The sequence below is a fragment of the Varroa destructor genome, unplaced genomic scaffold (genome assembly GCF_002443255.2).
Source record: "Varroa destructor unplaced genomic scaffold, Vdes_3.0 BEIS01000006.1, whole genome shotgun sequence".
Taxonomy (NCBI): Eukaryota; Metazoa; Arthropoda; class Arachnida; order Mesostigmata; family Varroidae; genus Varroa; species Varroa destructor.
This window is the reverse complement of record NW_019211459.1, coordinates 4,963,093-5,084,988: the sequence shown is the minus strand read 5'-3', so window position 1 is coordinate 5,084,988 and position 121,896 is coordinate 4,963,093. Positions and strand designations below refer to the sequence as shown.

The 121,896-nt window shown below is 43.2% G+C and overlaps 5 protein-coding genes and 3 long non-coding RNA genes across 22 annotated transcripts; 5 read left to right on the top strand and 3 right to left on the bottom strand.

Annotated features, from left to right (window-relative positions):
* Positions 1 to 7,439: 7,439 nt before the first annotated feature.
* LOC111253400 (uncharacterized) lies at positions 7,440 to 12,858 on the top strand. Its single transcript, XM_086992500.1, has 5 exons — positions 7,440 to 7,718; positions 7,913 to 8,014; positions 8,225 to 8,366; positions 8,427 to 10,048; positions 10,470 to 12,858. Exons 1-5 carry the CDS (start codon positions 7,440 to 7,442, stop codon positions 10,995 to 10,997), a joined length of 2,673 nt encoding a protein of 890 aa, XP_086848626.1. The 3' UTR covers positions 10,998 to 12,858.
* Positions 12,859 to 15,268: 2,410 nt separating this feature from the next.
* On the top strand, positions 15,269 to 29,357 carry LOC111253404 (disks large-associated protein 3-like). 5 transcript variants are annotated; one of them, XM_022812737.2, is made up of 7 exons: positions 15,269 to 15,944; positions 16,849 to 17,066; positions 24,682 to 24,791; positions 25,763 to 25,950; positions 27,221 to 27,489; positions 27,836 to 27,918; positions 28,506 to 29,357. In XM_022812737.2, exons 2-7 carry the CDS (start codon positions 16,977 to 16,979, stop codon positions 28,507 to 28,509), a joined length of 744 nt encoding a protein of 247 aa, XP_022668472.1. In that variant the 5' UTR covers positions 15,269 to 15,944; positions 16,849 to 16,976; the 3' UTR covers positions 28,510 to 29,357. The 5 variants fall into 5 exon arrangements, with proteins under 5 accessions (XP_022668472.1, XP_086848943.1, XP_022668471.1 ...); XM_086992817.1 differs by having other exon boundaries at positions 15,274 to 15,597; positions 27,836 to 27,922; XM_022812736.2 differs by having other exon boundaries at positions 15,274 to 15,944; positions 27,836 to 27,922.
* Positions 29,358 to 29,502: 145 nt separating this feature from the next.
* On the bottom strand, positions 29,503 to 42,973 carry LOC111253401 (uncharacterized). 7 transcript variants are annotated; one of them, XM_086992815.1, is made up of 3 exons: positions 32,197 to 42,973; positions 30,981 to 31,018; positions 29,503 to 30,560 (listed from the first exon to the last, which is right to left on the bottom strand). In XM_086992815.1, exon 1 carries the CDS (start codon positions 40,596 to 40,598, stop codon positions 38,481 to 38,483), a length of 2,118 nt encoding a protein of 705 aa, XP_086848941.1. In that variant the 5' UTR covers positions 40,599 to 42,973; the 3' UTR covers positions 29,503 to 30,560; positions 30,981 to 31,018; positions 32,197 to 38,480. The 7 variants fall into 7 exon arrangements, with proteins under 7 accessions (XP_086848941.1, XP_086848942.1, XP_022668466.1 ...); XM_086992816.1 differs by lacking the exon at positions 29,503 to 30,560 and having other exon boundaries at positions 30,608 to 31,018; positions 32,197 to 37,970; positions 38,360 to 42,973; XM_022812731.2 differs by lacking the exon at positions 29,503 to 30,560 and having other exon boundaries at positions 30,608 to 31,018; positions 32,197 to 40,804; positions 41,590 to 42,973.
* Positions 42,974 to 48,388: 5,415 nt separating this feature from the next.
* On the bottom strand, positions 48,389 to 99,861 carry LOC111253407 (uncharacterized). 4 transcript variants are annotated; one of them, XM_086992818.1, is made up of 6 exons: positions 79,749 to 80,175; positions 72,414 to 72,521; positions 63,783 to 64,775; positions 55,856 to 55,986; positions 49,718 to 55,292; positions 48,389 to 49,389 (listed from the first exon to the last, which is right to left on the bottom strand). In XM_086992818.1, the coding sequence occupies exons 1-3, from the start codon at positions 79,800 to 79,802 to the stop codon at positions 64,689 to 64,691; spliced, it is 249 nt and encodes an 82-aa protein (XP_086848944.1). In that variant the 5' UTR covers positions 79,803 to 80,175; the 3' UTR covers positions 48,389 to 49,389; positions 49,718 to 55,292; positions 55,856 to 55,986; positions 63,783 to 64,688. The 4 variants fall into 4 exon arrangements, 2 of the variants coding, with proteins under 2 accessions (XP_086848944.1, XP_086848945.1); XR_002674631.2 differs by lacking the exons at positions 63,783 to 64,775; positions 79,749 to 80,175 and adding an exon at positions 99,281 to 99,861; XR_015330182.1 differs by lacking the exons at positions 63,783 to 64,775; positions 79,749 to 80,175 and adding an exon at positions 80,197 to 80,329.
* On the top strand, positions 60,063 to 63,079 carry LOC111253406 (uncharacterized). Its single transcript, XR_002674628.2, has 3 exons — positions 60,063 to 60,202; positions 60,538 to 60,564; positions 62,207 to 63,079. It is a non-coding gene; the product is annotated as an uncharacterized LOC111253406 (long non-coding RNA).
* On the top strand, positions 80,427 to 88,756 carry LOC147754774 (uncharacterized). 2 transcript variants are annotated; one of them, XR_015330185.1, is made up of 4 exons: positions 80,427 to 80,778; positions 83,454 to 83,581; positions 83,797 to 87,644; positions 88,271 to 88,756. It is a non-coding gene; the product is annotated as an uncharacterized LOC147754774 (long non-coding RNA). The 2 variants fall into 2 exon arrangements; XR_015330184.1 differs by having other exon boundaries at positions 83,797 to 88,756.
* LOC111253409 (uncharacterized) lies at positions 90,332 to 114,024 on the top strand. Its single transcript, XR_002674634.2, has 3 exons — positions 90,332 to 90,864; positions 112,768 to 112,987; positions 113,743 to 114,024. It is a non-coding gene; the product is annotated as an uncharacterized LOC111253409 (long non-coding RNA).
* On the bottom strand, positions 94,375 to 99,286 carry LOC111253402 (uncharacterized). The gene has a single exon (XM_022812733.2). It carries the CDS (start codon positions 98,080 to 98,082, stop codon positions 96,745 to 96,747), a length of 1,338 nt encoding a protein of 445 aa, XP_022668468.1. The 5' UTR covers positions 98,083 to 99,286; the 3' UTR covers positions 94,375 to 96,744.
* Positions 114,025 to 121,896: the final 7,872 nt, after the last annotated feature.

Sequence of the window (121,896 nt, the reverse complement as noted above, 5' to 3'; positions counted from 1 at the left end):
TAATAAAGCTTATCAAAACGTTTCGGGAGAAACATTCCGCTCCAATTGTTATTGATAGGGAGCATTATAAAAATGTAATTTAGAAAAACGCACACAATATCCGCCGAGCGCTAATTGACAATTCGCTCGTCAGTTTACTCGTGAGTAGTTCTATAAATGAGTGTAATCTGCAGGCGCTGTAAAGCCTTTTGAAGGTTTCAATTATAAAAATATACTCATGCGGTTTTTTTCTCTCTACTTTTATAGACCTAGCCTTCATGATAAACACAATTTACACCCCCAATATTAACCATGTGTCATTTTTGATTTGATTTGTGCTCTACTGAATTTCTATTAGAAATAGTCATCTAAACAGTAGTCAAGCAAAAGTACATCGCCGCTGTATAGCATCAGGATGGGTCAAATTAGATCGAAGCAGAAGGCCACTGTGACGGAGTCCTCAAAGGGTCCAGGAAATGCAAACAAGAACAAAAACCAAAAGGTAAATTACTTTCAGCGCGTCCCGTCGGTAAATTTTCGACATCTTAACATAAGCTGTCTAAATTAACCTAGTAAATATGGGCTACTGGTTTATTCAAGTTACTAAACAACAAATTTTACTTATATGATACATACGCTAGTGTCATAAATTACTACACAAGGAAAATGCTGTCAAATCGTAGTATAATACTTCTGTCTTGCAAAGGTAACTTCCTTTTATTTTGCGTAGTTGCTTTGTGATTACAGTAAAACGTAACAAAAAAAAATACCGTAGAAATGTAATCACACTATTTTGCTTACCGCTACGAAATAATGCCTATATAAAATCTGTAGTATCATAAAATCCAAGTCAAATGGGTTTTGCGGACGGACTCAATGTCTACTACAACTATCCAAGCTAAACGTGTGTTGGTGTTTGTTTTGACCGCAGGCTGCAGAAGGTGAGATCGCTGGAGGTGACATCACTGGAGTCACAACAGTCGCTATTGGAGCAGCCGCTGTAGAAGTACGTACTAATTTACACTCTACGCTAATCATTGTTATTGAAGTGGTAAAATAATTTCTTTCTTGGCAGTCAATGTTTATAAGTAACTGAGAAATTAAGGGACATTGCGTTCTGCGTAAGCTAGTCTGGCTAAAAAAAAGCCCAAAAACAGCGTGCCAAAAATAAGGCTATCTAAGCATTTAGCTGTTTAGATTAGAAGTAAATATTCCTATGGAAGGTGGTTTTCACGCGCCAATAGCATAAAATCAGTTCTGTGCTGGATAGGCTAAGAAATAAGTAGTTACAGAGAACAATTACACTCTGTTACTGAACAGTCAGACTAACGATGAAGCTTGAAGGTCACAAATTGATATAATAGTTTTCCAGAAAAAGTGCCGCCAGCTATCTCTCGTAAGCGATACATACAAAAGCAGTTTTGATAGGGAACACTTTGGAATAAGCCGGGTCGAATATTGCGAAGTGAAGGTTAATCTGGAACTAAAGGAAAAATTTAGCTTTGGCCGACAAGTTGCCAACTTTATACACAAGTTGATAGTAATCGCGCTAATCGTGAAGGACTGCTGTCAGCTTTCCAATTTTTATCAATCATTCATTATCTGTAGTTGTCCAAGCAAGCAATACAACTGGCCTTCTATGCAAAAGGAAATTCACTAGCCTTAGGCGTTCTTCTAATTCTGGGATGTACCATAAGCTCATGTGGCTACATAATGCGCTGTCAGATCCTCGTAGACGTGATCAGATAGCGTAATCATTGCTTTCTGTGATTTCTGGGATAACAATACTTCGTTTGTCGTTCAGCATCGTGGTCCTATTAGGCTACTAATAAGCTTTAGAGGATCGCTTCGATTAGTAACAAGATTAATATAAGCACATGCACCGTCGAAATAAGAACACCGTATAGATCTTTCGCCCGAAATGTCCACGTCGCAGAAAGTTAGAGAGAACTTCCAGCAACAAGCGGATGCTTCACGGAAGCTGCAGTTCTTGTAAATACGTGTTGTCTATTGTTTAGTCTTCATTGATTCTTAATGGAGGTTCATATTTACGTTTTTCTCGGCTGACGACAAATACGTCCAAGTTGCTTGAATGAAATGGGTAAGGCTAATAGACAGCAGCAATGACTTGCTGGAATAGAGGTATGCTTCTTGCTTTCGTTATTCCGCTTACTTAGGCGAACTTTTTAGCCCAGTACAGATCTTGTACGCATGAGCCCAATTTTAGTCCTGTCACCGAACCCTATACACAAATGTTTCGCATAAATGACCGCAACGTTGTCAGAATACATCAGATTACGTTCTTAAACATTGCTTCTCACTGCGTCTCTTGTTTATTTTACGGTAGTAACATTTGTGCTGTTTGGTGCATAAGCTGGCGTGGCACGTGTTGAACTACGACTATCAAGCCTACCATTCTCCAGTTCGTTCACCTGCCAACTGTTGGGTTTCAAACAACTCATCTACGTCAACAATAGTTTCGATAGGCTACCATTTCTATATATATATAAATTTAATTTCTAGATAGAAATTACCTGAATCGAGTAGCAGTTATCTTTATGCAGAAATCTCCATGGCACCTTTCCGTGCGGCGGATAGAAAGCATTAACATGAAGAATTCTTGTGTGGTGAAGTCTGATACTTCATCGCGTTTGAAAATAGTTTTAGTATCGTTGCTACACTCTGAAAATAGCCTTTGGGCGCTGTTCTTGGCTGTGAGACTGCCGCCTTCACATCTGAGCTAACGCTAGCACGCATATTCCTAGCTTCTCCCTATACAGCTACATAATGACCAACCAGTTACAAACCAGATCTGATGTTTACTCAGAACGGCGCAAGAGCAGTGCGTCAAGTGCGAAACGCTATCTCCAGCTCACATCATTGCTTCGCGTTTCAATTATTTTATACAGACGCTGCGATGTTATCAGACGTCGCTGCCGGTAAGCAGCCGAACGTAATTCTATATTACACGCACGGCCATAGTGAATACATTGAAATATAGCCGAGCTATGTCTGATTAACGATAAATGCTGCTGGCGGCGACCAACAACGAATCAATTAACAACGAAATCTTCCTCAATATCGTTCCTCAGTGAAGACCGAACACCACTATAACATGACAGCTGTTTGCGATAGCTCGCTTCTGTAAACGGTCGTATTCAATCAGTGTTTCGTATTGGCTTACTTTGAACATCTGATGCCGAATAACCAGGCAGAGTTGAAGAGCTTGTACTTTTGAAGCGCATGAGTATGTAGATCACGACACTTTGGAAAAACGTTGACACGGAACGAGTGATTGCATACATCATCTCTTTAATTGCCATGCCGTCGTGGTCCTCGTTGTCCTGGGTCGCCCTAAAGATTGCTGCCGGAACCTTTCATTCTTCACCTAGAACTTCTTGGCCAATCGGCCTTGTGTATTGTGTCTGAATGACGTTGCATGTGCCACTTCTGCCGGAAAAATCTGAAGGGAAATACAATCGCTTTATTTGTTTGTGTGATCGGAAGTCACCGGCGTATCGCGATTTTCAAGTTGCTTGAACTCGACGTTATTGGAAATAAGCTGGAGATCCATTTAGATTTATTTTGACAGCACATTTCCATTTAGTGTGTTTCATAAGAAACCCATATTTTGACTGGCCTGCAGAGGATTCTGCAGGTCCCAAAAAGTAATTATTACAATATCAGTAGAGGCGCACTTTCCGTGGATGATGAATATATTTCAATTGCAGTAAACGTAACGTACAGCCATCATGCCAGTCCTACAATGTAGCATTAAGTACCCAATACTGCTGCCGTATTCAGTGTCAGTCGATGTCTAAATCTTGGAGAGACCTAGGTCAGTATCATGACTGCGACCCCTTTATTTAAGGCAGTTGACCTTTGCCTTTGGTCACTGGCACAGTCTCGCACACCCTTAGACGTTGCTCGTGTGTCTCAAGGTTAGGAAAGTGCTGGAAATCATTTTAGGAATGGGAACAGCCCTTAATGGCATATATCGCTGTCGTTATTACAGCCCTTTGAAAATAGATACGCACATAGACATATTGTAACTATGAATCTTGGCTTTCACGCTAAATCGTTGATCAGAAATGTATGCAAACCTCTTCATCAAACGTAACAGGCGTACCTAGTCTAAAAGCAGACATTTCCCGTTCTAACAGGCTGGTCCTGCACACAGGTGCTGCCTAACAGGCACCAGTGTTGTATTGCATCTATACAATGTGTATGCATCAGTGTGTCATATCGTACTGGCCTATGCATAGCTTTATTGGGCTGGCTGTAAAACGGCATCTTCTCGTTGAGTGAGCACCCTGTCGGATTTTGTCGTGTATCTGGCCTTTCTACTCTGGCTTCCTCCGCTATCAGTTAACATGAACGATGGTTGCAACAGTGGCAACGGGATGCAAGACGGAGTTTAGCATTCCGCATTGGTTACCCATCAAACGTAAAGTCACCTACGGTGAGCGTCTGTCTCGATCTGGCTGTGCCCCAATGCAGATTTGAAGTAACGCGAAGGTCTTCGACGCGCGCGCATGAGCTAATGCGGGGTCACAATTGTAGATTAAATTGTCATTTTCTAGGTGACTAAGATGAAGGCTGTAGTGCGGTTATTCGTGCAGACGCAGCGACACTGATAGCAATGGGGAATCTCACCGACGCGCTTAGCTTCGGGTGGGCAACAACACAACGATCACTCGTCTTCGTGGTCCTCTACACCGTTTCCTGGGTCGTCCGGCTCCTAAACTAGCTAGAAAGTCAAGATTATACTGAATGTTACATTGCAAGAACAGCTGTAAGCTCACTTCAACTATCCAGTAATCTGTCTAATAGCCGATCATTCATCCCACTTGTTCAGGCCAATAGCGGCGACAAAAAAGCATTTCATATGTTTACCTTACAAGATTTGTACTCGTCGATTTCTCCATGGCCTGCCCGAAATAGATGCTCTTCGTGTTGGTTTTCGTCGAATATGTAAATTCGTATTGTGATATTTGGGCCGTGTACACGAAAGAACGCAGGCACGCAACGACTCACGTATGAGTCACGCTGCTGTACATATACTATGCTGTACAACCCGCGATAGACAGCTCGGGATTCGGGCTTTCGGCAGAAAGACTTCTCATTATTTCACACGCATAACGCAAGCTATATGCGATCGTGATTAGAGCTTTGCAACTAGCGGAAAGCCGATAGTCGAGCCACGGACCCCATAGAGTCATCGCGAATTTCGGTGATGTGCTAATGTCGGGCACAGGGTTGCTTGCTACTAGCAAACACAAAGAAATTCAGGACGGTATCCGTACTGAGCCCGGTATAACTCCCCGTACCAATCAGGGCAGCAACACGCTGATCAATCAGGCTACAAGCTGCTTCGGCAGCCACACGCGATAACCGTAGGAACAGTTGAGTCGCAAAAAGTAGAACAAAGCGGCACTGACCTCCTCGCTACACAGATAGCTGTTGCAACGAGGTAATTTTGGACGCCATTGGCTTCAAAGGCATACGAGCATAAGCAAATAGAATTGCCCTATCTGATATGAGCCAATGTAGTGACATGTAGAATTAATGGTAACACCAGGGTAGATTAGTATTAGAAGCGCCGCTAGAGTTTTATAATGGTTGGTAATCACTACAAATTGATATGCAACATCTTTTCAACAATAAGGAATTTAATCATGTGTAAATATAGTTATCAGAGCTCACGGAAATGCTGTCTCTTGTCAAACTTTTAGAAGCTCTTTCTGGACGCATCGAGAGCCTCAGCCCGCATGTCGTAGGAGGAGAATTTCACTACCTGAATCTTCTTGGCTTTCTCCGTATTCGTTCTGCGTCGCTTTTCAGTCTGCGCGGACCTAAAACTAGGTTGACACTATCACTTGTTTACTGGCACTAGTTTAGATTGTGTGCGCTTCATCAGGACGGCCAAACAAACTGCTGGTTCTTCAGATCGCTAGCCAGATCGGGTTATTAATCGTATGGTAAAAGGAAATGTTTGATCAATGGTCGCTGCATTCCACCTTAGCCGATGCGCTCAAGAGCGAACGCTTGTTTCGTACGCGTTTCCCCTCAACGGATTAAGGCAAGCCTTTTAGCGGCCGGCTGCGTTTAGCATAGAGGACGTCAAAGTTGAAGTCGTTATCGATAATGACTTCCGAATTGGACGTGGGGTACTAAATACCAAATAGAACGTAACACTGAACATATTCATCGTTTGCTATACGTTTATGTACTGGTCATCGACGTAATTTACTGCAGAATTTTCTAGTTCGTTTAAATAGTAAAGAAAAAGAATGTGAGCCTTGTTTTATCGGAACCTCGCAAACTTACCTTCTTGCTTCGCCCTTTTTTTTAACACTTAGATCCTTTATGTTATTATTAAACGCACTTTATTATGTTGATGCTAGACGTTAATATAATAAAGTTCTTTTTTGATACGTTGCTTTTTAATAAAAATTAATGTTATTACTCTTAAGATTGTACTAAAAACAGTCTAAATACTTGCACTTGAGCTTTTAACTCTTTGTAAGAGGAGAGGCTCCTATGCAGATTGAAATATTGATTCGATCTGGCAGCTCCTGGATCTGTACTTGAACAGGCCATGACAATTATTCCACCTTTTGCTATTAAGTGGAGTAAGTTTGCTCCGTTTTCTAATCTGAAGACAGTTACTTTTTGCCGTTAAGTCCCGTTAAGCGAAAATACATACAAATACATATTTGTACATGGTAATCGAATATAAAACCTTTCGATCTGGCTAGCAAATACTGGCAGTACGCGTACCCTAGACGTTATATTATATGTATGATAATTTATTATTATATTATAATAAATTTAGATAATTCTTGTGCGAGGTTTTGTTCTTCATATGGACAACCTCGCTTGAGGGCATTTGAAGACCTCCTAATCTAATAGTCTTTGCTAAATTGTATTGCTGTCTTATGATAACCGTTAGTCATTGTATGTTATTCACCGTAAGTTAGGCCTCGTTTATTCGCCGAGCGATAGAAAGGCCATCTGAGAGAGGTTTCTCTTCGTTTATCCGGACTGCGCCGAACGTAAAATATACACACGAGGGCAGCGGTGTAAAAGTGAAACACCTAGCTTTACGCCCGTGTTCCTGGCTGGTTCTAAATGTATGCGTAGATTGTATACCATAGCACGATCGCCGTTGTTCTCGTCAAACGAAGCTTGTTTCACTCACTTTCGGCTGGCTCCCACCCTTACTGGTGATTCGTTTTGAGTCTGGTTAAGAGGACCGCCGGGTAGTACAGTCTTTCAGATACTTTTAGCTGGTTGCTCCGAACGGTGGCGGTCGTTAGCAGATTTAGTGACTGAGATTTCTTTAACTCGGCCCAGTGAAGCGCAATGATTCGACCTAACTAAGAGTTGTAATCGCGCCTTTCGCTCAGATTGGTTCGTCGCACTCCTGATACGAGCAAGCCACTAGCCAAATAGATATGGCGGACCAGATTTCAATGGTTGCACATTACGTTGGTCATCCCAATGCGCACCCAGCTCTCCTTCCCGGGGAGCCTCCTTCTCCTGCGCCGGAGGCGTCTCGGCCGATCCGGGTTGCTCCATCCATTACGGATATTCCGGCCTCAGCTGCTGCTGTTGCTGATGCTTCGCCAGCTGCCCCGGCGACACTTTTAACGCCGACTGCGCCGAAACCATCAGCAGTAGCTTCAGCTGCGTTAATGGGTTCCTCGACGGTGGCCCACTGCGTAGGCCCTCTGGTGAGAGGATAGAAGTTTAATGTGAGAATGATTAAAATAATCGTTGCTGTTGCTGTGTTGAATGCTATGCATTATGAATTGTGTCATGTGTCTTTTGACTTCACGAAAAGTAAGAAGCGTGTACGAAGTTTTTCCGATTACTTTGTTAATAAACGTACGACGAGCTAAGTGTTTCGTTCGGTGCCGTCTTTTAGACAGAACCAGCCGCAACTGGAGTAGCAAAGGAAACAGTTGCTAGGACGAATTCGGTGCCACGGCCCGTATTAACATCGGTGCCTCACGCAGCCAAGCCTGAGGTAACAACAGTATGCGTAATGAATGAACAGATTTCTCGATAGACCTTACCTACCCCTCCCCCCCCCTCCACGTAAATACGAAATTGTTGCGTGGTGAAGTAATTTGACGGAGGAATTGATAACGTTGTAATGAGGTGAAAATAAACATTTCCACCGATGCATCTCACGGTCATATTAAAATCTAACTAACTTATAATGTTTTTGGTGTAGGCTGAATTAGGTGCTACACTTGCAGCTGAAACATCGAAGGAACCGGCTGCTAAAACGGACCCTCTGCCTCCCCTGCCAATGTCAGAGCCTCCCACCGCTGAACCGAGACCGGTAAGGCGAGATCTCAACATACCCTTCCATAGTGAATGACTGAGCACGATAGCTATGACCTTCATGCTTAATTCAACTTTGTTTGTTACAGGTCGAGGCACCTACTGCGGATGTCGAGGCTCCTCCAGCTACACCTGCTACGGTTGCGCCTGCACCAGCAGTAGCCCCAGCTGTGGCTGCTCCAGCCGAAGTCCCAGCTGTGGCTGCTCCAGCCGAAGTCCCAGCTGTGGCTGCTCCAGCCGAAGTCCCAGCTGTGGCTGCTCCAGCCGAAGTCCCAGCTGTGGCTGCTCCAGCCGAAGTCCCAGCTGTGGCTGCTCCAGCCGAAGTCCCAGCTGTGGCTGCTCCAGCCGAAGTCCCAGCTGTGGCTGCTCCAGCCGAAGTCCCAGCTGTGGCTGCTCCAGCCGAAGTCCCAGCTGTGGCTGCTCCAGCCGAAGTCCCAGCTGTGGCTGCTCCAGCCGAAGTCCCAGCTGTGGCTGCTCCAGCCGAAGTCCCAGCTGTGGCTGCTCCAGCCGAAGTCCCAGCTGTGGCTGCTCCAGCCGAAGTCCCAGCTGTGGCTGCTCCAGCCGAAGTCCCAGCTGTGGCTGCTCCAGCCGAAGTCCCAGCTGTGCTGCTCCAGCCGAAGTCCCAGCTGTGCCAGCTCCAGCCGAAGCCCCAGCTGTGCCAGCTCCAGCCGAAGCCCCAACTGCGCCAGCTCCAGCCGAAGCCCCAACTGCGCCAGCTCCAGCCGAAGCCCCAACTGCGCCAGCTCCAGCCGAAGCCCCAACTGCGCCCGCTCCAGCCGAAGCCCCAACTGCGCCCGCTCCAGCCGAAGCTCCAACTGCGCCCGCTCCAGCCGAAGCTCCAACTGCGCCCGCTCCAGCCGAAGCTCCAACTGCGCCCGCTCCAGCCGAAGCTCCAACTGCGCCCGCTCCAGCCGAAGCTCCAACTGCGCCCGCTCCAGCCGAAGCTCCAACTGCGCCCGCTCCAGCCGAAGCTCCAACTGCGCCCGCTCCAGCCGAAGCTCCAACTGCGCCCGCTCCAGCCGAAGCTCCAACTGCGCCCGCTCCAGCCGAAGCTCCAACTGCGCCCGCTCCAGCCGAAGCTCCAACTGCGCCCGCTCCAGCCGAAGCTCCAACTGCGCCCGCTCCAGCCGAAGCTCCAACTGCGCCCGCTCCAGCCGAAGCTCCAACTGCGCCCGCTCCAGCCGAAGCTCCAACTGCGCCTGCTCCAGCCGAAGCTCCAACTGCGCCTGCTCCAACCGAAGTGCCACCTACGCCTGCTCCAACCGAAGTGCCACCTAGCGCTGCTTTAGTAGAGACCCCGGCTGCACCTATGGAAACGCTCGCTACCCCAACGGAGATTCCAGCCGCTCTTGTAGCTCCCTCAGCTGCATCCACTCTAGCCGAAACCCGTGCTACCTCTACAGAGGCTTCCGCCCTGCCGGCTATACCCTCTCAGACTCTTCCAGGGACTATCGCTGCCCAGGAAGAAGGCTCTGCTACTCCTGTAGAGGCACTACCTATCATACCAGTGGCCCCTCCATTGGTAGAAGCAGCCCTAGCAGCGCCGGTCGAGACGCCCGCAGAAGGACCTGCGGCGCCTGTGCAGGTTAACAACGCCTCTAATGAAGCTCCGGCCGCTAGTCCGGTTGCTTCAAACGAGGCTTCCGCTATTCTTGCACCGCCTGCGGAGACCCCGATCACACCAGTCGAAGCACCCACGGTCCCTGCTCCGGTAAGCACGTAGAATAATCATAATGAGAACAATGATAAAATCATAAAAATATATTATGGATGTTATAGCCAGTCAACTTGTATCTATTGTCAATTTAATTTCACCTGATAATAATTCTGAAACAATAAAATCAAGGCATATTTACATCGTTTTTACATCGTATTTTCAGTGGGGAGTGAGTAGCTTCTAATTAGTTTATTGTGCCTCAGTCCTTTCCCCCTAAAAACTTTGCCTTCGTTGAATTTCCTGCCGGCTGTGCTGTGCTGTGCGATGCGATGTAACGTACAGAGCTGACAGATTACGTGTTCTGTATGGTTACCTACAACCCTGCCTCAATGACACAGTCCTGTCTATCCATTCTGTTAACCAACCTCAAGCGTGAGCTTCAGCTTGTCCTAACCTAAAACCTAACGTCCTGCAGGCGTCGACCGACCTTTGTGTTGACGAGATCCGGCCGTGTGAATCCGTCCCCATCCCAACGTGTGACGTGAATTCATTTCCTCCGCCACCACCATGTGACGCCCCAGAACCTTGTATCGAGGTTGAAGTCACCTCAGTTGAAGAGATCACTGAGGAAAAAAGCGTTTGTAAGGAACCTCCGCCGGAGCTTGTCGACGCTACCGAAAATAGCCACGTAGAAAACGAGAGCGGTGGTGACACGCAAGACAACACGCAAAAGAAAGATGGAGGATCAACTGAGTATAGTATACACTCCCGGGCGGTGCCCACTGTACCTACAGCTGAACAACCGGTCAAGCCAACAACTAAACTAGCTAAGACGTGCCTCGATGGAGTCAATCCCGACCATCTGCCTCCAACGCCGGCGGATTCGACTCCTGCATCCGATTCACCCGTTGAGTCGCCGGTTCCCGACCATCGAAGCAATGAAGACGTCAAACAACTGCCGTCCCCTCAGCTTGAGCAACAGGTGGTTCCTACTGATTTGTAACTTCTGCTCGTGCACGGGTTCGTTGCAGATCGGGCCTAAGCTGCCCAGCCGGGCACTGAGTCATAGTAACTAATCGTAGTAATCTGATCTATATTATAATAAATCGTAGATGAGGGTGAACGTAATCATCGAGTTCATATATCTCCCAAGTTTGTACTAACGATTATTGGTTCCCCACGCGACCAACAAAAACTATGTCATTAAGGTTCTTAGTGACGGAATGTAAGAATGCTACAAAGTATACTGATAATAATGATTATGACAACAGTATTTCAGAGTCTGCGGCTGAATAGCGTACCGTCTTTATATGTTAAATGACACTTATATAATAAGCTGAACATACGAGCTAGACTAGTCGAGCCACAACGTTGCATGACACGTTTTATCGATAGGAAACGATCACTTCTTATATTAGTCTATATTTAGCTGATTCAGATGACGACGACGACGGCCATGATGGTACCGACCATAGTAGCGCTGATGTGTTTTTCCTTTAATAGCCGGTCGAGTATATCAATAATAGATAAGATCTCGAAATGTCAGATTTCTACATTGATGTCATATCGCGCCGTACAGAGTTACTGCCAGTGGTAGAATTATGGAAATGCTGCTCCATGTGGGCCACAGCTTCACAAACACACACAGATACACACAAACGCACGTGCACAACCAAAAAACAAATCCGCTTTGACAAAATTAACCTTAAATGCTGCAAAGCTTTTCCTCCAAAAGAACGGTAGTTTTATGCTGACCGAAAGGCTTAAACGGAAGGATTTTAACGACATAACGTGACCAACTTGACCAATATCCTAAAACGCAAAAGATGTCTCTAATTAAATATCGAAAAAAATCAAAGAGCAGAAATACGATAGTATATCAAGCGAAAAAAAGACACTGGAGCAATAACCTATATAGATGGCTAACGTTTCGTATACGTAGACGTAAAGCTAGCCGCTCAGAAATGGGAGTTTCTATACGGATATTTTATACGTACACGATACATCTAGTAAGTCACCGTTTCGCCCAGCTTTACCCGCATACTGGGCGAAGAAGACATTTTTTCAGGCTATTCACACACGCCACATTGATCGAAAGTAATTTTCCTTCATTGTAAGTCTACTACACACTTACTATTACTATCGTCATTTCTAAACGTGACAGCACTGAGCGTGCCATCAGCATGGGAGCTTTTTAGAATTTTTTTTTTTATTAACGAATCAGACCCTTTTGACACCTTGTACCACGGTCAAATTTCGAACACAGAAAACCCGTATTTTTTTATAACTGAAAAATAAAAAAATATGATGTACAAATAATGTTAAATGTACTATTTAACATGATTTGTACAATTCAGATGGAGTATAGGCATCGTTCGCGATACTTGCGTCTTGCTAAGCAATTTTTCAATGAACTCTAATCGATACTGTGTCTCTTCGCATGATTGTCGGCACTGAGCCAATCATTGTATATATGAGGTTCTCACATAAGGGCGGCTGATATTTTCGCAAAGAAGGATCAAATTTTTGCAACTAAAAAGACGCTTTATGGTAATTTTGACAATTTGCCGACAAACTATGGAGCGAGCTCTTCTCGAGCATGCCCATTTTTTACATCACGTTTCCTTCACGCCGTTGAGTCCTATTACGTACAGAAAAGATGGGAGATTACTGGCAGATGAACACATTGCTTCCTATAGCTTGTGGAAAGGTTGCAAAGGCGTTATTAACGATGATGAACTATTATGCATTTCCATTAAGATGAGTCGAATTTTAGGTCCGCTTACAATGCCATCAAGTAAACTGTGCCATAGAGTGGTACATTTACACCTAAATAAAGGATATAGATAGTTATGATATACAAATTATGCGTGCTTTCTCTTATGGATAAGTTGTCTGGTTATTTTCGATATAAACCGAGATCACGGCGCGAATTTGATCGAAGTAGAGTTCGTCTACGGTAGCCATACTTTATACTTTGGACAGCCTTAACGTTTAATATCTTAACTGATATAGTACAATTCGATATAGGCTATTTGTGTCGAACTAAGGGATCCGGAAGGGAACAGTATCAAATCAAGTACTCTGAAAACATTGCCGGCTTTTTGTTATATAGTTTATAAGCATTTTACAGGCTGTGACAAATAAATAGGTTTCGAGAATCGATCTCACCTAGCTTTTTTCGTTAAGCGTATCTAGAATACGCTGTAATGCTAAACTACCAAACTCATCACTGACATTTTAATTTTGTGTAGTTTATTGGTGCTCAACTGAGACAGATAATGGATGAAATTTCAGTGACCTTTCAAGCGGAAGATCATCATTTACGGCCATGTCCCCAATACCTGTTTGTTACCGTCGAACGGCTCCATATCGCACATTCTGACCATTCTGTAGAGCTTTAATTTTATATGCTTCAAGCACCTTTCTATTATATTACCGTTCCCGTCTCTTGAAGAAAAGGTTCCCAACGATTGAGCGAAATATCAACACGTACCCTCCCCGAACGGACCATTTCAGCTCCTCAAACTGGGCATTACGACACCCGGTTTATGTCTAAGAGTACCAAAATCTAATATTTGCAAACCAACGTTTTTGGGCTTAAGTTCTTTTGTATCAGCTCATTTTTAAGGGAAGGACGTCTACGAAACACTCGTTTAGCTTTACGAATATTCATCAAATACAATATTGCTAGTGGCAGAAGCCGGTACTACTGCAGGTACGTAACAGAAAAGTGTATCAGAGTCGTTGTGTCACAAGCTCATGCTCAATTACTATACCTGACAATGTTTATTTGAAAAAAAATCCACAAAACATTTACGGAAACCTAAATTTGACGATTTGTTAAATAAGTTCGCATAAAGTTACCGGATTTCACGAAGTTCTACGATTAAAACACATAGCTGATTTAAATGGGATATAGTCACTATACTTATCACATATTCAAGCATACAGTTTATTTTCATACGCAAGGAAGTCGATCGTCACGGGACGTTTCAGCGGCATAATTTTGGGCTTCATGTAAGTGTTTCCATAAAATTTGGGGAAAGTTTCTCGAATTTATTTCATTGGTACACTACAATATATTCAACGTGGCCACTGTGGTTGGAACAGTTTTAACGTTTATAAAAACTTTACCAAATAGAGAGACGGTTGCCAATATGACATGCTCTGTGGTTTACCGTTGAGTCTATGTGCTACGGACCCTGTGCCAGCACGTATTTAATAGACCTTTTAGCCGTCTTACAACATAGTACGCGTACCTTCCCTGATATATGCTTGTCACCGTTGATCCAACGTTTATCACGTTTTTTTAACTGTGCAATCCTATGGTATCGCATTCAGCAAGGACTATCATATACCCCTTTGTCTTTTTTGTTTTGTTGATTTTTTTGTTTGCGTTTTGTCATTTTGATGGCTGCTTGACGAAATATACGTTAAAATTTTTTGGCTAATCAAATAAATCGAAATATATTCATGTTATTAGTTCACGATATGAAAGTCACACGGATATGTAAAGTACACTTACACGATTGCCGTCAATCGTACTGGCAATGTTAGTATAAGATCCAAAGAAATCATTCAAGATACTTGCTGTTGTGGAAGCTGTATTTCAAAGGTTCGGCATTATTCATTACAAATAAATACAAATAAAGTTCAACATTTGCATATCGGTTTCTATACTTCAGGGAAATTACGAATGTGACGACAGCTTCCACGGCTCTGCTTGTGTAAGCCTATATGGGAATATAGGTAAGCTATAGTAATGCGTTAGGTGGGTACGCTCGCGTGACACAGCAGAGTTCCTCGAACTTCGCTTTATTCAACAATATCCCACTTTGACTATGGTAGGACCTGGTCACTCCCTTCCCCTTTTTCTGAAATTCGTCACGTACCTGGATACTTCCGTCTTCTTCTAATGTCTCTATGCCCGCCTATGTTCAAAACGGCATTACACCTGACGCAGGTTCTTGAACAGCCAGCGCATCAGTGTCGTCTCCTTCCTTCATTTCTGCGAATACGGCGTTCCCTTACAATCGCCCAAAGCTATTCTCACCGATAAATCAAGACTTTGGACCCGGAGCGCAAAAACGCAACGTTTATATACAACCCTGTAGCACAATCTTGTGCGCAGAAGTTTAAACCCGGCTGTTGACTGGTAGCAGGGGGCGTTGCTCGTTCAAGAACCATCCCTTGCCATTCTACCTCTTGGTTCAAATCATGGCGCGCGGTCCGTCTACGTCATCTAGCTGTGGCGCCCTCTGTGAGACGTTCGCAAAAGACTCACCGTTGGCGGCAGAGTAGGGACGGGGCTCGACCGGGGTAGCTATTGGCTAAGATCATCACGGTGAACTTACCGCTAGGGCCAGCAAACAGGGGCGAGCAGGCAGTTGGTTAGTCTTCGATCTGTGCCGCTGTTGTAGAATTGACGGGGTCGTGTGTCAGGCGCCAACTATTTAAATCGGCTCTATACAGCAAGCAGCTCAATATCGTTGGATGACTAGTGCTGCCACAACAGGCGTTTGCGGCTTCTAAAAACGGTGATAGCCAGCTGTCCGCAGAGCAGAAATGTGCTGGTAGTGGCTAGTAGTTGTTGATTGGCTGTAAGTTACTTTTTCGAGTGCGTATCAATAGTTGGCAGAAGGTTCCGTCATAAGACAGTTGCCCATGTTTATCTTAAAGTTGGTGTAGTGTCCTGTGCCAGTTGACAGAGCAAATTTTGCGCGCGGGAACTCTGTGAACTTTGAATCGTTATCAAATGAAATCAACATTACGAATTTATTTCTGCAAGTGTCTCCGAGTGCGGTGTTTTTGTCGTTAGTCAGCATCTTCATTCAGACTAGAGCGTGGAAACGAACCGTATTCAGTTCATACGTGTTCGAAGACGAGATTTATAGTTAATTTGACAGTTCTCTCTCGTTGTACCGTTGCCGCGCTATAGCGACATACAGTTGAGTGTTAAACTAAATCCTATATAACTAATATAAGTTTTACTTAAATATGCAGATTTGTATGGACTAGAATAATCAATCTTATTACTAGCACTGTTATTATTACAATGTTATTACTATTATTAAGAGGACACGTAGTGCTTTCCGCAAAGAGCTGGTAGAACACACAGGGTTTTCACAGTGTGTAAGAAGAGTGTCCGTAACAAACATGTGGTGCTTGAAAGTAAAGCGTCGTTAATCAACACTAATGGTAGATACTAGTAATTAGAGCGACTTTATGTACACTACTAAATATAAGCACCGCATGTCTGGCGTAGATAGCCAATGCAAAAGGTGTCAAGTAAGTTCAGATTCATAATAACTCGATTAGGACAAGCATAATCGACAAGCCTCAAAGAGCGGCTATAAAATATATATTAAATACAGGAATAGCAGAGAACTTCTGCGAGGTGGTGGCTAGAGGTAGCAAGTTACCTGCCCCGAGACATTTTCACTTGGTTGATTTCATGTTGTCATAGTTTAGCGATGCTGCTGTTGTACGAATGCAGAAGGGGTCATTGAGACCAATAAAAAAAAAAGACATTTTTGTCATTTCGTCGACAATGGTTGTCTTGTCCACCGACGTTTTCACCGCGGTACGAACTCCTGCTACATCGTTTACCACTTAGCCTTTCGTATTTTTAGTAACGTTTTTGAATTGTTTACGTGCCGTTGTTATAACAGCTGAAACGTGTACAGTTAGTCAATTTGTTTGATTTATCTGCGCTTCTTTTTTGACTACGCTTCACGCCGGCGCTGGGTCGTGATTGTGGTAGGTCAGCGAAAGGGAAAAAAAACGCAACTGAGCAAATTCAGCTCGCCTAATCAACGAGTTGTGATATTACATGTGTCGTTCTTATGCAGCTTTATCTATCTCGCTCCTTCGGGACGCTCACATCCTGGCCGGCCCGAAACGTCGGGCCAGCAACGAATGGCCTAGAAGACACATTTGGGACCCCAAGGCATCGTTGACATCATTCTCGACTAAAACGATGCTACTGTGGTGCTTAAGTCGTGAGAGCGTTGCCATCTCGGAGACGACTGGAAGCGCGAGTAGTGCCGGGGAACAACTTTCGAGAAAGGTACTTACTCTAATCGTAAAGATCGAACGGGGGAAAACGAAGGGAAACAAAAGCGAGAGCAGTGATCAGCAACAAAACAATGGGAGAACGCACAACATAGAAACACTTAAGAAGTAAGAAACGCAGTAGGAGCAGTTGGCGCTATCGAGTAGTCGTATGAGCTAAACTGGCTTTTTGCTAGAGTCTGCTGCGAAATGGCTACACTAGATCAATGGTACACTAAAATTTTTCCACGCTGCTATCACGCACTATTGCACAACTCCATCTGAGCTTTGGTTTCGAACGCGGAGCCAGTAGAAGAGATCGTCGCGTCGCCATTCATCGATAATCTTTTTATTGCCGTTGGGGTTTGGTGTAGTTAGTCGGCACGACGAAAGGCCCTGACAAGAACCCTCTTTTTCGGATCTCTGCTGCGGCTGTTATGATCTATCTCAGTCAAGCGTCGGTCGGCTGGAGCGAAGGTAGAAGGCGCCCGCAGCAGGTCTGGAAGGGTCGCAGTAGCAAGACCAGAGAACAAGTGATCGATTAAGCTCAAATATTGGCCGTCGCGCATTGTTCGGGGTGGCATTACCTGCCCTACATTACCTCGCACCTTCGCGTCCCCGTAATACACGCATGTAGTCCGCACTCGCAGTAGCACTAAAGTGATAGTTAACGAGATAACACGTTTCGAAGCAAAGGTAAATTCATTTGCAACGCCTTAATCATTAATTGTACTATATACTGTGAGGTATCGAGACGCTTATTCCTTTAAAACTGTCTTAGCAGTTCTTTGGAGAATGACGAGTCACTGATGGCTATAGCGGCTAACAATAAGCATGATACGTCTACCGTGCGAGCGTATATACACGTATGTGTATACATATAGAAAATCAAAAAGTTTATGTTCACGTTCGCGCTGCAGCCATGAAGACCGATCAACTTTAACGATTATTTCAATATCAGAGCATGCACATGGCTAGGATGCTAAGGCATACATAAAGAATACACCGAACGTTGTCTTATTTGAAAATATGTCCGATCACAGCGCAGAATCAGATTTCTAAAGGGACCGATAATACCGTCGCAAGTTTCGTGGGCAACAACGATAACACGCTTTAAGCCTGACGTGAAGATTAACGATTATAGTACGATTCAGATGCCGCAACCAAAAACAACTGATTAATGTTATTCCTATATGATATTATCGTGACATTATACGTTGTTTCGTGATCTTACTCGATAACATTACTTCTACAGTCATTTTTTTTTTCATTCTAACCGAAATCTAATCACTCACAGCATACCGTTATTTATACGTGCTCTCTATATATATACGTACGTGTGTGTATTGTAGTTTGTGTTTTATGTGAAGATCTTTGTGATGACGTTCGTCACGATTGACGAAGAAGCGGTACTTAGGACATTATTTGAATTGAAATGAAGATACCATTATAGGCCGCCAATGTTGTTGATTAATTGCTTGGCTATGGCACCATTTTATCACAGTCATCCGCCTACAGACTTCCAGGTCTCGTTCTGTTAACCTACATACATAGAAGATTGTGCCGGGCCACAATCAGTGGATGTCAGCTCGCATGCGGAATACTACCTATTGATGTACTCAAAAAAAACGTATAGTTGTTGACAATGCAACAAAATACACATACGTTCGGCATCCGAAGATGATATTTCTACATACATTAACTGCAACTCAGTCGAGTGGCCTGGTAGTGAAGATTCAGACCACCTCTACACATGATCGATTGCCATCATTGCTGCTTGTATCACCTAGTAGCTGGGAGTTCTCAGATTGTTTTTGCACGCTATGAATCAGATCCGATAGATTTTCCGTCTGCTGCGTCAGTGTTGTTATAGTAATTTACCTCGAAGTGCTAGAATTGGATATTTCTATACTCCTAAAAAAAAAAAAAAAAAGTCATAACATAAACATACTGTGTATTTTTCATTGATATTGGTTAGAAAGAAAACGATTGCTAGGTGTGTGTCTTGCTTATTGCTTAGGGCGAATCATATACAGCTAACAATGATGTCATAGTAGAAAGTTCTTCTGTTGTACACTTGGGCAAAAAAATTTCGATTTAGTCAGCCGAATTAGAGTCACGTGTTTAAACCAAACAACGAAGAACTTGTAGTTCTTTTTTGCCAGTTAGCAAATAGTGTTTGTACAGAGGAATATAAAAATTATTGGCGTCCAAAGATAGACGGCCATAAGGCATTACCTCAATGACCTAAACATGTTTCCAGGCAGCTTTTGTTCCTGCAGAAGCGATTCGAAATAGATAAAGTCAGGCCCGATGGTTTTTTTCTCGGTCACAACGACGCTTTGCAGTTGAAATCGCTCAAAAATCTTCAACAATACAAATAGCCTATTGACGGAATAGCTTGTTGCAGATATTGTTTCAATTGATATCATATTTAATGTATCTGTATTTTGTCTATTTTGTGCTATTTTGACGTTACTATATAGCTTTATCTTCAAGGACCTATCAAAATTGATCGCCTTTGTTTGGTAGTGTGTCATTTTCCTTACAAACGTACATTGTCATTTTCGCGTTAGAATGAATTTACATACTTTTCACCTATGCCAAGACTGTTCTATCAATATATTTGCTTAACTACCCTATAGACTAGTATTTTCTCTATGGATCCCTTATGACCATTGGAATGTTGCGTTCGGTCTTAATCTCGCATCTCGTTCGTATTCGGAAATTGCTTCAGAGATAAGAATGACGCTACCCTAGACGAACACCGTTCCGTAAAGGCGGAACTATCTGCGAATTCATCTGTAGGAAAAGTCTTCAAGTCGGCCAAGCTCTCAGATTGTTTCCGATATCTAGCAGTAGGACTATAGATAGATACTCATCAATAAATTATCTAAGGAAGTTCTCTACCTTAAATCTGCTTAAACCCGTGTGGTTATCGACGAATAACCTGTTTTTCCTTGTTTACCTTTCCGCCGATATCTCGGTAATAGTGATGACACTGCCAGTGGCCATTTAAGTCAGTCCCCTTGAGCTTTTTTTGAACACGATCATAGATGTGTTCCACACAATCACTATTACCATGTCAACTACGACGATTTTGTGTATTTGTATTTATATATATATATATATATATATATATAATATTTGTACACCTGCGATGCGTGTTTTTGTCCCAAATGGTGTTAAACTATTGTCAATTTGTCCCAAGAATTATTACAATGCCAATGATCCCTTGTGTGATCCCTTATGGTTTACGCTTAGCTGCTTTCCAATAGTAGCACAGTATCAACTCTAAAACGTCAATTTGTATAGATCTTGTCAGAAACTATTCGGCCAGCAATCGTCTTCCTAGGTGCCAACGATGGCGGCATCGACAGGAAAAAAACCTGTTTCTCTTTTGCTAGCGTCGATCAGTTTGTTGGGCCTGAGTGCAACGTCACCTTTTTCATCACCAACGGCAAAGGAGCTCTTCTGACGATCATTGACAAAGTCGTGTCTCGGCGCGTCATCGAACTTTCAATTATGAATGGTCACGCTTTGTAAGCCAATTGTCGCCCACCGTGCCACCGTGTGAGCTGGCCAGCCATCAGCAGTGTGTCGACAGCTCTAGCTATAACAGCATAAGCAGAACTCTCCCGATTGCGAGCACTGCTTATTCCCGAAGCAATCTGCTATATTATCCCATTATTGTTCACTGCCGAAGCTGAACGCAAAGGTTCTTTTTCTATGGGACAGTTCGAACCTTACCAGGCCACGGCTGAAGTCGACTCATTTGTTTACCGACGCGTCACTTTTTTGCTCTGCAAGAGCAGCAGTTGTAGCGACAGAAACTGCCTAGACTTGGTTCGTTTTTCTATTTTCTCCAACAGCAGCATACGATGATAATTCGTCTTGCGATACGAACGCAGCACTTGTTCATGTATGCAGTCTGCTGTGAGATTTAGGCAGCGGCAGGGGAGTCCCGTTGAAAACGGGTTGTCAATAACAACGAGAACCGTTAGTTGTTAGTCTCAGTCCGACTGACTGCAGTACAGTTGCTGCTCGTGTCAATCCTGACGCCAGCCAGCCAGCCATTTTCTTTGGTGGCAAATATGATATCAAGTTCCGGTTGTCAGCGCCGCCAGCGCCGCCGCCGCCGAAACAGCTGTAGCCCAATAGTAATGGCGTTCACAGCCCAAACAGCTATACCGGTCGGTACAAAGTGGACCCAAAAGATGGCAATAGCCAAAACTGCTTGCCATCGCCACTTGGTGCAAAATTTCCCGACTGACAAAAGTGCTTTCTTCTTTGTCCGGCCAGCCTTCTAACAGAAGATCCCGCTATTATCCCCCTGTGAACCCGGGCACCGCCGTCGTGTCTATGGGCGTATGACCCAGAATTGATGGATGCGCAACGAACATTGCTAGATAAATAAATAGATAGAGTAAGTAGCTTGCGAAAAAATCCCTCGATTCGCCTTTTGGTTCTACTCAACTTGAGACGTCTTTTAAAGTGGACTGAACGGCTGGAGATGAGTAAGAACTGCGTATTGAGCGGATTCACAGTGCTGATGAAAATAACGGATCGAGGTGGAAAACGACGAGACAAAATAAGAAAACAGAAAAAACATCGAACACATTTTCTACATCTAAACAAAAGTAAATTGTTTAAACCAAAAAAACTTGTTGTCGTTGGTTGGGCATCTTTTCTCATTTTGCCAATTTTCGGTTTTAATGTCCAACTCAACGAACGAGGTCAGGGATAGAGGTAATTTAAGAAGCAAAAAATAGGCAAAATGCGAACAGTCCGCAGATAAGAGCCGTCTCAAAGAGACAGAGCCAAGGGTGAACATATAAATAGCTATAAATAATGCTACGGATAGGACGCGGAAAGACGAGGTCAGTTTGGAAAACTGGCCTTCTGGCGAGGCCTTCTTTTGGTTTTTAGTCATAGTTCGTATTTTTTTCCGTGAACTTCTTTCTACACTATTTCAATATGAACTTTATGCGCGCCCAATAAGCCTGCTACGTCATTAATGAGTCGTAATAGTTTAGATATCAAGTTAGTATAATGGCCTGTTATGGCAGAAATAGTTTTATACGAACAGAGATTGTTTTTTTTTTTCTAAGGAAGTAACTCTTTTTTGAGCTACCTTTGCTACAGCTGTAGGATAAAAAGTATTTTTCACAGTTACCTCTGTGAAGTGATATGATTGTATCGACGTTTTAAATCAATGTGATAAAGTTATTTTTGATGCAGACGTTCTTAATTTAATGCTTTTGTTGTGTGTCGCTGCGCCATGTTGAGAGGCATAATTTTGGTGCCGCTATACCATATTGAGCTACGATTCACGTCCACACCAGTGTATAATGTTCTCCTGCCTCTCAAGTCATCATTCCATGTTTTTAATTTGACTTGATATTGCAATAATGTCTTCTGATTTACAAAAAAAGGACGATCCTCCATCACTTGGTATGACGGTAACGATGAATCGCCTAACGGAGACCAATAACAAGAAGAAAATATATATATATCGAAAGCTCTTCTTTTTTCGGCTATAGGGGATGTGGGTAAGGCTTTGTCATCTTGTAATCAAGCAGCGAATCGGGGCCTTGTGCTGGCGCTAAAGGATTTTTTTTCATTGACCGAAACCGAGTTGGAAAACGCGCCGACCAATTCATGCGTAACTAGATGTTAACGAGCGAATCCTATCGGAGTAACGAAAATCAACGTGTGTAGGTACGTTTGTTCTAACCCAGCTAGCAGTTAAAAATGCATATATCGTGATAATGCTCTGATTAAAAGCGATAGAATACTACTAAAGTTTTGCGCCATGTTATTTATAGTATGATGACCATTATATTCAATCTTTTGCGTTCTGATTAAATTTCGGTTACCCCGGCAGTGACGCGGTGGTAGGCGTCGAGTCGTGGTGATGGTTTTGAAAAATTTCAAAAAGAATGGCAACGATAAGTTAAAAGTAGAAAATCAAATAGGCCGAAACACTATAGGTAGCCATAAGTTCATTCATATAGGCTTGTTCTGTAGGCTTTTACTATTATTATTATTATTATTATCGTTTTTTTGTCCTTTTTTTGAAACTAATGAAGGCGGTATTATTCTATATATATTACACAATATGTATGAACGAATAACTTATTCAACTCTTTAGAAAAAAGCGATAGAGATAGGCTTTGCAGAGTGACCTACCAATACTAAAGTTACATTGCAAATTGTACAAACGTGTGCCGTACAGATAAAAAGAACGTATCAGCGTACGTGCAACTAACGGCAACGCTGAAGCCGTACGTCAACATTTGAACTCTATGCTGTAAATAGCATATCCGTTTAGAAGGCTGGCGGAATGATGGCCTTTTTGTCGTTCAGACTAGAAAAATATTCCTATTCCTTAAATTAAGTGGATGTTTTACTCGCGGTAGACATAAATAGTGACGAGAAAAAAGAAAATGGTTATGTGAGCAATCAGTGTAAGCCTACTATTCACCAAAATTTAACTTCGCTTACATGTATAAGCACAACTAGGGCAAGCAATCTTGTAAACAAGGACGCCAAAATAGGACCTAACTAATAAATGAAACTTGTCTTTCCGCCGCGCTGATTACGTCTGACCTCGCGATCATGCTGGGTTTATAATTAGTGCCGTCTTCAAGTGCGCTGCGGAAATGCTATTGCTGGACAAGTTTTTTTAATATGCTTGCCAAGATGCAGTTGACGCAGGAATAATGATACTTCTGTGAAAAGCTAATTACCTTTAATAGAACGGTGATAGTTTCAGACTATAAGTCGCGTCCTCACTGTCGAAAGTATTCAGATTACATTTTTTAAATATAAATTTTTGGTATAAATGTCGCTGTTTTAGGAAAAAATATCATGTAGCAATATATCTACAACTGTAAGAGAAGCACCAGTGTACTAGAAGGATAGGCTTATTTTTTATAGATATGACACCAACAAGAAGAAAGGATGTTTCAGTTGAAATAGCAAACTATAACCCGTAAAGCCATCTACGACATTAAAGATTCAGATGTATCTTAGGCTGCCTCTGCAACAAAGATCTAAGCAGCATGCCGTATTTGTCATTAGTTTCTTTTCTGCATGCCCAATATATCAGTGACTATATATATATATATATATATATATATATATATATATATATATAAACGTGTGTATCAGTACAATATCAGAAGCGCTCCGGATACCTGTAGTTTGTGTTTGATCCGTATGGAATCAAATTGTGTGTATGGAATGAAATCATGCATCCCCGCTGGGATCTGTAAATTGCAAACCAGTAGAGAACATCTTTGTTGAAAGTTTCTGAAACAAACAATCAGTCGATCAGACAATCAATCGATGCTTCCTACATTTTCGACATTATTGTCTAGAATTATTCGGAATATTATATCGTTGACCAAATGAAGTTGACCACATGAACTTAATAATCATGCAGTGCCATAATTCAATAGCGTATTTAAGAACACGGGACTACAAATAAGCGAATGCTTTGCCACAGCCGCATGCGGTAAACATAAATTAGATAATAACTTTAATAAGTTATCACTTCCAAATGGACACGCGGCAGCGTAATCAGATAACGCGACGAAACTAGCATACGACATTTGTTTCCATAGATGTCTGCAGGACACGAATTTCTTGAGAAGCTGGAAACTGTAGAAGCAGAGATCAAGGTCGAATCCGTCAGAATGGCCGCCATACAGGAGAAGCTTCCAGACGAAAACAGGTCAGTTGAATTTGAATAAAGTATCAAAACAGTTCAATGCTGTTATAAAACCCACAGTTAAGGCATGCAAGCGCAATAAACACAGATCATTTAGTTTCCGTTCTGTTTCCCCAGTATCGTTTTTCTTCAGGCGAGTTTACGTTTTTTGTTACCCTGTTAGTCATGTACCACACGGTTCGTGTCACAAGTACCACAATGCATTGTAAACGCTGGAAACAGATACAGATAATAGTGATCAAACATATATTAGGCCGGCGGAGCATTTACGAAAAACTATTATTGCGGTCCTGCAATTTAACATAACCCAGATGCGGTATCGATTGCTTGAGGTACGTTATGTCTACGATTAGTGGGTTTGCGCAATGTCTTGTACGATTCCCGCTTGTTGTTTCCGTTAAAACTCGTACGGCCTGCATAATAGCCTTGTGATCTAGCCCTTGACCAATACCGTTTTAGGTTAGGGTCGGCCATGGGCATCTTCTAAATGGATGTATTAATTCTTTCAGCCGACAATCGTTAATGATAATGAACGTCGAGTTGGCAAGATATTACTGCATGTCAGTTAATGTAGCGACGAGTCGCATCAATAGCAACAGTCGATTACCGCTTACTACAATGTGGCAACGATACTAGCTACATGATTGAAACTTAAAGGTAGCTATGGTATGAGGGACAACTTGAAAGGAGATGATAACAACATAAGTTAGCATATACAACAGCAAGCGTACGAATCAACTTTATGCTACGGGATAAAGAAGGCTAGATGCTGGTCACGAATGTCCCGAATTGGAGGTTTCCAGTACGCTTCGCCCCGGCGATTGATTATTTTTTTCTAGATTTCCGTGGCTCTCTCGTGCACTTGTCGACCGATTTCGACTGGCCCTGCTCCTTTCTTCCCTATTACTATCATTATGATCATAGTATGTTTAATTGGTTTTGCTATGCTTATCGCTCGTTTCGCGTTGCTTCAGAGAGGAGATCTCGTCCCGCATTGACATGGCAATTGGCTCAGCAAATCTAATTCTGGCAGGCAAATGTAAGCAGTTCCGCGATCTGTGTCAGAAGAATATTAACGAAAATTCCGGAATTCCGACCGAGTCCGTCGATGGCACGAAGAGCGGAAGCTCTGAGTTTCCTACCAGACGAGAGGATCTCGAAGGTAAGTAGTGAAACGAAGTTTAATGCATCAATTTTCTGATCCACAATGACTATCAGGCGAAATATCGATTGCGTCTAGGCACGAAGCGTTAGGTCGAACTTGAATCGAGCTCGATTGTGTTACAGAAAGCAGTATCCACTTGATGTTGTCGTAACGCGTGACTGTCATCATACGTACACGGGCTAAGTTAGAATCCGGAAACGGGAACTAGATTCCTACATTAGAATAAGTAAGTAAGGAATTAATTGAAGCATACTATGGATTTATGGAGAGGCAGAGGTCACCGTTGCGGTACGTAGCATACATTGATATCTATGTAACTTCTCTCTTCATCACCTTTAGCCAGTGTCAGTCAATTAATTGTATAATTGTACGTTACGCTGGTTAATGAAGTCCTGTTACCGGCTAATTTATCTATCACTGCAACCGTTACGGAGTTACGGACGTGGCGATAGCTTTGCCTTGATGTCTACCGCTGATTTCTCAGCAGATCAAAATGAGACCGTCATACATGTTTACGCAACCTCCATCTCTCCATTATCGAATCCTCGAGGCTTGTTTGCTTTAACTACGGTATAGGCTAAGCGTATATTGAGCGAATGGCTAGTAATAGTCGTTCGTCGTATGCTCATAACCTTGACCTTTGAAATATTCCTAATATAGACGTTTGCCGAGCTTGGATTTCGAGTAAGTTCTTCGACCTGAAAGATCAAATCGCTATCATATCAATGAGATGTTCGTGAGGTTTCTCTTCGGCTGTCGGGGACATAGCAACGAGGTATCACTCGCGCGTTAACGGTCACCCCACATCCACCGAATTTTCAGATGCATATTCTTAGTAAACCGAATTGTGCAGATATATCCCAACGAGCAACTGCGCCAATTATTTCGGCCAGAAATTTCATTTGTGAATCTGCCTGATGCGTATATATTCGTTTATAATATCGACTGGTTTTGCCTCTATAATAAATAATTATGTTTTACGTAAATTTCTGAAAGCAGTCAGTAATATTCAGTTCAGCTAGCAACGCAACTGAGCGTCCCTGCAGTTCGAACTAAAAGAATATATTTCTAAGGCTAATGTTCAACATGAGAACAATGTGAGGTCCCTTACTGTTATCCAGCTGGACTTCACGTAAGCCATTTATACCTGACTACCCTTTTTTCCTCGACCTAACCTGCGCTTCGTATTGGCACTTTTTTGCTACAATTCTTGTAGTTGTTTCCAATGTAACTTAAACACTGTGTTATTATCTACTCGCTTCTGCAGGCTTTTGGGAAATGATTTCAATGCCTATCCAAAAAGTGCGCGACGGTTTTGCTTCAATCGAGAGGCTAAAGGAGAACGGCTGGAAGGAGAATGAAGATACGAAGCCGCAAGTCAAGAAGACGATATCCACGGTAGGGCCAAAGTGTCAGGGATTCCGGAAGAAGCCTTTGGCCTCAAAGAACGACAACAATAATACCCCTAGCCAGGCTGATATTGACCGACGCGAGAAGGCTGCTCGTCAGAAGGAAGAGGCCCGCCAACGATTTCTGGTAAACGGTTTCCTTTCTGCGAGAAAATCGTTGCGTGGTTAATAATATCTGTACCCAGCGTCTGGTAATGTGAAACAACTGACTTATTAATCATGATCCAAGCAAAAATAGGATCGTTTTTTTCGAAATTCCATTTTTATATTTTTGAAATATATTTTTTAGAAAATGCCATAGCTTAATGGGCAGTACGAAAAAGATAGCAACATTTTATGTGCATCAACGTGTACAGTTCAATCAATGCTTTAGCAACATAGCTGTGTTGAAGAGAAATCAAACATCTCTGTATTTCACTGCGAACGGTGCTATAACTGATATTTGTCCTGGTTTTCTGCTCATCCTGTTGCAGGAATACAAGAAAGAAAAAGCGGCCGCCCGTGATAAGATATCCTCGCAAAATGACGACGACGACACGGATGTTGTACGGTCCGAGTAGGTCAGCGTGTTAAAAAAGAACTTGTATAAAACTTATTGGGGCAGCTGTTCTAACTAATAAAATTGTTAGTTGGATCTAATTCATAACAAAGTAATTAAAAGTGCGGGTCGTACGTGATGCGATACGATACACTTGAAGATATGGAGCCTTTTCATACCGAAACGTCTTTCATATATATAACATTCGGACACGTGTTCGTTTCTCCATTTTAATATAATCGGGCCCTATTCAAATAAAAAAGGACATTTTTTTAGAAGATAAAACATGTGTAAGAGTCTGCTTCATATGATACACTAGATGGCGAGAGGTGATAGCGACGGAACAAGAATTATTCAGAAAAAAACGTCGATCAAATCCAGTAGGCATCATTTCAATTGATTGAAGGTATTCGATTTAATACGGCGTGCCTGATTTATTTGAAAATAAACTTTCCCATCGAGAAGTGTTAAAATCAAACGCAGCTCGGAAGCATGTGAACCTTATCTATATACTACATATTTTACCAGCATATTTTTTTTTGTACGTACGGTATGAGTGCTAACAACTAGCTGTTATTGTCCTTTGGTTGATGTGTCTATTTTAGATGACTGATGCAGTCGACGGTGTAACGATGACCGCACGTAAATTCATCATATATCCCCATAGAGCGAAGCCTACATAGTACATATGAGCAATACCTCGGATATATGGCAATAATTTATATCGTGCTCTCTGAATTGAAAAATTTCTCAGAATATATACTGTGATGTGATATTAGCCGGCAGACCCCGTGGGATAAAGCTGCCATTTTGCCGAAAATTTACATATATTATGATCCAAATCACTTTTCATAAAATATAATAGCGATAATCTCTGTCGAACGTTAGCGCGGCGATCAAAAACGTAGTTCATAATAAACTTACGATTTTGATCTCTACGCTGGACAACCTCAGCGAAACGAAGTCAACGGGAAGCAATGCTAGATCAATTAAGTATCCTGAAGGAAAACAGCAAGACGAGCAGAAAAATCATCGGTAACCAGTTCTTGTTAGTGAAAAGGATGCTCATTATTATACATATATAATTATTTATAACTAATATATTAGTTGTAAATAGTTATATACTATCTGTATATATATATATATATATATATATATATACGGATAATGATATCACTGTAGTAACTTCGATGAGATATTTAGAGGTTACAACGATGTAGGAATTACTGCTGAGATCAATATGAGATTATACTAGACGTATGTCAACACTCGTCGGTTACTAATTGAAGACTATTATTGGAAATACCTTACCATGTACTTCTTCGTGCTTGTCCTCCTTAAGTAAAATGGTTCACAGAGCACCCCATAATAAAGTCCCGTTCTTGCATTTCCAGAAAAACAAAAGGGTTTTGCCCACTCCTGTGGCTAGCTTGCAATAAATTGTGTTTTTTGCTTAACAGTTTTTATTTTTCTCTGGTCTTTGGGGCAGAAACAATCTTTCTTCTTCGATACAACAGCGTCTTAAATGCAGTGTGTTTACAAGTAGCACTTTCAAATAAATAACTGAGGTCTATGGAAGAAGTCATCACTTTAATTTGACCTCGAAGCAGGATAATGCTGGGTTTATTCCATCGCTGAATGATAGCTAAAAATAAAAAGTGGAGTTTTGTGCCGGTACAGCCTTTCTAACAAGGATTTGAGCAAAATCAGACCTTTTCGTTCTAATGCTTCAATCACAATTCGTTGAAGGTAAAATCAGCTCTAAGTAACCAATTCCGTATTGTTCCATAGGACATCCTCTGATACACGGTACTTTGCTAGTTTAAACATTTTCCTACATATTCGAATTTGAAGCATTTGCTAAAAATACTCGCTTGTTTACGATAAAGTGAGTGAAATTGGTATTTCTTGATCGTAGGGCTCGACGTTATCAGTTGATCTGTTGATAACCAGATCTAATGAATGAAATAAAAAATTCAAGATAATTATTAATTATACAGTGAGATAATAAACAGGCACCCGTCGTCACCGTTACACCAGACGTGCTGAGCGTAGATTTTATACTTTTTCAACAATTATTTTAAAGATATGACATTAGAACATGCGACATCTTTATCAGTCTAAGACTGGTACAGTTTTTAGGCCGAATTTGAATTTGGAAACGGAAATAAACTTTTAAATAAAAAAAAAACTTTTGCAAATAAGTTTTTAAAAAAAATTGGTTATTTTTTTTCAGCGGGAAATCCTTTGGAGCGATTGTTTCAACAGTTTAAGACGGCTTAAATACGGTATTCGACCTTAGCGCGGCAAAGTATATCACATAATAGTCTCAAGACAGATCGCATCTTTGCGGAACAAATATCTTCAACTAGTAGGATTTTTAATATGGAATCGTCAATTATCGAGCCACTTAAAAGACATTCTTGAGGCAATCTTTGCTAAATTAGAAGGCGCATGAAACGGACTGCATCCTTCAAATCGAAAATGCCGTTCTTCAACTTCAGCTACCATCAGGCAATTTTTTAAGCTGAATAATCGCACAAGACGCACGCGCCCTCAATTGTCTAAGCAGCCTTTGACCTTCACGAAGTGCAAATTATCGATTGCCACGATTGGATCTTGTTTCCTACTGAAGCATTCATCTTCGCAGTTTGAAATCTCTATCATGGCAGACGGCGACACAACATACAAAAGAAAAGACAGCGACTGACTTTAAATAACTGTATTTGTATAGTTTATATAAAACAGCCTTGAAAATGTTAACTAACAAGTTTAATATTTTTAGTTCCTTTAACAACGAAAATGTTTACTATGAAGGTTAAAAGGTTAAATGAGCTAGTCATTTTTGCAAGTAATTTATTGTTATATAATTTTTAATTAATAAGAATTTAACACAACACATGGTCACCAGCGGATTAAAAAACAGTAAGTACTTCTTCTGGGAAAAGGAAAATTCTTTGGCCATTTTGTATTGGTAACGCTCCTTCCCTTCCTTATGCGATATCGGTCTTGACGTCTTTCAAATCAAACAAAGATATTTTTAATATTATAAACCATCTAGTTAAACTAATTATACTTACAAAATCTATGATCATTGCTGCACAAGAAGCACGAACGCCTGCAAACATACGTAAAAGTCGAGAGACCCTTAAAACGTAATTATATGATGCCACTTGTTGAGTACTTCAAATGCTAGACTGCCAATCCGCAGACATTTACTACAAAAATGCAGTACCTGAAAAATGACAATCAATGTGTAATTCGTTTTTTTAGAGCTATAATTCTACGTAGACGGTAGGCCTAACTAACAAGTTTTCGTTGCGACTAATAACCGACAATAGGCCAAAGAAGTTCCGTCTTTAATAACAAGCATCTGACAGGTCTGCGGCGGGTAGATGATCTGACTATTATTATATTATTATTATAAAACTAATTTATGCCATATAATTATAAAGTGAGTAATAATAACTGCGTGTTTATACTGTATCAAATGCGTTGAAGAACATCTTTTCATAAGAACGGGCCAACAGACCCGTTTTGAAATTGAAGATAATGATTGACAATGCTATAGCCTGTTTACTGCACTTAATTCAAAAGTTATCTAAAGCCAAGAGCCAATAGCGAATTACGGACGAGAGTTGCATAGTAATGATAAAGGATTTTTTGCGGATGTCGTCTACAGCTGGATAAAAACGTTCCTTTTCTCTAAATTTTAAAAACATCTATTGTTATTGTTATGAGATGGTCTACGGCTAACCGGATAGACATGCTACCCGAGATATGGCTAACCTACATATCTATGCGTTATTATATTACGTTTGCGTTTCTGGCATGCGTATAGGTCTAGCTGGTTTACAATACGGCGTCGGAACCACCCATTCAGTGGATCTTTGGGTTTATCAAATTTTGATGACGATGGAAGCTCTTCTTATACAATAATGATGTTGGATTTGAGACCACCTTATTCACTGGATCTTGATACGAGGAAGACATTGAAATGACAGCACCCAGACTCCGACCTGGCTAGGACTTCAATCCCCAGGGACGTGAGAAACCTTTTTCGTATATATGTCTTGTATGTGTGTGAGAGACAGAGGGAGAGGGAGAGCGAGAGAAAGAGAGTAGGGGTTTCTCACGTCCTCATATCGCTGACAGCAGCCTCAACTTGATCCTAGCGAGGGGACCTGTTATGCTAACTGGCGTTGTCACCTGGGTAGTCTACAGATATCTGTGTCTCTTCTACGCCAAAAACATGGAAATAAATGTTGCATTACTAAGCACCAATAGTCTACTTACTTTGTCCCTGTCACTTTTGCACGAATGGATATTGTATCACATTTCGGCATATTTCAGGCGGAGGGTCAATCTGATGATTCGCGATCGGGACGCTACTCCGCTGCTGTCGTATCGCTTAGAGCATCTTGTTTGATCCCGTTAGTTCCCCTTCCGTTTCTCGAAGAAAGAGACTCTCAGCAATTTGGCGACAAACCTCTTGCAAAAAGAAAAAGCTGTGGTGGACTAGAATACACTCTTTATGCATTGGTCGGTTACAGAGTCTTCTCTGGATTTAATTTGCTTACTCGTTGTATCCGTATTTGTATGCGATCTCCATAATCCATGTCCTTATCAATAGGTAAAGCGACGGTGAAATAAGTGTGTCAATGCTATGCCGATCCCATTTGCACTAAAAACCCATATGGTCTAAAAGCACCCTTTTTGAAGGGTTTACTTGTTTTTCTTTTGTTAAAAATCTTTCCGGACACAAACGATTAAGCATAGATAGTCTGTGTCTAAGCAGGCAGGTCACTTTTACATGCGTGTCTCAGAAAACGTGCCAGCTGAGAAAAATAGTTTTTATTATTAAGACCGTCATGTTAATGAGTCATGGCTTTTTCCGATGTTTTTTTTCTAATTGTTTTACTGTGTCATTTTTAACTTATTTTTGCTGACGATCCGCCTTCTGCTTAATCGATTATTTCGACACAAATCAAAGGTGAGTGGTATACCGTGGTAACAACGTAATGTTTTAGCGATTCGTACTATACTAACATGATGCTCAGAGCCAGCTAAGGTCAGCCGATGGACGATAATGGAACTACGAATAGGGATTTTGTTTAGTTAGACAATAGAATTTACAAATTGTCCAGATATTTAGTCTAGGTTAGTATGTATGTATGCTTATCCTACTCGGCGACGAATCGCCCTAGCTCCATTGAAAGAACAAAAGAAAAGCGATGGACGCCATGATTAGCAGACGCGCATCGTACCCCGTAGCTTTGCTTGTGGTGTATAGCTCTTGGTCCAGCCAGGACACTGTCTTTGTTGGTGATGCTTTCTCACTTAAGCAGCTGCCTTCCACCGACGGACGTCATTCGCGCCAACTTGTCTGGCTGCCTTGCGACCGCCAATCGATTCCACTCACGTGCAACGACACTTAATATCCGCACTTACGATAAGAAGGCGGGAGGGAAAAGACAGACCCCCACGCGCGAACGTGCGAGTCTAACCTCTCTCAGACGCCTCCTCACATGTACGTCTAGAACCGACAAGCGTTGTGCTGTCGTAGCCACCATAACAGTACACATGACCAAACTGGCCCCACAAGAGGCAGTACTAAGGAAGACTAACACAGCCATTACAATGGCGACAATCGTAAGAAGAGGAATAGAAGGAAGACCCCGTAGCTGCCTTGTCGTAGAGCGCTATTTCTTTAACCCCCTCGCCTTCCCCTCATTTCCTCTCGCTCTTCCTGAGGGTTAGATCGGTTAGAGACGGCTATAGAAATACCTAAGTCAGCCACCTATACATTCACACAGGCAAGGAGACGGACATACTTAGACGCGTATGGCCCGTTAGAAAGATATATCATCGGAGAATAGCCCATATCGGCAGCTCAGTCGACGACAAGGTTGAGGAATGACGCGAAATGTTTGCAGGATACGCGAGGTATTGTTATTCAGCAATGGTTCATATCACGGATGATACGGCGGCCAGCAGAGGATATTTGCCTCCTTGCCTCGTACGCCTACGTGGAGAAACTATGAAAGAAAAGTTACCGCAATATATGCTACGGTACATTTGGAAATCACATGCAACTTGCCCCTAGCCTGCGCGGCCTTCCTCCGGTCTATCATGATGCCAATTTGGCACTGGCTTACTGCTTACATCAAAGGCCTGAGAAGACCTGCAGATGTTGCTAACTTCAGTATCTATCTTCTAGACTACTTTGACACCGTACTTGACGTTCGTATAAACCACGAATTAAGCCGCTTTGACGCTGAACGTATTTTCTATCTTGCAGCTGATATTTATAAACACGAGTCGACGATATTCATCAAACTTCACAATTATTTTTTATATATAAAAATTACGAAAGGTTATTCGACAAGAATTAGCTAGAGGGCTATCAGTAAGCATTGTCGTCGTAGGGGCCGTAAGTAAACCACTTCTTTGATTTTGTTGTGTCTAGCGTAAAAAAGAAGCCACGTTTGTCATTAAAATTTATGTCATCATTATAACTGTCGTTGAATCATGCACTTGAACACATAGCTGTCTGATATCATAAGCAGAATCTGCATACCGTATCTTTTAATGTAATGGTACATATCTAACGGACCTCTGACCACCGTGTTTCTTGCATCTGAGTGCTCGATTCTTGGGTCTCAACTAGGAGGGGAAAGTATTGCAGACCTTTTTTTGTGATAACTCGAACTATTCAATGGCGCAGAGACGATCGAAGATTAGCATACAAGAATATGAGACACGCATAGAGATTTTCCAGGCACCGATGGATCGGCTTAGAAGAGTTTACCTACGATCTTAGCACTTTCTCTCATTTGAATTGCACCACATCCGAGAGAACCACTTCAAGTCTAAAGCAAGCTCGCACGAACTGACTGGATGGCACCCTGCCCGGTTTGGTCATAGATCGGTTCTACGTTAAGTTGCTAGACACTACAGTCAGCCATTGCACTCTGTTTTCTTGCCTCTATGCTGCCACTGGTGAGAGTTAGGACCAAATAAGTCTGAATCCCTTCGGCTATTAACTGGACATGTAAAGCAGACGAGCGTGAACGATCTCTATAGAAGCTGAAAACGAAGGCTCTGGGAGAGAGGTTAACACTAGAACCGAACGCCGTCGCTGATCGAAACGACTGCTGCATAGTCTCGCCGGGTTGCCTCTTAGATAGCGCGGGCCGGGTCCGTATGATAGTCCTCAGCAGAGGCGGCAGATTTTTGCTAGTGCCTACCAGCGCCCTGCGATCACTGCAGCCGCTAGCAGCTGCAGTAACAGCTAAGCAGTGGTAGCAACAGTGACAGCCACTAGCGAACAACAAACAAACACAAGGGACGCCGGCAAAGACGAGCAGGGTAAGCGGCAGCGGCCCGCGATCGCCGACAAATAAATAACTCACATCGTTAACATTTATACAAATATAAAACGATTTTATGGCCTTCCCCGCCCCGTCCAACTCGGTCAGTCCGGCGGCTCCTGTCGGTACGTTCCCTCTCTCCGATCGGTCTGTGCTCTGCTGTCCCCTTCCCCCTTTACGGTTTGGCTTACCTCGGATACCCCATCGTAGGAAAAACGCTAGACTTCCACGGTCAGCTCTTTTGGAGGAACACCCTTGCCCACTTTGCTAGACGAGCGCTGGCTTTGTAATACATATACAGATGGGTAGTATACACACGCAAGAATAAAAGAACAGAACGAGTAAGAAGCAACGAGTGTGGATTTTACTGTGGCTGCATCCGTAGCGAATGCAATTATGCATAACTGCTATAGGGTGTACCGTTATCATCGTTGGAAAACGCGGAAAAATTTTAAAACTCGGTCATAGCCATGTATCTAGAGCGTGTGTTCACTCATGGCGCATCCACCGTGTTTACCTGCCGACGCAATACCTAAGACAGTTAAGGATAGTGATTTAAGAACTAGGTAAATAATATACAATTGTTGCCTCGATGTAAGGATATTTTCGAACATTGTTGGAAATGTAGCAGCTACTCCATTGAATAGCTAATTTGCCTTCGTCATTGCAATGGCCGGAAGTTGTTATGGCGCAAAAGTCAAAAAAATATATGGTAAAAAGGATATTAAACTGCAGTCAGCCGCATCAGTACTGCCAAATATGTCATTGAACACAATTCGACCTCTCGTGTAGGCAGGTTTATACATAAAGCCACTTTATACATAAAGTGGTTCCACTCGTGGACTATGCCAGTATTGAAGACTAATAAGATGTCTGCTGAAATTATTGCGTTATTCCCTTCGCACGATATTCTTCTTTTCGTACACTCCATTATTACGGTTCGATTTGAATTGTCCAGTTATTGGATGTACAATATTTCCACTCTGGACACCAAAGTTCCTACAGACCCCGTACTCTTGCTTCTGCGCAAACGAACAGGTGGCAGTATTTTGGCTCAGCTCATAGAAACACAGACCCCAGACTAACTGCCCCAGGCAAATGATCGAAAGGGTTAGCTAACATTGAAGTCGGCTCTCATTTTATTAATGTTATATGGTCGCATCGGCAGGGAAAAGGGACTAAAGAGGGCAGAACTGTGTGGTGTGCCGTCATTTGTTGTCTCTAGACGCCCAGGCCCGGGCACACCCACATTCTCACACAGTTTGCTAACAGAGTCGCTCATCTCCGATTAATTTTGCCCTTCGAAAAATTGTCGTACATGAGAAATTGCCAGCTTTGTTTGTGCCTTTCCCATAGGACACAGATGGATCAAGTAGACAAAATTTGTCAACTATGTTTAACTGGAGTTGTGCCGCTTTGGACGAGATGTGGGGTCTCTGTGACGAGGAAACTAAGGGCAATTGACGGAATCTCAAAGTAACTGCAAATAAGCTATGTTAACGCGAAAAAGAAACTACAGGACAAATAACGGTGCTTGAATAGGACATGTTTGCTAGAGAGAAGTCACTACGTCTTAGTGTCTTATTGAAACAAACACATGTATGACATGGACGACTATCAGCGGTGATTAAAGGCAATGGGTAGTTCATAGGCGGTTGTCTACGTACGAGGAGCTTTGCTTTCGCAGCGAAATCGTAAAAAATTATATCGACCATTTGCAGAGGTTACTAATTTTTGAAGCATCGCCGCTTAGGTAAGGCAATTTCAACGGAATACTGAGTTAACTGATTGACTGATGTTTGCTTAAGCTTTGCTTAAGGACGCAAATGTAGGCCTTCGAGCAAAGAAAAATCAGTTTTCGTTCGTGTGGTTCAGGTAGTCCACCCAGATACTGTACAGGCACTTCAGCCCGAAGTAGCTGACAGCCGCCATTCGAGACGCTGTTTGCTTGCGTTTAATATCAGTTGACTAAGCTGTACATTGGGTTCAGTGCTACAACCCACGACCGGCGTATTGAACAGTGAAAACTACGGAAAATTACGCTTAACTTTATATTTGCTACAATTTTGGTAACGTTTGCACTTTTTCTGTGAAGGTGAAGGAGAACTAACCCGATTACTCTGAGAGCTTTTTTAACAGTCGATCCGGTTTAGAATCTCAAACTTTAATGGGTTACTGTCTATTTGGCAAAGCATGTTTTCATCAGTGCAAACATTTTTTTCCTACTTTGTGGTGGTTTGAGATACGGTTTGTTCTCCTTGGAGAAAACTCGTTCTTGTTTAGTTCTTGTAGTTGCTTCCTGCGGCTGAAATCCTTACCAGATAAAGACAGACTACATCGATTTCACCGTGGCGAAGTACCAGCAAAGCGCTTGGGTCAATTTCTTACACTTGACACAAATCACGGCGGTCCTGTTTTCCATATGAGTGCATCGATATTCGGCGCTATTGATGGATAGAACCACAACGAGGCCTAGTGCGGGTCGGTAACTATAATCACACCATAAGGTACCTCTCTCATTGGTATATTTGTTCTCGAGGTGAAATTCTGCTTTCAAACATGTGTTACAATTGTCCACTGCCCTTGCGGTCGTGAACGGAAATCGCGATAGACCATTACGTGATCATTTTGACGTAATCATTCTTCTTGCAAGGTAAAACGGAAACATACATTGTCCTTGCGATAACAGATTACCATCTGAGAGAGAGAGAGAAAACCACAAAGCGAGGTATGCTATTCGCAAGCTGTACAACGTACTAGAACATGTAATTCTTTAACCTCATGGATACGTTTTTGACATTATATAGAGGAGAAGAGTTTTCTATTAAGTACCGTGAGGCTTTTCTAGTCATAGAAGCTTTCGCGCCTTCATTATTTACTGACAGGTATTAAGTCTTAAGAGTAATAACTTTTTAATAATCCTGTTGTTTTCAAAGAGTTCATCTTCCGACATCTGCACCATAACGATATACAATGTACATCCTGTCATTTGCGGCAAAGGACAATAAATCTAGAGTCGTCGCTATAGAGGAGTCTGCAAAGCAACCACGCAAGATCTCAAAGCTCGAACTCCCAGAGATACTCACAATACACAAAGCTAGAGCGCTTATTTCCGTGTAGAGATGACGGTCGCAACACTGCAGTATTCCTTCAAGCCTATTCCTTTTCCTTTTTGAAGGAAGAATCCTTACGAGCACAGCTCTAATTTTACCGCTTGTCTGAATTAGAAGGCGTTTCAAGGGCAGCCTGCGATTGGTCTTCGGGCCTAATGCTACAACCATCTTCTGCTGGCTTCCCTGGTATTGTTACGACCGACGTCTCACCTAAAGGTGATCCATAATCTTTAGCGGTTTCATGTTTTGAGGATGATTTTTCATCTCCGTCCGATTTCTCTTTACTAGGTCCTTTTTTAGTGTCCTCGACCTTAAGTTTTGCTCCGTAAACACCTCGTACCTCATCAGAACCGGAGGACCCTTTTTTCTGCGCTTTTTCGGCTTCCTTTTTTCCTTTCCGACGCCCATTGATATTGTAAGGAACTGGTGTAGGGGAACCAGCCCAAGTGGCCCTTTGGACTATATCATCTAGATCCGATGGTGTATCAAGTATTTTTTTCTTCTCTGCCTTATTAGGCGGTGTTTCGGAACCTGAACGAGCTCGACGTTCCATTTGTTCACCCTTGCTACCCCTCGCTGGCCGGACGTCACTTAACTGAAGCTTAATGGGACCTTCATGTTTAACTTCTGGAAACGATTGCTTCATAATATCGGATCCTTCTTCTTGGGCATTTTCTTTAAGAGATACTCTTTCCACCTTTTTTACAGACGATGATCCCCGAAAAACTTCTTTAGAACGCTGCATTTTTTCTCTTTGTGTAGATCTTTTTTGGTCTTCCTCATTAAGTTGACTTCTTCCTCCTTCAGGTCTTGCAAGCTTTTTTTCTGCAGGTTCAGATCTGTTTTCTCGAGGGCCTTTACTTCTGGTGTCACTTCGTTGTGCATTTGATACCATATTATCTGTTGACTGTCGCACAAAAAAACCCTTCGTCACTTTCCTTCGGATTTGGCCTCGGGTAAGCGCCTTACGCGGCTTGGAGAATCGTCGTGAAAGCGGCGCAACGGAGCCCCTTTTCATGCCTTTCGTTTCCTTTTTTCTAGAGTCCTGAGACTTTCTTCTGCGTTTTGGCTCGACGGAAGGGAGTGTAGCCCCTCTAGATGCTTTCGTTTTTTCTCCAGAAGATTTTTGACGAGTTGGTTTGCTTTTTTCATCAGTTTCCTCTTTAGAAATATCAACTTTACGGGAAACTACAGAACTTTCACTAGGCAGTATAACAGAACTTTTCTGTTTTTGCTCTTCACTTACTGGTGGTTTCTGCTTCGTAGTTACGGTGTCACGAACTGCCTTTCGTTTAGTGTCATCTACAGGAGTCACAATGGCTGTTGGACTTTCTATCTGCGGTTTATCGGTAACGGGCGGTTTTTGTTTTTGATCTACCTCCTTACTGCCACTCTCTGATTCACTTTCTTCCGGGCCTGCCATTTCTTTATCAGCCAGTTTCACCTTTACCTTACGAGGTTCTTCAGACGACACTTTTTTCTTTTTTTCCTCTTGCGGCGCCTTTTTACTTTCCTCTGGCGGCGCCTTCTTTTTGTCCTCACCGCTCGCACTTTTTTCCTCCTCTGGCAACTCATGTTCCGACCCTTGCCTTAAAATAAATCCCTTTGTGACCTTCTTCCGGATCTCTTCTGGCATTAGCTTCTTCTTTCGTCTGGAATCGTCCTCAGCAATGTCAACTTTAGGCTTAGGGATGTCCTTGACGTCCTTAGCTGGAACTACTTCTTTATGCTTGGTTTCGCCAGCCACAACCGGAGTGCTCGGCGCAGCAATGTTAGATTTCATCTCAGCCATATCTCTAGAGATTTTATCCAATCTTGGGGTTTTTGTAGCTTTCAACTCGCCGACACTCTTTCCTCTCCTCTCTCCGCAGCGGGCATCTGAGCAGCCACCGACCTCGCATATGTGATGTCGAAAGTTACGATCGTCCATCCGATATTTTTCATCAACGATATACTCTTCCTCTTCGTCATCAACAACTTCTTCCTCAGGCCATTTAAGTTTCTTGTCGTCACGGTAGATCAGATTGCGGTGTGCAAGCACTACAATGTCGTCATCATCGGAGATGCGCGTTCGGTCATCCTCGAACCGGTGGTGCACTGATGGGGTTGCTGCGAAGGTCGAGGTCGTCTCCTCGGACGCTGTCTCCACCGAACTTTGTATGTTTGCAACATCGGACGCTGTTCGATTGTTATGGGCAATATCCGGAGGCATTCCTTTCACCTGTAGGGCGCGCTATCGATAGTATAGCTTACCTCAGGAAAGGTTGATGCACATGTTTGTAGCCGCACTCACTATCACACAATTTTCGTTGTCAATATTGACTTATCTGCTGCTCCACCGGCCTCATAGAGCAGCCTTGCCTCATTATTGCCAGCAACCGACATTGATATCGTTCTGCCAAGAACGAAGCAATATCTCTGTGTGGACAAAGCAACCCGCTACAGAAAACTTCCATTAAACAATTTTCATTTACAGCTTTAGCTGCGTATTGTCTTACTGAAAATATTAAGATGCTTCGATTGTGTGTTGAAATAAGCTTGCGTGTTTACGGCTTTAACCTCGACAGGGGCTCTACGGTCGTTTAAGCGTCGGAAAAATGAATCTCTTTAGAGAAATCCTGCCCGGTACAGCGGTTTGTCAGTCTAATGACATTATTATGTGAGACCGAGACTCTAGTTTTAGCCCACAAACTGCTGATGAAATAAAAAAAAAACTAAAGCAGATATCCTATTGAATTAATTTGACGCAATGGCTTTCTCTTTCCCGCTAAAGCTTACACCGTAAACAAGCCATACACATTTATAAATTGGACACTAAAAACGACAAACAGCAGATTTTGCCATAGTATCCTGCCATCCTTCTTCTTAACAATCCTTTGTTATTTTGCATTAACAGGTTTAAAAAGGTTTTCATTAATTCAACACACTGACAACACATTAACTAACGGCAACTGCAATCAAGCTTCTCCTAGAGATATCTCCATGATTGATCATAACACAGCAGACCACAAGCATAGACGAGCGAGCAATGCATACAGAGCCTACAAAGAATCGAATCGTTTGAATTTTTGCTATTGACGTTTCAGTTAGCGCTATCTGAGCCGTCAGAGACACGACGCAAAGCTGTCAGGTCCCATACGATATTTCTATGTACATTGCTATAACGTACCTGCCATAGAGGTTTGTTTGTTTGCTTATCATACCTCGATTAACGTCGACTGCTCCGTCGGTCGTTCGCAAGCTTTTGTAGTATCTCATTTGTTAATGGACCGAATAAGCAGTGAACACGAAGGAACTAGAAAGGGCGCATGAGTTCACTAGTTGTCAGCGATCGGTAAGCTGGAACTGAATACCTGAACATTACCAAGTGACAAGCGGTAATAGCTAGACAAACAGTCAATGTGTGTTGAAGTCTAGGAACGAACGAGGCGCTCGAGTAACGACAGGACCAGATGTTCACGCATCGCCTAACTGGAACTAAAATATTATTGCGTTCTATATGTTAAAGTGATTTTGGTTATCCCGTAGCGACTCGTTTTGTATGGCTTAAGGATGGGATACCCTACTCTGTTCAGTTATTGATAGCTAGTTAAATATGCGGAAAAATTAGGTTTGTCTATCGTCATTGTACCACGTTATGGTTCTGTCGAAATTGCCTTAGGCGTCCGGCACCCGATACGAATCTGTATACATTTGACTTCAAATCTTGGAAGGAGAGAACCTACACAAAATACGGCCTTCTACCTGTGGCCTCGTCTGCAGTTTGATGACATCACGTCCAGCACTCGAATCTACATTTCTTGGTGGAACGCAGATGTGGGATGCTTACTTTAATTGTATCCAGTTTACCTGAAAATTAATATTTCCAAGGTAACTAGATACAATTGGCTTAAAATACATCGTTTTTATAGTATAGTATTATCTGGCCGCTTGATTTTTATCGCACGTCCTACCTGTATTCCAAATGGGTCATTGTTTTGTCCATTGCAAGGTATCGGTGCGAAGTTCAGTACGGAAAATTAAACGAAGTAAATAAAAAAAAAAGGTTGCTTCGAAACCTAGTTTAGACTAATATGCACATGGTATAACCAGGACCGATCTTCAATAACCAGTTAGGTTGGATCCAATAGCTCGTGCAGGTTCGGGGTGCTCACTGAATATCAACAGGAACACAAGCATATGCTTGCACAGCTGGCTTTTTCGTAACTACCAGCCATATTTCCTTAACAGCCCGTTCTCCCTGTCGAAGAGCATGGAGCATAAACCTGGCAACATGTCGTCCAACATGTCCGTGTATATAGATGGATATGCAAATATAACCTGCTAGACCGATCTATTCGTAGAGCGAAACGCAAAACCTTTATAGGGCCGTAAAGGGTCGAGGAGTCCTATAGGGTGGAAAATGACTGAATGCAGCCTGGACAGAGGCCAATCGGGAACAAGCAGACTTGACTGAAATATCGATCCTTTGTGTTGCCCCTAAGTGAATCAAAATGAAGGCACTATTATTAAGCGGAAGCGTACGTTTCAGAAGCACCGAGATAAATTCTAAGGCCAGCAGAGTTAACCGTTATTGTTATTCAGGCGTTTTCTCTAAAACACTCACAGCGCAAAGGGACCGAACCGTTGCTTTGCTTAAAGCTGTCTTCTTTAAATTTTCATATCTTGGCACAAGATAATAATGGCTATAGAAAGCTATTTTTAGGTGGTACATAGAAATATGGGATGTGTATAATATATAATAAAAATAAACTGAGGGAATTTTCTAGTGTTAAAGAGGTTCCTTATTACGTTTCGAGTGTGACGACAGCAGGTGTACGCTGCACATCCGTTCGCGTGAAAATCTGTGATTCTTCTTATCATCTACACGTAAATTGCTTGTACTTTGGGGTACAGTTTATCGTATACGCACGGAGAGCACTTTCTCACGTAACGTTTTTGACAAGACACAATATAACTGATAACGGTAGTAGCTGTTGTGACCAGATAACTAGAAGGGGTTTCGAACCGCGATTGTTAACGATTTATAGCTATTTCGTTTGAATGCTATTATATTATGTGTCATCTAGAATCGGTGCTTCGAGACCAATGACGATTTTGCAGGCAAGTAATAGGCCATCCTAGACACGGATCTGTCTACACGTATAACTACACGACCGGTGTGAAATCTAAAACGTCTATTTATTATAAAATTTATTTGGTAATGAGCGGTGCTGGAGAGCAGAGCTACTGTCTACTATACGAATTTGGCAGAATTTTAAAAGTCGTATATCACCAATATAATGAACGGCTCGTTCCTTTTTAGATCAAAGAAATGCAGCAGACTTATCCTGTGGGCGAGTTGTCTCGTCCGCATTGAAAACACTTCCGCGCGTTCGAATCGGGCTGCTGACTCTAGGGCATTTCTAAAACACCTCTCTCTGTCTCAACTTGCTTTCTTTGCATTGCAAAGTTTCTAAGTTAGTTCGTTCGTAAGTGCACTGAGACGGTGACTGGGTATGCACCAACAGAGAGAAGCCATGGCCTCAAGTTCCTAAAGTTTAAGAGAAATCCATCCTTGTCTTCTAACACTGCCTGAGCTATTACTTTCTGCTATTTGGCCGATCTTATATGCCTGCGTGACTAATGTGCCACTCTGACCACTGACCAATGGTCACTTGCCGACGGGTTTAAGTTTCGTTCCAGTGAAGTTGAACAATGAGAACCAGGGCAGAGAGTGATGAATATTTATGAAGCTCATTTGGGTGATGCCCACGTTATTTCTTTTTCCCATTCATCATCATCATTAGTACGATTATTATTAGTATGCGTAAGCCAAGCTAACGATACCTTGCGGTTACCTAAAACGACAGGAGCTAACATCGAGGAAGCGATAGTATGTTGAGTTGTATTACCCAAACGGTTTGCTTTCTTCGTTGCCTGGCAGATGAAACTTCTGCCCCCAGTTCGACTATGTCCACTTGTGTAGTGGGGTATAACCTTCTAAAAATTTTACAATAGAATATAATTAGATTTAATCTTTATAGTAGACTTTGAGCCCAACGACCGGAAGTGTGTAGCTCAATCGCGCGTTCCAAATTTAGTTGACGCTGATGAACGATACTGTTCACGGAAACTACTACCTGTCTAATACAGGTGCCTATGTGGTTGATTAAGAAAGAAGCAATCCAGACATTGTAGTGTGGCGTAGTGCAAATAAAAGGTATGTTCAGTTAATTACGCCATAATATATACATAATGTTATCTGGTTGGCAAAAAAGACACCTCCTATTCAACTGTGCTATTTGAAAGATACAATCTGTTAATGAAACGCGTTCGTCAACATCCTAGTAATTGCCCTTCGAATATTCTTTGCTCTTCTGCAGGTTCAATCATTCAGAAAGGGTAACAGCGTTTTAGGTTTCAATGAGCTTCATAATGAACCACAAATTGGACCCGTCACCTTCAATTTGCATAATTCACGCAAATCCGAACTTCGTCACTTCACGCCAAACAGAAGTCCACAGATATCATCGATGTCTAAGGCGAAGCTGTTTCGCTATTGTATTTAACAGAGAAACTCGTGGAATGCGACCGCCGTGACGCTCCATTGGGAAACTCGAGTGGGCTGAGTGGGTTTACTAAGATCAGCGCAGTCACTAGCTTAACGGACTGCTACCAAATACAAACCCGGCCACCACCGCTGGTCGATCAGTTGAGCTTCTTCGTGAGACCGTTGAAGTACTTCTTGAGGACAGATGTGCTGCCATTAAGGCATTAACGGGGTTACGAACTGCGGTATTCGAGCCTAATACGGCTATAGGCAAGTGAGCTAATCGCCGGCTAAGGAAATTGACCATGAGCCCACTATGGCAACTAAATCGAACAGAAATACTTTTCACTGCCTGCCACGACAGTCGTGTAAGCGTCTAAATTGCTCCTAGAGCTTTCGCTGTTTTAGCCCTCTGGCGGCCGACCTTTAGCTAGCGTTGACTTTGATAGAAAAGTTGACGATTCCTACTGCTTGTTTCAGTAATTTTCACTCATCGGAACATGTACATTTCGATCAGTATGACCCCATTTTCTTTGTATGCTATGCACAATGTCAGATTTAGTTTTTTCAAGAGAATTTTTAAAAATTCTTTTCAGTAAGAGTACAACAATTGATACAATAAAAAATGTACGCAGGACAAAAGGGTTGCGTAACACTAGGAAAAAGCTGCTCCCTAATGCACTGGACTAACGGAGGACGTGTCCAGTGCATGAGACACTCTTCGTCAAGCGCCTCTTTATCCGACGACGCAAGTACCACATAGCAAGTGCCGCTCAGTCAAAAGACGTCACGTATTTCAGCGTTCAAATCGGGGCGCGCATTAAGCACGCGCTCGACCTATACCAAGATGGCCTTTGAATACGGTCGACTGCTCCCTCCAGGGGCGACTCGTGAAGTCTCTCTGAGACGAGTAGAAAGATAGTTCAAATTTGGTCTGTTCCTAGCACAGCGTCATATAGATACTTTGGGTCAATCAAAAGGTGACGTCATAGTGGATATTGCTCACTTGGCCAATTTCGACCACCTATTGCTTCGCAAAGGCCTCGCTGAGCTTCCTGGCGCAGCGAAATAAATTGGAAGTTTTTTAATTTTTGCACCGATACACCCACACAGATTCCAAAAAAACTGCTGTTGCATTTGCAATATTAGTTATTTCTCTAAACTGAGAAAAAAATGAATTCTGCAATAGAAATTACCTTGAACGTATCAGCAAAATGCAGATCATGCACTAATGAATGATGGCAAAGAGAAAAGTCCACCGGCACTTTTCATCTCAAGAACACCCAGTACTAAGGAAAATTATTTCCGCAAATGTGGCATTTATATACGTAATATTCTTTTCAATGGTTATAATCATTTGCGCTCTGCATCACCGTAGGGAAAAGATACGTTATGGAACACATGATTCAGGCCTCAATTTGATTATTTAGATCAAATAGAAGCAAATGAACCGAGATGTATAAAACTTCTTTATGCAATCTATAATGAATTATAAAACAAATCGTAGAACTGAATGAAATTTATATAGAAAGGTCAGTTTTATGCGCATCTTTATCCATCGATGTGGTTATATCCGCTTGAACTTCATTTACCGCTGCAGTTCCCTAATATAAAGGTCCGCACGAGCTTGATTTCATCTAGGTGTTCTACTGGTGGACGTCTGTGAAATATATATCATCGCCAAACCTCACATATTGCTCACGAGGTTTTTTTCTGTGTTACTTTTCCCAAATGCTCTAATATAGTAGACGGTTACTGACATACCGAATCGTACTCTCTTCCGCCAATTGTAATTCAAGAAAAAAATTAACCAGAGAAGATAAAAGATGCATCTTAAAACGATTGGTCATCCATTAGCAAACGGGCGATCTTTCCCTTCGCTGAGTAGAGTACTCCTTTAAACTGGGTCTACGGAATAGCAGCAGTACCACGAAGCCATACCGACCTTTATAGTATCGTTCATGGACAACCGTTAACAAAATAAGCGACAAGATCGTTGCCAATAGATATCTGCATTTGTTCACCAAATATAATACCATGAACTCGGGTAAATCTGAATTTTGTGTTGTACGCTTTGAAAATTAGTATGATTGAAAACGAGGATTCTCCTATAGAGCCTTGTGCACATTGCGGACACAAGCAGTCTCGTTTTGTTCAACGAGTCGCGTTGAAAACCTCATCGACAAGAAGGCTCGAAATAAAATAAACCTTCAGCTAATAAAGGCTGCTAACTTCAGTGAAGTTTCTTTAAAACCTGATTCTTCTTCGTTCGGAAACTTTCACTACATAGTTTTCATGTTTTATCCTTCTGACGGAGAGCGGCGATTCGGCTTGACTACCTAGCGTTCCTACGGTGAACTTTTCTTATTGAATGATTCCCATTTGCCAGTTCATCGGGGTTTAGGCACGTGAGCATAGCATCGTCGAAGGACATGGCAGACCACTTGCTTCATACAATTTCGCATTGTCTTCTTGAGTGCATCGTATCACCTCAGTAAGGATTACTTCGCGCATGCTCCGTCCGCTGGTCAGCTAAAGGATTCCTTTCGATCGCTACTCAGCTGGATCGGCTCGACGATGGATATTATCGCTGGGACAAACCGATGAATATCATTGAATCTTATGTCTCGATACTTGTGTTGTGAGCTTGACCATTGATAGATAGGGGTCAGTGGACGGACGATGCCCGGCCCTATGTTGTTGTCATTGGATTCTTCTCGGCGCTGGCGCTCGACTGTATACGGAAATCGTCAGTGTAGAGTTCTGTCGGATGCGCACTCTCAACGGGCAATGGCACCACGAAGGCAAAACACAAAAGAATGATAAAAGCCGTAATAGCAGATCGTCGGCCATGATCACAGGCGAGTCGACAACTCAGATCGAATTCGAGTAACCCAAGAAATCGCCTTTGTCCTTTTTGTTTCGGTGTCCTGCTACCAACTTGTTCAGCTTGCCACCCGCTTCCTCACCCTACCAGACCCCTCGGTCCTTCCACTCTTGTTGAACATCGCAGAATCTGTGAACCCCGGCTCTGACGTCACTGGGATAAGAAAAGGGGGCTAGAGCTATAGGACAGACGGGACTAACCCGGCTATCGTAGAAGCCTAGGAGTCAATCAAGCAACAAAAAAGGAAATTAAGGGTAATAGAATAATCGGACGGAGAAGGACCGTTAGTAAGCCGAGGTTAGTAAGAGAGGAGAGTGGAAACAAAGGCGGTCAGTAGAGAGTGAAGGGCCGAGGACAGCGCGAATCGGGGCTATAGGCGATTGGACCAAAGCCGATATCCGATGAGGCCCAGTTTGTTAGAGTGTCTACTGCGGCACTTCGGACTGTGACAGAACGGAGAAAAGGAAAAAAACTACTCATCACATCAGTGCTACTATTATCAACGGTAAACATCAGAAACAAGTAACAAATATTGACTTCATACAGCCAACTCAATGTGAGAGCGAAAGAATGGTCGAAATAATTTCGTGACACGAAGCGTTTGTGGTACTACATCCGTACCCGCAACACTTTATTATTGGCTTTCCATCTGGATATAAAGTCGTAACGTGGCTTAATTATCTATATTCTCGACATTGAACAGTTTATGAAACCTGAAAGGCAAGCTGCAAATTGAATCTGAATGCGTTAAGCCTTAATTTAGATTTTAAGGAGACTTACTGCGACCCAACTTTGATCCAAGTCTGTTCCACCTATTACTGGACGTATCTTCGTTGCATTTTTGTTACTTAGTGCTCTGTCTCGTTGTGAATTTAGCTTTTTTTCTCTATAGGAAGTTGTGCTCTTGCCACCTTACCTCTATCTTCTAGATAATTCTGTCAATACAATTGTTAGCTGCGTGCAACCCTTTGCTAGATAGAGTTTTCTGATTAAATATAAGGGCTACGATTAAGAAGCTAGTTCTAATTGGCTGATTCATTCAGCCTGCTCCTCTAGAAAATCATTCTCTTCAGAAGCGAGATCAGCGCATCAAAACGTATCAAAACAGACCTATCATATGGCAATGCATCCTTGTGCGTTTATGTTATTGGACATCGTATGAACGTAAATAAGACAGTTAAGTTCCTGCCACGAGACGAGGTAATAGCAGGAACAACAGCAGCAGCCCGCTGCGCTAGTTGAAAGCAAATATTCCTGATCGCCATTTGCCATCGACTGGAGCTTGACGCCAAGGCTAAGATAGAACAGAGTGGATAATCATACGAAAAGGTTGTGATGGCCTTGTTTGCCGTTTAGGTACGTGAAGCAGACTGCGAGACTAGTGGTTGTTAGGGCGGTAATTGTCGCAGTCCATCAGGTGGGAGATTCACCGGCTGTGCACGTATGTGTTCTGCCTCAAGATCGATCCCCGTCGCTCCTGTTTCTGTGTTCTATTGATGAGATCTTGATGACCGGCAAGATGACAGGAAGAAGGACGAAGAAAGGCGGGCTTTGGCTTGCGATCCATGTGTAACAAAAAAACCCCTGAAGAGACAAAATCACGAATATGTGTCGATTACTTTTGGTTCTCATATCGAAGTTGTGTCTGTATTAGCAACCGTCTTAGCTTGAAAGGACATTAGTGTATGGTAACTACTGCTACTGCCATTGCTATCGAATGCTTATGTAGAGATACGTAATAGAGTATCTTTTTTTTGTTGTACGGGTTTCATTTTGAATTGTAAGCTCCTCTTGCAATTACTAATCAAAAATTGATTCGACCCGAGTAAAAAATCTTGTTTGCTGAATGTATAAGACTGTGTAAATTCTACCTGTTCTGGGTACAATATGTTTCTTAGAGAGCTTTACTTGCCTGCATAGACATGGCCATTCGTCACCGGTCGCGCTCACGTCCGCTCCAAAACTTCCGGTTAAGCAGCACTCAGCTCTCCTAATCGAAGTGTCTAGAAGGCATCGGCTCAACACAGTTTCCGTTATAGATCGACGCAATCGACATTCGCCTTGAAGGCAGAGATCCTCAAGCATCGACCCCGCTCGACTAATTCGCCCACTAAATAACAAAGCCGTCAAGTGTTTCTTACATGCCCCCTTCCTTAGCTCTGCCTGGCCAGCACTCGACTACATCAAGTGCCATTAACGTCAGCCAACCCCTGACATCCATAGGCAAGCGGGGGTGTTCTCTCATTCGGTTGAGCCTAGAGAGTCCTTTTGTAAACCTGAGTAGCTGCCTTAACCATGCCAAGCAAGCAGGACAACGAAGTTGCCTACAAGGTCGCCTTCAAATGTTCTCCTGCTATTATGGCGAAGTTTTCTGCATACTTCTCTTAACGTTCGTGCTTTCTATATGTACGATGCGCCCAGTCACCCTCACCCTATTTAGTTCTTTTATCTCGCCATTCGTGCTGTCTGATAAATGCATAATATCGCCATAATCATCTGCATTGAGGGATCTGTACGATAATGTTGTTTTTTGGCAAATTTTAGGCTTCTCTGCGCAGTGACTCTCCTTTCGCTTTCCGAACTCGGAGTCCATCCGTAATTGCGAAGCGTAATCCGAAATAGCGAAGGCCCAAAAAGGACAAGCTTTGCCTTGCATTGAATCAGAAAAAAAATTGCCAGTGTGCGTCGTTCCTTCTACATCGATTCGTCCATTACTTTAACCGTGGGGAATGTACTTACATCTCTTGTGCTCTACAAATGTATGTTGCTAGCTGAAGATGATTCGGCATAAAAATAATTTTATTAAGGGATCGCATTTCCCCATTTACTTTGCGAACGGTGGGTTTATACTTTATTTTTAACATTTTTAACTGCATTAAGATTTTTTTGGTTTCGAGCCAATTTGTAATTATAATTGTGCGTTCACAAATATGCGGCTTTCTTTAAAACTACATTGTATAAGTAGCGAATTTGGTAAAAATCACTATGCAATGGAGTTTTTCTTAAAAAAAAAAAAGTTTATTTCATATATGCATAACGGATTGCTTACAATTAAAAATATTAATTTAAATACTCCTTAATGGTCACCCTATAATATTTTTATGGGAGTCTTTTCATGCTCTCTCAACGATTATCGCGTTGATTAGTATTGGTTTGTTGTAATTATATATTGTTGTCTGGCAGAGATACGTATATCTGTTACGTATCGTAATGGTCTCAAGTCTTTCTTTAACAAATTTTCAGATTAATTCTAATACAGCACAGTTGCATTATCGAGAAAGTTACGCCGTAAAGTTCCCTCCAAATTTGATTACAAAAGATAATTGTGTAGTTAAGTTTAAGTTAAAGAAGAAGAAGACGACGACATTGTGGTCGAAGGCATCGCGAACTTACATCAGACCGATTTTTAGCGCTGACTAACTGGCTAAATCACAGTGGGTGTCTTTGGGAGAAACTGTTTCCGTGGGAGAAAAGACACCGAGCGCCAGTTGCATCGCACAAGTAGTATTCGTCTTCGCCAGCCATCGACGTCTCCAAGGGCTTTGTAGCAAATACCTCCTCATCTGCAACTAGCGGCTAGCGATCGCAGCTCTTCCAGACGCCAGCGTCATTCCAGTCTGCCGGACGAACGCACCCAGCCGTTTCTAATGAGACTGGCCCAGGCCGCGTAGGAGGCAGCGACCAGGATTAGGACGACACGGTCGCTGCAGCGGCGGCAACGTTGTCTCGGATGCGCGTTCAGATCAATGCAGGCACAGTCATACGAAGCTCAACAAAACAGCCCAGCTGCTAGTCAATGGCGGACAGCACGAGTCGCGTTGTTTCGTTGAGACATAAGCAGACCAATACACACACCACATTCATTAGTCACGACCTCACACATCGCCGATCAGCTTGTGTTGAGGACGCTATCCGCAGGGTGTCGCAGCGATTAGGGCACTAGACTCGTCAATGAACAGAGCTCGTCGTTGGTCGACAAGCCTGCAGATGCAGGATAGGTCGAAGCAAACACAGAGGCCAGAGGAGAACCACAACGAGACAACAGAGACGAGCACATTTAGAGTGCCTATCATTGCCTGTGGCTTGTGATTCCACATGCAGTCTATCTAAGTACGCATAGATATAAGAGGAATTTTCCTCAAGCCAGCTCTGGTTACCACTTATCCGGAGTTATGCATTCTGTTTCTGGTTGTTTGGCTGACTTTCTAGTTGACGTGACGGGTGGAGGAAATAACCTTGTAACCGCACCATGTAATGGACGATGGTGGTAACGGAGACCTGCCCATTAGCAGTATTTTTCTTGTTCCTGCTAGTAATAGGTTCGTATGTAGTAACTTTGCTGCTGCCAGTGCACTGCATATGCTCACGCCAGGCGGAACCACTCAGTGGAATAGCGTGTAGGCAAAGATGGGTGCCATAGTAGAGGAAACAACTGGTCCGTTCGACAACTGATGCAGTTTCTACTATAAATGGAAGAATGATAAGTATTAGAGCAACGGCTACTACCTTCGTTTTCTCTAGGACGGAGAGAGTTCAATGGAGTTGGCCCTATTGCTACTTGCCACCCTCGGATCGCACGCAGCAGACGGACCTAGGTGCTGAGCGAGCAACGTTTAACAGATTTCCCCTGCAACTCAACCTCTAATATCCCATAACCACACATTTTCTGCCCTGCGACGCTTGACAGTTTGGCCGCGTCCGCCACCGATGGTTTCGACGACAGACTGCCGTAACAGGTGGACAAGCAATGCAACTAGGCTGCAAACGCTTGGGGAAAGGACGCACCGCCATTTGACAAGAGGAAATAGTTTTCGCTTTAGCATAGGAGAAAGGAACAACAAGCTGAGCAGAGACGGAAGGGAAGGAGACGAGTAAAATGATAGCGAGACATAGGGCTTAGTGAAGAAAAGACGCTGGAAGACCGCGGAAGTTGACATCGGTTTCAATTACCACTCTAGCTATCTCCATTAATCAGCAGGTCGCACTGGATAGAAAATGGGCGCGAATCATCATTTACAACTCCTCGGGTGGCCCACCCTGCGCCTAAGTTCCTTCCTAAATGGAAAGTTCTGTATTGAAACTTACAATAACAAGAGTATTTTCAGATCAACTTTCTTGATAAGTACATTCTACTCTTTAAAAACTAGAATTGAGTATTGTTAGAAAAATTTCCAACATTGCCAAGTACTGTCGAAATCCTTTTTGAGCTGCTCACACAGAGACCTTAAATAGCCTTTATGAAGAGGTGATGTTAGTAAGCGAACACTTCAAATTAAAAGCGTTTCCTAGACTCAGTGTCCACCGTTTACGACTTTGACTATTTCCCTGACGTCTCAGGAATTATTTTCACGTTACCATATTTCATGAAACGGAAATTTTTAAATGTAAAATTCTAAAAAAACGATTAAATTGGGGACGTTCGCTGTGGGCATTACCAAACTGATGTGCCCCCATATCACCGTTATTCGAGAGAGAAGCGATCAAACTTCTCTATAACTTTATCAAGCAAACTTTACAAATTTAATCAAATGTACTATAGTTATTAAAGCTACCACAAAGCGTGGGATTGTGACCGATAGCTGGGCGCATAAACGCACTTTTCGTTTCAATGAATTATATATACTTAATGAAAATATGCTTGTTTTATATACTAACTATATATCCTGCAAGTTTACTTTAATTTAAATACTGGACAACGACACAGACCGTGCCAGGAGGTGCTTGCCGATCTCGTACTATTTATACTTCGCTTCGTCTTTTCAGATATTTATCAAAACACAATTCTTGATGCGCATTTCATGGACCACTGCGTTTCAGTACGGATGGTACATACTCTTTCCAATGAACCAAGAAACTTTGCATTTATACCTATGTAAAATAGGAATAAATTAAAACAGGTTCCCCTAAACGAACCCTAATAAATCAGGAAACAGCCTAGAATAGCTTCGAATAACAATATTACTACTGCTGTAAACTTTTCTCCCTGCTCTTAAATATTACTCTGATAACTAACAGAGATAGTATTTAATTCTGATTTAATTTGGAAAAAATTTCGACTATCAGCTTGCGTATGCGTATATCTATTCACGATAGCATGAAACTGGTCTTTGCCACTACTTTTCTTCAGAGATATATTAGTTTAATTGCTGAGCAAGCTAATAGTCATGATTTTCGCTCCCTTATCCCCTTGAAATTTGCTAGTCGTTGACTAGCTACTCTCAATTTGTTGAAATCAGTTGTGACAGTAACAGCCCGATGAAACCACATCGCTGTGCCAATAAGGAAAAGGCCCCTACGATAGCCTTCGAGCAACCCTACTATAATAATAGTATAGGCAAAGAGTACAAGTTTGCGGTTTCGGTTCTAGCGGGGTTCATCTCGCTGGGGTTTTTAGCCTTGCGCTTCATGATGGAGACCGCAACCCGGCGGGGACACGGTTACCATGACAGTAGGACGGCATCACAGGGAGTGAGCTGGGGCATCGGTGAGGTTAGTAAGCCATCCAAGCAAAAAGAATTCTTCAAGAGTCCGCTCGCGGCTCAAGAACATTAGCGGCGCAAGCTGCAGTGCGGAATCATGAGTAACAACCCGTACGCAGTTCATCGGCGATAGCGGTCCAGACGCTGTCAGCCTACGCAGCGTCCGTTCTAACAAGCCCTGAAACACTGCTTGTACCAGCCATTGTGGTACTACAATGTGATGTGATTGTTTCACCAGAGTAGACAGGATGAGCTGTCCTGGCGCTTTACTTGGAAGGGACGGGATAGACTTCGGATGTTGGCAAACCAGCGGGCCAGCCAGTTAAGCACCAAAGGAGTAGACAAAACAGTCACCGAGATTTAGTTCGAGTGCGCTGCCATGGCTGAGGCTTGGCCTGTGAAGAAGGCCCAGGCCATTTCTAAATATACTGGCTGCTGGTTCGAGGGACAAATCGAGCTCGAGTGGAACTTAGCGAAGGACTCAACGAATGGAGTGGAGCGTTTTGCTGCATAGTAGAACGAGCTCAATGGATGTAGAGGTTCAGACTGCCACTTTCGACGTGGTCAGGTAGTCCTGATCGTATGGGCTGTACAACCATGAGTAGCGTAATAGCCAACCTGCGATGGCCGACCCCCGCTACCATGATTTGAACCACCAGATTAGCCTAGACAGACATAATAATTATAATAATGAACAACGAAAAGACTAGGAGTGAAGAAAAAGACGAATGGAGAATAACAGAGAAGAGCACCATGAAGCGACAGAGAACAAAATATGTTAGACCGCAGTTTCGGTGATTCCGAGGCGCCAGCCGCTTGTAAGAAGTCCCTACCAGAGGCCACTGTTGGTAAGGTAGGCAGTAATCGTTGATTTGGTTACCTGCTGCGACAGTCAATTCAGGAAGAAGCGTCGTATTTTCTAAATATTTCATTGCTAATCTGCCACGAAGTCGTCAGTCAGGCAGGCTTATTTTTTCTCCGCAAACTTCTAGTCCCCAAGAACGGTACCTGTAATAGATACGACTTGAAGTAAACAGATTGCGCTCTCGCAAAGCAACGTATTTAACGATCAATGACGTTTTCCTTAAGCGAAAAAAGATCACAGGGAAGCTTGTTATTACCGACAAAAATGTGCCATTACGCCTTGTTTTTATTATTAATGAACGTAGAATTTACGATTTGATATTGCCATTCCGACTGCCCTGATTTGTTAAGAGCCAATCAACTACAATGGCGACATGCTTGCTTTCTTATCTCAGTTTTTGTCCGACATATTTAGCCGAATTTTGGAATATGGCAAGGGACACAAGCTTGTTAGTTGTCAGGCAAGTATGACAAAAAATGACCTCCATCTGCTCATTTGCCTCTGTCCCATGCAATTTCCTCTATTGCATGTGATGTACTCTCTTCCGTCTACATATGGTCTCGGTCACTCCCAAAATTCTGATGCTTCGCCCTTCTTTTACAGGACGCGGATCACTTGATACTTTAGGTTCATTACCTTTCGAGTGAGCCTTTACTATCTTATAACAGCAGTAGCATATATACCACTCAATGCGTTCAGCACTTACTCATGATTTAATGTCCAGCGAAAGGCTACCAAAATTATGATCCAGTCTTGCGTGTCCTTTATATTGTTTTGCAAACCTTCGCATGTTTGTCCTTGTCGTTTGCGTTAACCCAGCAGCTCCAGTGTGAAAATCTGAAGGTAGTAAAAAAACACAGGGACTGACGCGGTTAATATTAGGACATGTAACCGTATTCGCCATAGAAAGTCTGTTATTCGTATTGCTTTCTCACAGGTTCTCATGCTGTTGCGCTTAAAAATGGGCAAGGTCGTCAGAATTCATATTTTGTCGCATTACACAGGATATAGTAATTTTTAATTGGAATATAGATTCTGTGAGGAAGTGCCCGTCATGCCCACGCCGTTTGTGGTTCTTTAAATAGCGTTGTTTTCATCTTCGCAAAGGGGCCAGAAATATATAGAATACTTTGCAATAGAAAGTAACGCCTGAGACAGGACGGGGATTAATTTCGAAAATCATTATGCGCGTATACAAGCGTAATCACACCCACTTTGATCAAGCCAGCTGTGCAATGAACCCTGCCAGGTGCAATTTATTTTAGTTAACTTCCTATGCGATACGTTCATGGAAAACTGGTCGCCGTCAATATGTCTATTTATCCCTAGCTTTTTTTTTAAATAACACTGAAAAGTGAAGAAGCGAAATAAAGAAAGCGCACGAAAAAACAGGACAGTTTCAGCAAACGGGTAGCCACCGTGAGAAGTTCTTTCTCTCCTACCAATCCATGAAGTTCCTGTCATTGTAAGTTAGGTTGCGAACGCTATGGCGCGTTACCCTATAACTGGGGATACCTAGGTATCTAAAACTGACTCTACACTACGAGACCGGAATTAGCTTATCTAAACAATAAAAAACCAGAATTTTCTCTGAGCTGAATAAACTTGGAGTATTTTATTTATCGAAGAATAAGTGTTCTTGTTGGGCGACCTAAAAGCAAAGGTCTTCTTTTATACACTTCACTAACCGTTTTGGTCATATCCGATAGTTCTTCATACTGCGTCGTATAGATGAGCTGGTAATAAGGTCAAATCTCGTTCGTAGGTTACGTTCGGTATTTGAGCCGTCAGGAAGAGTATTTATGCATAGGTTAGAACCTAGGCCATCAGGCATCCTTGAGTTCAATAGCAGTGAAGTCAGACAACAGCGAACTATGTTGTTTCTTATAGTATAAAAATTATCCCGATACAGAAGAACCTGCACACTTGGCTGATGGAGTAGCAGTATACTTTCTAAGCTTTGTAAGCTTGATCTGTAATTCCTATCACACACAGTAGATTCAAATCAGCGTTTCTACGCTCATAGGCTATTAGCGGTAGTCTAAGAGGTTCCAGTTCCGATTGAACGTTTGTGAAATAAAAATACGCTCGAAGTTAAAAAAAAAAACAAAGTTTTGAATGTGGAAAGCTTTTATTTCTCATGGATAAAAATATAAAGATAAAAGTTAAGGAAAATGGTCCTCAGCGTAAAATGCATTGGTGCTTTAGGGAAGTTGCTTGGGCAGGGATAACTTTCGTTGCAGGGTCAGTTTCGCTCCCTGGGAATTCGCTATGCATCCTGCAAACGCTGAGACGTGAAAATAGTTGCGTAGGCATTTTTTTTCCAAGGGTCGACGACTGTGAGCAGAAACGAGGCTGGGACGAAGTGCTTGTTTTTTATCTTGCGGTTGAACGAAGGTGCTTGAAACTGTGACCAATGTTGAATCCTATTTTTAGCCACTTGAGCTCCGTTGCTTCCTTCAAATAAGAGGCAACCTTTTCATCTACTACAAGCGAATACTACGCTAAGCGATATATATATATATATGTCGTTTAGTGAAAGGCATCATATGCTTTGTGCATCACTGCTGAGTAAATTTAAAAGTATGATTATTAATTGGGTAATTATTGCACTTACAATATGTAAAAGCTTTCCTATAAATTTATTAGTTGGACCGTCAGTCGGCGCCGAATTGTTTCTAGCTTTTGATACATCCCAGCCAGGCGAAAAGTTGTATGAAGTGAAAATACCACGTGAATGCTCACAATTTCCGGAACTTCAACCTTACAAACGGTTTCTCCTTCGTCATCTACACAAGGCCTTTGAAGTCACTCGATTTCTGGCTATAAGCAACCGATTTTTAAAGAACAACAGCAAGCAGCTTTCAGCCAGAATGGTGGACGGCCACCAGGCTTTAGTCAATAGTATATATAAAATAATTATTAATTAATAATAATAAATAATAATTAATTAAATAATAATAATAATAATAAAAATAATAATAGAATGAGTCGAATTTTAGAAAGGAAGGTAGCTTAACGTAACCCGAATTCGGAAAAAAAATCGTCAAAAAAAATATCCCAAGCTTGGTGAGCCTTAAATAGGAGTCTACGAGACGTTTCCGTTCGAACGTCGTCACAGGCGATACCGAAAGCTAAACCTAAATTGATTAAGCAGGTGTGTCGCAAATATGAGTTGGCTGCGGTTTGATGAATCAATGAACAGGTAGAGTACTAAGCAAGTTCATGATATCGGCGTAATCCGTGCACATAGTTAGCAGGTCGTTACCAGTGAAGTCACCAATATCATTTGTTTAGGTACAAATGATTGAATGCAGAAAAAATCTTTATCTGAACATCGTTTAGAGTTGAAAAGATGAGCGATCCCTCTAGTGTTCTTTCATTTCCTTACTTGTCTGTAGAGGCCAGACATCGAGCACAGTGAATTCTGCCAGAAGCGGCGAAAAGACTGAAATCATACTTTGTACCTCTTTTACTGGACTTTGAAAAAGGTTTTTGAAGTCAGAAGGTCATGAAACTTTAGATCGTCTTTGGCAACGTCTATCCAAGATACGGATCGCTAAAAAACGTGATCTTTTAGCAGAACTGTATGATACGATATAACGTATCTTTATATAAAGGTAATATAAACGATATGGAACTAGCACCTGCTCTGCAACGATGCTTAGCTTTTGAGGATTTCACAGATACGTTCTCTTAGCGTGATTCTAATCAAGCCTGTTGAAGATACAGGACATAACTTGATTAACTTACTGTTGCACCAGATTGACCAGACCGTAAGCTAAGTTTACAGCCACCGATTCGAGTCCAAAGAAAATATATGTAGTATGAATAGACATTTAGCAATGAAAGATTAGGGCAATTAAGTCTTTCTTAGTATTTCATACATAAAGTTAAAACAGCTAGAAGCGAAGTTGCCAAAGCAGCACCATGGGTTAACGCTATAGGTTAACCGGCTTTGAGGCATTAAATCAAAAAAGCCGTCAAAGCAACGAATCTCAAATAGTTCACATTATACAAACATGCGTGAGTCTTATTGACTCAAACCTTGGGGCAAAAAATGAATTCTTCACAGCTTATTGAATCGAAGCTTGTATAACGCAGCCCTCGAAATGCTCGACTGAAGTAAAAAATCTCCTGAAATGCTAAAATATCATCATTTTCGTAGCTAGGAGTGCACCAGCTCCTAAGACCCTTAATTTCTAGGGAATGGGTACTTTTTTGTCCTTAAAATTATCCAGCTGTTGTTTTTGATTTGAACGAAAAGTATTATATTGGCATTTTAAAAGTTTAGATCCAGCAAGATAGGCCAAGAGCAATGGCAAAGTGGTTTTTGATTTCGACAAATTTTGACGTTCCGATACGTCATCATTTTAGAAATGAGGTTATTGCAACTATACCGATATACTTCGTCGAAGTGCTGGTGCTGATAACAGCGTACCTTTTGCTTAGATATAACGAATCGTTTGAGATTTTTTATTAGGATAGATTATTGTGCACTTCACTAGTTCGAAGGTAAATCAGGTCAGAGAGCCATTGTCATGACTACGTACCCATACTATGGCCTGGAACCACCCGCACTGCTTTTTAGTCAACCACAGAAATTACTAGCAAAGGCCCAAGTCAATTTGCTTAGTCCGGCCGCTGAGCACTCGCGCTTCGTGTCCCGCCTCGACACGGAGCGAGTGACTGCTACTGTGACCAGCTCCCTTGCCACAAGCCACCGAAATCTTCGGAGCTGGTTAACTAAAAAGGCAAGAATAACAACAACGACCGTCGGAACTGTCCGTTGTATAATAAATAGATCGGGATGCCTTTCGGAAATTACCGCGCTAGCGGGTCGCCACCGCGGCTGTCAGCTGACGCCGAGAGGTTGCCAGACAGCGGAACAGAACGAACGAACAACGACGCAGACAACGCGTACCCTAACCCGTAGTGGCGGGCATCCAAAGGACGAGCAGCAGCGGCCACTGACTGCTATCAAACGCAGCCAAGCACGCCTAGTCATCCTATTGAAGGGCCTTAAAAAGAAGGCAAAGGGCTAGAGCGAGAGGTAGGAGGAGAATAGAGGAGGGGGGGGGGGGTAACAGTGCTCGTAAAAAGGTTTTTCATGTCTGTTTGTCCCTGGTTGTAGCAGTAGTAGCAGCTTTGTAGCTAGTAGCTATCATCTAACTGGTTTGCTTAACACTGCTTTCTGTCTGGCGGTGTTTAGGATGCGCGTCGAAAGATACCGACACAGCGGCGATCGCCATCACTACCACTCAAAGTTATTGGTCCTTTTTCTCCTTCTTCTCCGATGCAAGCGAGTGACTGTGTGGTAGTTACGACTTGATTTTGTCTTAAACCTTTAATGAGTACGTTTCATTTGCTTGTCTTCTTGCCTTCCAGGCGCAGATAGGACACGTTATGAACGGGGTGAGTGTGTGCGCGTCTGAATAAGCCTGATAAAGCTATTTACGAAACACTGATGCCAAATAAGACATCTTTATCTGATAGGAATGCATTTAGTGGAATAGAGAATAACTATACGTAATATCAGATCTAACATAATTTCAAATCGCGTGTGATTGGAAATATATTGCGTCTGCTAACCACACTTAACAACGGAGAGTTCATTGCTTAGCTTTCTAATGAACCGAATAAGGCCCGTCAGCGGCTTGACCAGTAGCGGAGCATCTCAGCAATATGTGATATATTGATTGATTCTATAGATACGTTTTAGGATTGAAGCTAGTTCGTTATGCTCAACATAATGTTCATTGCCATTACGTCAACCATTTAACACCATTATGCGAGAATGGCCAGAGGCTATTTCGTTTGCGTCCTGACTCGAGGGAGTAATCGGATTCCGAAACCGCTGGTTTGCTAATGATAGCTGATAGCATTGAACAGTGAGAGAAGCACAGTAAAAGTGAAGCACAGTATGGCTGACAGATGAAAAGAAGAAACAAAAGGGTAAAAAATCGATGTCTGCACTATCCGATGGGTCGGCGGATGTGGACAGCACGCGGAAACACCAAGAAGTACGCCGAAGACAACAGGCATTATGTTGGTGGAGAATGAATGAAAGGAAAAAGGGGAAAAAGCAGACACGAGACGAGGCAGGTAGACATCGAATGTAAGGAGGAGATATCGCTCATCCGCATATGTCGAGAAAGGACGGAGGAATGCTGAATATCTATAAGCGATTAGGTTACTATAGTGGGCCGAACGCACGCCACTAAACATAACTATAACCAGACGACGAGTCCTAGCCATTTGAGACTATTTCAGGCCGGCTAATATAACTATACGAAGAAAGTAACATACAAACAATTTCTGGCAACTTAAACAAAACTTAATGCAAGTAATAGGGAAAATCGGTGCAATTCGTCATTGACGGAGCCAGCCTAAAAGCCCGATTGTGTCCGAAGCTGGCTAGTCGATGCTCTTTGTGCATTTTTGAATCGACTAATCAACGCCATTAAGACGACTCACTCGGGTATTAGACTACTGTTATGCGTGAGTATGTGAGGTGGACGTTTCAAGAGCGTGTCTTCATCGGGAGACAAACCGATACCGTGGAACCGGATGACAACCGAGCGCAACGGCAACGTCTGCCTGTTTTCCACGATAGGGGGGATAGAAACTCGTGTTTACGATGTAGTTTGCAATCCAGTTTGATTTAGTAGTCTGTTAAGAAGTGCATTTATACGACAGCAGGGGTAGTATTTATGGTCGCGACGATTAATTGGCTGTAGCCTCAATCATTCCTCTCAACCGCTCTGACGGCGATACTAGGAAAAAAGGTCAGGTATATGCAACAATGTCGCTGTATGCATATGATAGACGGGGTAGTTCAGACTGAAGACTTTTGTCCTGAGCAAATGTAATATAAAGTATCTATTTGGTGTTTTTTTAGCTGAATTTAGCCTTACCTTTTAGTAAATAATACACAGAACGATCGACAGCGGAGCGCGGTACGTCATTTTTGGGTAAAACGTACGAAAGTAAAGACGCCTTTCACTACACATATTTAGAGATGTTTTTATTGCGATCTGTCAAGCTGTTTTTATAGAAACACGAATTAGAAATCAGGATCTATCGGAAGCTCGGGCTCGCAGGCTGTCGTTCGTCTTATCTTCAACGTCATGTCATCGCCTTCTTACTCAACACATCAGCTTCCCTTAACGTTGGGAGATTATCGTGCGGCCACATCGGCAATACTCAAGCAGATGAAAGCGCCGCGTCCACGCGGGCGCCCTCACGGACTTATGCTGCTAAGAAAATGCGGCATTTTTCCTTTTCCCGAGCTTTTCTTCCTTTGTACTTGGCCGTAGACAGTGAAACGCTATCAAGAGCTAGAAGTTGCTGCTGCGCCCACAGGCGACTAGAGGTTTTTCACCCTTAAGAGAAATAAGGATGAATACAGACAAGGGCTCAATGTGAATATGGACGGAACTTGTGAGTTATAGCTGTTCCGCGAGCTTTCCATGTTCCGAATATATATATATATATACGCAGGGTGAAAAGAAAGGGAGACGGGAGAAAATCCGGCTGTAACGACGATCTGAACCGTCTCGGCAGCCAAAAATCAATTCATTTACCGCAGCATTTTCTCCTGCTAATATCACTATACCATAAAAACTGCCATTGAAGGATCGCTTGCCGCTGCATCGCGCTTCTACGAATTGGCCACATGATGATACGTGTCCTATAAAAATTCTGCCCTGACCTGGAAGTGGAGCCGAATGGTTAATGTAAAGGCAGAAATGTGTGACAGTGGTGGTCACAGAAGCGTCGAATCTTAACGGCACCCGTGCGGCTACCCGTTGTCGAAAGATCGTCAAAATCGCCGACAGAGATGGATCGTAAATGTTTTTATTTTTTTTTTATTTTGAAGTACTAAATATAAATACAGCGAACTGAAATATTTCGTCTGATCTATTTACCTGCGATAGTGTAACTCAATGGTGTCGATCTAAGCATGTTGAGACGCGGATCGTTTTGACCGAGCCTTGGTAAAGTGAAGTCTGCAGAATAGTCGAAGCTTAAGAGATAATTAAATAAGTTCTATAACTTGGTTAAGAACAGATCGCACAGATTTTTCACAAAGAGAAAAGAACTTTATGCGGATCTAAGTTTACGAGTATGTAACTGTGCGCGTGCATTAATTCTCTACGTGCCGAAATTCGATGTTTAGTACGGATACACCGTTTTTAATCGGACACAGTAATATTAACAGTTGATTTCCTTATCTTCTTAGCGTTCCATTTATAACGTAAACCTGGATTGACCATTCCTAAAAGTAAACCTATCTAGGTAAAAATGTCCATGTTATAGCCGCGCATGCATCCGAACAAAGCATGACGTGACACCTAGATAATAGGCATGGAACTTCTCTGGTAACCGGCTGACGATAGCTACCATAGTTCTAACGAAGGGGTCCAACTCAGACCGGTCTAGTCGATGCACTATCGGTGTATACGGCATGTCTCACTTTTACATTGTTACAATACCATCTGCATTATAGTTCAGGTTAAAATTTTACAGGAGACTTTCACTTAACCATTATAATAATATGTTGACATTTTAAGCAAACTACTCTGAACACGTTAGAAAAAAAGACTGTTAGTTATGCAATGCGTACGTACGTTGATGAGAAATTTTTTAATCAAATCATGTAGCGGCGAGCCAACGGTTGGCAGAGATTCGTTCGCATAGATTTTTCGTGCAAACGTTACTCCGCTGTTCCTATTATACACTAATGTAGCTTCTGTTAGGCAGCCAGCCTTACTTTGGTTAACTGCTGTGACCACCGTACCACTCAATCTAAACAGATCCGCTATCTGTAGCATTCCACTATCCGAAATACGATAACAGAGGTACACGTAACCGTTCCTGAGTTCGAGAAAGAACGCCTCAATGAAAAACAGGAAAGGTGGAGTCCTGGAGTGATCTCTTCTATAAATTACGCGTTAACACCCAGATCGGCAGCTACCCTCTTATAGACATTGACGCTATCGCCAGTTTGACGCCTTCCGTGTCATCTCGCTGTTACTATTCATGGTACTTATGGCGAGTGCTGCTAGCAGAAGCTGCAAGGTATTGCAGTAAGCCATCGCTTTCCCTAGGCCGCTTATCGTGGATTACCAACGGTATTTAACAATGACTCTATGACACTGTCGTGCATGGAGTAGCAGCTTCCGAACAGCACCTGTCGCTTGACTAACGGCTCGATAACATGTACTATCATCACCACCGCCTCCGCTGCTACCGCCTTTGCTGTGGATGTTCCAGTCGCCTATTGCCCTGCGTTCCTCTGCCCACCTCATTGACGCACACACACGTGCAGACAGATGCCCGTACATAAACCCAGCTAGATAGTTGTAGCATCGGCGTCCGCCGTTGTTGTCGATGTGACTGCTGCAGCCAATTTGGCGACTGACGATGTTGAGACTGTTGCGTGCGTAACTAGCGCCGGGCCAAACGGAGGAAATGGCGTGGGAACATCGAGAGAGATACGCCCTGTCGTATTATACGATGGAGGGAGGAACTGTCTATCGTTGTTCGTTGCCTTTTTCGAGTGTCGATATAAACAAAATACTGAGCGCAGAACGGACTTTACCTTGACGCTCCGTCAACACCTGAAGGGAGCGATAAACTAAATAAATAGTTTGCCGTTACGTGAGCACAACTAATAAAATTATTATTATTATTATTATTACTAAGTTTACTTAATTAGGAGTACCGTTTGTCCCGAAGCCAGTAAGTCTCTCTACTGGCTTCACACTATCAGAGGACTGTGCTGACACCTTACCGAAAGGAAAATTGAATTTACAGAAAATTATGGTCCCTAGAAACTTTAGTTTTACCTAAAAAGGTGCATCCAATTAAACAAAACAAAAATACTTCATTGGTTCCAGCTCGTTAATTGATATACGGTCCGTCCGCGTGCAAGTTTCTATCTCATATTCCTATAGTAGATCAATTGGCAGTTTCTTTCAACGATACAGGCTAGCTTGCTTAACCCTAGCCCATGTAGATCGTGTTGGCATTGCCATTGGCGGTACCTGGCAAAGGATAACCTACCAGTGCCTCTCCCAATCGCTGCTACTCAGCGAAGACATTGTAAGCGGACGTAATAATCACCCCATGTGTGCGGATGGAACCCTACGAGCTTCAGTATAGTCCTATGGCTCTGTTCGTTGCCCTATGTAGACTAGTTTCTTTCTTTCTTTCTCGCTTTGTCCCTCGAAGTGCCCTCTTCTCCTGATTAATGATCTGGACACACAGACACACATCGGCCCACCCACCCGCTACCCACCTACACGCTCCCATGCCGTTCGTTGCCCGTCCTTCGTTCTGTCTCCCATGTTTTCCCATCTGCTCGTACCCCTAGAAAGAATGGTTGCGGCAAGTCCTCGTAAGCGTATCTGGCGGCCGCTTCGTTTTAACACCACAAACTGGTTGGCTGGCGCGCGCGATGGAAGTAGTCAGAGTGGGTCAGAGGCTCAACTTCGATTCTTTGCCGCGGGTTTTCCCAGTTTGTTCTTGTGCAAGCAGTGCGTTATGGAGGAGTAAACGGGCAAGCAACGCGGCAAGTGAAAGGGATTGTATCTATGTGCTTGATCTGTGTATGGCAAGCCATCACATCAGGAAAGAACGCGTTGGACCAAAAGAGTTACACGACAAGGGTTAAGTACCTGGGCGCTAATACAGTTGTGGGTTCTGGGAAGAAGGCACAGGGCCGACAGGCGACGACAACTGATCAATCAGCTAAACATGAGGTTATAACTTAGGATGGGACACTGTTGAGTCCAATACCCTATGGTTAGATATAACTGAATTGAATTAAAAACTGAAACACAACTTTTCATCAGTATAAATGCTAACTAGGAAACGGGTATGTTGCGAATTGTTTCTCAAGTTAAACAGCATTAACATTAACGCACGACATGACTAGTTTCCTATTGACAGGAACTTTTTTATTATTGCTATTTATCATTTTGTTGGTATATGGTTGGTATATAATGGTGGGATTGCACCTACTCAGATAAAACAGGAAAGATAAACCTGTTTCTTACGCAAAGGCGCATCACTGCGCACACCCCATTCAGCTACAGGAACCTACGACAGAGCGTCTTAACTGTCTCTACAATTTACATTTATTGGAAATAGATACGGCGCGTTTTCTCCCGAGTATTATTGATAATGATTACATGCATGTCGCCTTAATATACATAGAAAGCCTTCGACGTTGTTTGTCGAATTCAGCCGAATTTCTCCATCGACTTCGTGTGTTCTTCATGGTGGAATGAAGGTTTTTCAAGAGGTTATGAAAATGCATGAAATACGATCTTCTCAAGACGATGCGGACGAACCGTACTTTGAACAGGAGGTAAAGTGACAACAACTTTCGCTAAAGATCAAATCAAACAAATTGGATATAGCTTCTGCTCGGTCTCAGCCTAAAACCACCGCATTTTCCCTGCCTACTTACTAGTGCACTTGAAAGGCTCGCAACAAAACCCATCTGCCTGTTCGGGCCCAAATCGCAACGATATTGCGGAAGGGTTTGTTTCGCTCATTGCAGGAGCTTGATCTTTTTGTATCTGCCATCCTGTGGTTTTCGCTACGTTTTGTCGACCGACACGAACCCCCAAGGATAACAGATAAATGCTAAAATCTTCTGGGCTGCTCTTGTTTGTAACGAACGTTGCTGCTTGTTACAGGATCTACACAGACACACACGTTCTTTCGTTGGTCTACATCCTGAGCCACAAATTAATTGCACTATTACCCGATAGGAAGGTACGACGCTAACAATATCAGACAAACTCGATGGTACCGAGGCATAGTCGTTCCGATCCACTGGCTTAAATCGCGTTCATTATATAATGATCATTCGGACCCGAATGATGATGACGATGATTAGGATATTAAAGGCACAACAGTAATTGCCTCTTGTATCCATAAAGGACTGGCCTTTTTCGGTCCGACGAGGACGACTTGTCTCGCGGTTGTACCCCTCAGCATACGATGCTTCTTTCTTAGCCTGCATGTAATGCAAACATTCATATCTGTCGTAGAAAGCCAATTAGTGAAATGATGTTTCGATTGCGAGAAATTTTTGAACAAAAAGCGTCTGGTGGTTGGGCTGCGTTCAGAAATAGCGAAGGAAAGGTTGGTCTATGTGCGATTGTATTGCAAAGCGTAGGGCGGCATCACGGAAGAACCTAATTGTATCCTTGCTTAAACATAATGCCCATTTGTTTGTTGCGTACGAGATCTGCTTCACTCAAGCCTGACGAAGATATTGATTCTGTTTGTCATTTATGACGAGCAAGATGCGGTCGACGCTAGACTATGAGTGCAGACAAATACGGTACGCATCATCGCTGCTGCTCGCGACTATCGCAAACTCACTAACAAAAACTTCCGCGAATTTGTACGCTTTTAGTCGATGTTTGCCTTTTGTCACCTTTCTTTTGTCGTTCCTGTGACAACGACACCAAAAATAAATGAGAGCAATTTTTTTGCCGCCTCTCGACAGACCTGCTTCCTTGTTTATATGCGCCTGCACTCGTACACTATAATCGTACGGGCGTGGTAGTTGCAAGGAAAAAGTCATTAGTCTGTCATCGGTGACAAGGTTCCAACTCAAGTGAGCTTGAAATCTTGTAGCTTTGCTTATAGCTTGCCAGCATCATGTATGCATTGACAACGCTTCCGACTGACCGTATACTGCTGCCTCTATATATACATATATATATATATAGATATGAACACCCTGCTAAGCATCGTCACTCTACAGCGTAACTATGAAGCACACAGCCTCTTTCTCACCTCTGTCAAAATGCCCATCTGAATATCTATCAACTTTTCGAACCTATAGTAACAGTCGTTATAGATAAACGCGAGTTCCAAAGGCCCACACAATTTACTGCGTTTCCTCTTCCTTTGAGTGAAATGATCGTATGCGCGGTCCGCCTGTAAACGTAACGTATGTGTCACGGGTAGGTAGGTAGGTAGGTAGGTGACGTGATCGACGTCCTTAAAAAACAGTGAAAAACGGTTCTTGTACAATTCTGGTACATTGTAGTTTCTGCGCTCGCCCGAAAAAAAGACAGCAGCGTCACCACTGCGATGTACAGCTTGCCGGCTGTAGGAAGCGATATATGTATACATATACGTATATATAGCATAGATGCATATGTAATATAATGTATGACGCATATATATATATGTCTATATCTACGCATCATACACTGAACGGTGTACACGTTGTTACCGCCTGCCAGGACAGCCCAGAAATCTGCAGTCTATAATTTTGCCAAAAACGCGTAGAATTTCGTATAGATAGATTTGCTATAATAGTAACCGCGTGTTAACTTACGATGATACTAGGCTATCCAAAGATAAAGTAGGCCGTTCTCTAGGCGGCCGTGTGAGCGTGTGCGGCGGGGCGGGGGGGACGCAGACGGGAGGAGCAAAAGGCTGTGGCAGGTTATAGAAAGCAAGCGGAAAGCGGAGAGTCAAGTCAGGCCAAAGCAATCTAAACATATGTGAGCGTAATGTCTCTCTTCTCATTTATTCATTTAATTCCCTGTTCTCAGATAGAGTAGCGTTTCATACGAAACGCGAAGTCCTATTAGATGAGTGGCTGATCACTAACATTCAGGAATTGCCAACCAGCAGCACTGTTTGGCCGATTGTTGGCTGGTCGCGGGACGGATAAATCTGGTCCGCGTCTCGCTTACTGGTCGGTTAGTTATTTTGTATGAGTATTCGTCGACGGGCCGCAGCCATGATTCTGTTCTCAGTCCGTCCGTTTATCTATCTTTGTATTCACCTAACGAATGGTGCTCTGTTGCAGCTGTTTGCCCTGGCCACGACCAGTTACTTTTGCTGTTGGCGGCGGGTTTGTGGGTGTGATCTGTTGAGCAAAGGAGCGCTTCGTAGTCAATTTAGTTTAACTCAAAAGGTGAAAATGGAAGAGAGATTAATCGCACCAGTAAGAAGTAATAGCGGTAACAGCATTAGAAGCTGGGCTAGCGAGGGTAGAAGTCGACGCGTTATGTCTAAGTCAACTCGGCGAGCTCACGGCGCGTTCACTTAACGCCAATCGCTACTGCAACGATTAGAACACAGCGTTGTATAGCGCTGTTGAGATGTTTGAATAAGAGCGGGCGGCGATCATGAGCCGCTGGGTAGCATTAGCTCATCTCTCTCTCTCTCTCTCTCTCTCAACGCGGCGGATGATGATGATGATGATGACGGGTGCTTCTGCTACCGCTTTCGCTGGCAAAGCGCCTACAATCAGTGCAGCACCGGCAGCTGAGCCAGTCGATGAACTAACTGCGCAGACGACGGGGCGGCGGTGGCGGCTCCCAAGTGGGCAACACGAAGTGGCTGGTTACAACGTTGCTGTCGTCGTTGTCGTTGTCGATTTGGCACTGCCTCAGCCTTCTGTTGCCGGGAAAGGCGTTAGACTTACGGCCTCAAAGGTCGTCGTCTATGTACAGCCCGCGTTGTTCGCACTCGGCTCGGCCGAACGACGCTCGGCCACTTTGTCTGGCTTGACGTGCTACCGCTGGATGAGCGGGTTTCCGTTGCCAGTGGCGACGTCGCGCTTTTTTCTTCAATTATTTCTGCTTTCTCTTTCTCGAAGCTAGACTATTTGCTTTCGGTGGTGCATCTCATACTTTGTATCACTATGAAAGCAGCGGAGCTACGTGGCGCTGAGCGGGGTGCTTGAACGATTTCGGTGATGGTGGGCGGTAGTTTAGCGCCAATATTTGACTAGCGAATACCAACTGGATGCGCGGCGTATCTGTGACCGGGCGTGATGAACACGAAGCGCGGAGAAAATCAACGGGAGACAGCGTGCCAAGATCGAGAAGAGCGAAAGGAGTGGATTCGGTGCGGTAACGACTGCGGCAGCATATCGTGCTAGAAGGCTTGCCGATGATCCTAGCGACTATATAGCTTTTTTTTTCTTTCTAGTTAAGCTGATCACTGACATTCGGCACTATTTGTCCAATGTCGAAGCAGGCAAACTGTTCTGTCGTTATTGAGATTACAGTAAATACGACTTGGTGGCTGGTATTGCGCAGAAACGACTACGAAGACAGGCCCATTTTCTACTACACATTAATAAATAAGTAAATAAATAGAATCGCTTTGCCTTCGGGTGCGTCGACGGGTATTCAACGAATGGTTGCTTAAAGTTGATTACTAGCAAGCAGGGCTCTTAAAGTTACTCAGTGTATAGCTAGTCTAGCGATATTTACATAGTAGTCTTTCCGTATATTTGCAAGAGGTCACTGATGCGCCACCATTGAATCGATTATTCTAGAACGGCAACAGCTAGCTCTTCTTAAATATGCTCTTCGTTTGCAGATTATATTATGTTTGAAAAACGTATTGTCAACCAATTAGATGTGCGCTGTAGGTAACAAACGTAGTCAAATCGTCGACAGAATCAGATCTGTATTAAAGTTATATGTTATTATATTCTAAACTCAATACCCAGTGTGATGTGTATGAGCATACAGATACTGGCAAACGGAATATACGCATGGTCGTCTATGGGAGATTATTATTCCACTCAAAGCACTGCTGTTACATAACTGCGCACCTGTACCCAGCTGACATTTCAAACGTATCCCTGATGCCGGCCCAGTGTCCGCCGAAGAAACCTAAAACGTCAACCTGTTGGACCTTATCATGACGCTTAAATATAGGATGTCACCTAGCCGACACTGCTTTGAACGCTCGATGCATTCACCCTCGGGTTTCCTAGACGGCTCCTGCTTTACGTATATCAAATTGACCCATGGTATTGCGAATCACGATCAAAGGAATATTACTAGTAAACATTTTCCTATCTTCATCTACTCGAACGCCTAGCTATTCCACGAAGAGCGAGTTCTTCTGTCCCTCAAACGACCACAGCCTTAGTGCAGGCTCAACAAACGAGATATATCACACTTTACGGTCTAACTACACAGCTAAAAGTGTTCCAGTGCAAACTATTGCGCCTTAATCAACCTAGTCCACCTTAAAGTTGTATGGGCAAGTTGAGAGCGTGCAAGTTGTAACTTCTCATTATGCTTAGACGCACGGTGCACCAGAGGTGGCTAGCTGCCCGATCCCATTGCGGTTTGCAGTACACGAGGCAGTGTGAGATATGGGCTTGTACGATGTCAGCGGCTTTGCTTAGGTGTTTCCAACAGGCAACAACCGCTTTAAACGGAGCAATTTTCACACGAAGCACCGAAGGACTGGCCGCATCATGATGGATTAAGATAAATCAACGAACCGCTGTCAACTGAAGGGCCACTGGAGAGAGAAGTGGCGCCCACAAGACCCACCCAGGCCTAACACGTTTGGATTCGCTGCAGCGTTTATGCGGATGTGCTCATGAGTCCAGTCGTGGCAGGCCGGTTGACAGCGGATGACGAACACATGATAGAGTTACTACGTTGCGGAGGTAACTCCACTTGCTTGCAAAATATTTTCTAAAAGGCGCTCACATCGCATCGGGGGACAGTCGCGGACGCCGTCAAAACATGAAGGGGGAAGCTGGCTTTGACCGGCAATTTCGAGAATGCTAATTTCAATGAAGCACGGTCTTGTCTAGAGGTAACTTAATTTTAAATGCAGCATCCATTCATTCTGACGCTGGCGTAGCTTCAGGGTTCAACAATCGTTTCCTAAGTACAATCAATTCAGAATTAGTTGGAGCCATTATTAATATTCTGGTGAGAGAATGGTACCGTCGGATTAGTTGTTACGTGACTAGCTAGAGAGCGATGAAAAATCTAAAGAACGACTCAGTACGTATTTAGATAGGTGGCAGAATGATGGTACATTAGGCGAAAATCACTCTACGCTCCCGAAGCAGTCAGTCAGTATGAGGGAAGACAAGATCACGCGCGAACTTAAAACCTTTACCTGAATTTTACGTCGATAGCGTCACGTTTGCTGTTATTTGTTACGGTCTGAATATAATTGCTTGGTGCTGCTTTAACGGCTTGTTAAATATACTACACAAAGTTTTTATGTGTATATAATTCGAGTACAAGTACATACCTTCTTTTTAATTCGATTCACGACCTATGGATACCTTCTCCACTTTATCTGTACATATAATTTAAACTGACTATTGGTTTTAGAAACTAATTTCAATACAACTCATATGGTTTATCACGTTTCGACTATCCACCGTAATTTATCATTAGTAGAACATGAAGACAATTAAAGCTTCATTGACTTACATTGTCAGCGCATGTCTGGGATTTGTTGTGCAGACCGCCTGGCCCTAATGGCTCTTTAATACAGAGATATTGTATATACGCGATGCGTTGCGGCGTCTCCTCTTTTTCCTGTAATAAAGTTGATTGTATATTTAAGTGCTGCTCTGAATACGACAAACTAGAAGAGACGCAATCCGGTCGCCGCATTAGCCCGAGTTGAAGCAATCAACACAAACATTTAACGTCTTAGCTAAGAGTACTTTTAGATAAGTTAAATTTTAAGTTTTCTAACAGGAAGCGTTTGTGGGAGAAAAACATACGTCTATTACTATTAGATATTTAAAATGGTGTTCGTAAAGAATCTTCTACTTATGAAATACGGATAAGTTATATCGCAATTTTAGCAGGTAGACTTAAATACTTATTGATCTCATTCTCACACATATTCCGCATGGCGTACGCGCATGTACTAAGCGCTATCAAACGCTGTGTTCATTATTTCTATAGTTTAGCCTTTCGTGAAATAAAGGCTGCTTCACATGAAACAGATTTTTAAGCCCCACGCACCTTTTCAAATACTGTGCACTCCCTCTACTATAAGTTACCTCGCTAGTAGATGGCAGGCAGTACGTCATCTCAGGGACCAACCTTAACTTCCAATGACGCATAGAAATCACCCAAATAATCAATGTGAAAATATCTTCCTAAATTTTCAAGTCGTGTCTAGAAAAAATGCTGCATTCATACGTTCAGAACAAACGATTCGTTTTTTTTTTGCGAAAATCTAGTTTTGTGCCGGCTGTGTTCAGCGCAAAAAATCGTACAGTTTCAGCTTATATTTGGCTATTTAATAAAATCTCAAGTATTGTCGGGATAATTGGCTATTTCATTTTATAATCTATAGGAATTTTCTAACATTATTTACTTTCAGTGATTTCTCGTCAAATCAGGCTTACACGCAAAAAATCATCGAAGATCCAGCGCCAGACTCTCCTTACTCTAATATAATAGATAATTGTATATGAGGCTTTTATTATATCGTTCCTACGAGACCGGTGGAATATTATTGGAATTTTCAACCAACGAGTGTCAGGCCACAGTATAGCGAAGGAAAGCCTGCAACCCGTATATGGACCGATCCGCGCCGCTGCTTTCGATACGACGAACCGATCTGGTGAGCTGTATCCCTTTTGTGCAGGCAGAAAACTTTGTGCAGATAACATATACAGGTACAGATTAGGATTTTTTTTTTTGAATCGTTTGAACCTTTGTTTCAGCGCAGGAGCGCACCGTAGTGCCCATCATTAATGCTTCTTTTTGCAGTGAATTTCCAATTAGAAGTAGAACTTTGACAGAAGTGTGACGAATTACCATCTTGACGGTGTACGAGTGTGCTTTGGACGCTAGCGTCACGCAATGAGCCGCTTTAATTTTAGCTTGACGTTTGTCAAGTACAATGTTCCTTATCAATCTACATATCGAACTAGATACTGCGTTTAGAACGAACCTATTTCCAATTTAATTTAGCTTATCATATTATTATGACATTTACAGTTTAATCACGTCATTGGTCAAAGCATTTCTCACTGAGTGCCATTTGTGGCCGGTACCAGCCTCTTAAAAAATTTTGTTATTAAGTTAGAATTAGAATATGCGCAAACACACACACAGATGAGTCAAATAATTGTTTCTTTTTTTAGTGCAGAGCTTTCTACTAATTAGTCTGGCTGGCGGGTGACTGTGATGGAAATACATTTGCCAAGATTTATTAATATTCCTATAGTTATAATCGGATTTACGGTCTTTACCACTTTTCGAGAACTGTGAGTATTTGTAAAACCTCTAATATTTATTAGAAATAATAATTTACAGGTGCAAACTTATCCTTAACGTTTATTTGTCAACAAAATTTACCATCGTTATCTGTTATTCTATAAAATAGAACCAGATTAAGCGGAGCGTCTAGGTCGACCAGATCCCTTTTTGTAGTGAACTTTCCACATATGAACTCGGTTTGCGATATCATTCAATACTTATTGGCCCAAGTTACTTCCTTGGTTTAAAAATAAAAGACAGAGATGACGAATCCCAATTGTATGATCCGTGTTTAATTTAATAATTGACGCGTATGTATCTGCACCTGGTTCCCAAAAATCGAGAGCTCTCTATTTCCATTTAGTGGTCTGCGATAATCCTCTCTTATCTCCTGTTAGGCGTCAATCCTAGGTCCTCTCAGCAAATTGGATGGTAGCAAAGATTGTATGTTATTTTTGGCCTACGACTTGGCTTATGTCTGTCAGCTTACAGTCGAACTAATAGGCACCATTCAACCTGACGACATTTCAAATCTCTACAGATCCACACGAAAAGATATGGTAGATCATCCGTATCACTAACGTGGAAAGGCCGATATCGAATCGACCTGTTGAGTGTAGTCTCCGACTAGTTAAGACTGACCTTGGTGAGCAAAACGCGGCCCAGAAAGCTAGTCTAATCATGGGACATGCGGAAGATTTTTGCTCCAGTCCTGGAGACAGATAACTTTGGCACTGTTCTTTTACCTTGCTTGACCTCGAGAAGCAGCTTAGATCCTTAGCGTTGCCCTGGGCGTTCGACCACCGCTTGTTACCACTTACTTGTGTTAGTTAAGTCCCAATGGAATCGAACCAATAGATTGCAACTGAATCGAGATCGATACACTGTAGCCGCTAACTAGCCTCTGGCTGATAGCGGGCGGTGCCCTTTCGATCGCCTGTACTGCCGCTGTCGAGCGATGATTGCCGGAATCATCAATACACACACCGGTAAACCGGAAAATGACTTGGCAATCTCTTATCAAACTGCTGTTAGTTTGTAGAATATTTTAGAAGATTTTTTTTCGTAGCTTCCATAATAGCTTCTTGATCTTTTGGAAACTCTACTTACGTCGAAACATCCAGTGCACTAGCAATTGATCCATTAAAGACTGTGCAGTATCGAGTGTGCTTGCGGTGCACCGCAAAACGCGCTTAATGCCCCAATAACAGCTTTCTTGATTACACAAATCGTGTAGGATTTAGCGAACCCTGTCGCTGACGAACCTCAAAACAGTGTCCCTTAATATTTTCTAAGCAGAACCGATACGGCCACACAATAGGTATCATCCCGACAGTACGTGACCGCTCCACATTCGGCAAATATATGCAATACTTCATTAATAATGAATCTACGATGCATAATCCTATATGATACGCGCACTCGATGCCTCGTAGACATATAGGTACATGTCAAACCTGTTTCTTCTGCGAGATTCTATGCCGTGGCAATTTTTTCAAGAGGCATAAAGCATAAAACGATGTGTAAGGAAAAACAGCCAGAGTTGATGCCTCTGTTTATCTTTCATTCACACAATAATCATTCTACGTTTTTTCTATTTGATTAATATTCGCAGACGATTCATTTGCGTTCTATGTTGTCTTTCACTCATTCGTTTTATCCTTTTCATTTTATGTTTCTGTCTCAAACTGATCGCTTGAAATCACTTCGACAGTCAATGTCCGGTCCCTGCGGATGAGCCGCGGAATGCAAGTTTACAGCTAACAGGTTTTTTTCTGTCTGATAGCAGCGTTTCTTCCCATCCTATCTCCTTTATTAGTTGGCTGAGGTCTCTCGTCTTTTGCAATCAGCCCTCAAAAAATTCGAGTTCTCCCTTCAGTTGCCGCCGCCGCTGCTGCCGGCCTTACAGGAAGAGCAGTGGCCACGACGCGCGTTCACAACTCTTCGTCTTTCCAATAAAGAATTACCCCTATGCAATTAGTTGCAGCAACAGTAATAATCGTAGTTTCTTCTTCGCCTATCACTGATTTCTGTTGCGCCTTTCGAGCGGCAATGGCGGCGCTGCTGCTGTTATTAGTCGTTCGGGCAGCTGCAATGATGATACCATTATGATGATGATGCCTCAATCTCTACTGCTACCTTTAGTACTGCTATTAGGCGCATGACGATAAAACAAAGAGTTCATATGACGACGATGGCGGGGATGAAGACAAGAAGCCGATGTTTTTGCGATGTCAGGGAGCCGCCAACGGTACGAAGGCGGTGTGTTAAAGCAGCGAATCAGTCGTAAACAGTGGACACAGCAACGACGACGACGACGATTAAAACAAATGGCAACAACAACGAAGCAGACAGCGATGTGGCGCTTTTTCTTCTTGGCGCTGTCTTCTGCTGTGGCCAGATTTGACTAATGCGCCGTCTGGCGGCCGACCTATTGAATTCGATGGTTTAGTCGCTCTCGGCGGTCGACGCACCGTGGCCCAGCGGCTGGGTTTCGATCAGGTCTGATCAGGCCTGATCGGGCCTGATCTCCTTTCGTAATGTCTCTCGCACGGACACCAGGCGGACATGGGTAAGCCCTAGCGACTATCAGCAGCTAAGTAAGCAATGTTAGTACATCGACAGCTGCAGCTGCTGCAGCAGCAGCAGCAGTGTAGGCCGCTCATGTAAGCAAGCAAGCGCCTGCCGACCCCGTCATCTCCCTCCCTTTAGTCCTATGCCTTCCAGGGCTGATTCTCGTGTTCGTCCTGTCTGTGCTCGTTAACTGTCGGAATGTTTGCGAATATGTCACGCGACGTTCACTGAGGCCGCCTTATCGGCCAAGACAAGCCGAAGCCTCCTGCAAGAACGAGAGGTGACTACCGTCAAGGCAGTCACTCTTAGCCTGCAGACGCTTGCCGCGTTGCCATTGCTACTGCCACTGCTGCTACGAATGTCAACGCGGCAATAAAACCTACCGGACAGATTCGGTCAGTTCGTCACTAGTGACAGAGATCACACTCAGTCCATCCATACCCGATCAGTGACGATCGGCAGACTAAACGGCTGCGCAAAGAGGATGGTGACGGAAAGGACACTTACGGCAGCTGGGACATACAACTAGAAATGAAGCCCTGTAGCGGCAATCTAGAGGGCAGGCAAAAAACCTTGAACGGCAGGCAGCGAAGGAAGGAGACTAGGCGAAATACAGGAGAAAACATGGGAAAAGGTGGCCTAGACTCGGGATATCAAAGAAAATCGGGCTCATCTCATTTCGATCTGAACAAGAACAGCAAAATCTGATCTAAGCGGCAGAAAACCTATTGAGGACACGACAGGAGTAGAATATACAAATAGATAGAGACTAATTCGGCCCCGCCTTGGGATACTCACCATGAAGTTAAGTCATCGTTCTACGACGATCAACGTAATAGTTCATAACACCCCTTTGTGGAAGCCAGCCACCACGACATATTGCTATCGCAGTGCTAGGCTGCGGCCGATATCAGGCCAATGGCAGGACATAACATACAACGCAGCAGCCACGTCTACCGATGTCATTTAACGGCATTGGCTAACCGGCCAAGTTGATGACAAAACCAGCGAGCGTCAGAGAGCAATAATAAAATTCGTTCTTAATCTGATCATCAAGCGATACAATCGTTCCGTGTTGTTGGATGGACAATCGACATGCCATGCGTGGGCGGAAAGCGATGGGTGGCAGTGTCTAATTTCTTTTTGCAGTGCCCTTATATGGTTCGCTCTAGTGCTAACTTGATTTATTATTGTCGAAGATATCCACCTGAATTCCGAAACAGCCGACGGATGCCTCGACAAGAATCTTGGAAAAAAATTTATCTATTTGAGCTGAGGAAGTTGGAATAGCTTGATCATGCTCAAGCGAACTTCCACAAGCTGGTCTGGAACTTGCTCGAACTCCCATATGTGATGCCCCACATGAATAATGCCAGAGACCATAATCCTGGAAGCATTGTGAGTTGACTCATAAGAAAGTTAACTAACCCACCTTCGGCTTGCATATTCATCAGGCTCTATAGTTTTAATAATTACTGTAGTTGAGGTCGTTGACTTGCGAAGTCATTGTCACAGGCACTCAACGAAACATCGTGAGAAACATGCATGTCATAATAATAGACTAATAATAGTGTGACAACCCCGTGGAGCTGGGCCTTTACTCATGGACGTGAGTCGAAATTCGTTATAGAGACATTCATCTGAAACGGCCCTCAAAGAACACTGTCCGCTAAATGGTTCAATTAAAGCGAATCCTAAACACGTCGATACGTTTATCAGATTAGCCAATATATATATATATATATACGTTCCATTATAGACGCGCAAATATTCAAATAGAAACTTGTTACTACAAATCATTATTTGTAACAGGGCTACAATTCAGCCCAATCCGCAGTTTATCCTTTTGAGAGATTATCTCGCTACATTACAGGGATATGGCTAGAATAGAATAGAACCCGATGAAATTAGTTATGACCTTCGCTATTCGAACGCTAGTGTTGTGTCGTTAGGCTGTTCGCTGAAGTTCAGCGCCACAATCAGATCGGCCATCGTCTCTTCAATAGCACGTCAAGTTACGCGAAGATCCGATCCTGAGACAAAAAGACGAACATCGATCCAGCCCATTATATCTAGTCTGACCTTACGACGCAGCACCTCCTCTTTCGCTTATCGATTTCAACAAGGTTCGTTTAATGGGGAGATTTTGGTAAGCTCACGTTGGTTCGCATTTGATACTGTTATTTAAACGGAAATAGAATAACAACTGCTCAACGCAGATTGCCTGCTTTGACGGATAACAAGGAAATACTCAGTAACACTTCGTCACAATCAACGGTTGCATTCGCGGTAAGGGAGATTCTAGCCTACTTGGCATCCGTATGTGAGACGGATGATAGACATAATATTATTATAGCACTTAATGTTCAGACGACATCGTCCGACTATGGTCTGCAGTTCTGGACCGGCTCTATCTAACACTAAAAGGTTAGAGTAAAAAAAAGGGTACATAATTCTAATTTAGTGTGCGCTGTATGATAAAGTACGGTGTTTCGTCTGGCTTGCACGACTACGTGTGTTGGCAAAACTGCCTTTCCGGAAGATCGATTAACGCGAACTTGTTACAAACTGGGCGGTATATTTATTCTATATATATGCTACTTTAAACTTGAAAATTTCACGCCCGAAATAATACTACGGTTTTCCAAATCGTACGAAAGCTAACTCATCATTACTCTCTATGTTCATGATGATCAATCTACGTTTCTTCTGTCTTGTCTGTACCAGGCATATATTCGTTGCATAGATTATTCAGTCATTACAGGAGTAGCGTTATGCTTTGAGCGTGCAGACAAAAAAATGCACGCTATATAAGAGGGAACATTAGTCATTCGGGTAAGTCCGACAATGAACCGGTCGTCGCCAACAGTCGGTTGATTGTCGGACTTACCTGGTCGACTACAAACTGTAAGCAAATTTCGTCGAACGACCCTCATCTCTCCGCTCGCGCGAGCGCATTTCCCCTACCTGCCTTCTTCGCTCGTTTTCCATTTGCTGTCGTCGTCGTGACCGCCGTCGCATTGCCTTTTCCCTATTTTCCGGTCGCCGTTGATGCTTGCTGTGTCAATGCCTGTTCCTGGTTTTGAGCGACGGCAAGGGCCGCGGCCCAAAGTGCCGAAGATCACTTCACTACTGACAACTCACTCTCAGTTGTTGTAGTAACAGTAGCACTTGTGGTGTATCCGTGTGCCGGGAGCTAGAGAATGATCACCCGCTAAAAGCCGAGAGCGACGCTCAGAAAAACCTACAACGATCTAGCAATAGGTAGATAGTTCGTAGCGATAGGTCGTAGCAGAAGCATCAGGCATGGGAGAAGAAGAGATTTCAACCGAAGACATTGCTCACTCGATATCAAAAAAACTAGGTGATTATAACAACTAGCAGCACATGTATATAGGCCGACGTGACCATTTACCTATCAGCCAGCTGTTTCAATGGCAGGGAGTCCAGCACTGTGTTCACGCCAGGGTGCAGAACAGCTGCCGCAGGCGTAACAACGAGATGAGCGGGCCTGCAGTAATTCTAGCGGGACCGACAACACAATCGGCACAGTTAGCGTTTCCAGTAGATTGTGACTTGAGGGCTCAACAAGAAAGACCGAGTATTTGCGCTCACCTGTAATCGCTTTGTTGAAGGCGAGCGACGCGGCGGCAAACAAGCAGTAAAGAGTAGTCTGCAGCAGGGCTCGCATCTGTGTATTTGCATGCCGATTTCGCTCCAGCTTCTAGTGTCTGCCTTAAGTCTTTCTTGTTATTTGTGTGTGTATTGTGCCTGAAGAAGGAAATAGTTCTGCTATTGCGCGCTTCTACATTTGCTTGGCCTAGTAACGTTTTAGGCAGCCAAGCATTCGAGTGAATAACATGGCAACAACGGGAATTCCGTGTATACAATATTGTACCAGATTATAAAAAGTAACTTCGTTTTGCGACAGCTTGAGTTGGAAATTCCTGATTCATTCGAGATCCGAATACGTCAGTCATGTGCAATTGTGGCCTCGGTAATGTTTCCACAAATCAAGGCCTGAGCCAATAACTGAGTAAAGTCAATATTGCCGACTAATTATATCGTCTGTAAACGAGAAAATCTTTTAACGAAACAAATTATAGTAACTATGCATCTACTCGAATTTCTAACGCATTCTTTCACGCATTTTCCGTTCTGTTGCAATATAACTTCCAAGGTATAACTTCGCTACGTAAAGATAAAGTATATCCCAGAGCTACAACATTGTGCAATGCATTTTATGTAGACGAGCTTTCATTGTCCAACTGTGCAGCATAAACATCGAAATGTTTTGTCATTCTGATATCTTCATAAAAACGGTTTGCTACTGCTAGCGTCCTAATAATCACACGTAAATGTAGCAGGCGAGCGCGAAAAGTCGAAATCGCCCAAGAGGATCGCTCACATCTGCAGCAGCAGAATTACGATTGACCCCCATTTACTCGACGCGAAAGAATCAAGCCTAATTGGATTCTAGGTTCTAAATCGTGCGAAATAGCCGCTTCTATTGGAGCGCTGCTTCGATGGTTCCCTTTCTCACCAAAATGGAGGATTCACCAAAATGATTTTGTGGGCCTTACGCATCAGGAACGACCACACCGCTTGCGCGTTCGCACGTTTTCTGAACATAATTATTCTTTCTTTTTTTGTCTAACCCGTCTTTGCTGCCTTCCTCCTTTTCTGTATTCTCAATTAGAAAAGGAGGTAGTACCAGTTTTTCGAGACAGCTGGCGCCACCATCGCCGTGGCGGGGGTGCTGTCGGCGTCGTTCTTATTGCATAGCCCAAGGCAACTCTCCAGAATGACAACGGCTCAGTAAGATGAACTCTGTTTTCCGGAAAAGTTTTCGCCGAGAGTCCGTACATATAAGCCTGATCTTCTTTTACCTGCCGATATCTTTTTCTCGTGTATTCCCAGACAGGGCGGGTAACCATATCGCGTTACTGCCTGCCGTGCAGCAACAACAGCAGTGACGGAAGTTCTTGTGATTGCAACAACGGCTACCGGGATCACCCGCGTGTAGCTTGACGATAACCTACTACACAGAGTTTGATGCATTGGTGGGCAAATATATTTTATTTTGAGCTGATGCGTACCTGTCAAAAACCGTGTTCATATTGATGTGTGTATGTGTCCGCGTTAATTTTTCTGTCCAGCACTGTGTTGAGACACAGCGCCCAGACGGCCAACTGACCGGCCGCTCTCTGTGCAGCATTGAGGGTTACCACAAAATGGCCCCTAGGGACCAGCAGCAATAGGCCAGCGACTAGCGACGATTACCGCTCTCTCCATTTCCTTTAGTTACTGCCTTTTTTCCTTCTTCGGCTACGGGTTCTCTCCTTCTCCGACCTCTCTAGGTGCGGGTGCAGGCTGTATTCGTTAGTGGCAAGCCCAGTCGTCCGTGGGTTATCGGCCTACCTGTGCCGCTGGCGGCCATGTCAAAAGCTAATTGATGCCGACAGACGAACCGAAAGGAAGTCCACGAAACGTTAGCAACGGTCTACTAGCGCTGGCAAACAATAGCTGCCATAGAAACGCGCCAATCGGAGAGAAAACCTAGAAATAGGGAGACCTGCCCGCGCACTACAGTGCTCTAGTTAATATAGAGAAACTTAGTATCTTGTCGTCCTGCCGTCGTTCGTCGTTTGTCGAAAATCGGCCCCTGTCCTTTGTCGTTTACTGTTACCGTTGTTACTACCAATGACCGTTCGCAGGCTCCTGATCTCCGGAATGCTATAAGACAAATCGTTCAAACCCTCGAAACAAACTCTATTGAGCGCACTACGTCTACATTTGCGTTTTTCACACAGACAAGGTCGCATTTTTTGATCCCGTCTTTATTAACAGAGAACACGCCAAGATGTGTGTGTTTTTGGGAGAGAGAGAGAGTCAGTGAGCGAGAAGGTACGTGGGATAAAAGATTCGCTGCTCGTTCAGATAGGCCTTGCCAGGCAACCTGCTGCATCTGAAGCGGTCATGGGACCGCCAGCGACAGTAGCTGTGACTGTTTATTATGAGACACGCTGTCTGCTGACAGATTAAGTAGCAGTGGTAGCGGCGGTACACGGAGTATCCCCGCCTCAATATGCTCGTGACGATATAGTGAACTGTAAGATGTATTCTTAGGTGGTTTAGGATACGATATTTTTTAGACGTGTAGATTACTAATTTACTGTTACTGTTGAAAACACTGATATGATACATAGAATTAGATAAATGCACACAGACACACGACGGGATTTAAAAGCTTTCCATTCGTGTGAAACATACTCGCAACAAAAACACATCCCGCTTTCGAATCGAGCCGATACGCGTTGCAGTAAAATCTTAATAGCCAAAGGACTAATATGCGTAAAAATATATATACTTATTATAAACAGGAACGGGACGAAAATGGGATCCTTCGATCAAGATGATGAAAACAAGGGTTGAACTGCCTCGAAAAATACACAAAGACAGAGTCGGCATTGTTTGCAGGGCACATTCAAATACAAAGGGAATAATAAAAAGATTCTGAAATAGCGTCAGAATAAAAGTCAGAAAAGCTCTGGGTATTTTCGACTCTATTATTATTATTATATATGAATTATATGGATATATATAAGCATATACGTTTCAACTGATGGCTGATTTTAGCTAATGAAAGCGATAATTTGAATGTTTGCCTAGCCTACCTAATCTGATAGATATACCTGAGAAGGCGTGGAACGCTACAACGGTAGCTCTATAATAAATCACGTCATTGTCGGACTGAGCATCATATCGTCGTCTTACGGCGTAACAGTACGTGAAATCAGGTAACTAATTCGGTATTTCGATCCATTAAGAAAATGCCAAGCAAAAAATATTTTGGAATTTGCAATTTTTAGATATATTGCAGAATAGGACCGAACTGAGCAGAATTACCTATATTTTTCTTTATTAATCTGCATCTGGGTCTTTGACAGAAATAATGTCAGATGACAGACACTACATAACATTAAGCGTTCAATATCTTATCTCGCAACACAAGCGGCGGCGGCGGCGGCAGCAGTGGAAGGAGCAGTTGCATTAGTCTACGGTCGGCAGCCATCTTCCTTCTTCTGTCTCATGCACTCCTCGTGCTTCACGATTGTATCCATAGCCAGCGGGGACTATTAGTTTACGTTCTGGTGTTGTCTGGCGGGGCGAAAAATGGCGGGGAATTTGATGCTCCGAAGTGTCGGGTAAGGGAGCCAGCCTGGGCAAGAGTAATTGGTGGCCCACCAGCTCCCCCCCCCTCACTAAAGCTACCTTCACAAGAGCGCAACTTAGCGCAGGACCGAAGAAGTGTGCCTAGGAGAAAAGGAGGAAAGCTATCGTAAAGCAACGATACGTTCGTGTTTCGGGTCCTAGCAACTCATCCGGGGGGTACGGGTAGTAACCCCTTGTTTGGCCAAGAGTCGCAGAGCTGGGAGAGGGATGGTCGTTGTTCCCGCTGAGTAGAAGCTATTCCTGTGCGAAACGTTCTTCTTCTAAAACGCAAAGCGGAAAGGGAGTGCGGGTGAGAGGGGGAGAAAGGGAAAAATGCACATATCGCGCGTACAGAGAACTTTCGGGGCGGAGCCTCATGGAGGCTGGCTCTGAGTTGGCGACAGCGGCCCGTAGGGCCCGGACGGCCGGACTGTCTGCGGGGAGCCCTGCTTCGGGTGCTCAGGCGGGCGGGTGGAATCGCTGAATCAGCAAATACTATTGGTTGTTTAGCTCCCCGACGGCTCATTTGGATTCAGGCCCTCCCGTAATGGGGGGCCTAAGCGAAGTTGGGGAGCGAAGAGGGGTCGCAGCAAATCGAGGAAAACGCTATAGATGAGACCAAACCGGAGAACCTAGAAGGTCTATCTTCGAGCTCCGGTGAACGAAGCCGAGTTTTTACCCCAAGAGTTAATCCCAAGTGCAGCGAGCCGGGGCTGATGGCAGGGACCCAGACAGCCCTGGCTTTACCAATGCACATAATGAGACTGACCGAAGACCTTTCTACTTGACGCTGATAGGATCTGGCCTGAGGCTTGAGCAATATAACCGGTGGACTGGTAAAAGTAATCGCATATGTCGTAAAGGTCTTTTCGCAGACATTAATCATAAAGTTATAGTGAATTAGAGTAGAACAAAGTTAGACTGAGTACCACGATTATCATACGATAGTTGATATACATCTATCTAGGAAATATTAACACAATGAAATTAAACAAAAAAGCAAAAATAATTTTTGGAATTATGTGGCTGATATGAAATGTTATTGTTGTTAGCTTGGAATACAACATTATCCTGTGAATCAAATTTGAATTGACTTCAAGAATAGAACAAATTACATCTGACTGTAAACATGATTTCTTCGGAGGAGTTTTCAGCTCTACCCGGAAAAATTTCGATGCTCTATAAGAAAAAAATCTATGCGACTTCCTTATTATTATGATGTCTGAATGAATATTTTGAAGCGTACAAAGACCTACCTGTACCAGTAGTACAATATTGTGAAACTTTATAAGATGGATTATTTGTTTCGTTCCTTGAACCAAGATCAAGTGACACATGGGGCTATTCGACAAATGCTCACCAGAATTACAATGATTTATATGCAATGCTTTGAGTTTTACGTCCGTAAAACTGCTGTTAGGTATTACGGCAAGCAACGAATCTACCCGAAATAAAGCGATATTGTATGAATGAACTGTTTATCGGCCCGTATAGATATTCGGAACGCTGACTTTAAAATAAGAACTGTGTTGGAAATTAAACAAAACGTGTGTTGGAAAACGTTAGCGAACGTTAACGGATTGCAACGAGCCCGCTCAATTTTGAATATGGCTTGAGAAAGTCCACGAGACATTTGGACGATATTAATTGGCCATCTGCCTAGCTAAGTTACATAACGTTTGATCTATCATATCGATTGATCTGAATCCTAATTGTTTCAACACGTTATGGATGTAGTCACTGTATTGATACACCTGCATCTACAAGCACTTATTACTCATATATATTACACGTGTGCTTTTCTTCTAAACTGTCGAACTTTTCCGTAATGGTAGACTTGAATTTTATCATATCTCAGGCGTACCCTGTCTTCCTCTTTAATGCTTGTGTTACGTCCTTTTTAATTAAGACAACCTATTGAAAAGGAACCAAGACACACGTGCCGTCGTAGTCCTTGAGAAATAGTCAGGTTGCAATATTATAAATGTTCCAAGAACGAGCGAGATCATGTGATGATATGAGTAGACGACCGATAACCCGACGTGATCAGAGCTCTACGTCGAAAACAACAAAAATCTAGTCGCATCTTCCATCGGAGAATAATTTCGAAATTGTTTGCTAGGAGAAGGTCCTGTTGGTTTTCTAGCTTAAGGCTGCTACGACCGATATTTTAATGGCAAATGTTGTAACAACCTGAAAGGGCGCATATCTTACAACGTTTTCTCTATAATTATTATTAACTTAACACACTTGATAACTGACGAGGTCCCCTCTACGATAGGCATTGGGACAACAATGAAATGCTGTCTCCAAATCATGTTGCGATAAAAGTTTAATAGAAGGAGGCAGTCTAAAGCCAGCGATGGGTTCCTGTACTGACATATCGTCTTTTCTATTTTGAATTTTACTGGTGGCTTGAAGTGGGTCTCCACACGCACCCAAACCTTTCTGTCTTCCGAGTTTTACGTCCAGTATTGTCTTTGGACGTCCCATCAGACGATTGACTCCCACCACAAAACGAACCTAGACCACAATATGTCTCTAAGATTAGCAGGCAAATACGTTACCCGCCAGGTTATAACGGGAACCCGAACTTAGGCCATATCAACTGTCGGTAAGATCAATAGGTAAATACGCTAGAACTGCACCATCGTACTGCTTAGGTGCGATGCCGGATATAATGCAAATTTGAACCAGCAAAAAACGGTAATGATTCCGGTTAGATCTATTCGTTAAAAAAATCTATTTGCTACGTTCTGATGAGTTCAGTCTCTAGCAGCGAAATATCGGGGTCTCTGTCAAAAAGCTTTATGGTACGGCGCACCGCTCGAAGAGAAAGAAGTTCTTGCAAAAACGTACGACATATTCACACTATATAGATGTTTTAACTCGTTGCAGCTGATTGTACTTTGGAGTCATGTGAAATTGAGCTACTTCCCTGCAGGAAACAAATGATGCTACAGTATTTAAAGTAAACAGGTCTTATTGCTTAACCTATTTATTAAATCGCAAATTTAGTTTTCAGATTCCCAAAGGGGTAGCACTAGCGATCAGCTGATAGCATGAACTTTGTAATTGTTTTCTCCATAATACATAAGATTAGTTTACAAGCACGCTCTTCAAACATATGAATATCTAAATGATTTAAAACTTGGGTTTAAAATTTTAAAATGGGAAAATTTAAAATTTTACTGCCTTAACATAGATTTGATTGCACGGCGGATCATTTCGACGTCAAGTGAGACAGGTCCACAAGACACGTCTTGTTTTTGTTAATTAATATATATTAATTAATAGTTTTTGTTAGGTGCTATAGATCTGACATACGGCTAACTACCGATAGGCGTCTGCATTCACCATCAACGGTACTGATCCCTTACGATAATAAAGTCCGGGAGCCTGATTTTCGGTGCGGTTATTTTACATGCATTTGTAGATTTATAGTTTAGACAGCCAGGTTGAGTTATACGAGCAATTATGAACAGGGGGTTTCGTAGTTGTTTCTGTTAGCCCTCTAGTCATCTTCGGATTGCCTCCAGTTGCCGGGTTGTGGTCGAAGGCTAGGAAAAGGTGTCGCGAAATAGTCTTATTATACTTTTCTTTTCAGATGGCTCGCCTGTTTGTGAATATCGTACACGATAGAATATTGTAAGTATGAATGATAATAATAATAACAACAACAGCCAAAGAACCGTTTCGCATAACAAAGCCATACTTTCTTGAAGGCTTATATGTTGCGTTACACGATTTCAAATCGTAAACAGTCGGCTCTACTTTTATTGCCTAGAACTACACGCGTATAAATACTGATGAATTGTTTAATTGAAATTGCTTTGTAGCTATGGTCGTGTCGACATTTTTGATACCTAGCAAATTCGGACACTTAGCGTATATTAGTTTTTCAGTGTTGATAAAAGTACTGATCAATTTTTTTAACTGAAGATACATTTTATTGACTTGACCGGATTAGAAGAAGTAAACCAATATAATAATACTTAGGTTAAACCATACATACATACATACAACTTCCTCTTGTTTATGGTTCTTAGCGGGAGTGACGTGAGCGACCCTTTCTGCCGACATTCTGATATCATGACAGTGTACTTATCATCAGTTTCATTAGCAGCATTCATATTGCAAAAATTCTGCACAGAATCCATTGCCTGATCGTTAGGAAGCAGACTGGTAACTATCTGCAATTTTTTTCTTTACTCGTATTGCTTAAAAGCAAACAATTTTTTTTCTAATCGCTGCTTAATTTAACTCGTCAACAGATTAAGCTGGGTATCGGTGGACGCAGCTAGAAATGTAAGTCATTCATGCCTTTAGTGTGAACAGGTCTGAGCATGCCCTGAATCGAACTAGGAGATCATCCTTAACATTTTTAGAAAAAAAAAAATCTGCTGACCCGTAACTACAGCGCCGTGGAACACATGAGGACACCGTACGTCCGCCGGCCATCGCTTGTCCTCTACGCACTAAGGGAACCGGCTACCCTAGCCTTATTACCTTAGCCTTCCAAGTGCACGTACTATTCGTTGGCACTGCAAATATGATTTAGGTATTTATTTTTATGGAAGTATATAATGTGTGCTGTTGTAGAAGGATCAATTTAATTCACCTGACTTTCGTAACCCGTTTACTATACAGACTTCGTAGGGGATCGTTCGACTACAAGATATCAAAGTGTTTGATGAAATGTCACTGTCGGCAATGGTGATCTCTACTAATTGAAACGCTTTAAATAAAAAGTGTGTACGAAGGGCAATACAAAGCGATTTTTCCTTGATCATTCGGTGTATACAAGCAAGACTTAAGTCTATTTTCCTTTTGCTTCAGCTATAGAGCTGCCAGTGACGCTCGCCTACACAATTCACTACTTTTGCATGTCGAATCGACCCGAAGTGTGGTGGTTTCCGGCTCTTTATTCGAGTATGCTACCCATCGATGGATAGCTACTGCGAACTGTGTTTGATAGCTGAAGCACAAAAGCCATGAAGATAGATAGACGCTCGACGCTGACAACAATCCAGGAAACGAAAGGCGGAACGCTTTCGCTCTGCTCTCCCTTTTGCTGATGACGAGATTAAAGAAAGCTTTTCTTACTTATGTGAAATTTGTAACTTGTTGTAGCGGGATCAGGACCATCTAACTTGGTATCGATTACGGCAGGTCTATTAAACCAAAAATCGGCAATACTTGATATCGTCACTATACGCAAAACGCGCTTGAGTTGAAAAAAGGTAACTCAGTTTGTGTAACTCTTGTAGGAACATTGAACGTATGATACGACGAAGCTAGTTTAGAAAGTGGGAATTTTAATTGTTCAATATTTTTCCTAGGTATATCGATGCGTTTTCTCTGATCATTGGCACCTTGACGTTATTTCATAGGTCGTTAGTATTAAGATAAACGTGTTGTTTTTTATTATTATATTTTTCATCGTCGCTTAAATCTATCCGGCGCAATGGACTTCCCCCACAAGCATGAGAGTCGTTAGAGTAATGAACTTAAATTTATGTTCGTTACACCCGTTGCGGCAGTGATTACCAATAATGTCGTTCCAATCTCAACCTGGATCTAGTAGAATTCAACTATCCTCGAAGAAGATCGTTAAACTGGATCCTAGAGCGAAGATAATTGTTCTTTTGAATGCGATAAAGTAGCCATGGCTACTATCTGACCTCAATGGAGTGTGCGTTTCCCACGGTCTGTCGATGAAAGTGTGTATTCTCCACGATTACAAGGTCAGGTTATCAAATAATCTTAATAACCGTTGATTCCGCGAACTACAAAGCGCCTCGCTTCACATCACTTATAAAGATTCTGCGAGTACCTGCTGTTTTAAGAAAACGAAAAAAAAAAAAAACGAACTAACGAAAAACGATGATAATACCTAGATTTCCCACATTTCAAAAAGATGGCAGATATTTTTTTCGGCCATATTTTTGAAAAAAAAAACAAATGAATCACTTTGGCGGCTCGTTTCATAGGGTAACGACGAGCGCAAGCGAAAAAAGGCTTTCGCCACGTAACGTACACGTATAGTTTGTCTATATTTTTTTGCAGATCCGATCAGTGACATCACACACCGACACACAGACTTTTACTGCTTAAAACAACTAGCCCAGTTGTTTTTAGCTTCAAGTTCACACGTAAAGAATTATTTCGAAGGAAAGAGAGGTACAAAAAACTGCCAACGGGACATTATAGGTGCTTAGGTACAAGCTCTAAACGACACGAAAAATTAGATGTGTCGTGGTGCCCAGTTATATATATATGAAGCATGGTTCTATGACGACGCGTATGTCTACTCAACTTGGGGATACGTGAGAGGATCGCGGTTCGAAACCGGGCGTAGACACGCTTTGTTTCAAGCGATGCCTTTCGAACGACGCTTAACGCCAGTTCCGGAGGCAAATCTCGAAACATTTACTCGCAATAACGAAAACGCACACACGATCTGTGATTGTATAACCTTGGATTAGATGTACGCGACACCGTTCAGCGAGCGAGCGAGCGAGCGACCACTCGAACGAATTTTGTACTGGAGCTGGTTTTCGCATGACAACGTTGAGTCATAGTATATGGCTAGACATTTATCCTTGGAGAAAAAAGAAGTCAATAGAATAATCCAAAGCGTTACAGAACTAAAGTGTGGTAATATCACGTGAGAATTTCAGCCGCTTCGTGCCGTCGAAGGTGTTAAAAAAGAAGCGGAGTGACATGCCCGTTCTCAACAACTGAGTATTTTCGGGACCCAAAATGGATCCAAGAAATTTACTCTTCCCCTAATTTATCTTGTTTGCGTCAGCTCGAAGGAAACGACCGTCGCAACAACGATCAGCAACACTTCGCCATGCCGACGGTATGAATATGATGTAATTGTTTAAGTAAATCTTTCTGTGCACCAGTCGAACAGAATCAGTTTGTTCCTTTGTTCCATAGAAGTAAGAAATGATCTAAGCGAACAGATTAGTACGATTAAACAGATAGCATATAGATGCCGGCAAGAAACATTGACTTTGCTTTAGATTGAACTCTTTGGTAAGATGTTGGAAGCAAATATGTCTCTAACCGGTAGCCTATTTTCGTTTAGCGATGTTTGTCATTCGACTGGCTGTTCGCATTTCTAATATTTACACATAAACTTACCTAAGTTTAATAAAGTGACAGTCATTAACGAAAAAACAAAGAACTAGCTGAAAATGTGACAACGCAGATCGGATGTTGCAGGGTGTCCGTACAATGGGGAAATAGTTACAATGAGACATTTGAAAAGTCGCGCGCAATTGTTGCTCCAAAGCAACGGGAAAGGTTGTCCCGGTTTAACGCGGGTACGCAAATAGTGCTTGTTCAATAGTGACCACAAATTCAGCCATTCAAAACGAACGGCTGGAAGTCAAGAGGTCCTATTGAGACAGCTAGCTATGCTGTGTGAACCCATAGCGAAACCCAAGATGGAAGATGAATGCAGTAGTAGCAAAAGGGACAATGAGACGCATAACACAAAGGAACATAGTCCGATGTCCACAATGTCCAGCTTTTTCTTTTTTTTTCCCTTCTACTGCAAATCTTGTCGGCGACGTTATCTTGGAAAAGAAGCGAATTGAGCTTTGCAGTTTGAATTTTAGATGTTATAAAAAGCACAAGGTACTCTTACAGATAAGTGTGGGACTCCAGTATGATTTGCAGCAATTGTTATTTCTGCTTATTCATGACTGCCGTTTTTGTGCTTGTATATTCTATATATAGATATTGATTTTTAGTTAAGCGTATTATTTAGTTAATTGGGTTCAAAAAATAGACTTTGATTGATTGAATGAATTTAAGACAGGTGCCGCACTGGTCATGGAGTACTCGACATAAATCTCTGAGGCGATCTGAGAGTGCTCAACCACAGCTCATCCATTCACGATCGCCTTATTTTGTTTCGTCATTAAACAGAGATGGTTACTTTGATCTTAAAACGGTTTTACTATTAGTTTGCTATATTTCCATTGATGATCCCCACGCGTGCGCTGGAAACCAGGACGCGACTGGGCGTCCTTCGATCGAGACAAAATCGCACACGGGGTTTTTTGGTGTTTTTTTGAAAGGTCGAAAAATCTTGTTCTACATATTACCAATGCATATCGAAAAATATAAATGATAGATTCATTTTAAAAGAAGCACCATCTTATAATTTTTTCATCTTCTGCCCCACTTTATGGTCCATACGTTTAACGTTATCTATTAGTTGGCTTCTAAATGGTACGGTGCAATAATCTTCACAACTGCAAGATATCGGAAAGCTATAAGTAATGAAAAAATTAAAAATAGACAAACTACGATTTTAACTGGCTTATAGATAGTAATGGCCAACGAATTCACTGCTTTCGAATCCGTATATGGGCGCGAACGTACAACAAGTGGGACGTAGGAGCCTAGGTGTATAGTATTTCGGTAAATTCTTCAACTGGGATAAGATGTAATTTAGCAGTTTCCTATGTAGGAACGCTGCGATATGGACATAAGCGACGTAAAGACCGAATACTGTTACGGTTCCAAATCGTCAACAGCATCGTCGGACATTAGCTGTTATTATAGAGAAAATTTAGCGATTAATAGCTACAAATTTGAGAAGAGATTACCATAGCGTTTATCGAAGAACAAATTTCCATAAGACCTGTCTTCAACGCTGCCTAGGCCGGATAAATGCTGTGAAACGGCAACAACCAAGGGTAAACTCCGTATTGCTTGTTAAGTTACACAATCCTAAGGAACGTTAATCAAATTCGGTGCTTACAATGATAACAATTTTATTTCCCCTTATTCAGAGAATACCGCACACATTTGAACAAAAACCGGAAAAAAAAATTATAATAATAAAGTATTTCACTAGACGTCAGATTGAATTTCTGTATTAGCAACCTTTCACGGTAATTGATATATACTATTACTACAAATAAAAGTTTTTTTTGACAAACATCTGAGGTATTTCATTCGTGCCAGAGGCCATCCGTCTCGAGCAATGCTCAATAGCAATACCATACGTAAAACTCGAAATCTTTAAGGCTGGTGTGCTCCTTTGGAGCAGGCTGTAATCAGATCAGGTTATAAGCGTAACTGCTCGTAAGATATTCAGGTTCAGTCTACATGTATCAGACTATAGTATGCCTTAGCAAACGTTTTCTTTCAAAGTTGATAAGATACAAGCCCACTATATGCACGCGGCTTCATTTTAAACCTAGTATTTTTTCTTTCTAGAATAATTTTTAGTAAAAATTCACTAAATAACTTGCGCATAAATATTATAGAAGTATCTATCATTTACCGTAGACTATTTCTTCTGAAATCTGATAATATTCATTCTGTTCTGCTAGTTTACCAGCGAGGCAATTACCTTGGAGGCGTGGTACCCTGAAGTGACTCACTACGAACGCGCAACCTAATAATTTTAATAAGACAGTCTAAATAACCTTTTGATTATCATGCCAATAGTAGCTTTTATATATTGCTAACATTTCCGTAGATGCAATACGTTTTACTTTACTAGTTACAGTTAGAACTATATAACATAACGCGATGCGCGTCTTAGTAAATGTTCATTATAATGTATTCTCTCAATATTTGTGCCACTTAGTCTAAATAATACTCCGCTCCTAGACAAACAGCCTTTATAAAGTTTATGTAGCCGGTTTGTCGTAGATTATAATTGCTGCTAAAGATTAATATTGTCCCATAGATTAGGTTATGCAACATACTACAAATATTAACAGGTTGATTTATAGGTTTGACTACTACTTTCAAGCGTCACATCTAGCCCTGAACGCTCCTATAAATCTAACCCTCAAGCTGTTTATTGCACCAATGCATTCTTCCAAATAGATAGACACAGGTACATGAAGGTATGATATTATTATCGGGCGCCACAAAGAACAATAAGGAAAATTAAAAATCCATTTTTCTTTTTTTATTACCTCAGTAACGAGCAAGCCAAAATTGAATAAGTACTAAACTGACTGGTTTTTTGTTGATTAAGTGACCATTAAGGGTATAGGCGACATTGTAAAGAGACAACTGTGGTTTAGAATAATTAGAAAACACGCCTTTAACGTAGAGCGTAGGTTCACTTAAAAAAAAGTTTTTTGTAATACCCTGTGTTTGACAAACAATCCCGCATTGATATATGTTTAAATATCAACACACATTTCAGTGTTTCTTTTGTTTCGAAGAAATCTTTTATGGTTCTGCCATCTTTGTTTATAAAAACTCCACGAACTACAATTCTTACTTACGACTCACCGTATGGGAGACTAATTTGGCCATAATGTAAAACTACGTAGTGTTTAGTTGGGGTTAGATATCTATGTAGTTGAAAACGCGTTAACATGAATAGGTTTTAACATACGTTGCTTTTTTATTTAAGCAAATATATTATCGCAGATATTTTCTTTTTCTCGGTCTCGTTATCATTTCCGCTCCATCCTTTTCCGTCTCTCCGCTTTTTACCTTTTTTTTTTTATCTGGCATCGTCTGTCACCATTATTCTGTTTATTAGTAACGCCGTGTGGTGATTATGTTAGCGTGTCTTCTTTTCCTCGACAGTCTTCCATCCTCTTCACCTTAAAGTACCCAAAATCTTCCCAGTACGCCACTTACGGCGCGCGCTTTATATACATCCCAAATAATCCCGCCCAGTCAAATGATCACCCCACCCTATCCCATAGTCTTCCAATACCATTCCCAGAAAATCGCACGATTTTACATCGCTCATTGCCTTCCATATTTCAGCTTGTAAAGATTACAGTGCACCTATGCAATCAGCAGTCGGCACCCAAACGTTCTAAATTCTCTCTCCATTTTTATCTATTGCACATTGTATTCTATATATATATATGTATATATATATATATACGCTGTCTCTCTTTCATTTGGTATTATTTACGGTTGTGATAGTATCAGCAGACTACTGATAGTTGGTACTCTTATCTGCTTTTGTCAAAAAGAGAACCTCTTCTTCATTAATGGCCGCCAGATCTGACCGAGGCCGTCTGCTCACAGTTATGAATATATATATATATATATATATATATATATATATATATATATATATATATATAGTTTTCATTGCTTCGACCTTCGTGCTCAAATGCCTATTCATATAGAAGCAAATACAGCAAATGCGTCAATGTTTTTTTTTTTTTGTAATCACCGTCTCGTTCACGCTTGCGACATTTACCTTTGTCTAGTTCCCGCCTAAATTTTCCTCTGTGTGAAAAATGTGCCCTGCAGGACACATAATACAAAGACTAAGTACATATACAACAGAGGGTATAATTCGGTGGGAATAGCAACCACGCAGTGAGGTGTTCTCCAAAACAGTGAGTTTAGCACGGGCGGGACCTCTTCAAGTTCTTTTTAGTTACAAGTAATGTTCAGCTGGAACTTTTCGGTGGCTAGAATTCGAGAAGTTCCACGAATACTGTCAAACATTTATTTATTTATTTTGACTGTGATCGGCTAATTGCACAGATTTATTGGTAAGCATTACAACTTTACGCATCGGAAAGACCAAACTTCAGTTAGACAACTAGCCTGTTTCGGTTAAAACTTCACCACTTTTTTTTGACCTCACGAACGTTCGTCCCACTGAACAGAAAAAAAATAGGCTTTCTGTTGGGTCTCAGATTAACTGAAGTCTGTATGAAATGCTCTTTGCTAAAACTAACCTTGCAGCCTGTATGAGGTCAATTTCGTGTATTTCACTCGTTCGTTCCTCGATCGATATGCATTCAAGGAACAGACGCATCAAGCTGATGTACGCTATGTAATATAGATGTATATGTGTAAATATGTTTGTGTTGCTAATGAAGGATCAGGGAATGAAAGAAACCCCAGTTCTTCGTGGATTTCTCTCCAAGAAAGTTGATAACAGAACTTATTAATTTTTCATATAGAGTACAATACATGCTGAAATATTTTGCCTCCTATTTACTTCATATGAATGAACACATAGATACGAACTGTCCCGAGGAACCTAGGTCCCCCGCGATCTGTCGACACTCTTGAGAGTTCTTCAAGACCCTTCAGGTTTCAACATGCCTTCGGACTTCCCTCATTGATTTTCAGCCGTTGCTATGGTCGCGTTTTTTAGCAGTGTTATTTTCACGTCCCGTGTTCAGTCTTCTTTTCCGTAGCGGCTAGGCCTAACCTACCGGTTTCGCACTTTACATTCGCGTCCCTCGGTCCGGCTGGTGCTCGCTGACTTTGTTATTATTAGTGGGATGTTTCTGTATATGAATTGCGATTGATTGACTGATTCAGCTGGTTCAGCGTTGATTGCTTGAGTGATTATTTGATGAGTGTATAATGAACACTGTGAAATAGGTCTGTAACGTCATCATGTCATGTTGTCATCCCGTCGGGTTTCGCATGTGTTCAAAGTTATAATGGCGCGCTATGTACAGTCGGCATCGTCCTCGCCAATCAATGACACTCAGCAAAAACTTCGAAGATGAAGAAAGCGTCCTCTGGTCATCCGCTGAGATCAGTTGTCTCCTTTTGTTTCTGCCGTCTCTCTGAATCCATAATCACCATTTTTGCTTTAGCTCGTTCCCATTCAGCTGACGTTTGTCGGAGAGCGCCTTCACGCTAGCATCATTATGATCATCGTCGTCGTTATCGTCATCACTCAACTAAAAATATTAGATTCACCTCTCTTCATCTAGTTTTATCTGCAGGCAATTCTGCAGAGCGGCCGGGATCACATGTAGAACTCGGGTGATGATGGCGATGATGATGCGCCACTCGACAGCGATCCGCCCTGATGACCTTGATGGGGAGGACCTCCGCCCGGCCCTCCATGCTGGCCGTGCCCTGTGGGGCCATGATGTTGCCCTAGGTGCGGTGGTGGATGAGCCCCATGCGTGGGCCCCATGCCGTGTCCGACATGGGGCCCGTGTGGTTGCATACGAGTCTGCTGGATCACCTGTGGCCCGCCCTGGAGCATCAGCTGACCGTTCTGTGTGGAATGGTTTTGATTGCCACCTGATGATGGACCGCTGGTGTTCCCACTGCCGCCAGACTGTTGTACAACGCTGCCACCTGGTCCTCCGGCCGGTGCACTTCCGCTGCCACCTCCAAGCGCCATTTGTTGCCGGTAGAAGTCCCGCTCCTGACAAGTCCGTTCTAGCTCCTGGCGTAATCGGTTCACTTCCGCTTGTAGGAGCCGGTTTCGGCTCTCGAGCTCGTGACGTTTTGCCAGGCGCTTCGTGCGACAATTTTGCGCATAGCCGCGATTCTTTAGAGTTCGACGCTTCTGCTTGAGGCGAACCACCTCCTCCCGCGGAAATCCGTGGAGGCGTTTGTTGAGTTCGCGCACAGACAGCGAGACCAACAAGTCGTCGTCCAAGATATCGCGGCCACCGGCGCCGTTTTGTCCGCCCCCGCCAACAGCCTGTCCCGGCCCGAGGGGTGACCCCCCGCCGGATATCATGTGCTGTCCCATTGGCGCTCCATGTGTGCCATGCTGAGGCATCAGTCCGCCTCTGGGTGACATCGCCACACTGCCTACACCCGGTACACCAAGCTGGCCCAATTGTCCTGGGCAGCCTTCCAGATAATCGCGCCGCTGCAGATGAACCCAAGCATCAACATTTTCTGGCCGCAGGTCAAGAAGTTCTCGCCGAGGTGTTTGCCCCGTTCCGCAAAGGTTGGACTGCTGCTGAAGCCACAACAATCCCTCGGGATGGTCGGGGGGTGTTTCTGGTGGTGTACCCGGCTGCTCCATCTGACTTAGCACGAGAACCTGCTGGCCCGCATTGCCGCCGGAACGGGCTTGCATGGCGCGAAACTCATCGGCATCGGGGACCATTTCCTGTTTAACGACGTCCTCAAGATGATCCAAATCGAAGTCGCTACCGCCGCCGCCTCCCGGCCCTTGTGGCCCGGGGTGATGGTACGCAGCTGTCGGACCTGATGGGGCTCCAGTCATCTGGTGAACGACAGAGGGATGTTGTTGCTGCTGCTGCTGCTGCTGCTGCTGCTGTTGTTGTTGCGAGCCATTGGTATTGGCTAGATGACCGCCAGGCGGTGCCTCCATTCTATCTAGCGAATCTATCGTCGTGTCATCATCATCGGAATGGGGGTTGGTTACGTCTGTGTCCGCTGTGGCTGTCGTTGCTGCCGCAGCAGCCGGCGGATGACAGCTGAGGGAGCCATAATAGTCGAAAAATGGCGCAGGCGACGTGGTCGGCGCCTTCGGGGCAATGACGGAGACGTCATCACTGGCACAAAGCCAGTTGTTGTTCGGGGTGATGACACCTACGCCGACGGAGCGCACAACGGCGATGGCGTTGCTCTGGCTTTGCGGGTACGTCACCCCGGCAACCGGGTGCTCCTCGAGGGTCGCCACCTTCCGCGCGGTGGGCGCTCGACGCGCTCGACGACGCAACTCTCGGCTGTCCGTTGACTCTTAACACGACCACAGCGGCAGCACAATCACAATAACAAGAGCTACCACAGGATTGCCTCTGCCGCAGAAAGGACAGCCGCCAGCGGCAAGACAACGCCGATCTCTGCTGGTGAAACGTTAAACTCACAGGTCGAAGTTCTATCTGAGAATGGCAGCGCCAAAGGAGCCTAACAACCACACGGAAGACGATCAATGGTGATTTACTGACAATATATTGAACTTGGATGAACTGCTTCCGTTATCAAGTTAACTCCTTGAAGAAGAAGAGATCCAGATTCGGTCACGTGGCTTTCGAGGCAGTGCAACCTTTTTCGCTTTGTTTATAATGAAGGCTCAGAGATTTGAACGTAGTTTACACTCACATGCATATACAAGGAAGAACATATACAGACACGTAGCTGCTATGGATGCGGATGATAAACTCACTTTTAGATCAACCACCTTTCGTGTTATTGTTGTTGTCACAGAATTGGAATGTCTCGGGTATCCGGCCTGAAGCCAGCTTGAAGCTCGCTTATCGTTCACATGCCGATATTGAACGATAAAGATAGCTTGCTTGTCGCTACCTAAGCGATTAAAACAGCATTTTCTATTTGATAACTGCTGTTGCGATGATATCCTACAATTGATTTTAACATTCACTCTAGCTGATTACTAACATTTGTCACCTGCTACTCGTGATTTTTGCTTATTGCATTGTCTTTTTTATCCCGTTAAAGGCTTTACTAGTAGAAGTTGTTATCGTTGCTATTTCTGCTGCTGCTTCTGCTGTGGCTGTTTTTTCAGGGATGTTTAGTGTAAGTATCGGTTAGCGTGCGTCACACACCTGCTAGATATGTAGCACATATGGCAGTCCACACATTTCTAGTTTACGTTGATTCCAACATTCGTGCCCTCCTTGGCTTGCCTCTTTCGTATAACGTTGTCCTGCTCCACGCCTCGAACGTAGGGAACGAACACACGCACAATTTAGGTCCACTGCCACCACCACCACTGCGACGACGGCAGGCACCGAGAGGATACCTACAGGACACTGTTGTTCATCCAGTGGCGTTGACCATCATGCAGATCTAGCACTTAGCGTCCCGTTGTTTCAGATTGCGAACGGCGTATAGTGTCGTTTTTGTCGCAGCGTGCATGCAACGTATCGAACGGAACGTTGCAGAAGGCATCAGTCGTAGCAGCACCAGCTTTAGCAGAAGCAGCTAACATTCGTCGTCGTAAAGCCCTCGGACCGTGGTATCGGTCGCCGCAGGCCGCTCGACATGAAAAGGTGCCTAGTCAGCACGGCTTCGCAACGTGCCTGCCTATTCTGCGTGGCCCCTGCCTCAAAGGACCTAGCAAGCCCGCGCAAGAAGCCTGCGCCTGCATTACCATCCGCCGGCCACCGAAGCAACGACCATCACCGTGCCACAAGGCGGAGGCGGGGCGCTGACGTCACCGCGGCGCCGCACAGGGAGAGGGTGAGGCTGGGCGGAGCCTGCGGGAGGGCAACCCGCCACCCAGCACGGCGTTGATCGGCGTGCTCGCCCTGTCTTTCGGTAGTCGTTCCGTGGAAAACCAACACACGGGAAGTACGAACGCACGGACGCGCGAGGAAGCGCTCGAGGCACTCGATCGGCCATCATCACCCGGCCGTCAGCATCGCTGCCACTTCGTTTAGCGGCCACTGGCTGTCACCAGCAGCAGCGCTAGTAGCTGCCACGATGCTGCAATTGCCGCTGCAGGCAAAGCCGATGGCGATGGCAATTGTACTGGCTCATGGCGGCGGCCCGACGACGGCGCCGCTTGGGAACACTGGGAATGAACCGATAACGATGCGACGACCGTTTGCGCATTGGGCTTCCTCTAAAGCCTTTCGGAAATGGAGCAAGGAAAGAACAAGGAACCGAAGTTATCGACAGGTGCTAAGTCGCAAGTTCGCAAGACTCCGTAGGCCTAGCGGTTTTCGCGGAGCAAAAGCAAACTAGTAGGTCTTTGTGAGCTGCTGTTGGTGCCGCTGTTACTAATATTGTAATGGTTGTCTGTGGTTCACCGTAATATTACCACTAGACTGACGCTACAAAAAAAGAACGCGCTGTTTACGAAAACGACTCCATTATTATTTTTATTAGTATCAGGGCTCCAATTACTATTACTAGAGTAAATGCAATCAAAGGATATCTATCGAGGATACCGGCCAAAAGTTGCGAGTTTCATCTTGAATTTTGGCCAGAGATTACTCCAAAATTGATTTGCATGTAAACACGAAATTCAGACATAACAATGATAACAATCATTAATGATGCGAGATAAAGTCGTTCCACAAGGAAGCCAAAAGAAGCCTCTGCTTCTCAAAGAACCTGATCGCGTGCGAGATAATATAGGCTAGGCCAATCACGTCAAAGCGTGTCCGGCCAAGTCAACATAAGCCTGCGATGTTTCTGCTGACCGCCACCGCCTGCTATGACTGATGATACTGCATCTGTAGCTGTCGCTTGTCCGATTGTGGTAGCTGCGGTTTGCACGCTGCAGCAAGAGCGATACAACTGCCACGAAAACACCGCCTCCCCGCCGTCGAGGCCGCCAGACGCAGCAGCTGATATTGCTGCCGCTCTTACTATCTCTGCCACAGCGACTTTGCCAATGGCGGGACTGCCGCGGCCGTTGCCGTCGGCCACCGACCACCGCGGCTGTCGACGGCCACCACGAGGTAGGCGCGACTGGTAGCAAGAGCAAGATGGCCATCGGATAACGGCGATCGCGCACCGGCCGAGCGAACAGACGACCACCCTGCCCGGTTGTCTCTCTCCCTCTACCAGCACGAGCCTCTGCTGCCAAAACGGAAAACACAACATAATCATGCCATCATCCATGAAAAAGAGGATGGGGTTGACGCCCACAAACGATATCACGCAATAGACGGCAGGCGGCCTCACAGCGTTCGCACCGCACCTTCCTCTGTCCACCGTCAATATCCAGGCTTTCACAGCATCGATCTGATGACTGTGTCTGGAATCAGGCTCATTCGTAGTAATAAAACCGAGCAGAGACCACAAGGGCTACTAGCGAGTTGAACGTCTATGGGGACAATGAGTAAAAGGGTACAATCTAAGATGGCAGTGAAGGCACACGTATACTTAAAGCACATTGGCAGTAGCTGTAGACGTAAAAACGGAAAATGTACGAAGATAGAGCTGCACTATTTGCGGTAACAGAACAAGAGTCGCTAAACTAGAAGAGAAGATGAAAGGTTGTACCGATGCGTCGAACTTCCTTAATTTTTAGACAAATACCCGTTTAGATTAATTGTACTGATAACCAGTATAGTGGTAATATAACTAATGCATATAAGTACTTGTGTAAATCAATCTTGTTCCTCAGAAGGATTTTATCGATGACTAGGAATGACACGTTAAACACCTGCAAGTATATAAGTGTCAGACAATCTAAGGAACAATACAAGGTGAACCGCAGGGGACCGCGTGACTCGTATCGGTCATGAGCTCTAATTGATTAATAAAGACAACTGGACTAGCAGATCCCAAATGTAAGATTCAAATAGACTCGTAAAAGTACGAAAACTGTTTTACATTCAACAATGGCCAACATCTGTTGCAGCAAAAGGCTCAGTAATTCCTTAGCCATGTACAGCTTTGTACGTAGGCCAGCAAGAGTCCCAGCCATCAGTCATTTCTGAATGGGAATTTATTTCTTTTCGAATGCTCTCAAGCAAGATATGAACATTTTTTATCCGCTGTGACGTTTGATGATATAATCTCGTTTTTTTTCCTATTAGAAAAAATAGAACAAATTACGCTTAAAATATCTGTAATTTTAATAACTGCATAACGTAGCGGCAGTCGGCGTAGATCAGAATGGATGTCCTGGAAAAATGTCACATTTTTACACCAGGTGATATTCGACATTTCAATGGAGGGGCATTGTGCCTTTAGCTTTCTTTTATACATTCGTGTCCAACATTTTGACGGATTTTTTTTACTATTAATCGGTTCGCTTCGCTGAGACGATATGTCCTACGAAAGAATTTGTCGCACGAAACATGTCAAAACCACCATTAGGGTTAGCGTATTCGCTTGCAGCTGAAAAGAGTGAACCTAAAACACTGGCTAGGGGTAAACGAGGGTTGACTTCGAAACCCGAAGTCGACCTAATCTAGCAAGACTACTATCAGAAATCGAAATAAGTGCCCTACATAGGTCTCTTATGAAGATCGCCGCCTAATAAAGCGTCAAAAAAAAGCGATCACTTCATCCCAGCGTTTTCGCCCCATAACAGCGACGTAACATATTTGGATGAGCCATCGAATTATGAATGAACCAATTGCAGTAATTTTCGGCTTTTTTTTACTATCGTACCGTGTGGTGACGGTCTATATGACCTTACGGATAAAATCTATAAAACGTGTCGGTACAATATGACGTTCGCGTACAAGAAATTCAATCTAAACAATACAACCCAACCCATACGTGGGGAGGGTCATTTCGATATTTCATTTAAGAAATGGGAAGCTTGTGAGACGTCGCCTTACGTTCACCAATAGTGGCCGCAGTACATCGATCGGAAATAAATATCCTCAGATATAAAGGTAATGCAGTTAAGGTAGAAGTTTAATTACTCACGTAATGTGTAATAGGCTGGATCATCTGCGGCCCTGATCATTCCTTTTGCTGCGTGTCAAAAATCGAACGATAGCTTCGAGACTATACGGTAGCATCAAGCGTATTAGGCGGATGTTACGGCTCGTTCCTTCTTGGATTCTGAGTGGCTTCGACGAATACCACCGGTCTCGCTATTGCATTAGCATACATAGCGAATCAGGCGGATGCCAGCAGGTGTTGGAACGTAGGGGATGGAGAACAAGTAGGAGCAGAAGGGGGAAAGAAGTTACTCATCGCTTTGGCACAAAGCCAGCTCCAGACTGCGACAGGAGCTGCTGCGAAATGCCTCCAGGCGTACGAAGGATGTGGTCCGCCGGAGGTTAGTTGGGGTGTGGGCTGGCACAGCAAGTAGCCTTTTTATCTGACTTTAACCTTTCTATCGCAACCTATTTTTCTCAACCTCCTCTTTAGCCATTTTCGATCTTGGCTTTGAGGCCCGAGGAGGCGAAGGCAATTTAGATCCTCAATTTTATAAAATATTCCTAGATGACACGCAGAAATCAATGATAAATCTTAGGTAAAATGACAGCGATAGATGGATGTATCTATCGCGTACGATTTTGCTACTACTAGCATTATACAGAGCCGAGTGTTATGACGTGAGCCTTGATTTTCCTACCATAGTTGTTTGAGTCTTTATCATTGAACTGCTTCATGTTAGCTAACTTCGAAGATATTCGAGTTTATTTGGATAGTAATTAATAGACGAACGGAGGCCAAAAAAAAGTCTAGTTTGCCGTGATGCCAGCTGGAGCTTGTTTTAGGGTTGCAAGGTCGTTATATACACGATTATTTTAATCTTATTTTGAAGGGAAGCAAGAGAACTAAAGTTCTAGAACACACTCAACGGGTCGACGAAGGTATCTCGGCATTGCTAACGCATACGAAATTGCAGCTCAAAGACGAGACTTTTGCGATAGAAACGATATGAAAGAGTTGAAGCAGACACCTTTGACATATACGAGGCCAGCCTACTAGAGTTGATGCCAATCTGCGTTTTTGTCTCCTCTCGATACATATATATGTATATATACATACCCACATAGATATATGTGCGCCTTCGCTTCTGTGATGTGCAGTGTACACTTTTAGTCGGCACACGATGACGACAGGTGATGCTTTTTTTAAATTCACCCTCTCGAATTTTAGAGATGCTGAATGTACGTCGTCGAAATGCTCCGGTGGCAATGTCACGACAAGCAATAGGGCAAACGCCAAAAGGGCCTACTATGTTTTATCTTAGCCGAGCTGTACCAACATGGTTTCATACATCGGGAGTACGATGTCGAACCTATCTGATGTGAAGGTGAGCTAGCTTTTGAGGCGAAAAACGCTCGAGATTACGTTAACAACTTCTAGGCAAAAAATACGCCCGCGCACCGTGACCAAAGGCAGTGCTTAGAATGAGCGACGTCGATGGATTTTCTTGATTGTAAATTTTTTTTTGATAGTAGAACGATTGGGCGTACAAGCTTATGGATAATCAATGCTAACGAATCCGCAGATGCAATGAGCAGTTGATCGGTTCATCTGGATGCTTGCGGATTCGGACGACTGCCATTTGAAGTTTCCAGCGTGGCCTGTACCTTTTCCGCTAGACGAGGGCGAGTATAAGTGATATAAGAGATAAACGTAGCCGTTTACTATGACCCCATATGCTATGCATAGCATACGTAACACACAGTAGACGATTACCTTTATAAAGCGCTGGAAAAACTGATGCGTCGATAATATCACGCTGTAAGCAGTTCTAGCGGAGAGTCAATTTGGGTTTATAAGACAAATTACTTTTTTCACTTAGCTGGAGCCCAATAATTATAAATCAGAATATTTTACTAACTTTGCACCTATAACGCTCGCGATGTCTTACCCCCCTTTGCATACGGCCTTCGACGTTCATTTTCCCAGCAAAAGGCCATTCTATAGATCCTCTATCCGTCGCTCCGTTGAGCTCGTCCAAAAAGCCGCCTCAGGCGCAATACTCGTGACGCTGCTCCGGACAGTGCTCCCCACTATCTGTATTTACCACAAATAGCTTAGCTGGCAGCCCAATATGGCTAGAGCCTATACTCGCATCTCCATTGTTTAATGTTTAGAGATACGCGCTCCCATAGAGCACAACAACAGGCCCGGTTGTCCACTGGTTTGTTCTACACACGCACACCCACAAAACAGTAGGCACTTGAACATATTCTATAGACAGAGACCGCTACGGTGCCCCTACTAGTTGCACGTCCCGGCAGACTTTGCGGAACAGACTTTACAGTCTACCCTGCATCGTCCACAGTACGGCTCACGAGGAAGACGGCGGTAGAGGGCCGGTTCTCCCTGTGCAGACCCCAGCTAAGCATAGTAACGTAAGCTTTTCCGCCTGGCTATTTGATAGAAGGCCAAGAGTAGGCCAACATTGCTTGTTTGTGTTTACATCCAATTAGAGTGCGTGATAGTGATGGATCAAAGACCAATATTGTTTCCTACGCCCTGTATACAATAGATTTCCCTCTGACCACCTTTTTCCCCACCTCTACAACCCGAATCCTTCATTCACCTCAGGATCATCTATCGGTAGCCAGGGAATAACGGCAAGCACCCTAGCAGTATTGTGCCGGCAGTTGAATACAGACAGCCAAACCTTCAGTTCCCAGATCTCCATGCAAGCTGGCGTCGAATCCGATAGCACGACACCTGGATAACAGCAACAGTATCACTGATTATGCCGTAGCCGAAGTGAACGGTATAAAGTAGATCTATTGGAAAGTGACATGTTGTCACTATAACGGCCCTGAATTGTTCAGGGATGGTGCGTGTCAACTTTGACAGAAGGGACAGCAACTTACGAATTGCAAGTTAGTGAGCAAAAGGGTCAATTCACATTGCCTTAGGCAAGGAAAATGTCCATATGGCTAATTTATAGATCGCACATATATAGAGAGCTCCTCACAGATGAGGCTGTTCAATATATATGAGGTTCTGTAGAATTTTAAAAATAAATTTAAGAGATTTGACTGTGCGTTTCAGAAAATGTCTCATAATTTATCTACCTCGCATCGGGGTTTACTAACAACTTCGTTTTTATACGAATAAAATCGAGTGTATCAAGAACTTTGTCAATGCCAAATGTTTACCTTGTTCTGTATGATTTACCGAGCTGCAAGCTCTTGTTTATACATTTATAAAAGCAGTATACGTAGCCGCTTTTAAAGAAAAACGCGCACCGGAAGTTATGTAGTCATAGATATAGGAAAACAATCTCCACAAATGACAGCGAAACAATAAGATGGCGAAAAAATCAAGATGGAAAAATGGAGAAAATTCAGTTTGTTGCTATTATTCTAGTCGTTTATACATCTTTGCAAGCATAGAATATAAAATACTTCTATAATCCCTTCAAGTCATTGAAAACATGAACCCTTTTAATAATGTAAATTTTTTGCACAAGAGCCATCGCGAAGACGTAACTGTTTTTATTTCAACCGAAAGCGGTGGCTACGTTGACGTTACGAATTACGTCTCGCGCAGTTGCAGGTGAAACTGGCCAAACCCCAATGAGCATAGCAGTAAGACAGGTCCGTGCCCAGAGCTTCAACGTTTTCTTTAACCTTGGTAGGACTTTTTTGGCTTATTTATAACTGAAAAAATCAGACCTTTTTGTATCACCGGCTAGCTAGTCGACGTAGAAGACGAAATGAGCTCCTTTGCGGCTCCGTGAAAATTCCCTGCGTCTATTTTCTCGTCGTGGAGGTCTCTGTTCCACTGACGAGAAGTGAAAACGTGAATTCAATCTCAGCAACACTTGAACTCAACGACCCCTTCGTGTTTCGGTCTATCCCATCATGCGTCGCGACTTAAGGTAGCAGCAGCGGCAGCAGACTCAAAGGCGACCCCCGTAGACCACCCCCATCGCGCACTGTTTCTATATGACACGAGTGTGTTCCGTTCATCCCTCCACAGCTCTCGCAGCCCCAAAATACCTCTCGACTCGAGAAATCTCGTAGCACTCCGGTAGCCCCAGTGGGTGCGGGACTGGAGCCGGACTTCGCTATTGCTGCGTTTCCTCTCTAATCTGTTTTTTTCCCTTTTCTGTTGAGGACATTTATTACAAGTTATATCCATAAATAGTGGCGCGCGCACACAGACATGGAGATACACATTATGGACATAGCCAGCCACCGACCCAGATCCAAATCGAAAGGCGACCAGAGCAAAGAAAAGGAACGAAGGATTTAGTTCGGGTTCTAAGGGCGACAGGGCAAGCTGACCTGGCTTATGTCGAGTCTGACCCGCTTCTGAATCCGCCAGCCAGTTTCAATGCGAATATTCGCGAACTCCTTCCGTGCGATTGAGTGCGTTGGCCTGAGCGAGGAGTTATTGCTGAAGTCGAATAACTGTACCGGAGTCAGTACGAGATTTAACCGCGTCAAAAGAAAAAGCGAGAGGAAGGGAGAGGGTGAGAGCAAGCAGGACTGAGGCGAAACTAATACGAAATCGAGATTAGGGAGGTCTTATAAGAGAAACTGACCGTACGAGGACGCCTGGCTGTGGCTACGACATGGGCAAAGAAGGAAGCGACCTTGGCCCCGAGAATACCGAGAAACCAAAGTTAGGGCCAATAGGCCTGGCTATTTCAATTAGGCATAGGCTAGGTGATACACTTGGGTACTGTGCTTTTTCCTTTTTTCAGAATCGGGTAAATCAAACTGTATACTTTCATTGTAGACTACATGGAAAATTCGGACTACGTCTGAGTCCACGTTTGACTCCGCAAAGTTAGTACGGGACGAGCTAGGCTTACTTAACTTAATGGCGTTTTGCTTTGTGAGACACGAATTCTGCCGATAAGTAAACGTTGCAGCAGACTGATTATGTGATTTCCTGAGCACTGAACCCGGTCGATTCGCGGTCATAGTCAGCAAATTTCAAGTTAGCTTGTGCGATTCGATTGCAGTTGGAGTCATTCAGGCGCAAGTTTATACAGCTCAACTTATTCAAGTGATTGCATAAAAGAAAAAGACAAATATTTGCCGTTAGCGAAAATATGAGATTCAGTTGTGAATAAGTGACAATTTCAGGGGTAAACTCAAGTCTGATAAATATTGACATCAACCATGAACTATGCAACAACAAAAAATAACTGTTTATCTAGCAGCCATAAGTAGAATAAATATACACATTTACACGTACGCGAAGCTGAAAAGCCATGCGTATCCAAAAAAACTTGATGAGTCAATATAAAAAACGCAGGAACAAGGTTCTTATTCGCTCAATTGTCAAGTCAAAACGCGATCTTTAAGCAAAACATGCTATGTCTATCTGAGAAAATGTTGGTGTCAATATATATATACACATTAGGAATTTTATATAGTAACCTTGTCTCTTAGATTGGCTGTGTTCAGTATAAATGAAATACGTTTGCCACTCCTGTAAGCATAGTCAACCTCTCCAAGCTGTTTAGTGTAGCTCGAGGCGTCAAAAATAACAGTTCAAAACATTTTTGTCTTAAGACCCAGCCATCAGATATGTTCGTGTGTAAAAGAACAAACCGGGCGCTGAAATGGCCTTTTTACTAGCAAGGCTTATCTCTCTTTTGCCCTAAGCAGAACCATACGAAGAGGTAAACTTTTCTTGGGGCTAACCGAAGGGTCGTGAGGAGCGAACATTTTAAGGTCACGCGCGACTGAACCCCGTTGCCAATTCCCGTATCCCACCACCTCGAGCAGGTGACGACCGAAAGACACTTCAGAAGCGAGCACCTCTGCCAATCTTACAAACGCTAGATTCAGTTCCCTGATCCCAATTGCCGTTACGTTGATGATAGCAGGTCAGACGCGAGTTGTTTCTATTTCGCATTATTATCGATATTCCTTGTTCCAAAAGAAAATGCAGCTTCTATATTATTCTTGGGCGAATAAAATAAATTTAAAAAACAACCAAATCTATTTGATCGCCAGTTGTGTTGACCTTAAAGAAGGAACGTGTTAGCAAATACACGTTGATCACCACAGATATTTGACTTGCGTTTTAATATTTTATTCGTGGCTCATTATTGGCTCGTCTTGATTGACAGTGAACTTACTACTGGTGCACGTTATAGGAGACAATACAAGATGGCGGGCCAACACCCTCATTGAATTAAAGTCCATGAGTAAACAACCCTAAGAATGGACGACTGTTAAGGTGCTCATAGGTGAAGTAGACTTACACAGAGTCGGTCAGAAAGCCGGGGACTTCCGATTCAGTGGGTTCTTTCTTGAGTCGCTGGGTAAAAAGACTGTGAAGCACGAGTGGAAGGTCTGCAAGAACCACCGCAGACGCTATCGAAACAAGAAGAAAAAGCCCCGATAGGGCAAAGAAGCGTCCTAGCAAAGGTGTTGCCTGCCGATTGGAACGCCTGCTCTTTACTTCGTGATTGAATTATCGGTAGTATTCGAGCAAATCAGCTTGCTTACGTACAATGTCCTCTATGATGGCAATTCCAAAAATGTCCTCTATGGTAAAAAGAAGCCGTTGGCAATCTTTAGTGACTGAACCAACTTCACATGTCTCAGAAAGTAAGTCTAAGACCTGATCGAAGGCGATTACAATCAAGAACGAGGTCGTACGAGTCGTTCTATATACTGCGCCTTACAACATACATTATTCTTCATACCGCGGTGTGTTACTCTAAAAACACTCATAACAACTTCTATTATCAAAAATATGAACTCACGGTGGTTTTCTTTTCAATACGCTGACAAGGATCGCTTCTTACCCGTTTCGTCTATCCCAGGAATCTGACGTTACATCTCTGTCCGAAATAAATACTCATATTTTTACCTGTTCACTTATAATATCTGGTGATAGGGAAGGCCTGGTAAGGCGGTTATGGTAACTTTCACTCAAATGACGCCAGGTGGAGAAATGTCGCCGATACGATTAAGCAAAAGGTACCGTCTGGCGGTATATATATATATATGCGTGTATTCGCACGTACGTACCCATATGTCGTACATATTTCATCGATAGCCTCGGAGACAGCAGGCGCGGTACGGTGATTGGAAAGAAGACAAAATTATATGCAAATTGTGACGAAGACATCGAGATCGAGTTTAATATGTTTGCCGACGCCTGATAGTTGGAAGTGAACAGCCGATATTAAATATGTCCTCGTCGTAATGAGTCTGGCCCCTTCCCAAGTGCCGTTATATAACCATATGACACAAATTTTGGATCTAGGCGTCTTTTCTGTTATTAACATAATTGGAGTATGATTTTTACTGTTGATAGTGCGTCTCGCGCGTCACTCCGGGACGGACACTTGGCGAATACGGCGACGCGTGCTTATCTATAAGCTTATTTAAAAGTCACATGATAGAAACTCTAGCTGTTATTCTGTACAGTATTGATAAAATGAATATATCAATAGGAGGAGATAACTTCACAACGAGCACTGATAGCACAGGCATCAACTATTTGAAGTACACGTCTGACTGGAGGCCGAACTTTGTTTCCTTTTGTGTTTGCCTTTACACAACCTCGTAGCTAGAAGTATACCTTTCTGAAATATTGCACGAGGTCGCGGTCGGCGTACGTCCACATGACGCGATGAAGCTAGCAAGAGTTACATTGTTATCTAAACTTCTTTTGATTTTTTTTTACCTGCACCCAAACGTTTGCAAGTTTATCGAATTGCCCTAACGTTATTAACTATTGACGCTATTGGAGGGCGGTTTACATTGACCACTGTTTGCTCGGTGGAAGCACTCGTTATCGAGGAAAGTTAGCGTCTTAGATGCGGAAAAGGCAACAACGAGACGAAAATTATCATTAAATTTATTGTTGGGCGTTACGTTACGCTATTTATAGTGAAGGCGGGAGCTAGGAAAATTCTATTTAGCTCTGCAGGAAGAGTAAAGTGACCTTTTTGTTTAGACCATCTCGTTTACTTCGTGCCTCGGTCACCGAATCGCGTCGTTTTTCACGGATCACTTATTTCTACGAAAAGAGCTTAATCTTAAGATAAGCGTAATGTATTGCCTGCCAAACTGCTTGTTTGCAAAGTAAATGCCCGTTGACGAAGAGCAAATGAATTTTCTGTCTTAGATATCAAAAGGTACCATCTACTTTAAAAAGGAAAGCATCACTATTTTTGGAGATCGACAAGCTTATCAATGCCGATAAATCAACGTAATGCTCGTCTAAATATTACACTTTAACCTTTTTGGAAAATCCTCAGCGAAACAACCTAGCCATTGTATGAATTGGGATTGAATTGATTATTTCCTAACGTTCTCCTTTTTTCGTTTTCGTCACGTACAATTTTTCGTGGCACGAATTTTTTACAACTGTAAAAATCCGTCACGACAAAAAAGGTCTAATGAAAATATGCTGAACGATAGATATCTTTGTTTGTCGCGAATACCTGCCTAACGCTATCCCTATCCTTTGAAATAAACAAAAAAACAATCTATTATTTGATCGGTTCTCACTAAAAATAAGGAAGCAAGTGCTGCACGTCTGTGATCGCTAAACTATCGGCACAGGCTGGATACTATACACACTCGCGCATTGAGAGATGCGACCGGTGGTCAGGTTTTCATATATGAACTCCTACGGTTGTCTCTCATTTCTTTGTTTTCCTTCGACCTCGAGCCCAATGCAATTGATGCTTCTCTCCCACCAAATAAACTCAACGATTCGTTGGCGATTGACGCTTTGCCCCATCTTCACACTTTTTTACATAGAAGCATTTGCACTGTGCTACCAATTCTGAGTCAACAGCTTTTTGCCTAGCGTACCCCTTAGCCTCTTCCTGGCTCCAATAGGGCTTATACACACACACGCACGCACGCACGCACGCACGCACGCGCGTTCGCAAACCGAATGCAATCAGCAGAAATGTTAGCACTTAGACGCTTGATCGTACGTTCATCAAACTTGCTGACTGAATTCCTCCTCGAGCACCGGCTAACTTTAGGGTAACATTGTACACGAGTAACAAAGTTAAAAATTGACTCTTCGCTCTCAACGAAGTTAACATTATTATAATAGTGGTTATATACATACCTCATTCTCTAGTTGAGCTTTAGTGCTTGCTTTGGACGCTATAATACAGGTTTGACCAACCTAGTAATACTGTCGATGGATGCTGTCTTTGTGATCATCAGCGCATTGTCTATTTACATCTATCGTAGAGGGGGATCATCGAGAGAGCTCACTGCTTTTGGAGACCATTAAAACAGGATCGACGTTCAAAATGACTTCATGAGTTTTGACTGAAGTTACTGAAAATGCAGTTAAGCGTTACGCATACCGCTCAGTTCTGTTAGGTATGTTCCAGGAATAAGCCCATCATTGACGCAATACGAAATTAATACTTATCCCCCATAATATCTATATTCCACCTCAAATAGTCTGAAAAAATAAAAATCCTTTATTAGTTATTCAGCGGTCGATCCCCAGATCACCTCGAATTCCCTGGCGCCTGGTTTTAATCATGATTGCCCTTTATTATGGTATGGATGTCTTCATGCTAGACCTACCCGAGACTTCCTACTGCATCACTACTAGCGACTGTAAGAGTAGTAGAAGCAGTGGTAAATAATGCACTACGAAAATCGCGCCTCATCGTGTGTACACACCGATACGATAGCTCATTCTATGTTGTCTCATTTAGGTGTATGGGACTCGAGGTGCATAGCAGCGTTGGCCGTTGTGGTTGGGTCGATGCAAAAAAGCAACACGCACATGTACGCTGAAAGGCAATAGCGCACCCTCAACACGACGACGACGACGACGACGACGACGACGACCATCATCTGTGGCGAAGAATGGAATGGACGAAAAAAAGGGGGATGTAAGCTGGCGAGTAGGCCCGATGAACCGCCCTCTGCAAGGTTGTAATAGGCTATAATGGTGAACTGTGTTTTCCCTAGGGTAGAGGGTGCAGGTGTTAGATGAGGGTACGGTGAGGTTGATTCCGAATGCAATAGAGGTAACCCCTATTTCAAACATACACACACGGTCACACGCAGCTTGCTGCTTACTTGCCGGGGCTTTTTCGCCTCGAGACACCGATGCGTGCTGCAAAGCAGCATAAAATAGTAAATGATCCACTAAGTGCTAACTACCAGCCGCTGTAGTAGCAGCGTCAGACCACTCAGATGGTCGACTCCTCTACTAAAGCAATTAAAATTTTTTTTTATTGCACAGAACCCCCCGCACGACGGGAACGACTCAACCCGTGCTTATACTACCAGTAAAGAGCGTAAATCGTTTGAAAGATCTATCATAAATATATAGTCGTTAGCCTAATTAGTGGCTTGTAGTTTTAATTTTAAATTTGAGATGGCCATCGGCTTTGGGCTCTCTGAATAGCATCCGGTTTATATACATATCGCGTAGATCATATAACAAGCAAATTAATGATTCAGTCACTAATTTATGGACAGTTACTGATGGATTATTCTCTCATATGTGGATTGCTTTGATATTTTTTTGCCCTACTGAAGGGCGAAACAAAGCGGTTTACTTCCAATTCAACTTACTCTAAATTCTCAACTTAATGAATATTTACGGTTCAACTCTCTACATGGAATACGAACATTTACCTCAACTTTTTAAAAATTTTTTTCTCTATTTGCTCTCTAAGAATGATTCTTCAGGTGCCGCCATGAGAAGCCATACAAGCGGAAAAGCGCCGTATGGGTCGCATCGATTAACGCAAAGCAAGCACTATTATACGAATGAAATTTGTTTTAAAAGCACTTATTTAAAATACCAGCCGGTTCTCATTGAAAAAAAAAAAAACACCTTTATCTGATGCTTCAGTTTGCGCTTTTACCTATCTAACGCAAGGTACTTTTATTGAGGTTATCGCTTAATGAAGCTAAGCTTAGAAAGGATGCCGAGAACGCCTTAACCTTCCACTCTTGCCAAAAATGCGGCTTGTCGAGTTTCCTTTCCTTTGTCTAGCTTTCCTGAACACGTCTCGTTGTAGGCGATCACGAAACCGTCGAAAAAACACGGGACAGGGAACGTATTAAGGTCATCTTCTCGGATGAGGAAACCCAATCTGTAGTCCCCCACTATCCTGGAGAATGAAGAGCGACCAGAGGTTGCTGCTTACAGTTCCATACGCTCCTACACATCTCATCTAAGGAGGGCTTTCCTAGCTGCGCTTATTGTAACAAACTGATCAGGAACAAGTCCACCGCAGGCGGGTTCGCTCCAATGCGGGTGCTCCTACGACATGGCTGCTGCTACTGCTTTCCCGATCAACGCTGCTCAGCGTTAACAGCTATCTGTAATCGAGACGGTAAGACGTCTTAAGAATTTTAATGAAGGTCACGAAACTACATTTTACACATTTTGCTTCCCTGTACTCTTCAATTGTAACACCACAATATCGGTGACCACGATAGAGGTGAGGCGAGGCGAAGCGAGGGCGGGAGGGGGAAGGGACGGCTGGAACGTTGCCAATAGAGAGACCGAGATGACAGCAGGCGTTGCCCGAGCTGCACTGCCTTCCTGCTTGTAAGATCAGGCTGCTCCCTTGCTTCCTTCAGCACGGCTATGGGGGACGGTTATCACAAACGCGGCCTGCTGCTTCTGCATGGTGCCTTCCAGCCAGCCAGCCAGCCAGCCTGCTAGCCAGCCGCTCGTCCTTTTGACTTCCGACGCCGACGTGCCGACGTTAGCTTCGCTGAAATAGAGGTTTGAAGGCGATCCACCGAGGAGAGTAGAGCGCACACGTGCAAGCGAGGATCGTCGACAACAGCTACAACGGCAGCTAGCTGGAGACCGAGTGGAAGCAACAGTAAGGGGGATAGAACTGGCGGAGAGTAGGGGTAGGAGAAAACGAGAACGACGAAGTGTTTCAGTTTCCGGATTTCGAATCACGCATTTCCTTTCGCCCTAGGACTACTAGTACTACTTTCCCTTTATCGCATGGACCCATTTCTCTGTCTCCGTAGACGTGGCTAAGGAAAGAAAGGATCCCTGACCAGAGAGGCAACCCACGAGCGACCGGCGACTAAGAACCGGGGAAATAAGGGGTAAAAGGAGGAAGCAAGCGGGTCGCTATAGAGAACAGGGTAGCCATAGACGGCTCGAACAAGTGAGTCAGAACAAAGCAAGCGATGAGGTCGACCGCGCTTTTATCATTACTTTACCCGGTCACGGAACACATTGACAGAGAAAGAAAAAGGGAAAGAAGGCAGAGAGGGGAGAGGAACCGAATGATGATCTAATCTAGGCTCATTTTTATCCAGATTGTTACCAACTAACTTCGATATGGCCGTTTGTGCAATTGCTGCTTGTACTACGGTGGCTTCATATTGCTGCAACTTTAATGGCCAGGGTCTGAAGACACTTTAAGGAAATCGTACACTTCTTCAGTAGGACCCCACATCAAAATACAAGGCATACATCATATGAATACGTGGGCTTTCAATTGGGATAATTTTTCACGTTTGGTTGCTTCATAGTCCACATTGTAAATCTATGACCTTGTAGGCACCCTATACATTTATTATAACTTATAAGTATTGCAGGTATTTGTAGGACTTGCTACGTTTTTAAGATACCTCAAAATAAACGTAACAAATCGATAGCCTTTTCATTGCGGAAGTCCTGATTAGAACATACGGGGGCATTAAAATTCCCGGTTTCTTACCGTCTGTAAATATCTTAAGTTACAAATGATACACAATAAAATAGTAATACATTTTATGGACTAAGTGTAGTTATTGCTACTGAATAGTTCCTCCCTAGCCGCATGTGGTCAGACGAGAAATACAGAGGCACTTCGATGTACAAACGTGTCGCAATATAAAATTAGCTCTTCGACTTTTGCACGCCATAACTTTTTTCAGCCCTTCAGATTAGGTTTGTCAGTCAGTTGGCTTCACTTTTTGACAAAAGCGCGTATCTTCGCAAATCATAGCAGTCAGGAAATCTACGTAATTACATCATCTCGCTCGACCGCCTCTGAGTAGCCATAAGCAGCACAAGTTCTCTGAAACAGCTGTAACAAACCGGCACTAATTTTTAGTTTAAAGTTGAACTTCATGAAGTTGTCACGTTTTAGCTCAGTCAACCGTGTAGACCACACAAATCACTAATGAAGGAGTTTCAATACGACGATCCACAATATACTGTTTGTACTGAATAATGGGAGTAAGTCTGTCCACGGAAGGTGGCAATCTCTTTACAGCCGTATTTTCATTTGATGCCAGGTGGACAAGCATCAGTGGCTGCGAGCTCGATACATTTAGCGCCATGTTTCATGGGTTCCCTGAGTCGCTTTGTAATCGTCGCTGCCATCCAAAGCTTTAACGAACACTCTCTGTTTTTGCGAAGATATGGACCGCTCTGAGCCAACATTCAAGGCTGCCACCTTCGCCATCAGCTCCTCATGTCTAAAAACTATTTAGTATATACCAATTGTAACGACCTGTTGACTCTTCATGCAGTGACCATCATGTTGAACATCTATTTAACATAAAAGATTGCAAATGCTCACTACGGGCCGACATTTAGGCCTAGGTCCGTTTAAATCAACCACATCAAAATCCATAACGAAGGAAAGCAATAGCAGGATGATATCGCATATATTATTTGGCCAGGACAAGCAACGTCCTGAGCGTCATTTCGCTATCGGAACGCTCCGCTTTTCGAACTAGACAACTCCCAGTTTCTCTTTTGTAAACGGGGTGAAGTGTTAGAAGGTATCGTCAGCGGTTTCGGGCAACCCGAACTGTTCTGCAATCGTTTTGCCTGTCTGTTTTTCAGACGCTGTTCTCTTTTCGCCCTTCGATGATGACAACTGAGGTTGCCCCAGTTTTGCTATGCCCTGATCGACGATGGCATTGGATGTGACTTAGCTGAGAGCAGGCCAAATCGCAGATCACGATAACCTAGCAGTACGTTCGCTTTGTCTAGAAGGTGATGGACGTTTACAAACGCTTAGACTTTGAGAAACGGCAGCGACGGCGGCATAGTGAAACAGCGCCACATTGAGTCGAGGAGGGATGCTGTAAGAGTGAGACTGCTTAAGTCAGCAGACTGGCATCAAGAAGGGCTGTTGAAATAAGAGGAATCGAATAGAAGGGGAACAGGAAATAGACGAACGTCGTCGAGCTAACAAAGGGAAATCAACCCCTCACTTGATGACACTATGATCCGCTTCAGGAGGTAAGGGCATCTAGAGATACCAGATATCATAATATCTGGCTGACATGGAACACCGGGGGAAACGGAAAAGCCAAACGACGAAAACCGCATACGTGAATATGCAGTAGCGCTGGCCCATTAGATGTTTACTAATAATCGTAAGACTTTAGTTTGTCCGCATTTATGAAGTGAAATAGATCAACACTAAACGAATTGATACGTGAGGCCAGAAACGTATTGAAAACGTGTGATGCAATAAGACATGGTTTGTGCTTGAAAATTAACTCTGTTCTTCAAGCGAGAATTGTAGATTGTCCATCGTCGGGAAGAAAACCTTCGATGTTGAAGCAAACATGCGAAATTACTAGACGTGTATTTACTTCGACTTCGATACGAACGATTCGGAACTATGGGGCATCTGCAAGGGCATTTTTACACACAACTAGGATCGAATGAGTATGGCTAATTGCAGTGATTCGTGTACATTATCGTCTCATAAAATTAATTACCATAATTCCAGTAGTCTTCTACATATAACCAACACCATTTGAGACTACTGTGCGTGAAGATTGTAACGATACGATGCAGACAAAATGTCCATTGCCGCTAGGTTCGATGCTAGAAATAAATAATAACTTAGCGGACCATAGAGACTTGCATATCGGTACTTTATATAACTACTACAATTATTGACCAAATAGGTGAACTCGATAAAACTTACCGTGCAATCTGCCTCATGATACATACAGAATGCCTTCATGATAGCGTCCATCCCCGCCTCATCCTCCCTAGTCATCGTAGTTCTTCCTGCACTGCCGTTGCAGGTTCTTGGCACTAGACCACCGGGCCTAGCTGTCAGCTAGGCGGGTAGTGGTGATACCGCTGATATTTCCAGGGAGCAGGCAGCGGTTGCGAAAAAAGAAGAACCCCAGGTTCGCCTGGCCGCTAGCCACTCCCTTACGCACACATCCGCAGACTCAGCATTTGGCCTAACCCATGCACTTGCCCGCCGGTCCCCGATCAATGTCGTCCTGCTACCTCAGCCTACGCACCCGGCGACCGACTTCTCCTGTCGGCTACAACTGACCGTCACCTCTACATCTCAAGCAACATTGCGACGTAGGCTATCCTGTCTGTTGGACCACCCCGTCCCTCGGCCTCGGTTCGGACAGCGGTTGCAGCAGCAGCAACACGCCCATAGGGTCCGTGATAGCTTAGTAAGTAACGTATTTGCCTGCTGATCCTAGGGACACCTTGTGGTTTAGGTTCGAAACCTCGCGTAGGCACGCCTCTGGGAGTCAGGCGTCTGTCCAATGGAATGTCTGACGGCGATACCGGTCGTAAAACTTCAAACATGGAGGCCCATAGAGCAGTAGAACACGAGGTCAAACGTCCCAACGATTCTCTCTATACGTAGTTTCGCTGTAGCATCCATCGTTGGTGTTAATGAGCGTGAAACGTGTCTGTCTTGTTACCTGTATAAACTGCTCGAAAGAGCTATCGCATGCGAAAAAATTCATACGATTCGATATGCATCAAAGTTACGCATGAATATAAACTAGTAACTTTATTAACGGTGAACACTTGTTAATTTTATATATTTGCTAGATATTCTATAGCAAACTATAGACAATATATATATATAAACAATGCATATTTAACTTCCGCGCGTTGCTGCCCATACATCATTTGACTAGAGAACTGAAAGCGCGGATACTTCCTCATAAAAGACTGTGCAAAATACAAGATATAGCAATAATTCTCGTTACACATTTACAAGTACAACACTTTGCTTGCACTCGTAAATTAAGTACAATTATTCTAAAATTATCATGCAAAAGGTAGCCCTTCATTTAGTTCTAACGGCGTCCAAAAAGAGATCATGTCCTGAATTATCATGATTCATGACGGGTTCTCCAGAAGTACCGTACAGATCTGTCGAAATGTCCAGCTGTCCCTCGATAATAACTTGGACCAGACCAAACCAGGTTCTTCTCTACGGCCCACTCATTTAATCTTCTCAACTTGCGATAACCAGACGATGCATAGGGAAACTAATATGATTTTAGATGCTCAAAAAGAACAAGCGCGCTTTGGGGTCATTGAGAGTTTAGGGAACGAAAGGACGACGAGACCCAACAAGTACCTAGAACAAGTCGATGAGTTGTGTGAACAAGTGTAGATGGAACCAAGGACGGGCATGGTCAAAACGTCCAGCCTATTAACCGGCACAGTCCCTCTTTGGGTGAAACTTGTTTGAATGTCTCCGATCGTTTACGGGGTCCGTCGACACTATCCGAAACGACAACTCATCAATTTTATTAGGAATCGTTAGTAGAATTCATGGTCGTAACTTTCGATAAGCCCCTCTAAACTACCAACGATAGAACCAGTCCGGTGTTTTCTATCTACTGTGTAATCTTTGCATCTTTGGCTGCAGAATCGATTCAAAAAACTACTCGCCCCCTTTAACTGCGAATCGTCAACTAAAATCGCTTTCTCTCAGAGGTAGTTCACCCCATGTACCTCTGAGACAAACACTGCCTCAAAATATGTTACGAGCTCGATAGCTTTTATCACTTAACTCTGCCGCTACGTCTGATTAACTTTAAAGCAAGGGGGTACATTCTACTACGAGGACGTTTAAACGCTTATGTGCAGCGGATGAACAATGATTAAGACTAAGATGTCCGCCTCCGTGTGCTCCAATCAATTCCAATTGCATTAGTAGAGACTTCTCCTTTCTCGCTGTTCTGAGTCGTATTAGCCCCGCCAACAACACCAATAGCAGCAGCGCCCTCTAAACCAATGCAAACGTAAGATTTCGCCATGACTTCCTAAGCACCTTTGCAGAGGAAAAAGTGTTACCTGAAGTTCAAGCAGAAAGGGCGTACGCGACTGAACATTGCCAACCTGCTAAAACGCTGTCGGTGCGAACCAACGCGGAGTTCTACGCGAAAAAGTACTGCTGCCATAAGAAACAGAAAGTACCGAGGGGTAGCGGGGGTTTTGGAACCCCACGCCCAAATAGGACCGCCACCAAAGCTGGAAAGCGTTACAAAGAGGACGGAGGAGCGGACGCTGCTCTCTAGCAAGAGGAAAGCACCGTGTGCACATCTCTGGTTCGTCTTAAACTGGCTGAATAGCCGTATACTGTTGAAGCAGCTGAAGGCAAGCCGGAAATGCTATTGGCAGAGGCGACCCCCAATGACTCTCGACTCGCTGTTGAAGTGTTGCGCTTTCTTTCTGTCCTCATCTTTATCTCAGTTTTCATTCTCTTGACGGTCACATGGCAGGAGAATTTTGTTGGTTTCTTAGCACTTAAGCGACAACTGGCTGACGAAATCGACGATCCCGTGCAGCGTCCCTGTTCGCTTTCCCGCTCGCCGCAGCGGGGACAGATTCGCCGCCACCGTCTCCTTACAGTTCTAATCGCTTTCGGAGCTCTTGAGCTCGGTGGCTGTCGAGGCGCATGATGCTGTGATGCGCGGTTTATTTACGCGATCCGAGTAGCAAGCAAAAGAACGCGAGAAAAAGGGGGCGTAAGAGTGGAATGAAGGGCCAAAACAAAGTGCAAGCTAGGCGCTTGCCGATACTGGCAAATGGGAACTGAAGGAAAAAGGAGGATCGCTTAAAAAGGAGACAGCAGCATTGGTCGCGTCCAGGCCACAGAAACCATAGGGCTAGGAGGTCAGAACGCAGAAGTAAAAGAGGACGGAGCTGGTCTCCACAGGTCGCCATTTTAGAGTCCCATCGCAGCCATTGCTTCACGAACAGAAGTACCAGCCATATGGGCAACCTAGAAAAACCATCGCACAATGCTTAGCGTACGGCTAGCTCCCAGCAAGTCGCAACTTGATAGCAACAAAAAGCGGTGAAGCATCAAATTCACGAGCGTAGAAAGCTTGAGCTAAGTTCAATTCAGTAGAGCTTTGGGCCTAGGATTGGAATGCCCCTAAAACAAGCTGCGTACGCTGATGCAAGCCACCCACTATAGCTGCCTCTTGCGTCCCCTCCCGGAAGGCCAACTCGGTGACCTAACGACGCTCTCACGGTTGACTGAGAGATTCGGCTCACAGGAAGTCTTCGACACAAAGATGGTGTCAAAGGCAACAAACAGTTTGCAACTAGCTTCGACCGGAACCAACAGGATAGCAAAACATGCAACTAAGAAAAGTTAGAAAAGGCCGACGTTGGAGATTAAGTTAAAACTAATGGAACGGGACAAGTGCATCTAGAGTTTATGCTGCTAAAATTCGACTCGGCCTCCCAAATACAACTAAAACCACCTGACTCCAACGAACTAAAAAGTTTAATTTTATACACCAATTTTGAATAAATGTATCGGCAGCGTACGCTGCAGAGTGACCTAAAGTTAACAAATTACAAGTGGGAGCTAAATCGAATTCTGGCCAGAATCAAGTCAATCGTGGCTAACATATGTAGATGCGATTAGAGCTAATGAAGGTTGTAACGAATTTTCGGCCTATTTCAATGTATTATATGCATCAAAAGAAAGGACTATGAACGAAGGACTATGAATAGTTCTTATGACTCTGAGCAAATGAATAGAGTTGAAAACCTCTGTAATAATAAAGCTTACTTTCGCTCCATTTTTTAATTGATTCGT

What these genes read in the sequence shown, in the direction of transcription:
- LOC111253400 (XM_086992500.1), top strand. Translation starts at nt 7,440, where the DNA reads ATGGCGGACCAGATTTCAATGGTTGCACATTACGTTGGTCATCCCAAT. An exon ending in CCCACTGCGTAGGCCCTCTG is followed by an intron (nt 7,719 to 7,912) that starts GTGAGAGGATAG and finishes GCCGTCTTTTAG; the next exon opens with ACAGAACCAGCCGCAACTGG. An exon ending in CACCCACGGTCCCTGCTCCG is followed by an intron (nt 10,049 to 10,469) that starts GTAAGCACGTAG and finishes AACGTCCTGCAG; the next exon opens with GCGTCGACCGACCTTTGTGT.
- LOC111253404 (XM_022812737.2), top strand. Translation starts at nt 16,977, where the DNA reads ATGCTACTGTGGTGCTTAAGTCGTGAGAGCGTTGCCATCTCGGAGACG. An exon ending in GGGAACAACTTTCGAGAAAG is followed by an intron (nt 17,067 to 24,681) that starts GTACTTACTCTA and finishes TTGTTTCCATAG; the next exon opens with ATGTCTGCAGGACACGAATT. An exon ending in AAGCTTCCAGACGAAAACAG is followed by an intron (nt 24,792 to 25,762) that starts GTCAGTTGAATT and finishes GCGTTGCTTCAG; the next exon opens with AGAGGAGATCTCGTCCCGCA.
- LOC111253401 (XM_086992815.1), bottom strand. Translation starts at nt 40,598, where the DNA reads ATGCCTCCGGATATTGCCCATAACAATCGAACAGCGTCCGATGTTGCA.
- LOC111253407 (XM_086992818.1), bottom strand. Translation starts at nt 79,802, where the DNA reads ATGCGACGGCGGTCACGACGACGACAGCAAATGGAAAACGAGCGAAGA. An exon ending in AAAACGAGCGAAGAAGGCAG is followed by an intron (nt 72,522 to 79,748) that starts GTAGGGGAAATG and finishes ACTTTATTACAG; the next exon opens with GAAAAAGAGGAGACGCCGCA. An exon ending in CCCAGACATGCGCTGACAAT is followed by an intron (nt 64,776 to 72,413) that starts GTAAGTCAATGA and finishes CGCTCCCTTCAG; the next exon opens with GTGTTGACGGAGCGTCAAGG.
- LOC111253402 (XM_022812733.2), bottom strand. Translation starts at nt 98,082, where the DNA reads ATGGAGGCACCGCCTGGCGGTCATCTAGCCAATACCAATGGCTCGCAA.